The sequence below is a fragment of the Amphiura filiformis genome, chromosome 18 (genome assembly GCF_039555335.1).
Source record: "Amphiura filiformis chromosome 18, Afil_fr2py, whole genome shotgun sequence".
Taxonomy (NCBI): domain Eukaryota; kingdom Metazoa; phylum Echinodermata; class Ophiuroidea; order Amphilepidida; family Amphiuridae; genus Amphiura; species Amphiura filiformis.
Genome location: NC_092645.1, coordinates 29244437 through 29375808, shown reverse-complemented (window position 1 = coordinate 29375808; position 131372 = coordinate 29244437). Strand labels below are relative to the sequence as shown.

Sequence of the window (131372 nt, the reverse complement as noted above, 5' to 3'; positions counted from 1 at the left end):
CCTGCACATTATGACACCACATTGAATCCAATGTGACTTCAAGAAGCAAAGTTACAAGCATTTGATTAGACGAAGGTCCAGTTTTAAAAGTGACAAACTGGCCTATTCAAAACTCCACAGACTATACACCTGGTTTGAGAGTGGTGAATGGCTAATTTATGCGTTTGGCTTTAATTAAGAACAAAAGGACGAAAAGAAAACTGAAACAAAAGAACTGACAAATAAAATGAAAGTTATGAAAAGTACAGAGAAGCAAAAATTGAAATAAAACTGCTTTAAATACCGCTTCATTGAAGAAGCTGTGTTGTCTCTTTGTTTCGCTTGTTGGCATCTTTTTTGCGCCTTGTATAGGCTAGTTTGTCACTTGTAAAACTGTACCTTCGTCTATTCAGTTGCTTGTAACTTTACTTCTTGAGGTCACATTGGATTCAATGTGGTGTCATAATGTGTAGGATTAGATAGTGCATCTATCAAAAAAACAAATTTACCCCAATATGGTTCAGTTTTGAAATTATGATTATTTTTCCAAGTGTAAGGATATTTTATTGGCGCAGTATATATCTAAGACATTTCTGTTTCAATATGTGAAATAAAGTCTGCAATAATGAAACTGAGATATAGGCAAAAAGAGAGGAAAAACAATAGAAAACATAAGAAAATGTACGTTGCTTAATTCAGAAGGTATAATGTCGTATGAGTCATTATGTCAAAAATTTCATAGACTGAGGTCATAATAAGAATGGTCCAATTTCATCGACAAATATGTAAATGTTTGGCCTTTTAAACATAAGGAATGGTTTTGGGTATAAGAAACGTTGAGCCAGGGAGATAAATAACATGTACACTGGGTGGGCATGTTCACACCTATAATTTTTTTTCACATAAACATTGGACACCATATAATAATCATTAATTATGAGACCGCCTAAAATAAACTGTTGTTATTTAAAACTGACAATGGCTAAGAATAAAGGCTATGTCCGAAATTTCGCCATTTACTTTTACTTCTAAAGGCGATAAGATGTAGAATGTGGCTCTTGGTATATAGGGTGTGGATTAAAAAAATCCACAATATAAAACGTTTTAAGCTATTATACTGTGTTATTAAACCTATTATACTTTTAAGCTTCAACCTTAAGGGATGGGGTATGAACGTTTGGACAGTATTTATTGTGGGACATTAGAGCACATCAGACATATCGAATTGCATTCTGAATACGAAGAATGTCCTTCTGATATCAAATAATTTAGATTTTTGAAATTCGCAATGTAATACACATTTTATGGCAAATCATTAAAAATTGATATTTTGATATTTAACAGTACTCGAAGTAAACTTTATAAATCTGATGATTTATACTTAAAGTGTATGTAGGTGGGATGAAAAGCCGACGATCAATTGAAACTTTTGACCTGTCGTATTGAAGATATGGATTTTTTCCCCAAAACACCAAAAAAAATTAGGTCTTTTGGGGGAACAAATCCATATCTTCAATATGAAAGGTAACAAAGGAAATAAACAAAGGAAATAAGTTTAAATTTGGCAATACAGTGGCCCAAGTGGGGAAATGGTAAACTGGGTTATTACTTTTTCAAAGAAATTGCGCGCTCCACGAGAAAAATTTGCTTTTTTATTACTAATTTGGTCTTAATAGAAATGAATTTTGGCCATAATTCTTGCTAATTTCCTGATTAAAGTGCGATTAAAGTGCGAGCGAGACAATTTTAGGCCAAAATGAAGGTAACTTTTACGTGGGCCTAAAAGCCAGTGCGCGCGAAGCGAGCAAAATGTTGCAATGTTACCATATTTCGGTCCAAAAGATGGTGTTTAGGGGAATATACCTTAGGCTATTTTAGGGGCCTGGACCCGTACCCATCTGGTCTAAGGTAAATCCGGCCCTAAGTTTGAAATATATAGCTCAATGGTAATGGTAAATGACTAAATCGGCCAATTTTGTGTCGATACTGAAAATGTTCGGTTGGGGCATGTAATACAAGAAACATGTCGGACACAGCCTTCTTGACCACATTTTTCGACTTTTCTTTTTGGGTTGGCCCTTTTATTGTTTTATTTGTTTCAATCAATTAGCATTTCAAAAGATATCTATTTCTTTGTCTTCAAGAAGTCGAGTATATTGTCGAGTATTGATAATAATCGTATGGCACTACATATCGTAGGCTTATAGATTCCCTCTTTCTCTTCCCTAATTATCTCTCCCTCTTTTTCCTCTCTCTCCCTCCTTTCTTTTTTTTCTGCACTACGGAGACAGGGGCCCAAATAGACAATTTTGCCAGGCTTGTTGATAATAATCGTATGGTATTGCTCTCTCCCCCTCTCTTTTCCCCTCCTCTCCCTCTCTCCTCCCTCTCTCTTTTGTCCTCTCTCTCTCTCCTTTTTCCTCTTTTTTCCTTGCGCTAGGAGGGGGCCCAAATAGGCAATTTTTGCCAGGGGGCAATTGCCCCCCGGCAGCTACGCCACTGGACTTGTCCAGAATTGCGTAAGTGTATAAACTGATGATTTAATATTCTAAATGAACAAAGTTGGGAAATATCATATTATGTCAACGGAGAAATTCCCCCTTGAGATCATTCTGGAATGTCCCTTGTTTACAATGGCATCATCAGACAGGACTATATATAATATTAAAAATTTAGTTAATGCATGCCATTTTATGGACAAACTTCAGGTATTGTGTAAAAGTATACATATTTATACATATTTGGCAAAGACTTGATGAATTCATCTGTGGGCAAATTTGAGAATATCCCCCAAACCGTTTTTTTTACCCAAATTTGTTTGGGCAACATAACAAAAAAATTATTAGCAAAAAACAAATTGGGTCAAAAAATGTTCTGTGGCATTTTCTCCAAAAATTGAGCATTTTTGCCCAAAAATGCAGAGATTGAATTGTCAAGTATTTACCATTCTAAATATGAAGAGCTTATTTCCAAACCGTGTTAAGTCCACAAACCCATGTATCTGATTTCCCTGTGCAATATTGCAATGAGTTGTGACAGCTAATAGGTATTATAATTTCAGTTGGATGCACCATTACAAAGCAAACAATGGATGAGTGAACAGTAACAATAGTGTGTGAGCCTTTGTTTCCCAAATGTGAACAATAGTCTGCATATTGTTAGGCAGCATTGTTATGGTAAATAATAGCATGTTGATGGTACATCTCATTGTTGCTAATGTCAAACTTGTCAAAGTAATTGTGATTGTATCACACAAGTAAATGAGACACATGGGGTTGTGGACTTAACACGGTTTGGAAATAAGCTCTTCATATGTAGATTTTTTATATACTTTAGTCAAGTTATGAGGCCCAAAGCAGATGTATTTGGAGCGTACCCAGTAAACACGAAAATGTTCTTAAAACGTTATAAGCGTAGAAGTGGTACTGGAAGTGGTAACGCTTGGCGGTTCTTGCATTCAAATGTGTGGTGATTACTCACTCATGCGTAATATGTTTTATCAATAACTGCATTAGAACTTCATTCGTATTTTGTGTTTGTATGTTACACATTTCAATTCATATTTGTGGCGTGTCATGTCAAAAGGAGACACTTTTGGGCAGGTTATCAATTTTAAGGTTTTTACATATCTTAAATATAGAGATATTTTGCTCCACAACGTCGTTTTCCCCAATGAAATCGGACATTCCTAAGCGAAGATATTGAGTTTGTAAGTTATGTTATTATAAAATTGGAAATTGAAATATCGGCATTTAAAAATATAATTGACAACGTTGAGAGTAGGAATTACCTTGAAAAATGTCTCAAAAAATACAAGATGCCAGTTATATTCCGGTCTGAAAGACAATATTTTTAACATTAAGGGCTGGGGTATGAACGTTTGGACAGTATTTATTGTGGGACATTAGAGCACATCAGACATATCGAATTGCATTCTGAATACGAAGAATGTCCTTCTCATATCAAATAATTTTGATTTTTTGAAATTCGCAATGTAATACACATTTTATGGCAAATCATTAAAAATTGATATTTTTGATATTTAACAGTACTTGAAGTAAACTTGATTAATCTGATGATTTATACTTAAAGTGTATGTAGGTGGGATGAAAAGCCGCCAATCAATTGAAAATTTTGACCTTTCGTATTGAAGATATGGATTTTTTTTCCCAAAACACCAAAAAAAAAAGGTATTTTTGGGAAAAAATCCATATCTTCAATATAAAAGGTCAAAATTTTCAATTGATCGTCGGCTTTTCCTTCCAGCTACATACACTTTAAGAATATATCATTAGATTTATAAAATTTATTTCGAGGACTGTTATATATCACAAATTTGAAAAATATCAAATTTTAATAATTTGTCATAAAATTTGTATTATATCGTGAATTTCAAAAAATGAAAATTATTTGATATCAGAAAGACATGCTTCGTATTCAGAATTCAATTCGATACGTCTGAGGTGCTCTCATGTCCCACAAAAAATACTGTCGAAACGCCATAAACGCTCATTCTAGATCCCTTAATAACATCACAAATTCGCAACAAACCCAAATTGTGAAAAAATCACTCCCGGGCAGATTTTTGGCTATTTCTCCATTTACGATCCTGCCCAAAAGTGTCTCCTTTTGACATGACACGTCACATTTGTCTGTTGTATTTAGAAGAGAAAAAGTGTTCGGCATTACCTAACTTTCCCCTAATATGTCTTCGTTATTTAATCTATTCCCATTATATTTCCAGTAATGGGATAACATATTATCGATTAAAAAATCGATAATATGTTATGTCGAATATCTGGTGGAAATATATTTTCGATTTTAAGATATCAAAAATTCATTAGAAGTTACAGGAAATAGAATGCGAATAGATTAAATAACGAAAACGTGTTACATCGAATATTATACGTCCACTAAAAAGTCTGTTGCTGCCCTTACTGTACTAGCTGGTTTGTTACGGTTGAACAGGTAACAATTGATCACGGGTACGGTATATACTTGTCAAAGGCGGCAAGTCCTATAATAATATTATCACTTTGTAATTTGGCATAAAAATTACTATAAAAATAGTTATTTTGAGTCTTTGTATCCGGTACGTAACCTTTAGCGGTTGTGTATGACCAGACCATACCATACCATACCATACCATACCATACCATACCATACCATACCATACCATACCATACTTGCAACGAAAGTACACCTGAAGCCAATGATGGTCACAAAATGCATTTGTCAATCTACCTGTTGATATTACCTGTGGGAATTGTTTTTGGACAAGGTATGTTATTAATTTCAAGTGTAATTTTACAAGTAAAGTGGTAACAATGCACATGTTATTCTATGTAACAGTGGTGCAGTAGTCGTAAGACTTCGACAATCGCGTTGTAGCACGAGGTCGCGGGTTCGGGTCTCCGCGTTGTCAACGTGTTGTGCACTTAGGCAAGTATCTTCATCCCTTCTGCCTCTCCTAGCCCCGGTGAACAAACGGGTACAGGTTTTATTCAATGCCAGATAACAGACTCGCTCTGGAGGTGTTGTATAATAGCCATCCCTCTGCAGCAACATTATATGGAGGAGCCAGACCCAATTGCAGCGGGCAATCCGGCCTGTGAACACAGGTTTATTTGCTGTTCCTTTACTTATGTAACAGTTTCCGTGTCCTATACATAACATTAGGGATGAAATCAAAACTCGACCGCCTGTTGACCGACGGTTACTGGCGGTTGAACAATAGAAACCGGCTTCAACCATTCAAATGAATCCGTTGAGTTGATGGATCCACTACTATCTATTACAAACCAACGGACTGTTATTATATTATGTATTCGTCTAGCCATTTATTCAAATCCAGGACTAATCTTCCTTATGTTCAATTTAAACGCGTATGAACTAATGACGTTGAATTTGAGAACAAAGTAGATCGCATTGCCTCATTCTTTCATAAGCGCCACTATCCTCCCACAACCTGCTGCAATACTCATTTGTCACATATATGGAGCCACATCACTTTAAACTCTGCTGAAGACACTACGTATCCATTGGTGATCGACTATCATCACAACACACGGTTGTGATCATTGATTAATTAATGAATTTTCTAACAAAATATTATGATCAATTCTAGACCTGGACAATACCAACAGCTATCACACTAGTATAATATACAAATATAATATTTTTACCTATTTTTAACATAGATCTTCGTTTATTTATCAACTTATTCACCTTTTTTTTTTTTTTTTTGGTAATTTTATTTTATTAACTGCATATTTTTGTGCAAATTGAAGGCGCAATTTACATGTATTTTAGATTTAATGTAGCCAAATAATATAAGTTATTCCTTACATTCCATGAGGACACGGTGGCTCAGTGGTTTCGGCCTTGGACTCATAATCTGAGAGCTTGCTGGACGTGCGTTGGTTCGAGTTCCTGTCCCACCACCGTTTTGCGCCCTTGGGCAAGGCGCTTTGCCTCGCTTGCCTCACCCCACCTGACCCAGGTGTAATGGGAAGCTGTTATGGGTAGTCACCGTCGTTGCACTGATGAACCCTGCGCCAATTGTAGGCTGCAAACGTGGTTCCGACATATTCTAATAACGGCGGAATAAATGTAAAGCGCTTTGAGGCTGTTTACGGCATAAAGCGCTATATAAATATCTACATTTATTTTATTTTATTATGATAAAAAAAAATGCCATTATATCAGTGTCTACCCCTTGTAAAGGTGAAAAAATAAGATTAATTTCCTATTGTTGCGTAACTTCAATATTCTCCGATCACATTCAAGTACCAAGCACATCTTCACTGATCCTCTCATTACTGAATATCGTGAACGCAACATCGAAAAATACAAAATATATATTATATATTTATTTTGATTATACATATCATATGAATTTGATATGTACAGGGAAAATGTTACACAAAGGCCTTTACTTGTAGTAGCCATGATCTACTGTTGAACTCATCGGGTACAATGGCAAACTGCATATACAGGGTGTCTCAATAAAAATAGGCCCTGTGGATTGAGGGACTTAACTTGAAATGTCGGCAGTAAAATTAAAACTTTTTTAAATATTCAAAACCCATAATGTTTCTTCTTAAAAATGAAGCACAAACCATCAAAATCCGTTCATGCGTCACTGAGATAATTGAGATTGTACAAATAGACCCATTTTTGGACGGTTCCAATGGGGCAATACACACTAAACATTAATGTGCAGCATTGTAGTTTAGAATGGACAAAAGAAATGAAGTAAACTCTCTCTCTGTTTTGCTAGGTACTAGTTACAAAAATCAACCATTATCTCTCAAAGAATGTTTTCACACATTCTCTTTGGGTCAATAATATGTGAATTAAAAGTATGTCTTCTAAAAATATTGTTCAAACATTTCTGAAGCAACAGCAGGGCCATGGGGTCACTTAAGTTTCATAGTATACACATGCATGACCAGAAAAATTTACAGAAAAATAGTTCTTTCCAAGAATGCATCTCACGAATGCCGTTTACGGTGTCAAAAATTCGATTTTCGAATATAGAAACATACCCTTAACAGGTTGTTTGCCTTTTTGAGCAAAAACACCATTATACAGGAATTTAGCGCATTTTAACAACAAATAAGCAGGATTTTTATCTGAAAGGTACCACCAATACAGGATTTTAAAAGAATACATTCTTTACATACCTTTTTTTTTTTTTTTTTTTCCAATATTTATAATGTTTGAGTGATGGTCTTGATGCAAATCAGTCGAGGAAACACGTAGCGGGATCACTAGCGTTTTGAACCCTAAAAGCGATTCGCACAATTCATTCTCTAATATTTTCTGGTCACGCATGTGTCACTGACCCCATGGCCCTGTTGCTGTTTGAGAAATGTATGAACTATATTTTTAGAAGATACACTTTCACATATTGTCACCCATTGATTGCTTGATGTTTTCAACTCGTACCTAACAAGACTGAGAACTTACTTCATTTCTTTCTTCCATTCTAAACTACAATGCAGCACATTATCATGATTATGTGTATTGCTCCATTGGAACGGACCAAAAATGGGTGTACTTGTACAATCCCAATTATCTCAGTGACGCATTAACATATTTTGACGATTAGTGCATTATTTTAAAGAAGAAACGTCATGGTTCCTGAATCTACAAAAAAGTTTTGATTTTACTGGCGACATTGTAAGTTCAGTCCCCCAATCCACAGGGCCTATTTTTATTGAGACACCCTGTATACAACAAAAATAGTTTTGATTCGTTCCCGGGGATTCGTTTGGATGCTAAATGTCAAACTTTGCGGTAAGGCAAGAGGACAATAAACGAGAACAATAAACGGTCCTAATCAATATAGATACGGCACGATTTAGGGTCGGAAAAAAACCGGACATGTTTTGAAAAGAAACCCTAATACCTCATAATCATTTGTGACATCAAACAATATACCGATAATGCGGGATAAAGGAATCACAATACACAAAACATAATTATGAAGATCTAGCTTTTGAAAGTCTACATTTTAAAAGCATCATAAAACAAATTTAAAAAATTTCGAGATGCTTACTTCAACTCCCATAAATGAAAAACAAAAATTGAAAATCACATACAGATATTTTTCCTAGGATTATTTCGGATTCTCATCATTTTACTAATAATATTATGAAAAACAAACAAAAAAAAGATTTTGAAAAACTAATAAAACAAAGTCAAACATGAGAATAACTGGGGTTTTTTTTCTAGAAGTTTATTTTCAATTCACATAATTTTCATTTCTCATAATTTCTCTCATAATACAATGAAAAACAAAAGAAATAGATTTACAAATCCTAATAAAACAAAGTCAAACATAAGAATACCTCTTTTTTGACATGCTTATTTTCTTTTCTCATAATTTTCCTCATAATACAATGAAAAACAAAGCTATAAATCCTAATAAAACAAAGTCAAACATAAGAATAGCTTTTTTTCTAGATGCTTATTTTCGATTCTCATAATTTTCCTCATAATACAATGAAAAACAAAAGAAATAGATTTACAAAACCTAATAAAACAAAGTCAAACATAAGAATACCTTTTTTCTAGATGCTTATTTTCATTTCATTTATAAATCTATTACTTTTGTTTTCATTTATGAGAGAAAATTATGAAAAAAAAAATAGGCATGTCAAAAAGAGTATTCTTACGTTTGACTTTGTTTTATTAGGATTTGTAAACATATTTCGTTTGTATTTAATTAAAAAAAAATAGATTTACAAAACCTAATAAAACAAAGTCAAACATAAGAATACTTTTTTTTTTTACATGCTTATTTTCATTTCTCATAATTTTCCTCATAATACAATGAAAAACAAAAGAAATAGATTTACAAATCCTAATAAAACAAAGTCAAACATAAGAATCAGTTTTTTTTTCTAGATGCTTATTTTCATTTCTCATAACTTTCCTCATAATACAATGAAAAACAAAAGAAATAGATTGATTTACAAATCCTAATAAAACAAAGTCAAACATAAGAATAAATTTTTTCTAGATGCTTATTTTCATTTCATTTATAAATCTGTTACTTTTGTTTTTCATTGTATTATGAGGAAAATTATGAGAAAAGAAAATAGGCATGTCAAAAAAGACTTTGTTTGATTAGGATTTGTAAACCTATTTCGTTTGTTTTTCATTACAAAAGCAATAGATTTACAAAATCTAATAAAACAAAGTCAAAGATAAGAATACCTTTTTTCTATATGATTATTTTCATTTCTCTTAATTTTCCACATAATACAATGAAAAACAAAAGAAATAGATTTTCAAATCCTAATAAAACAAAGTCAAACATAAGAATCAGTTTTTTCTAGATGCTTATTTTCATTTCTCATAATTTTCCACATAATACAGTGAAAAACAAAAGAAATAGATTTACAAATCCTAATAAAACCAAGTCAAACATAAGAATAAGTTTTTTCTAGATGCTTATTTTCATTTCTCATAATTTTCCTCATAATACAATGAAAAACAAAAGAAATAGATTTACAAAACCTAATAAAACAAAGTCAAACCAGAATATTTTTTTCTACATGCTTATTTTCATTTCTCATAATTTTCCTCATAATACAATGAAAAACAAAGGAAATAGATTTGCAAATCCTAATAAAACAAAGCCAAACATAAGAATAAGTTTTTTCTAGATGCTTATTTTCATTTCTCATAATTTTCCTCATAATACATTCAAAAACAAAAGAAATAGATTTACAAAACCTAATTAAACAAAGTCAAACAAGAATACTTTTTTTCTATATGCTTATTTTCATTTGTATATAAAATCAAACTTGCAGTCGAGATGCTTACTTCAACTCCCATAAATGAAAAACAAAAATTGAAAATCACATACAGATATTTTTCCTAGGATTATTTCGGATTCTCATCATTTTACTAATAATATTATGAAAAACAAACAAAAAAAAGATTTTGAAAAACTAATAAAACAAAGTCAAACATGAGAATAACTGGGTTTTTTTTCTAGAAGTTTATTTTCAATTCACATAATTTTCATTTCTCATAATTTCTCTCATAATACAATGAAAAACAAAAGAAATAGATTTACAAATCCTAATAAAACAAAGTCAAACATAAGAATACCTCTTTTTTGACATGCTTATTTTCTTTTCTCATAATTGTCCTCATAATACAATGAAAAACAAAGCTATAAATCCTAATAAAACAAAGTCAAACATAAGAATAGCTTTTTTTCTAGATGCTTATTTTCGATTCTCATAATTTTCCTCATAATACAATGAAAAACAAAAGAAATAGATTTACAAAACCTAATAAAACAAAGTCAAACATAAGAATACCTTTTTTCTAGATGCTTATTTTCATTTCATTTATAAATCTATTACTTTTTGTTTTCATTTGTATATGAGAAAATATGAGAAAAAAAATAGGCATGTCAAAAGAGTATTCTTACGTTTGACTTTGTTTTATTAGGATTTGTAAACATATTTCGTTTGTTTTTCATTACAAAAAAATAGATTTACAAAACCTAATAAAACAAAGTCAAACATAAGAATACTTTTTTTTACATGCTTATTTTCATTTCTCATAATTTTCCTCATAATACAATGAAAAACAAAAGAAATAGATTTACAAATCCTAATAAAACAAAGTCAAACATAAGAATCAGTTTTTTTTTTTCTAGATGCTTATTTTCATTTCTCATAACTTTCCTCATAATACAAAAAAAAACAAAAAAAATAAATAGATTTACAAATCCTAATAAAACAAAGTCAAACATAAGAATAAATTTTTTCTAGATGCTTATTTTCATTTCATTTATAAATCTGTTACTTTTGTTTTTCATTGTATTATGAGGAAAATTATGAGAAAAGAAAATAGGCATGTCAAAAAAGACTTTGTTTGATTAGGATTTGTAAACCTATTTCGTTTGTTTTTCATTACAAAAGCAATAGATTTACAAAATCTAATAAAACAAAGTCAAAGATAAGAATACCTTTTTCTATATGATTATTTTCATTTCTCTTAATTTTCCACATAATACAATGAAAAACAAAAGAAATAGATTTTCAAATCCTAATAAAACAAAGTCAAACATAAAAATCACTTCTTTCTAGATGCTTATTTTCATTTCTCATAATTTTCCACATAATACAGTGAAAAACAAAAGAAATAGATTTACAAATCCTAATAAAACCAAGTCAAACATAAGAATAAGTTTTTTCTAGATGCTTATTTTCATTTCTCATAATTTTCCTCATAATACAATGAAAAACAAAAGAAATAGATTTACAAAACCTAATAAAACAAAGTCAAACCAGAATACTTTTTTTCTACATGCTTATTTTCATTTCTCATAATTTTCCTCATAATACAATGAAAAACAAAGGAAATAGATTTGCAAATCCTAATAAAACAAAGCCAAACATAAGAATAAGTTTTTCTAGATGCTTATTTTCATTTCTCATAATTTTCCTCATAATACATTCAAAAACAAAAGAAATAGATTTACAAAACCTAATTAAACAAAGTCAAACAAGAATACTTTTTTTCTATATGCTTATTTTCATTTGTATATAAAATCAAACTTGCAGTCCTAAGATTAATTTAGGCATGTGCGAAGTAAATTTGGGTGCAAAATAACTTTTATTTTTCCATGCAAGTGTCAATAATATGACATGCATGGATAATACAATAATATTGTCACCTGACCGAAACCTAGCTTTCATGTTTAGTAGTTTGTATTAAAGCCAAGTTCCTATCAAATCCTAACTTGGATTTTACGGTTCATTGCTTATACTGAATAACCGTTTACATATTGTTATACTTGTATGTCTGAATATGGAGGTATATATTTATATACCTCCATGGTCTGAACTATTTTTAACTCACTAAATTCGTAATGTATTTACAGGATATAACGTATAGTTCCAAGAGTCTCTTAATAACTATACTCATAGTTTTTCAAAATATGTCGTAAAGTTTGGACTTTATTGAGGCTTTGAAAAAGTTGAGATGCGCCTGTACTTGATCTCCGCATAGAAAATATTACAATATAACCCGAACTTGATCTTCGCAGAGAAAAGGTTATAATATAGAACATGGCGGCCGACGAAGGACTGCGCCCATTTATTTGGTGCATGTTTTTTGCAGGTTTTCTATGTTTACTGCTTCCTCGAGGAATTTGCGGACAAGAAGGTATGGTGTTGTATCTAACAAGCAATCGAAACACGAATTTCAATTATTAAATTCATTTCATTAATATTTTTAAGGTAGCATATTTCATTGTACGACAAACCGTCGGCAGAGTGCTACACTATCGTAAGTGCAGTTTGGACAGTTTTACAGGAGGAGCATTTTTGTGTTTTGCGTAGCCGTTTGTTTCCAAGTAGCCATAATTACATGGGAATGTAAAGCAATTTGATTTTAATAATATAAACTATATAATAATACATAATATAGTGAAAAACAAAAGAAATAGATTTACAAATCCTAATAAAACAAAGTCAAACATAAGAATAAGTTTTTTCTAGATGCTTATTTTCATTTCTCATAATTTTCCTCATAATACAATGAAAAACAAAAGAAATAGATTTACAAAACCTAATAAAACAAAGTCAAACCAGAATACTTTTTTTCTACATGCTTATTTTCATATCTCATAATTTTCCTCATAATACAATGAAAAACAAAGGAAATAGATTTGCAAATCCTAATAAAACAAAGTCAAACATAAGAATAAGTTTTTTCTAGATGCTTATTTTCATTTCTCATAATTTTCCTCATAATACATTCAAAAACAAAAGAAATAGATTTACAAAACCTAATTAAACAAAGTCAAACAAGAATACTTTTTTTCCACATGCTTATTTTCATTTGTAAAATCAAACTTGCAGTCCTAAGATTAATTTAGGCATGTGCGAAGTAAATTTGGGTGCAAAATAACTTTTATTTTTCCATGCAAGTGTCAATAATATGACATGTATGGATAATACAATAATATTGTCACCTGACCGAAACCTAGCTTTCATGTTTAGTAGTTTGTATTAAAGCCAAGTTCCTATTATCAAATCCTAACTTGGATTTTACGGTTCATTGCTTATACTGAATAACCGTTTACATATTGTTATACTTGTATGTCTGAATATGGAGGTATATATTTATATACCTCCATGGTCTGAACTATTTTTTAACTCACTAAATTCGTAATGTATTTACAGGATATAACGTATAGTTCCAAGAGTCTCTTAATAACTATACTCATAGTTTTTCAAAATATGTCGTAAAGTTTGGACTTTATTGAGGCTTTGAAAAAGTTGAGATGCGCCTGTACTTGATCTCCGCATAGAAAATATTACAATATAACCCGAACTTGATCTTCGCAGAGAAAAGGTTATAATATAGAACATGACGGCCGACGAAGGACTGCGCCCATTTATTTGGTGCATGTTTTTTGCAGGTTTTCTATGTTTACTGCTTCCTCGAGGAATTTGCGGACAAGAAGGTATGGTGTTGTATCTAACAAGCAATCGAAACACGAATTTCAATTATTAAATTCATTCCATTAGTATTTTTAAGGTAGCATATTTCCTTGTACGACAAACCGTCGGCAGAGTGCTACACTATCGTAAGTGCAGTTTGGACAGTTTTACAGGAGGAGCATTTTTGTGTTTTGCGTAGCCGTTTGTTTCCAAGTAGCCATAATTACATGGGAATGTAAAGCAATTTGATTTTAATAATATAAACTATATAATAATACATAATATAGTGAAAAACAAAAGAAATAGATTTACAAATCCTAATAAAACCAAGTCAAACATAAGAATAAGTTTTTTCTAGGTGCTTATTTTCATTTCTCATAATTTTCCTCATAATACAATGAAAAACAAAAGAAATAGATTTACAAATCCTAATAAAACAAAGTCAAACATAAGAATATGTTTTTTCTAGATGCTTATTTTCATTTCTCATAATTTTCCTCATAATACAATGAAAAACAAAAGAAATATATCTACAAAACCTAATAAAACAAAGTCAAACATAAGAATACCTTTTTTTCTACATGCTTATTTTCAATTCTCATAATTTTCCTCATAATACAATGAAAAACAAAAGAAATAGATTTACAAATCCTAATAAAACAAAGTCAAACATAAGAATATGTTTTTTCTAGATGCTTATTTTCATTTCTCATAATTTTCCTCATAATACAATGAAAAACAAAAGAAATATATCTACAAAACCTAATAAAACAAAGTCAAACATAAGAATACCTTTTTTTCTACATGCTTATTTTCAATTCTCATAATTTTCCTCACAATACAATGAAAAACAAAGGAAATAGATTTACAAAACCTAACAAAACAAAGTCAAACATAAGAATACCTTTTTTCTACATGCTTATTTTCCTCCCTAATAAAGCAAAGTCAAACTTTTAGGGAATTCAATAGAGGGCGCGAATGTGAGTGAGGCCTGAAAACCTCATACTAAATTGCCCCTAAATCGTGACATAGCTGGCTGCCCTTACTGTACTAGCGGGTTTGTTACGGTTGAACAGGTAACAATTGATCACGGGTACGGTATATTCTTGTCAAAGGCGGCAGGTCCTGTAATAATATTATCACTTTGTAATTTGGCATTTTCAGCAAAATTGATTGAACCATGAAGTCCAGCGTAAATTACTATAAAAATAGTTATTTTGAGTCTTTGAATCCGGTACGTAACCTTTAGCGGTTTTGTATGACCATACCATACCATACTTGCAACGGAAGTGCACCTGAAGCCAATGATGGTCACAAAATGCATTTGTCAATCTACCTGTTGATATTACCTGTGGGAATTGTTTTGGGACAAGGTATGTTATTAATTTCAAGTGTAATTTTACAGTAAAGTGGTAACAATGCACCTGTTATTCTATGTAACAGTGGTGCAGTAGTCGTAAGACTTCGACAATCGCGGGGTAGCACGAGGTCGCGGGTTCGGGTCTCCGCGTTGTCAACGTGTTGTGCACTTAGGCAAGTATCTTCATCCCTTCTGCCTCTCCTAGCCCCGGTGAACAAACGGGTACAGGTTTTATTCAATGCCAGATAACAGACTCGCTGTGGAGGTGTTGTATAATAGCCATCCCTCTGCAGCAACATTATATGGAGGAGCCAGACCCAATTGCAGCGGGCAATCCGGCCTGTGAACACATGTTTATTTGCTGTTCCTTTACTTATGTAACAGTTTCCGTGTCCTATACATAACATTAGGGATGAAATCAAAACTCGACCGCCTGTTGACCGACGGTTACTGGCGGTTGAACAATAGAAACCGGCTTCAACCATTCAAATGAATCCGTTGAGTTGATAGATCCACTACTATCTATTACAAACCAACGGACTGTTATTATATTATGTATTCGTCTAGCCATTTATTCAAATCCAGGACTAATCTTCCTTATGTCCATTTTAAACGCGTATGAACTAATGACGTTGAATTTGAGAACAAAGTAGATCGCATTGCCTCATTCTTTCTTAAGCGCCACTATCCTCCCACAACCTGCTGCAATACTCATTTGTCACATACAGGGTGTCCCAGAATGATTTGTACCGTGTTTGCAAAAATAACTAAAAATAGAAGACGGGCAGTGTATCTATTTTTGATACCAGCATTATAATGTTGGACATGTCTCCTACTTATTCTGTTAATTTCAGCACGCTACCTTTATTTGTTTTGGCGTGCCATGCAATAATGTAAAATCGATGAAAAACGACTCGCATACCTTTGAAAAATGGCACGATACGATTAAATGAAGAACGTGGGATGTTTGGCACAGCATTTCGACGACGACAACTACTGTTGGGGTCACGCCTTAAAGCTTGCCGGACAGCTGCAATGTTCGCTCTAGTTCTTACAGTCTTACGAGCACCTGAAGCTTCACTCTGCCGATTCCTGACAATTCCGTGCTCGTCAAACTTCTTTACCTTATACACTATCGTCTAATGAATCTTCTTTGCGTCTCAACATAGCTGCCGGTTTGCCAGTAAGTTTTTGAAAGAAATCCACGCTACTGTACAGTAAATTGAGGAGCCGTCTTTTCTGTACCACAACCAGTTTAATCTCTGCAAGCATTTCAAATGACATGGACCTCACACCACATTAACTATATTTAAAACTACCGCCAAAGAGAGAATGGGATTAGGCCACAAATCCTTAATTCCATATGATGATTGCTTCGTAACGTCATAAATAATAGATAGATATCGGCTATTTAGTGGAAATATGAACAGGGCACAACTAAAATACCTGCATAACTTTTTCCAAATAACTTTGTGCTGAACGGTTAGTAATGTTACAGATTTTCAAAATAGGTTGCGTTGTCAAAACTTAGAATTCACCATTTTACGCAATCTTCTATAACTTCTACTAGAAACGTCAAATTTTAAAATCTAAAAATCTGAGAAAGCTAAATATATGTAGAACTAAAAATGCAAGACAATATGACCATTCAACATGCCCTTCTTTCCTAAAAAATTCCATCTTTCCCGGTACAGATCATTCTGGGACACCCTGTATATGGAGCCACATCACTTTAAACTCTGCTGAAGACACTACGTATCCATTGGTGATCGACTATCATCACAGCACACGGTTGTGATCATCAATTTTATTAAATTTTCTAACAAAACATTATGTTCAATTCTAGACCTGGACAATACCAACAGCTATCACACTAGTATAATATACAAATATATATTTTTGTGGTAATTTTATTCTATTAACTGCATATTTTTGTGCAAATTGAGGGCACAATTTACATGTACTTTAAATTTAATTTAGCCAAATAATAGGAAGATTAAACGAGAACTTACCTTAGTTCGAAGTTTGATCCTTATTTTATGAAGATATGGTGAGTGGAGGAATAAAATGAGAATAGAAACACCGCGTGCAAATCAGCCTTGAAAGTAATGAGGCTAGCTTGACAATAATTTTGTAAAAACCAAATAGGTAACCTCACAAAAGGTGTGTTGTCTTGCTTATTCATATTTATGAAGACTTGGGTATGGGAGGGAGGGCATTTTATTCCTCCACTCACCATATCTTAATAAAATAAGGATCAAACTTCGAACTAAGGTAAGTTCTCGTTTAATCTTCCTATTTTATTTCGATATACGTGTCGAAATAAAAGGAGACTTTAAAGCAAGTCTAGCCTCATAGCACAACAACAAACTGAAAACAATGGTAAGTTTTCACCAACAACAAGTCTTTAATCATACATGCAAAAGTACATCAGAGTATTGTCCTTCTTGGACAACTTGTAATATCAACCATTACCAATGTTTTGCTTGTTTATACACAATACATGTTTACTTTTTAATAAACATAGTAAGAGCCTTGGGCTACTTGTAGAATGTAGAGTTTCTTTGTTTTCTTTACGTGTCTTACTCCAACACAGCATTAGCAAATTCACTTTGTTTCACAACAGGCTTATTGTAATGTTGCTGGAAAGTTTTTTCCCCAGACCATCCTGCTGCAGCTAGTATATCTGTAATAGGTACATGTCTAGAGTTTGCCGCAGAACAAGATGTGGCTCGTGTTGAATGCGACTTGAATACCTCTATATTGACACCTGCTGCTTTCATAGTACGTTTTGTCCAGCCTGAAATAGTGTCCTTAGTAACTTTACCATGTGGCTTTCTAAAACTAATCAGCAATTGCTGCTCATCTCCTCTTAAACTTTTAGTAACCTTAATATAGTGCTGTAGCACTGAAAGCACACATACACGTTTATCTACATTATATGATTTGAACTCAATTTTCATTCCTACATTACCAGGCCTAGATTGTTTAAGCAATTTTGAGCAATAAAATGTTATGTCGTTACTGTGAACCACCATGTCTTCTAAATTTAACATGTGAAGTGTCTGTACTCTTTGCCCTGTAGTCAATGCCATCAGCATTGTAAGTTTGAATGCCAAATCTCTCAAACGCAATTGATTGGTTGGATGTAGAGATTTCAAATAATTCAACACAATTGTGACATCCCAAACTTCACTGTATCTTGGTAATGTAGGACGAATTTGAAATACACCCTTAATAAATCTTGTTATTAAGGGATGAGTACCAGCTGTGTGAGCTCCTGGTATAATAAGAAATGTAGATAGTGCACACCTACATGTATTCATAGCACTATAACTTAAATTGAAATTGCTGAACTGTTCAGTAAGAAAACGGAGAACAGGGCCTACATCCGATTGCATAGGATTAGTGCCCCATCTACTGCAAAAGTCAAGCCATCTTGTAATATACACATGGTACTGTTTAGCTGTCGAGGGTCGCCATGATTGCTCAATAATGAGCAACGCCTCCTGCGGAACTCCTTGCTCTTGCAGTGATCTCCGGACAATCTGCAACACAACAGGCGTAATTTATGAGTGAGTGGGTGTTTTACCCCTGATATGGGCTGAGAGATGACACCTTTGGGCAAGAGAATGGGCTGGGCAACGAGCATGTGCAATACTTTCGCAAACCATGGCTGAGTAGGCCATTTAGGGAGTATAATAATGCCTTCTGCTTTTTCCATTTCTATTTTCTGGAGGCAAGTATAGATCAAACAGAATGGAGGAAAGCATAAAAGAAAAAATTTCCCCAATTGACTGTAAATGCATCAGTCGCTTCAGCATCTGGGTCAGGTTTCCATGATATGTACTTGGTTACCTGCTTGTTCAGCCTAGATGCAAATAGGTCAATATCTGGCTGACCTAGCCGACTGCACAGTTCATCAAAAACACCCTTGTCCATCATCCATTCCGTTTGATCTTGGAATTTGCGGGACCTTTGATCTGCGATTACATTATACTCTCCGGGTAAATAAGATGCGGACAGCCACATATCATGCTCAATGCACCACTGCCATAACTCCTTTGCCAAAGCATTGCACCCAGTTGAACGAGTACCCCCCATATTATTGATGTAAGTCACCGCTGTTTGGTTGTCACATTTAACATGAACATGTTTGTTTTTCATTTGTTTACAAAATGCTCGCACCGTAAAAATGCAGCTAGCAACTCCATGGTGTTAATGCCTGATGACTCAAACAACTGCTGTTCCTGGGCATTCCATTTACCACCAATCTCATCAATACCATTTGTACCACCCCATCCTAAGCCACTGGCATCACTTTCAATCTGTATATCTGCATTAGGTACCTGAACCTGTGCCCTAGTTGTTTCCTGATCAATGTTGCAAATCCACCAATCCAGATCATTTCTAGCAGATTGTCCCAAAACAGTTTTTGCCTCAAAATTACCAGCATTATGCTTGAGAGATACAATTTTTGTAATTTCCAAAGCTCTGTAATGCAGTTGGGCATATTGAACTGCAGGGGATGCTGCGACTATTTTCCCAACAACTTCAGCTATTTGTCTAATAGTTGGTTTTTTTTACGCAAGAGTTCAATACACCTGTTCTTAATATCAAGTCTCTTGTCTCCTGTTAATGACACTGTCATGTCACTTGAGTTTATCACAAAGCCCAGGAATTTAATTTGTTGTGTTGGCTCAAATATTGATTTTCTTGGGTGAATAATAAACCCCAGATTAGACAAGACATTGGCTGTGTGGTGCACTGCCTGTTCTGCTTCCTGTTTTGATGGAGCAATAATGAGGGTATCATCTATGTACCCAACAATACAGTAACCTAGGCTCCTCAATTTGGAAAAAGGTGGTTTTAACACCTTGGTAAATAGCCTTGGAGCTGAGGAAAGTCCATTTGGTAGAGCTTTATACTGATATAAAACACCATTCCAAAGAAATTTCAAGTATTTCCTATGCTGTTTTGATATGGGTACTGAATAATAGGCATCTTTGAGGTCGATTGAAGCCATGTAGCAATCATGAGAAATTAGCTTTCTTGCAACTTCAAATCTATCCATTTTAAAGTGCTGATAGGTCAAGTATTTATTTAATTGGGATAGATCTAGTATCATACGTCTACTTCCGTAATAAGGATTTCACTTCCTCATCAATTGCATTTGTTTCCATTTCTGACAAATTATATGGATGTGGTTTAACAGTTTGATAAGGGGGCAATTCTTTAAAATCTAATCTATAGGCTTTAACTGCCTCTATAATCGAAGGATCTGATGTATATTTATACCATTCAGATACACATGACTTCAATCGACCACCTACTATATTTGCATCACTGCACTCACCTACCTCTGCAGGTTTTACTACTGGCTTGGTCTGGTTTGAGTAGAGGGTGCTTTCCCTCTGTTGTACAGTTTCTGGGGAGGCAATGTTTGGCGCCACTGCGGTTGCTGATATCCCTGACGGTACAGCGGTTGCTGGCGGTAGGGTGCCTGCATCTGGGGTGATCTGTTCCCTAAAAAAGGTCCTGGGCTGATATTCATAAAACCACGCTAGGCCTAGTTGACAGCTAAAATTGACTTTAGCAAGCTGCTAAGCCTAGCTGATTGCTAATTCTTATTCATAAAACCCAGTTAGAGTTAGCAACATTCTAAAATTTTGCCAAAACTTAGAGTTGATCTGGGGCAGCGCTAAGTCACTAGTTGACAACTAGTCAGTCTGCATTTGGACATGATTTATTGTTTTAATTTCATATTAACTGTTGTCAATTATGAAAAATAATGTTCTCAGAATATTCTGTTTCTGAGGTCTTCAGTGTGTTTTACACATAAGAAACTGTCTTAAAAACACACAAAAAATTTAGGGTGAATGAATAAACATTGAACTAAGCCAGTATTGTTTAACCAAATTTGCACAAGAAAAATGATTATGATATAGCAAGTAATCTTTAGTTAAGCAGATATGTTCAATCGAAGCAATTCTGTTCAATTGTTTGATACGTAAAATATATATTTTGGAGACATGTTACCAATGTTCTCTTTGGTAAAGATGCATGACTTATTTTCAATAACAAATTATATGTCAATTTGATAAAGATAAATCATGCTTGGCTTACTCATGGTGGACATTTTGTTATGATTTGCCGTAACAACCTTGTAGGCCTATATAGCTTACAAAATACACATGTAATTTTATTAACGAAATCTCAATGAAGACCATCAGCAATGAGTCATTACATTTTGATCATTTTGACTGTGGTTCAGAGCTCAAGTATAATAGACATGTATTATATAAGCCTATTGTATTAGATGTTACACAACTGTTGAAGGCCATAGCACCCAAAACACCCAAATAAGTTATCAGCTAAATATTTCTAGTTGATAGCTAGTTAGCAAAGTGTTTAGCAAGGTTTTATGAATAAGAAATTAGTTGATTGCTACGTAGCTATCAACTAGTGGATTTAGCATCTTGCTAAGCACTAGTTGGTTGCTAATTTAGCAAGGCTTTATGAATATCGGCCCAGGGCGATACTGTCCCCTTCTCTGATGAAAGTTGGATTGGTGCATGCCTTGCGTAGAATAGGGGTGGAACCTTGGATTCTTCCGAAAGCCTTATATGGCTTCCCTGTTTTGTGCACATCATGACAGCTTTTTCTCCTCTGTAATATCTTTCACATTACGTTGGAGATCATCTCCAAACAGGAAATCTGACCCAGTTTGAGTCTGGCACAAGTGGCCATAGGCCGGGTTTAACTGAGGTTTAATGTGGTCCTTCCGAGCATTGGTCAGTTCATAGTTGGCGTTGCACAGCAGTGCAACCACCTCTTCCAGCTCTGATGTAAGCTTGTCATCTCCAATGGAGCGCATAAGAGCACACATTCCACCAGTTAAAGAATTCTGGATTCTTTGTAAGCGTATGTCAAATGCACATGTCTTAGGAGTCATTGATGCCCAAATGGGCGGAGGGTTGCAATATGTTTTGCAAGTAACTCTGCGATCTTGTTTTCTTTCAGTTTCATCTCCAACATGGTATTGATCTCTGTTGTCAATTCCCCATTAAGAGGAGGCCCCACCTCCGCAACATCGGCAAATTTCCTTGCAAAGCCCGTGGGCTTTGCTGCTGGAGTGGGTGTATCTTTAGACACGTTTTGTTTCTCAGACTCTTTCACCAAGTCACTAATAGTGCTCAGCACCTGCTCATTTAGTTCCTCTGGGGCAGCAATAGCACCAGTGCTATCATCATAAGCATGAGTTTCACTCATAGCGTCACTAGTCATATCCATGACATCATGTTCACCCCCGCCATAATATCCATAATTTGGATAAGCATTTTCACACTGTTCACCGCTCATTGAGTCGGAGTCATGGTACATATACTGCATATTACTATTGCTAGCATATTCTTTCTCTAGCTTGTCAATTCTGGCTGTAAATTCAGCCTTTTGCTCACGTGAATCTCTATGCATCTGGATCAAGAGTTTCTCAATTGAACCCAGTCTATCAGTTTCAGTATCACCAGTCTTATTAGAACTAGTATTGTTGTTTGCCTGGCTTCTTTTTTAGGTACAGCCGAAGGAGCTGGCAAATCTTTTTGCTTGTTTTGCCCTCACCACGTGTAGAGCTATGCTTGTTGGCAGCTGATGAGTAAGTGATAGTGAACATGAAAGTCAGCGCCCATAACCCAAGTTAGTAGCTAGTTAGTGGAGGCCGTCGCCGTACTGATTATTGATTATTGAAGTGCCTTATTTGAGAACATCCCCCTGCAGTATTCCAGTAGATATGTCAAAAGGCTAAGATATATTTCCATCCACCACTAAACAGCGTTTCTGGCGTTGATTAAATGACGTTAACTTCTGATTCAGGAATGCCATAATGACGTAATATGTACCATACTGCAGTTACTGTTTATTATCCTATACACAATACACAGTGCTCTCACCATTGAGGTGTGACCTCTACAAACAGTGTATTTTAGAGGTATAGGCCATTACCTAGTTAACGTCACTGTGTAAAAAATAACCGGCCAATATTTTTTGTACTCTCCAAACTTCTAGCAAATATATTTCTCTAACATGACTTAAAATTACAGCTAGGTTAGATGTTCAGAAATATTCGCACTTTGGTAAAATAGTGAGTGAGGGCAAGGCATAGCTAGCCAACGCGCCGTGTTAATTGAATGGAGATTTGACCGAAATATTGGTCAACGGACCGCTCACTTCTGAAGGATGCCACAAGAAAACGGTACAAGCTACATTTATTGTACTCTCTGTCAATCATTATGATGAGTTTCTTATGGTATGCCGAAATTGAGTACTGTAGGTGATTGACAAAGGGTCGTACTTTCCTGATGAGTAAGTGACAGTGAACATGAAAGTCAGCGCCCATAACCCAAGTTAGTAGCTAGTTAGTGGAGGCCGTCGCCGGACTGATTATTGATTATTGAAGTGCCTTATTTGAGAACATCCCCCTGCAGTATTCCAGTAGATATGTCAAAAGGCTAGGATATATTTCCATCCACCACTAAACAGCGTTTCTGGCGTTGATTAAATGACGTTAACTTCTGATTCAGGAATGCCATAATGACGTAATATGTACCATACTGCAGTTACTGTTTATTATCCTATACACAATACACAGTGCTCTCACCATTGAGGTGTGACCTCTACAAACAGTGTATTTTAGAGGTATAGGCCATTACCTAGTTAACGTCACTGTGTGAAAAATAACCGGCCAATATTTTTTGTACTCTCCACACTTCTAGCAAATATATTTCTCTAACATGACTTAAAATTACAGCTAGGTTAGATGTTCAGAAATATTCGCACTTTGGTAAAATAGTGAGTGAGGGCAAGGCATAGCTAGCCAACGCGCCGTGTTAATTGAATGGAGATTTGACCGAAATATTGGTAAACGGACCGCTCACTTCTGAAGGATGCCACAAGAAAACGGTACAAGCTACATTTATTGTACTCTCTGTCAATCATTATGATGAGTTTCTTATGGTATGCCGAAATTGAGTACTGTAGGTGATTGACAAAGGGTCGTACTTTCCTGATGAGTAAGTGACAGTGAACATGAAAGTCAGCGCCCATAACCCAAGTTAGTAGCTAGTTAGTGGAGGCCGTCGCCGGACTGATTATTGATTATTGAAGTGCCTTATTTGAGAACATCCCCCTGCAGTATTCCAGTAGATATGTCAAAAGGCTAGGATATATTTCCATCCACCACTAAACAGCGTTTCTGGCGTTGATTAAATGACGTTAACTTCTGATTCAGGAATGCCATAATGACGTAATATGTACCATACTGCAGTTACTGTTTATTATCCTATACACACTACACAGTGCTCTCACCATTGAGGTGTGACCTCTACAAACAGTGTATTTTAGAGGTATAGGCCATTACCTAGTTAACGTCACTGTGTGAAAAATAACCGGCCAATATTTTTTGTACTCTCCACACTTCTAGCAAATATATTTCTCTAACATGACCTAAAATTACAGCTAGGTTAGATGTTCAGAAATATTCGCACTTTGGTAAAATAGTGAGTGAGGGCAAGGCATAGCTAGCCAACGCGCCGTGTTAATTGAATGGAGATTTGACCGAAATATTGGTAAACGGACCGCTCACTTCTGAAGGATGCCACAAGAAAACGGTACAAGCTACATTTATTGTACTCTCTGTCAATCATTATGATGAGTTTCTTATGGTATGCCGAAATTGAGTACTGTAGGTGATTGACAAAGGGTCGTACTTTCCTGATGAGTAAGTGACAGTGAACATGAAAGTCAGCGCCCATAACCCAAGTTAGTAGCTAGTTAGTGGAGGCCGTCGCCGGACTGATTATTGATTATTGAAGTGCCTTATTTGAGAACATCCCCCTGCAGTATTCCAGTAGATATGTCAAAAGGCTAGGATATATTTCCATCCACCACTAAACAGCGTTTCTGGCGTTGATTAAATGACGTTAACTTCTGATTCAGGAATGCCATAATGACGTAATATGTACCATACTGCAGTTACTGTTTATTATCCTATACACACTACACAGTGCTCTCACCATTGAGGTGTGACCTCTACAAACAGTGTATTTTAGAGGTATAGGCCATTACCTAGTTAACGTCACTGTGTGAAAATAACCGGCCAATATTTTTGTACTCTCCACACTTCTAGCAAATATATTTCTCTAACATGACCTAAAATTACAGCTAGGTTAGATGTTCAGAAATATTCGCACTTTGGTAAAATAGTGAGTGAGGGCAAGGCATAGCTAGCCAACTCGCCGTATTAATTGAATGGAGATTTGACCGAAAATATTGGTAAACGGACCGCTCACTTCTGAAGGATGCCACAAGAAAACGGTACAAGCTACATTTATTGTACTCTCTGTCAATCATTATGATGAGTTTCTTATGGTATGCCGAAATTGAGTACTGTAGGTGATTGGCAAAGGGTCGTACTTTCCTGATGAGTAAGTGATAGTGAACATGAAAGTCAGCGCCCAAAACCCAAGTTAGTAGCTAGTTAGTGGAGGCCGTCGCCGGACTGATTATTGATTATTGAAGTGCCTTATTTGAGAACATCCCCTTGCAGTATTCCAGTAGATATGTCAAAAGGCTAGGATATATTTCCATCCACCACTAAACAGCGTTTCTGGCGTTGATTAAATGACGTTAACTTCTGATTCAGGAATGCCATAATGACGTAGTATGTGACGGTCCTATTGTCGGAGGAAAAGGCCTTCATGAAGTCGTTGAAAAGAGGAAGTTATTAGTCTTTAAATATGGTTCTTATGGTTCTTAGCCTTTAAAACCGCATGTTTTCTTTTGTTCACAATGTACACTACATACGTCTTAATTTTACCCACCCCAAAAAAGTGGTTGATTCCGAAAATACTTTAAAATTTTATTCTTTTCAGATACAACTAGACCTGTCGTTAGCAACTGTCCAAATGACTTTAATGTAACAGTCCCAATTGGGACTCAATCCACTAATGTTACATGGACCATACCTACCGCTATAGATGATACCACTCCAACGGACCAATTGGCAACAGTTAGTACACATACTCCTCCTGCAAACCTTACTGTTGGTGTTCTCACGGAAGTTAGCTATCTCTGGGGAGATGCTGCTAACAACGTTGCTAGGTGCACGTTTACGGTTAATGTACACGGTTGGTAACATTGTTATTTTGAGAGATAGCAGCGATTTTGACCCGAAGGATATAGCCTACATTACTGTAGTTAATAGTTATCGGGGTAGTAGCTAAATTGTGTTACATCCACTACATATTTCGCTAGTGTTAGAAGCAGGCCTCGAAATAAGAATAAAAATCCAAGCGTCCTCTGGACCCTTATAATCGATAGGCCTACGGGCAATCTGGTTGGATATCCAAATTTCGCGGTTTGTGGTTCTTTATAGCCCTGCGGGCAATCTAGTTGAATATTCCTATTAAGCGGCGGTTGTCGGCGATCTTTCGTGGTTTGTTGTTTTCACCAAGCCCTGCCCTCTATCGGGAGCTAATTTATAGTTTAATCTTGTTGGATATCCAAATTTCGCGGTTTGTGGTTCTTTATAGCCCTGCTCATTTTGTGGTTCTTTATAGCCCTGCTCATTTTGTGGCAGCAGGTGATTGTGAGTTGAGATTTTCTGGCTCTCAACCCTCGTAGCTTTTAGCTCATTTTTTAAATAAAGCTCAAATTTTAAATAAAACACCGCGGATCTTTTCTTTTGATTTACCTTGGGCGATTTAAGCCGAGACAGGTTGGAGGGTGCAATATGTTTTGCAAGTAACTCTGCGATCTTGTTTTCTTTCAGTTTCATCTCCAACATGGTATTGATCTCTGTTGTCAATTCCCCATTAAGAGGAGGCCCCACCTCCGCAACATCGGCAAATTTCCTTGCAATCTTTTCTTTTATCCAAACATAACAAGTTTTATATTTACGGAAACCTGAAAGTATGAATATTGATGTACCGTCCGCGGAGAAAATAAAGAGCGACAGGCTAATTGGCTGTGTACGTTAAAACTGACGAGCCCCTCTCAATCATTGAAAACCAGACAGATTGAGAATATTTAATGGAAAACGCGGGTTTTTCGTAGTTACAGACATTTTTGAATGTTTTTTTTTTTTTTTTGTCTTTTAACTTTCATATCCCGAGCGTGGATCATAATTTTTTTGCACCGTAAACACACACTGACCAATAAGCTGGTGGAAAATCAACAGCTGAATTGCCGTGTATAAGAACTGTGTAAACTATATAGTAACTAGGCAGATGCGCGAAAGTTTTTCATATGAGTTCGGGCATCCAGATGGCAGACAATACCTCTCGGTCAAGGATGGGGTGGTCAGTGCTTTATGTTACACCCCTCTCCACCCTATATTGTTGAGAAAGTGTCCAGAAAATGTTGACAGGAGAAAGCTGCACAGAAGTAGTAATCGGGGAGAAGGCACAGGCAAAGAAGGCAGGAGTCTTCCAAATATTACGAGACACTGGAATTCCAATTTCACGTAATATCCAATAGTTTAAATGATACGTTGTTTTGTCAACATTTCTCATTGTCTTTACAGTTGACACTCAAGACATTACAGCCCCAGTTATAACCGACTGTCCAGATGATATCACAGTGGCCATTCCTGCCGGACAAATAGAAGCAACCGTTCCCTGGTTTCCAGAACCAACGGCAACTGACAATTCAGGTGTGACACCTATGAAGTTCCAGACGCATATATCAGGAGCTATCTTCCGGGCCGGTACTACTTTGGTTACATACATCTTTACTGATGAGTCTACAAATGAGGCTAGGTGTCAATTTACCGTTCAAGGTAAGAGTGCAGTAGAATATAATAGCTGCCTTTTGTAAAATACCTATTGTTTGCAGTACAATCCCCTCATCATGCTCATTTCAAAGTGTTGATGTTCTGTATACATTTCTGATGGCCACTAAGCTAACCCCAAGATATCACACTTACATGAAAGTAAGTACTGTACATTTATTGAAATGTTGCAAATGGCAGCTATTCTATTCTACTGCACTTACGATAGTGTTGCACTATGCCAACGATATGAAATGTTTCATTCAGCATGACCACCAAAAACTCACTTGAATGTTTTCATCCATTCATTCATTCATTAAAGGTTTATTACACAATTGTCATAGCAGTATAAAAACTGAAATGCAACAATTTTACAAAAGTATACACATATAAAATATTAAAATACATAGGTATAAATGCTAAAATACAATGTACATATAAATACAGCAAAAACATGAAGAAAAAAAGCAAATTACATAGTAAAACATCCACACATTCATTTTCACCCATTCATCCACATGTACACCCCCACACACACCCCTGCATCCCATATCCACTCATAAACTATCACTACCACAAGATCACACCCACTGACCTTACACACCACTTATTCAAACTCTTTCTCTACTCATGCACTAGTGACTACATACTCAAACTCCTTCTCGGCACACACATACTTTCATAAATGAATTACATAGCATATTAAGATCATATTAAATGACAAAAAATGAATGAGAGAAACAGAAAATATATTGCACATAATAATGCTATAAAATTTGGTGGAGATGGGAGTGAAAATGCCAATAGCCCTTTAAAATAATAAAAAAGCTAAAAACTAGGAGTCATTTTTATTCCACATATTGGCCATGTACACCAGAGGGCTTTTCTGACAACGCAATGTTCTACACCTTGGTACCGACAATTGGTCAGAATTTCTTAAAACTCTGCCATGAATGGTGCTCTTCTTTGGCGGTACCCAACTATGGAAACGCTCAGATTTGAAAAGCGAGTTGAAAAACTTCAAACATTGTTGCTCACGTCTCTCATACATGGATGGCAACTTACAAAGCTCGAGTGCCTCATCATAGGTTGTATACTGCTTGCCAACAATGATCCTACATGCTCTCTTCTGGATTCGTTCCAAAGCGGCACTTTCGTTGATGGTCAGACCAGGGTGCCACACAGGGGCAGCATACTCAGCTAATGGGCGTACGAACCCAGAAAAGATAGTAATAAGATCATCTGTTGGCAAGTTGAAGCGTTTGAGAAGTTTAAGCATATACAGTCTACCATTTGCCTTTTTTAGCACTTCAGTAACATGGTTACCCCATTTCAGATCAGAACTTACATGGACACCAAGTATTTTTGCAGCTGAGACAGACTGAAGGGTAACATTAGCAATCATAAGTGGTTGGTCAACTGGGTTGTTTCTCAAGAATGACACTTTCATAGAAGCACACTTTAAAGGGTTAAGCTTCATGTGGTTTTGCACCGCCCAATCCTGGAATTTGTCAAGATGAGTCTGCATGTTAGATGCATCATTACGTGCTCTCGTCTCAACCAAAGTTAAATCATCGACATATTTCAATGTCGTAATGGAATTGTCCATAGCGGCATCATTAACTACGGTGACAAAACCAAGTGGGCCAATGCGTGTGCCTTGAGGCACACCACCTTTCAACTTAACCCAATCACTATTTTGACCACGGTACCTAACACTCTGTTCTCTACCATCAAGAAAACTGGCAATCCATGTCACTACTGAGGGACGTATACCAAGGGATATAAATTTTCTGAAGGGTGGTATAAAAGGCATTACATTTTTCCACTGCACTTGTTTTTTCATACACTTCAGACCAGTTACGCTCTCCAATCCAAATTCCAAATTCCAAACTCCAAACTCTCTCATATTTGAATCTTTCATCGGTCTTACAACTCGCGAACGCGTTGTGTTGGCTTTGGATGGAAGACTTTGGATGGAAGTTACGCTCTCCAATCCAAATTCCAAATTCCAAACTCTCTCATATTTGAATCTTTCATCGGTCTTACAACTCGCGAACGCGTTGTGTTGGCTTTGGATGGAAGACTGTTCAGAGGGGACCAAAGAACTGACGAATGGTCGCTTGTTCCAACTGGGGAATATATTTCAGGTTCCTTGTAATAACGATTCATAGTAGTGATAATTTTGTCAAGAATCACGTCTTTCCTGGTTGGTTTATTCACAACTTGTGTGAGTCCGTTACCAGAGCAGATCTGAGTAGTATCAAGCCGGTTGATGTCACCAAATAATGTTACACCAGCTTGAGGATATTGGGTGCGTATATAATCAAAACCATGAAGTAAGTGCGCAATAAGTTCACTTTCATGTGGATTATCTGGCGGGGAGTAGATGATTGCATAAAAAAGTACAGGTATTTCACGGGGTAGCCTTTCCGGTCTGGCTTTTACCCACAGCACTTCAAGGTGGTCGGGCACATTAATATCATGTACTTCTTGGACTCCTAGATTCTCGCGAGCATAAATGGCTACCCCACCACCACGTCTCCAAGTACGATTGTTAGTTATCAGATTGTAATCCTGGATCTGAAAATGTTCTACTGGTTTGTCTGACGTAAACCACGATTCAGAGACACCTGCAATATCAACACCTAAGTCTCTCACCATGGTGCTAAATTCATCAAACTTGTTGTTTAATGACCTAGGATTACACATGTAAACATTTGGTAGTGAGCAAGCTTTAGGTTCGTAAACAGCTTTAGGAAATTTAGTCAAGTTGGCATGGCAAACTCCACTGACATTGGTAACATTGGTAGGGTGTAAACGTGCGGTAATACGAGTCTTTATTTGTCTCTGCTTACTTTTTTCCAGATCGACAACCACGGCGTGTAGTTTTGGCTATCTTCAACTCTTTCATCAACTTCCAATCATTTGGCTCAAAATTATTTCTGGATCTTACATGCACACTAGTATTGCGTATGTTCAAAAGGGCCTCCCTTGAATAAGTATACATGATGGCTACAGTTCAGCGATGCGTGTTATAATGGAGGTCATTAGCTCAATACCCACACTACTGGTGACCACTCAAGTATAGCGATGTGTATGCATCCAATAGTACAGTATAGGCATTTCAGTGTTCAGTAAGCTTAAATGTAAAATGACTCGGCAAGAATATGTATTTCAGCAGCTGAACTAGCGCTTAAAGTCTTAATATTGCACAAAATCCGTTCAAAACTCTTCACAGTACTCACGATATCAGCATACAGTCACAATGACGACATAAAATCCTACCAAACAAAGATAAATAACAAGAAATTATCCAGCCAGTGGAGCGGCCATGCGGCGCTCACTACGTCCCGTATGTATTGTTTATCCCAAGTAGCGGGTTTAGACTTTGGAATCGGGACTACAACAGCCCTCTTCCACTGGGGTGGTACTGAACCTTCAAAGTATGATTGATTGAGGATTTCGGCCAGGGGTTTACTAAGTTCATAGGAGAACTCTCTAATGAGCCTGGCAGAAATACCGTCTGGACCACCGGCTTTTCCAATTTTTATTTTCTTCAGCATTTCATAAACCTCGTAGTCATGAACAGTAGGGCATGGGTTTGGATCTGGTCGATAAGCAGGAAGCTTAGCGGTATCAAGCACATCAAGGTCATTAGAAACTGATGCAAAGATGTTGTTGATGCTGTTCGCAACGGCTTCAAAGTCATTAGCATCAACACCTGGAGGGGGCTGAATGGTTAACTCAGAGTTGCTCAAATTTGCCATGACCTTGATTTGCTTGTACCACTTTTCTTCTTGTGTGCGATGTGGTTTATTTATGTTTATTTGTTTACTTGTTTGCTTTCCAAATGTTCACACCTTTTTAAGAGAGGGACATTTTTGCCGCGAAACTTTTTTGTTCCTATTCTTTAAGATCAGTTTATGATATTGACCCAGCAGACACAAACTTTTTTAAATAAGTTATATTTTGGGTTTTGTTTTAGGTAAACACGTTTTAATAACATTAAATATGGCGTTATATAAAGGTCATGAATGAAAACACACTACAACAATATTTTTAAAATGTTTTTGTAGACTATTTTTGCCAACTTTTTTTGCCAAATATTTTGTCAATATTTGCACCCAGCAAACACAGAAATGTTCTTAAAATGTTTTTTTTTTCAAAACGTTTTAATAACATTTAAATGCCGGGTTATATATAGGTCATGAAAACGTTTTTAAAATGTTATTGCAAATATTTTGGGCAAACATTTTTGCAAAATATTTTTCAACCCCAACATAACATTCTATTTAGAATGTTTTGTATCTTTTTTGAATTTTTTTCAAAAATGTTTTCGGAATGTTATTAAAACGTTTTTATACCCTTTATATAACCCAACATTTAAACTTTTCTGTAAAACTTTTATAAACTTTTGCGAATGATATCGAAAACATGATGTTTGCTGGGTTCAAGCTAATTTAAGCGCGTGTTTATACCAAAAGGAAAAAAACCTTAAGGGTTGGCACAAACAACTCCCCCCCCCCTTTCATATGACCGAGGTTAAAACAGGTTCTACAAAAGCTGCCAATATATTTTGAGAAAATATCTCACAACTTGGACTTTGTAGATGGCTAGCCAGCAGAGCATTAAAGTTTCATGTATAGTAACGAAAACACTTTTTATGTTGAAGCCTATGGCTAGCACGCAGAACATTAAGAACAATTAACACCACCCAGGATGTTATATAGCCGAATATGTCAAGGTCAATGGAGTTCAATGAGAGTTGACATCTTCTATCTATATAATGAGTTATCCAAGATATCAAAAACATTATTCTTAGCTTGAAATGGTTTGCGAGAAAAATAATTTGATTTAAATCGGAACATTTTACCAGGTTCGCCCATGTGGATGTCAAAACCTTTACCTTTTTTTCTAAAACCTCAAGAATCGTACATCATAGATAGGTCAATCTATACTTTTTTGATTCCTTGTGTCCAGATAAATACTTCAGTGTATTTCAAAATAACTGTTGACACCATACCTCGACCAGCGTGCAATAGATCGACTTTTTTTTGGACCACTCAGAAGTATTGCCTATACCATGTCAAATCACCCCATTAAATGGAAGTTAAAGACCGACCCCTTCCAATTGGATGACATTTGGTGTGTGGTAATTCAGTCTATAAAAGCTGAAATTTTAAGTTTTTGTCCCATCGGGGGAAAATGAGCGGGACGTAGCTCAGATTTTTCACCTTTTCAATCATCAACTACCCATATACCAAATTTGAGCCAATTTAAAGGGTTCGGGTTAACGAATTGGTTGATTGGTTGAAATGATCCTATGAACCATAAAAGGCTAACTTTTTAAAACTCGATTTATCAATATCCCAGATGTGAGGTTTGGTTTCCCAAGTATCCAGAACAAAAGTGCACGTGTTTGCTTCCTACTGCTAGACTTAAATTGTGCCAACAGTTCATGACTCTTTTATATTCAGAACTTCCAAAGTCCCTCAAATCTCAACAACAACTGTGGATAATACTATATTATTTTATTGGGTTACGCATTAGTTTATCTTATCAACTTTTAATGCTGCTTTTATACACTTTTTAGTCATTCAGACCGGCACTGCTTATGTGAGTAACTGTCCCAGTTCACAGACCTACACTGTACCAGCCGGACAGACAAATCGCGTTGTGACTTGGACTCACGAGCCAACCGCCGATGATGGGTTTGGAAACATCGTTCATATTACATTACAAACACATATATCTGGACAAGACTTCTTCCTGGGATCAACTACGGTGACATATTTTTTCATGGGGTCCACTGAAATCGTCGTCTTCCTAGAGTGTAGATTTATCATTACTGTGATAGCGAGTAGGTGTTTGTTTGTCGTTTTGTTTTTGTTTTTGTTTTTATTCAGGTTAAGGTTAGCAGCTATTTTAAACTGTTGCGATTTGGTAGTATGGTAGCATTTTGAAAATTGTAATGAGCTTTGGCAAAAATTGCATTGATCATTTCATTGCGAGTGTGTAGAAGAATTAAAATATCACAGATATACTTTTTAGGTCCTGTGGTTCTTGAGTTATGTTGTAAAGAGGGCTGAAACAACAACACTTCTATAAAACGTACATAACTCATTAACAACAATAAATCAAGCAAGTTTTCAAAGTATATGATTTCAACTTTTGCAAAACATCAAAGTGTTAAATTTCATTAATATATTGATTAACATAATGAATATCGATTTTTTGCCTGCTTCGACTAACAATACCTCGTCTACCCTTAAGTCTAATGGCATTGTAATTCTGGTAAACAATACCTGTTTTACACTGACTATCTAACATTGTAAATTTAGAATATTGGAATTATCATGCGTTTTGTGATTTACTACAAACAATAACTTTTGAAAAGTTTGTCATTCATCCCGGTATAACAATAAATTAATTAGAAATCATAACACTATTCAACTGGACTCACTATTTCATTGGATACGGATGTTTGATGTGATTATTTATTGAATTTTCTAACAAAACATTATATAATGTTCAATTCTAGACCTGGACAATACCAACAACCATTACTATGTACATATATTTCCAGCTCTTTTTAACATAGACTTTCGTTTCTTCTTCAACTTCTTCATCTTTTTTAGCTTCTTTGTGGTATGAGCTATTTACATATATTTTAAATTTAATTTATCCAAATAGTTATTCCTAAAATTTCATGATAATTTTTTTTTTGAAAAATACATTGTTACCTTTTTCTGATGTTTTTAATGTCATTGTACCAGTGTAAAGATGAAAACACGATTTAAGAAAACACGATTTTAACGCCATCAGTGTTCACCATTTCTTTAAAATTACGTAGTTTTACATGCTATCAAACAACCGTGTGGAGTGGCTACGTTATTACACCTTGGTGCATCTCCAGAACGACTGATGTCGTGTAATAATTGTGGTCATCGATCTAGAAAAGTTGATGTTACTAGAGGTCGTTGATTTTGATTTTAACTTCTTAATAATATTTTTCTGTACAGAATTGTACCACAATGATCAGTTGTAGGTTATGAAATGTTTGTTTTTTAGGTTGCCCCTATGGAGGGTATCATCAAGTCAGGATATCTACAGCATGACCTATGCTGATGACACGCAACTTTGTGTAATAATAGAGACATTAGGCTCAGACCGCTCAGCTACGCTGTCTAGACTGAAGAACGGCATCTGTGACATTAGGGAGAGGTTGGCTAAAAGAAAACTCTCCTGAATGACACAAAGAGGTAGTACGCGATTGCTTAGCATATAAACTGAAAGGATCGGACAGAAATATGTAGACTATTGAAACTGTGCCTCAACACTAGACTGCTGCCCTCAGTCGTCAACCGTCTGGATTGACGACTGACAATGACTGAGAAAACTACGTGGAAAAAAAGTGACGGATTTTGCAACAGGATTCCTGTGGCATAGAGTGTGCGCAGTTGTGTCCAAATTGACCTTTTGACCGAGTTTGTTGTTTTAGAAGTTCAGAGCGCGATCTTGTCACAGCGGCGCGGTACAGCGACGCGGTACATGGGCGCCGCTAGTCAGTCGCGCTACGGCGCAAAACCAAAGTCGCATTGAATAGTTTTCAGAAGTCCGTCATGATATTGGCTGTAAGATAATCAGTCGTCACTACGAAGCATACACAGTACATGCGAAGTGTAGACGGCTGATTGGAATTAGTCTACCTCAACACTACATGTTTTTTTATATATTTAATGGCGTCTTTTATGGACAGTGCCATGCTTTCGCGATGGGATCGCCAGCAATGCCGATCGTGGTTAACGTATTTAATGGCGTCTTTTATGGACAGTGCCATGCTTGCGCGATGGGATCGCCAGCAATGCCGATCGTGGTTAACGTATTTAATGGCGTCTTTTATGGACAGTGCCATGCTTGCGCGATGGGATCGCCAGCAATGCCGATCGTGGTTAACGTATTTAATGGCGTCTTTTATGGACAGTGCCATGCTTGCGCGATGGGATCGCCAGCAATGCCGATCGTGGTTAACGTATTTAATGGCGTCTTTTATGGACAGTGCCATGCTTGCGCGATGGGATCGCCAGCAATGCCGATCGTGGTTAACGTATTTAATGGCGTCTTTTATGGACAGTGCCATGCTTTCGCGATGGGATCGCCAGCAATGCCGATCGTGGTTAACGTATTTAATGGCGTCTTTTATGGACAGTGCCATGCTTGCGCGATGGGATCGCCAGCAATGCCGATCGTGGTTAACGTATTTTATTGACGTTTTGAACGTCCCGCTATTGATTTGTTCAAATACATACGTTGTTTGACGGATTGATAGATACATGGTATACTGTCCTTCATACTAGTTATGGCACAACCTTTCCTTGACATATCGCACACCGACACCGCCTGGCTAATAATTATTTGGTGGAGAAGGGACACTAAAATGAATACACGGGATCGATACACGTGAATTGCTATGCACGATTTTGATATCAGACGAAAATCTTCGAATACTGGGTTAGAAATTGATGAATATCTCCCGCAAATGAATTTTTCTCAAGAAACCAGATGTGGTCTCATACACTTGAAAATACGTGTTGAACAGATATGATATTCGCTAGAATGCGCTTTGAAAATTGGCCGTGCGCTTTGAACTCAAAATCGGACCATTTTATATTGCGTTGGTCCTGTAATACCCTGTATGGACTACAGCGTGTAGTACAGCTGCACTCACTGTAGGCAGTATAAAAGTCGATGACCATTGACCTCAATGGAGTATACAAGCTTATTCACGCCCAACCAAGATCAATTACCCGGCATTGTGAGTAGCCTTAGTTATGTCCCTCGACTTATTATTAGTTCTAAAGAGCTTTAAAGGTTTGAACCAAATGGCTAATCGTGGCCATGGATTCAACCTACCATGGCGATTCCTGCCATGAAGATATAGGGTCGATGACACTGTGTATCGTTTGCTGATTTTTTCAGGCGCACCATCAATCTCTTGTCCGGTTGGTTTCGATATAGAACCGAGCTCATCATCATCCCTCACTTTTAACAGCCCAAGTATAACAAACTTCCTCAACATCGCTGACGTTCAGCTGACATATAGATATACCAATTTAGACGTGGTTCCCCAAGTAAGAAACCAAGTGATTGCGACAATCTCTTCTACACAAGCAATGCATGTTCTGTCGAATCTGCCAGTTGGCACAAACACAATAATGATTACTGCCACTGACGAGACCAATACTGCATCCTGTATATTTACGTATTTTAGACTAGGTAAGTGTCTTGTTATTATGTAAATATACCAGGGGGTATAGGACACGCGACACGAGACGTTCGAGGCTGTCTAAAATACAAGGTGGACAGCCCCATTCAAAATAGACGGTTTGCAAAAAAACAACATACTTACAGTGGGGTTAATTGTCGTACCCCGACGGTTTTAGAGCAAGATAATTTTGCTTTGACACAACATAATAAATTTAGAATTGTTTGTGAAGATTTCATGATTATGTGTTAATCCAATGGCGACGTCAAAATGGCGATATCGCATCCGCCACCGCCTGAAAAATACCAAGTTTGCATAGCTAAGATTTTTATTGAAGCTTTGTTTTCCAAGAGACAAGTGCCCAGCAAGCACAACACATTTTACAGATAACGTTTATATCGGGTTATATAAAGGGTATACAAACGTTTTAATAACATTCAAAACACATTTTTTGAAAATTTGTTGCGAAATATTCTAAACTAAATGTTATTTAAGTGTTGACAAAATTACTGTTTAATTGCCCAAAATGTTTTACAATACCGTTTTAAAACGTCTTCATGTCCTTTATATAATCCGACATTTAAATGATATTAGAATGAACTAGAATAAATAAATTAGAATGTTGTTTCGAATAAACGTTTTAAGAACATTTTTGTGTTGATTATTGTTGTTGTTGTTGTTGTTGTTACTATCATCGTCATCACCATATCTTAATATTAATTTCTTGTTCTTTTTAGGTCTCGTTTGTCCAAGCCCTCGAAGTTCGACGCAAACATCATTTAGTATCGATCCTCCTACCGTGACATTTCCAACCACTGGTATAACCTACACTTACATAAATAACGGTCAAACGATTGCTACATTCCTGTCCAATACTCAGGAACACTTTCTCTCCGGATTCAGCACAGGGACAAACACAGTAACTTTGATAGCTTCAGATGCCGATGGACTTTCAGTGCAATGTACATTTGTTTACGTTGTTACAGAAGGTACTATAATTGAAGACCGAATTAAAAAATTTCGTCTGACGTCAGGGCAAAACGCGATGTGATTGGTTGCTGACCTGCGCAGTACGACATTTTTGGTGTGGTTGACAGGACGTGATACGCAGACTAGTCTTTTTAATTCGGTCTTCAATATAATTGGAGATGGCTTCTCGTTTGTTTTTTCTGTTATTATCCATTGCCATTGTCAAAACACTTTACAATAAGACTAACATTTAAGGGAGGAATAGTATAAAACGTTTTTTTATTTCCGGATCCGTGTCGTCAAATCTATTTCATCTAGGCCTATTTCTTATATTGACCTCAGAAAAAATTGGAATCAAACACATTTTTATGATTCAAATATGCGTTGCAGTGTCGCTATATAAAGTAGCGCCCAAATCGTATATATTTTATGTATCTACTGCAATTTTTGTTTAAATACTTTGACAAAAAGGTTCTGAAGGGAGTCCAAGAGGAGGAATTTTAGATGGATGTATTAATTGCCTGTTTTGGGAAAAAAAATCCATATCTTCAATACGAAAGGTCAAAATTTTCAATTGATCGTCGGCTTTTCATCCCACCTACATACACTTTAAGTATAAATCAAATAGGTCAAAATTTTCAATTGATCGTCGGCTTTTCATCCCACCTACATACACTTTAAGTATAAATCAAATAGGTCAAAATTTTCAATTGATCGTCGGCTTTTCATCCCACCTACATACACTTTAAGTATAAATCATCAGATTTATAAAGTTTACTTCAAGTACTGTTAAATATCAAATATATCAATTTTTAATGATTTGCCATAAAATGTGTATTATATTGCGAATTTCAAAAATCAAAATTATTTGATATCAGAAGGACATTCTTCGTATTCAGAATGCAATTCGATATGTCTGATGTGCTCTAATGTCCCACAATAAATACTGTCCAAACGTTCATACCCCTTCCCTTAATGTAATGATAATTGTTTGTATTATAATGTTTCCCGGTATTACCATGATACCTTAATCTATCCCATAATACTTATTTTACAACAGGACCAGTGGACACCGCACCACCAGTTATCGCTAACTGTCCCTCAGACATCACAATTACCGTACCTACTGGTACAACAGAAGTTGCTGTTACGTGGATACCTCCTACAGCTACAGACAATGTTACTCCCACTAGCCAAATCTCAACATTTGCTACCAATAGACCCAATGATCAATTTCGTGTTGGGCAGACCCTGGTATCATATATATTCAGGGATGCAGCCGGGAATGAGAATACTTGTTCATTCGGTGCTATTGTTTTTGAGAGTGAGTTGTGTACAATTTTTGTATTGTTAAATATTGTTCTGCTATAATCAGTGTACGTAATTGCTATTAGTAAAACATAAATATAGTAGATCCGCAGAACTGAAAATGTTCATTCAATACATCACCTCAGGTGACATAAGGGATATGGTTTTAAGGTTAACTTAACCTTAAACCTGATATCACCTGAGGTGATGGTTTCGATGAACATTTCCAAGTCTCCTACATTGATGCAAATACAATTCCCATAATGTTATTTTAATTTGATGTGATTTGTCGATCATCCCGAAAAACAGTTGTGCCCATATAATGAGGAATAAGTAAATAAGTATACACCGATCCGAGAAGCGTTTACTGTATTTGGCCCTCTATTGACGGAACCACAGGTGTACCAGTGCGGGAGATTTAATTTGTTCAATCAATTCATGATCGTGTATTGAAAATCACTGTTGTGTACAATTCTGTATAGCATACTAAAAAGTAATGGATGGAACCCCCGACCTTGGTACACCGCAGTTTTACGTCGGGGACACCGCAGTAATGGCCTAGTCGGATTGGTGTATAGAGCGCCCTGCTCGCCGAACGGACGATTCGTCTATTCATGGTTGCGTGTTGCCGGTTTGTTATAAATCAAACCTTAAAATTCCCGCTATGAGATTAAACTCGATTCCAAAAGCAGCACCAAATATTAACATACATGTATTAGCCAAGAAATCTACTCTTTTGTGTAGAGATAGACGAAGTTGAACAAATTATGTATTTAAATGCATTAAATATCCCAGTTTATCATCATTTTATGTAGTTCTATGTAGTTGCTAAATTAAAGGAACGCAAGCACATCCTCTGAATCTAGTACAATGAATGTTTCCTCAGTGTTGCCCGATCATCTCTACTACTTTTTGCGAATTGTGGCAGAGCTTGTATGGCAAAGTCGGAGAATACTGGTTTTTGTACGTTCAGTATCATCGTAGGTAAGGAATAGGCATTGCATTTGTACGAATTTGGCAAAGTCTCATATTCCTGTTTCATAGAAAACATAATGTGCGATTTTTGAAAATGGAATTTGGGTACTGCTTTCCAAATCTGGTTTGTTTTGACATTGTTGGTAAGATTACACATGTCCCAACTTAGCTCATTTACACAATTCACTTTCCAATTACATCTATAGTTTGATCAGCTCGTAATCAGCGGGCCTTATAACATCGCGGATTGATATCAGTATATTTTATTATGAAAATTGTGTTATCTCGCCAGAAACATCACGAATTATTAATTCCAATTCAATAATTTGTCTACTTTCTTTAATACGTAAAATATAGACCAGACATGTCAACTATAGCAATCTTAACGTGGGTCTACTTTTCGGCGTAGTGGTAAAAAACCTAACATTTCCCCCCCCGATTACGAGCTGATCAATCTATAATACCCAATAGGATAAAAACCAATGTGTGCCCCCATTATCTTATCAATTAACATTTCTCATTGCCTTTATAGTTGACACACCAGACATTACAGCTCCCGTTATAACCGACTGTCCAGCCGATATTACAGTGACCATTCCTGCTGGCCAAATAGAAGCATCCATCCCCTGGTTTCCAGAACCAACGGCTACTGACAACTCAGGTGTGACACCTATGAAATTCCAGACGCACTCGTCAGGAGATATCTTTCGGACTGGTACTACATTGGTTAGCTACATATTTATTGATGGGTCTGGGAATGAGGCTAAGTGTCAATTTACAATTCAAGGTACGATTGTTATGAAAAGTTTCATTCAGTATGACCGCCACAAGCTCAGTTGAAACTTTTCTTGTGGTTTGTGGTTTATTTAAAACTTTCTTATACTATAGCTTATTTATGTTCATTTTTCATTTGCTTGTTTGCTTTTTTTTTTTAATGACGCGTATTTTCAACATTAGTTTAGTACCATAAACTTGACAATATTTTAACTATTCAGGGATATCAACGGGGTATGAGTATGTTTTCAAAATCGCCCAAATGTTGCAAATTCCTTTTATAGAGCTGAAGTGCTGAACTAAGGAAATCAACTTACAGATATTATATAAAGCTGAAGTGCTACACTAAGGAAATCAACTTACAGATATTATTTAAGGGTATACGATGTATTGTTGGTCGAAGCAGCAAAAAACAAAATGTAGTTCACAGCATCTTGCGAATGTTAGTGAGCTTTAGTAAAAATTGTATTACTCAATTCATAGTGAGCGACGCTCACTGAGCGTGTATAAGAATTCAAATATTACAGATATACTTTTGTAGGTCCTGTGGTTGACCCCTGTATAATTGTTGACATCATACTGAAACCCCGTGCGATCGATCGATTTTGTTTGGCCACCCAGAAGATATTTTCTATGCGGTTATTCCATGTCAAAACAAGAAAGTTTAAAGGCTTTGTAACCCACCTTTGCATGTATTTGAGAGCACATCAGACACACCTAATTGCATTCTAAAAACGAGGAATATCATTTTGCCTTCTGATATCAAATTATTTTATTTTTTAGAAATTCGTGATGAAAATTAATACAAATTGTATAACAAATTATTAAAAATTTACATTTTTCACATTTAACAGTCCTAGCCATATCGGGCCAACGTTTTCCTGCTACGGCCCGCCATTTTGGCGATGATTTTGCCCAAATGGCTTTCGCCATCAACTTTCAAATGAGAATATCTCCGCAACCAGTGGCACAAATATGTTGATGATATTAGTGTCTTTGGAAAGAATATTTCAAAAAAAGTCCCAATTGTTCATTATATTTGATGTCGGACGTTTACTTTGACTGCGTGGATCACATGACCTTGAGTCAAAATATCAAAAAACATATTTTCTTATCAAAATTGGCATACTGGTGAAAAACTGTGATATTTCTATTCAATATATTATAAACCACGTAGTCTTTGGTGCACACCGTTGCTTCCAATCAGGCTGCAACCAAGACTACATGTTTTACCGACTTGTCATGTCAATTGCTTCGCAGATATGCGTATTCTGGACCTTAATCAAGAAAAGTACTTGTTTTTCCTGCTGCTTGAGTATTCCTGTGTCAAGGCTTGCGACTGATTTTATATTTTGGACTTCTAAAGTCTGTTGCGAAAGAATTTAAACAAGTATTTCCTCAGAACTTAAGTCGACAACTTAAATTAACATTTATTTATCTTATTACATATTGTTACACATTATTTTATGAGACAAATAACCTAATCATCATTTTAACATTTCGTTTATAGTCATTCAATCCGGCACTGCTTTTGTGAGAGACTGTCCCAGCTCACAAACCTACACTGTACCAGCTGGACAGACAAATCGCATTGTGACTTGGACTCCTGAGCCAACCGCGGATGATGGGTTTGGAACCGTCATTCCTATAGCATTACAAACACATACATCTGGACAAGACTTCTTGCTGGGATCAACTACGGTGACATATTTTTTCATGGGGTCCACTGAAATCATCGTCCTTCTAGAGTGTAGATTTATCATTACTGTGATAACGAGTAGGTGTTTGTTTTTCGTTGTTTTATATTATCAAATTCTGCCAAATAAAAAATAGCTTGATCCTAATTATTCATTTAGTACTAACTGGCAATAAAAGTTTAATTTCATTATTCGGCCAAATTTATGAATAAAGGGCCAAAAACGTGCATTTTTCCACATGCTGTAACAATTAATTCTAAAGCTTTGTACGAAGTCTGTTTTCAATTTATGCATTCTAATTCTTGGAAAAGACATGGTTCATTCTTATAACCAATCATTTAACACAAAAAGTGAAAATTAGAGAAATCAACTGGCAACTCGGTTGCTAAGCAGCAAAAATCATCAGCTGTTCACAGATCGTCACTGCAACAATAGCATCGATAAAGAAGCTGTCAGCTTCCGAAAAGTCTGCAAGTAAGTGGAAATATTTGGACTAGTTGTATGAAATTACAAATATCAGTTTACCATGAACAGTCCTGATAAAATCTTCAAGTAGTTATGGAACAGCTTTTCCTTAACATTCCGTTTTGTTAAATATCGTTTTTATTTTCAGGCGTATCATCAATATCTTGTCCAACTATTGATCCTAGCTCATCATCATCCGTCACTTTTAACAGCCCAAGTATTGAAAACTTCCTCAACAACGCTGACGTTCAGCTGACATATAGATATACCAATTTAGACGTGGTTCCACAAGTAAGAAACCAAGTGATTGCGACAATCTCTTCTACACAAGCAATACATGTTTTGTCGAATCTGTCAGTTGGAACAAACACAATAATGATTACTGGCACTGACGAGACCAATACTGCATCCTGTATATTTACGTATTTTAGACTAGGTAAGTGTCTTGCGTTAAAGGCCCATTCAGTGATTTGCTCATCCGGGCGATCGTAAAAATCATCGAAATTCAGATTTTGGTGCCTTAAATGTGTTAACAAAACCGTGTATTTAAGAAAATAATAAGGAATTTACATGAATCTGTAATTTATATACTGACAGTATAACCACAAGCATTGCGAATATTATACAATAAATGACCACAGATGAGTTCGGAAAGATATTATTACAGACACAAAGAGTCACAGCCACCAATTTGGAATAAAACGACTGAATACGTTGTTTAATTCATACAATCGAAATAGTCGTCGAACGCTTACACACTGTTTCATAATATCAGGACGACTGGCCATGGTCCCAACCGACGAAGCGGCATGCATTGGTGACATCGGCGCTGGAATTAAATGGCCAATTTTTTCTTTTACCTCTTTTTTCGGCTTAAATCTGATATATATGATAGTGGAAAATAAATAGAAATCTATTTTTATGCAAATGTCACAATATTACTTTAAGAGCGTAGTTCCTGCCAATAGATGTAGTTCAATGATGTATATAAATGTAGTTCAATACAATGCTAGTGAACACGGGATCCGCGGTAGACAACTTTTAAGTTAAGCATTAAAATGCTCAAGATTAAAACAGGAGACGCGACATCAAATAAATACTTATCAAATTTTATCGGTTCATGCGATCTTAATTTTTTGCGTGTTTTGAAAAATCCGGCAAAAATGTATCGAACTTGGAAAAAATCAAATGTCGGCCACTGTAACAACTAAAATAAGTAATTACGCTGTTATATTAATATGTTATAATGGAAAATGCTAACTGAAAACTTATCTTTTTAAATAATTAAAACAATAACACAATTTACACGGTGTAGTATATATAGTAGTCAATGTTGCATTCAAAACATTACACTTTTTGTTAACCCTAACACTGACCCAGGTTTTTTGCTATCGGAAGTCACAGAAGATCCGAAAAAGTGAAGAAGAAGAAGAATTTTTGACTTGGCACCCCCGGGATTCGAACCTTTGACACCCCGCATGCCAACCACACGATCGCGGACCGGGAGCTACACGGGTTATTGCTGCCCAGCCAGCAATTCCGTGAGCATTTGACACTTAGGGTGATTGCGTCATCGCAGACCCTGGGATGCATGCATGCGCAGAATATTTCATCGTGGTATTCTGTGGTATTTATGGGTGTAAGGGTTAATATGACTCCAAATTGAAAGTATTATTGTTTATTGCTCTACAAATACTTTGTTAATCTTATTTATCATTTTAATTTTACAATACAGCACAACCAATCACATGCCCTGACGACCAAACCCATCAGGTTCCTTGTAATATTCAAAGCACTTCAGTATCTTTCACTCCTGCCGTCGCCGCTGCTGGTGACTTTGAACCGATTATAATCACATACATTAGCAGGAACGTCATGATATTTCATACTCAAAACCCAGCCCTGGTAACAGCAATATTTCCATTTGGAGTTTCGCAAGTTACAGCTACTGCAAGATATTCCACTACTGGTCAAACTGCGAGTTGTCAATTCTTGGTGACTGTTTCAGCCGGTAAGGTCTAACACAATAAGCTATATTTTATTTGTTGGGTAAAATGATTGATTGATGGATGGATTGATGGATTGATTGATGGATGGATGGATGGATGGATGGATGGATGGATGGATGGATGGATGGATGGATGGATGGATGGATGGATGGATGGATGGATGGATGGATGGATGGATGGATGGATTGATGGATTGATTGATTGATTGATTGATTGATTGATTGATTGATTTGTTGTTTAAAACGTTTTCAACAAATTTTGAAATAAAAGTAAGTCGCTGATCAAAGCTAAACGTTGGAATTATATGATTTAGAAGCAGTTGAGACGAAAACGAGGTATATTATCAACAGTTGGGCAAACACGTAATGATATCATACTTATTGAGCTAAATGCCCTAGTAAGGCACCACGTTTAATTTGGTCCTATAGAACTATCGGTGCCCGGTTAGGTACCGATGACTCTTAACATCGCTTCCTGGAGATATTATAAATTGTATCAAGCATAATAATTAAGAGTTGCATAGTGTTAAATAAAAAAAACAAATGCACTGTACAAATATTCAGGCTACGAAAAAAAATCATCGGTACCTCTTCGGGCAACGATAGCGCTATAGGAGCAAAATATGTTGCGCCTAAATAACCAAAAACATTAGCAATCGAAGAAATCAGTGATACATGTGCACACAACAATAAACATATACACACAAACTGCTGGGCGAAATTTTGTGCAACCTTTTCGCATTGGGCTATTTCATTTAAAATCACACTACCCCTGTGGAAGATTTTGGAAATATCTGCCACAGGGGAGTATGAATTTCAAATGGAATGAGCACATTGGCAACTCCTTTGAATTTCAAAGGGAAAGATTCAACCTGAATCTTCCACACAGGGAGGATGAGTTTCAAATGTGACAAGATCTGGTCCATGGGGGCCAAAGTCGGTATTTTTGAAGTTACAAAGTTCTGAAGTTACAAAGTTTTGTGACAACTATTTTCTTATGTATTTTATTGTTTTTTACCTCTATATTTCTGCCTTTATCTCAATTTCAATTTTGCCGCCTTTGACTTAGACTATGCCAATAAAAGCATGTTATTAATGTTAATCATGATGAAAGCATTCAGTTGAAATCGAAATTATACTGATATTTATTACATCAAAATACTAGTATAAAATTGTTATGAAAAAGTTTATAATTATATTAGTGACAGTAAAAGTAAAGTGTACGTAGGCTTATATTATTGAATGCAACATATATCATAATGTCATAATTGTATTGGCACTTCAATACTGAACAATTCTGATTTTAGAATCTGCCAGTTTATTAATCGCGAAATTCCAGGTTAAAAATCGACTATGGACTTTCAAATTTTGAACTATCGATTTTGAACGGGCAAAGTCCCTAACACTCACACTGTCAATCATACTTGTTTATCAATCAAATTTAACCGCAAGCAAATACATATACAAGACGCGCTCATGCACTTACTGACGCGTTCATGCAATTACACAACACAAAGGCCGCATACTTGTGTACCATGTAGTTATTAATGGTAATGACAGGTACCCGGAGGATTTAAACCATAACGAGATCTGGGCGACCAATCACAAGCCAGATCCATTTCAAGATGCATTACATCATGGCCAATTTGAGTAGGCCAGATTTCCGACAATCTCATCCATAGAAGCTCATAGACAGCCGTGTTAAGCATGTAAACCACAATCCAAAGTCAGTAGTCCACTTGGGAAGCGAACAAACAGAGGGAGTAGGGTGACTGAAAAGATCAGATGTGAAAATCTTTCAATTGTGCACACATTAATTAAAACAGAGTTTTAAGCTTAAATACAATATCCAGAGTATGCACAATGGGCAAGTGGACTACGGGGTAGTCTACCTTTGACTCCCATGGACGAGATTGTGTCACAAATAGAGTTGGTTAATGTGCTAATTCCATTTGAAATTAATACTCCCCCAGGGAAAGGTATTTCCAAAATCTTTCACAGGGGTAGTGTGGATTTTAAATGGGATTAATCAACATTTGTCTTGATAAAAGCAAGAAGACTAATTACCAGACCAAGAAATAACACAATGTTTCCAATACAGGTGATACAATTCCGCCACGTGTTTTCTGCGGACAAGATGTAAGTTCTGAAGCTCAATGTCGTCAAACCAACGCGCGAGTATGTTTCCAACAATGCTCAGCAACGGATAATTCAGGAATAACCCCAACTGTAAGATACACCAATGGATTTATTCAATTCACCCCTCAAGGAAATCAGATTTGTGCAACTTATCCATCTGGAGCGACAACTGTAACAGCAACTGCCACTGACAATTGTGGTCTTACATCGTCTGATACTCTTACAGTTACAGTCACTGGAGGTAAGTAAGGAATGTGACACTGGTACAGTCTTATTGCTGTATTAAGGTTCGAACATTGATTTGTTATGTCACGTTAGAATACTTTTAGATAATGTTGACTTCAAGTCGCAGGTTCTCAAATTTCACCAATGCCACACATTTCTTGAAAGCTGGATCACACACCATACTAGGACAAAAGACTGGTCATGTTATTATTAATCAGAAAAGCCTCGTGTCCACACAAAAATCTCCTTGGACCTCCTATTTCAATTCACAACCAGAATATTGCAAACCCCTGATATGAAGAATTTTCCAAACTCGTGTAGCTCAAGGTCAAAACTAAACTAACCTGTCTCTTGTTCAACGTAAGATGACTAAGCGGCCGACAAATGTAACATTTTAATTGCAGGTAACATTACCCCACCTACTGTTTTGTGCGGACAAGACGTAAGTTCCCTAGTTCAGTGTGGACTACCTGACATACAAGTGTGTTTCCAACGATGTTCAGCAACTGACAATTCAGGAACAACCCTAACTCTAAGATACAGCAGTGGATTCATTCAATTCACCCCACAAGGAAATCAGTTTTGTGGAACTTTTCCATCTGGAGAGACAACTGTAACAGCAACAGCCACTGACAATTGTGGTCTCACATCATCTGATACTATTACTGTTTCAGTAACTGGAGGTAAGGCTTATGATAGGGATACACTGTCAGTCCTGTTTTATTTCGGAATATGGTTTGATTGTGTAAAATTCTGAATATATTTAGTTTTTAAAAACCATTGACTCCTTTTGGCATGATATTTTGATGTATAAATCAGATCATTATTGTTTCAAAAGTATTTAACGATATAATTTGGATTCAGAATCCACAAATACTATTCATTATGGTGTACCTGAATGATAAATGTAAGGTCCATTAACGCTAATATCATATGGTTAGGGTAGTGATGGAAAAAAGACAACAAAAACCCGCAAATTATCCAAACTTTGACCAAATAGAAAAGTTTACAGTTTGTTTACACATTAAGCAGGGCTTATCCAATCTGATTTGGAAACGCCGGTCCATTTGCTGAAGGTGAAACTACATCCAACGCCAAATTAAGATAATTTAATCCTTTTGATTGAAAACGCTTGCATATCCAAATTAATCAACATTTGTCTTGATGAAAGCAAGAAGACTAATTACCAGACCAAGAAATAACACAATGTTTCCAATACAGGTGATACGTTTCCGCCACGTGTTTTCTGCGGACAAGATGTAAGTTCTGAAGTTCAATGTCGTCAAACCAACGCACGAGTATGTTTCCAACAATGCTCTGCAACGGATAATTCAGGAATAACCCCAACTGTAAGATACAGCAATGGATTTATTCAATTCACCCCTCAAGGAAATCAGATTTGTGCAACTTATCCATCTGGAGCGACAACTGTAACAGCAACTGCCACTGACAATTGTGGTCTCACATCGTTTGATACTCTTACAGTTACAGTCACTGGAGGTAAGTAAGGAATGTGACACTGGTACAGTCTAATTGCTGTATTAAGGTTCGAACATTGATTTGTTATGTCACGTTGGAATACTTTTAGATAATGTTGACTTCGAGTCGCAGGTTCTCATATTTCACGAATGCCACCCATTTCGGGATAGCTGGATCACACAATATACTAGGACAAAAGAAAGGTCATGTTATTATTAATCCTCGTGACCCCAAAAAAAGTCTCCTTGGCCCTCCTATTTGAATTCACAACCAGAATATTGCAAACCCCTGATATGAAGAATTTTCCAAACTCGTGTACCTCAAGGTCAAAACTAAACTAACCTGTGTCTTGTTGAACGTAAGATGACTAAGCGGCCGACAAATGTAACATTTTAATTGCAGGTGACATTACCCCACCTACTGTTTTGTGCGGACAAGACGTAAGTTCCCTAGTTCAGTGTGGACAAACTAACACACAAGTGTGTTTCCAACAATGTTCAGCAACTGACAATTCAGGAACAACCCTAACTGTAAGATACAGCAGTGGATTAATTCAATTCACTCCTCAAGGAAATCAGTTGTGTGGAACTTTTCCATCTGGGGACACAACTGTAACAGCAACAGCCACTGACAATTGTGGTCTCACATCATCTGACACTATTACTGTTTCAGTAACTGGAGGTAAGGCTTGTGATAGGGATACACTGTCAGTCCTATTTTGTTTCGGAATATGGTTTGATTGTGCAAAATTCGAACATATTTAGTTTTAAAAAACATTGACACCTTTTGGCATGATATTTTGATTTATAAATCAGATCATTATTGTTTCAAAAGTATTTAACGATATCAGTTTCATTCAGAATCCACAAACACTATTCGCTATGGTGTACCTGAAGGATAAATGTAAGGTCCATTAACACTAATATCATATGGTTAGGGTAGTGATGGAAACAAGACAACAAACACCCGCAAATAATCCAAACTTTGACCAAATAGAAAAGTTTACACTTTGTTTACACATTGAGCAGGGTTTATAAATTTAATTTAGGAACGCCGGTCCTTTGCTGAAAGTGAAACTGCTTGCAACGCCACGGCCAAATTAAGATAATTTAATCCTGGCGATTGAAAACGTTTGCATATCCAAATTAATCAACATTTTTCTTGATGTAAGCAAGAAGACTAATTACCAGAGCCAAGAAATAACACAATGTTTCCAATACAGGTGATACATTTCCGCCACGTGTTTTCTGCGGACAAGATGTAAGTTCTGAAGCTCAATGTCGTCAAACCAACGCACGAGTATGTTTCCAACAATGCTCAGCAACTGATAATTCAGGAATAACCCCAACTGTAAGATACAGCAATGGATTTATTCAATTCACCCCTCAAGGAAATCAGATTTGTGCAACTTATCCATCTGGAGCGACAACTGTAACAGCAACTGCCACTGACAATTGTGGTCTCACATCGTTTGATACTCTTACAGTTACAGTCACTGGAGGTAAGTAAGGAATGTGACACTGGTACAGGCTTATTGCTGTATTAAGGTTCGAACATTGATTTAATATGTCACGTTGGATTACTTTTAGATAATGTTGACTTCGAGTCGCAGGTTCTCAAATTTCACGAATGCCACCCATTTCGGGATAGCTGGATCACACAATATACTAGGACAAAAGAAAGGTCCTGTTATTATTAATCCTCGTGACCCCAAAAAAAGTCTCCTTGGCCCTCCTATTTGAATTCACAACCAGAATATTGCAAACCCCTGATATGGAGAATTTTCCAAACTCGTGTAGCTCAAGGTCAAACTAAACTAACCTGTCTCTTGTTCAACGTAAGATGACTAAGCGGCCGACAAATGTAACATTTTAATTGCAGGTAACATTACCCCACCTACTGTTTTGTGCGGACAAGACGTAAGTTCCCTAGTTCAGTGTGGACAACCTGACTTACAAGTGTGTTTCCAACGATGTTCAGCAACTGACAATTCAGGAACAACCCTAACTCTAAGATACATCAGTGGATTAATTCAATTCACCCCACAAGGAAATCAGTTTTGTGGAACTTTTCCATCTGGAGAGACAACTGTAACAGCAACAGCCACTGACAATTGTGGTCTCACATCATCTGATACTATTACTGTTTCAGTAACTGGAGGTAAAGCTTATGATAGGGATACACTGTCAGTCCTATTTTATTTGGGAATATGGTTTGATTGTGCAAAATTCGAACATATTTAGTTTTAAAAAACATTGACACCTTTTGGCATGATATTTTGATTTATAAATCAGCTCATTATTGTTTCAAAAGTTTTAACGATATAATTTAGATTCAGAATCCACAAATACTATTCGCTATGGTGTACCTGAAGGATAAATGTAAGGTCCATTAACGCTAATATCATATGGTTAGGGTAGTGATGGAAAAAAGACAACAAAAACCCGCAAATAATCCAAACTTTGACCAAATAGAAAAGTTAACACTTTGTTTACACATTAAGCAGGGCTTATCCAATCTGATTTGGAAACGCCGGTCCATTTGCTGAAGGTGAAACTACATCCAACGCCAAATTAAGATAATTTAATCCTGGCGATTGAAAACGCTTGCATATCCAAATTAATCAACATTTGTCTTGATGAAAGCAAGAAGACTAATTACCAGACCAAGAAATAACACAATGTTTCCAATACAGGTGATACGTTTCCGCCACGTGTTTTCTGCGGACAAGATGTAAGTTCTGAAGTTCAATGTCGTCAAACCAACGCACGAGTATGTTTCCAACAATGCTCTGCAACGGATAATTCAGGAATAACCCCAACTGTAAGATACACCAATGGATTTATTCAATTCACCCCTCAAGGAAATCAGATTTGTGCAACTTATCCATCTGGAGCGACAACTGTAACAGCAACTGCCACTGACAATTGTGGTCTCACATCGTCTGATACTCTTACAGTTACAGTCACTGGAGGTAAGTAAGGAATGTGACACTGGTACAGTCTAATTGCTGTATTAAGGTTCGAACATTGATTTGTTATGTCACGTTGGAATACTTTTAGATAATGTTGACTTCGAGTCGCAGGTTCTCAAATTTCACGAATGCCACACATTTCGGGATAGCTGGATCACACAATATACTAGGACAAAAGAAAGGTCATGTTATTATTAATCCTCGTGACCCCAAAAAAAGTCTCCTTGGCCCTCCTATTTGAATTCACAACCAGAATATTGCAAACCCCTGATATGAAGAATTTTCCAAACTCGTGTACCTCAAGGTCAAAACTAAACTAACCTGTGTCTTGTTGAACGTAAGATGACTAAGCGGCCGACAAATGTAACATTTTAATTGCAGGAGACATTACCCCACCTACTGTTTTGTGCGGACAAGACGTAAGTTCCCTAGTTCAGTGTGGACAAACTAACACACAAGTGTGTTTCCAACAATGTTCAGCAACTGACAATTCAGGAACAACCCTAACTGTAAGATACAGCAGTGGATTAATTCAATTCACTCCTCAAGGAAATCAGTTGTGTGGAACTTTTCCATCTGGGGACACAACTGTAACAGCAACAGCCACTGACAATTGTGGTCTCACATCATCTGACACTATTACTCTTTCAGTAACTGGAGGTAAGGCTTATGATAGGGATACACTGTCAGTCCTATTTTATTTCGTAATATGGTTTGATTGTGCAAAATTCGAACATATTTAGTTTTAAAAACATTGACACCTTTTGGCATGATATTTTGATTTATAAATCAGATCATTATTGTTTCAAAGGTATTTAACGATATAATTTTGATTCAGAATCCACAAATACTATTCGATATGGTGTACCTGAAGGATAAATGTAAGGTCCATTAACACTAATATCATATGGTAAGGGTAGTGATGGAAACAAGACAACAAAGACCAGCAAATAATCCAAACTTTGACCAAATAGAAAAGTTTACACTTTGTTTACACATTAAGCAGGGTTTATCTAATCTAATTTGGAAACGCCGATCCATTTCTTGGAAGTGAAACTACATCCAACGCCACGGTCAAATTAAGATAATGTAATAATGGCGATTGAAAACGCTTGCATATCCAAATTAATCAACATTTGTCTTGATGAAAGCAAGAAGACTAATTACCAGACCAAGAAATAACACAATGTTTCCAATACAGGTGATACATTTCCGCCACGTGTTTTCTGCGGACAAGATGTAACTTCTGAAGCTCAATGTCGTCAAACCAACGCACGAATATGTTTCCAACAATGCTCAGCAACGGATAATTCAGGAATAACCCCAACTGTAAGATACACCAATGGATTCATTCAATTCACCCCTCAAGGAAATCAGATTTGTGCAACTTATCCATCTGGAGCGACAACTGTAACAGCATCTGTCACTGACAATTGTGGTCTCACATCGTTTGATACTCTTACAGTTACAGTCACTGGAGGTAAGTAAGGAATGTGACACTGGTACAGTCTTATTGCTGTTTTAAGGTTCGAACATTGATTTGTTATGTCACGTTAGAATACTTTTAGATAATGTTGACTTCAAGTCGCAGGTTCTCAAATTTCACCAATGCCACACATTTCTTGAAAGCTGGATCACACACCATACTAGGACAAAAGACTGGTCATGTTATTATTAATCAGAAAAGCCTCGTGTCCCCAAAAAAATCTCCTTGGACCTCCTATTTCAATTCACAACCAGAATATTGCAAACCCCTGATATGAAGAATTTTCCAAACTCGTGTAGCTCAAGGTCAAAACTAAACTAACCTGTCTCTTGTTCAACGTAAGATGACTAAGCGGCCGACAAATGTAACATTTTAATTGCAGGTAACATTACCCCACCTACTGTTTTGTGCGGACAAGACGTAAGTTCCCTAGTTCTGTGTGGACAACCTGACATACAAGTGTGTTTCCAACGATGTTCAGCAACTGACAATTCAGGAACAACCCTAACTCTAAGATACAGCAGTGGAGTAATTCAATTCACCCCACAAGGAAATCAGTTTTGTGGAACTTTTCCATCTGGAGAGACAACTGTAACAGCAACAGCCACTGACAATTGTGGTCTCACATCATCTGATACTATTACTGTTTCAGTAACTGGAGGTAAGGCTTATGATAGGGATACACTGTCAGTCCTGTTTTATTTCGGAATATGGTTTGATTGTGTAAAATTCTGAATATATTTAGTTTTAAAAAAACCATTGACTCCTTTTGGCATGATATTTTGATGTATAAATCAGATCATTATTGTTTCAAAAGTATTTAACGATATAATTTGGATTCAGAATCCACAAATACTATTCATTATGGTGTACCTGAATGATAAATGTAAGGTCCATTAACGCTAATATCATATGGTTAGGGTAGTGATGGAAAAAAGACAACAAAAACCCGCAAATAATCCAAACTTTGACCAAATAGAAAAGTTAACACTTTGTTTACACATTAAGCAGGGCTTATCCAATCTGATTTGGAAACGCCGGTCCATTTGCTGAAGGTGAAACTACATCCAACGCCAAATTAAGATAATTTAATCCTTTTGATTGAAAACGCTTGCATATCCAAATTAATCAACATTTGTCTTGATGAAAGCAAGAAGACTAATTACCAGAGCCAAGAAATAACACAATGTTTCCAATACAGGTGATACGTTTCCGCCACGTGTTTTCTGCGGACAAGATGTAAGTTCTGAAGTTCAATGTCGTCAAACCAACGCACGAGTATGTTTCCAACAATGCTCTGCAACGGATAATTCAGGAATAACCCCAACTGTAAGATACACCAATCGATTTATTCAATTCACCCCTCAAGGAAATCAGATTTGTGCAACTTATCCATCTGGAGCGACAACTGTAACAGCAACTGCCACTGACAATTGTGGTCTCACATCGTTTGATACTCTTACAGTTACAGTCACTGGAGGTAAGTAAGGAATGTGACACTGGTACAGTCTTATTGCTGTTTTAAGGTTCGAACATTGATTTAATATGTCACGTTGGATTACTTTTAGATAATGTTGACTTCAAGTCGCAGGTTCTCAAATTTCACCAATGCCACACATTTCTTGAAAGCTGGATCACACACCATACAAGGACAAAAGACTGGTCATGTTATTATTAATCAGAAAAGCCTCGTGTCCCCAAAAAAATCTCCTTGGACCTCCTATTTCAATTCACAACCAGAATATTGCAAACCCCTGATATGAAGAATTTTCCAAACTTGTGTAGCTCAAGGTCAAAACTAAACTAACCTGTCTATTGTTCAACGTAAGATGACTAAGCGGCCGACAAATGTAACATTTTAATTGCAGGTAACATCACCCCACCTACTGTTTTGTGCGGACAAGACGTAAGTTCCCTAGTTCAGTGTGGACAACCTGACATACAAGTGTGTTTCCAACGATGTTCAGCAACTGACAATTCAGGAACAACCCTAACTCTAAGATACAGCAGTGGATTAATTCAATTCACCCCACAAGGAAATCAGTTTTGTGGAACTTTTCCATCTGGAGAGACAACTGTAACAGCAACAGCCACTGACAATTGTGGTCTCACATCATCTGATACTATTACTGTTTCAGTAACTGGAGGTAAGGCTTATGATAGGGATACACTGTCAGTCTTGTTTTATTTCGGAATATAGTTTGATTGTGTAAAATTCTGAATATATTTAGTTTTAAAAAAACCATTGACTCCTTTTGGCATGATATTTTGATGTATAAATCAGATCATTATTGTTTCAAAAGTATTTAACGATATAATTTTGATTCAGAATCCACAAATACTATTCATTATGGTGTACCTGAATGATAAATGTAAGGTCCATTAACGCTAATATCATATGGTTAGGGTAGTGATGGAAAAAAGACAACAAAAACCCGCAAATAATCCAAACTTTGACCAAATAGAAAAGTTAACACTTTGTTTACACATTAAACAGGGCTTATCCAATCTGATTTGGAAACGCCGGTCCATTTGCTGAAGGTGAAACTACATCCAACGCCAAATTAAGATAATTTAATCCTTTTGATTGAAAACGCTTGCATATCCAAATTAATCAACATTTGTCTTGATGAAAGCAAGAAGACTAATTACCAGAGCCAAGAAATAACACAATGTTTCCAATACAGGTGATACGTTTCCGCCACGTGTTTTCTGCGGACAAGATGTAAGTTCTGAAGTTCAATGTCGTCAAACCAACGCACGAGTATGTTTCCAACAATGCTCAGCAACGGATAATTCAGGAATAACCCCAACTGTAAGATACACCAATGGATTTATTCAATTCACCCCTCAAGGAAATCAGATTTGTGCAACTTATCCATCTGGAGCGACAACTGTAACAGCAACTGCCACTGACAATTGTGGTCTTACATCGTCTGATACTCTTACAGTTACAGTCACTGGAGGTAAGTAAGGAATGTGACACTGGTACAGTCTTATTGCTGTTTTAAGGTTCGAACATTGATTTGTTATGTCACGTTAGAATACTTTTAGATAATGTTGACTTCAAGTCGCAGGTTCTCAAATTTCACCAATGCCACACATTTCTTGAAAGCTGGATCACACACCATACTAGGACAAAAGACTGGTCATGTTATTATTAATCAGACAAGCCTCGTGTCCCCAAAAAAATCTCCTTGGACCTCCTATTTCAATTCACAACCAGAATATTGCAAACCCCTGATATGAAGAATTTTCCAAACTCGTGTAGCTCAAGGTCAAAACTAAACTAACCTGTCTCTTGTTCAACGTAAGACGACTAAGCGGCCGACAAATGTAACATTTTAATTGCAGGTAACATTACCCCACCTACTGTTTTGTGCGGACAAGACGTAAGTTCCCTAGTTCAGTGTGGACAACCTGACATACAAGTGTGTTTCCAACGATGTTCAGCAACTGACAATTCAGGAACAACCCTAACTCTAAGATACAGCAGTGGATTAATTCAATTCACCCCACAAGGAAATCAGTTTTGTGGAACTTTTCCATCTGGAGAGACAACTGTAACAGCAACAGCCACTGACAATTGTGGTCTCACATCATCTGATACTATTACTGTTTCAGTAACTGGAGGTAAGGCTTATGATAGGGATACACTGTCAGTCTTGTTTTATTTCGGAATATGGTTTGATTGTGTAAAATTCTGAATATATTTAGTTTTAAAAAAACCATTGACTCCTTTTGGCATGATATTTTGATGTATAAATCAGATCATTATTGTTTCAAAAGTATTTAACGATATAATTTTGATTCAGAATCCACAAATACTATTCATTATGGTGTACCTGAATGATAAATGTAAGGTCCATTAACGCTAATATCATATGGTTAGGGTAGTGATGGAAAAAAGACAACAAAACCCGCAAATAATCCAAACTTTGACCAAATAGAAAAGTTAACACTTTGTTTACACATTAAGCAGGGCTTATCCAATCTGATTTGGAAACGCCGGTCCATTTGCTGAAGGTGAAACTACATCCAACGCCAAATTAAGATAATTTAATCCTTTTGATTGAAAACGCTTGCATATCCAAATTAATCAACATTTGTCTTGATGAAAGCAAGAAGACTAATTACCAGAGCCAAGAAATAACACAATGTTTTCAATACAGGTGATACGTTTCCGCCACGTGTTTTCTGCGGACAAGATGTAAGTTCTGAAGTTCAATGTCGTCAAACCAACGCACGAGTATGTTTCCAACAATGCTCAGCAACGGATAATTCAGGAATAACCCCAACTGTAAGATACACCAATGGATTTATTCAATTCACCCCTCAAGGAAATCAGATTTGTGCAACTTATCCATCTGGAGCAACAACTGTAACAGCAACTGCCACTGACAATTGTGGTCTCACATCGTTTGATACTCTTACAGTTACAGTCACTGGAGGTAAGTAAGGAATGTGACACTGGTACAGTCTTATTGCTGTTTTAAGGTTCGAACATTGATTTGTTATGTCACGTTGGAATACTTTTAGATAATGTTGACTTCGAGTCGCAGGTTCTCAAATTTCACGAATGCCACACATTTCGGGATAGCTGGATCACACAATATACTAGGACAAAAGAAAGGTCATGTTATTATTAATCCTCGTGACCCCAAAAAATCTCCTTGGCCCTCCTATTTCAATTCACAACCAGAATATTAAACCCCTGATATGAAGAATTTTCCAAACTCGTGTAGCTCAAGGTCAAAACTAAACTAACCTGTCTCTTGTTCAACGTAAGATGACTAAGCGGCCGACAAATGTAACATTTTAATTGCAGGTAACATTACCCCACCTACTGTTTTGTGCGGACAAGACGTAAGTTCCCTAGTTCAGTGTGGACAACCTGACATACAAGTGTGTTTCCAACGATGTTCAGCAACTGACAATTCAGGAACAACCCTAACTCTAAGATACAGCAGTGGATTAATTCAATTCACCCCACAAGGAAATCAGTTTTGTGGAACTTTTCCATCTGGAGAGACAACTGTAACAGCAACAGCCACTGACAATTGTGGTCTCACATCATCTGATACTATTACTGTTTCAGTAACTGGAGGTAAGGTTTATGATAGGGATACACTGTCAGTCCTGTTTTATTTCGGAATATGGTTTGATTGTGTAAAATTCTGAATATATTTAGTTTTAAAAAAACCATTGACTCCTTTTGGCATGATATTTTGATGTTTAAATCAGATCATTATTGTTTCAAAAGTATTTAACGATATCAATTTGCTTCAGAATCAAACAATATTCGCTATGGTGTACCTGAATGATCAATTTAAAAGGTCCACTAATACTTATATCATATGGTTAGGGTAGTGATGGAAATAAGACAACAAAAACCCGCAAATTATCCAAACTTTGACCAAATAGAAAAGTTAACAGTTTGTTTACACAGTGAGCAGGGTTTATTAAATTTAGTTTGGGAACGCCCGTCTATTTGCTGAAAGTGAAACTACATACAACGCCACGGCCAAATTAAGATAAATTAATCCTGACGATTGAAAACGCTTGCATATCCAAATTAATCAACATTTGTCTTGATGAAAACAAGAAGACTAATTACCAGACCATGAAATAACACAATGTTTCCAATACAGGTGATACAATTCCGCCACGTGTTTTCTGCGGACAAGATGTAAGTTCTGAAGCTCAATGTCGTCAAACCAACGCGCGAGTATGTTTCCAACAATGCTCAGCAACGGATAATTCAGGAATAACCCCAACTGTAAGATACACCAATGGATTTATTCAATTCACCCCTCAAGGAAATCAGATTTGTGCAACTTATCCATCTGGAGCGACAACTGTAACAGCATCTGCCACTGACAATTGTGGTCTCACATCGTTTGATACTCTTACAGTTACAGTCACTGGAGGTAAGTAAGGAATGTGACACTGGTACAGTCTTATTGCTGTTTTAAGGTTCGAACATTGATTTGTTATGTCACGTTAGAATACTTTTAGATAATGTTGACTTCAAGTCGCAGGTTCTCAAATTTCACCAATGCCACATTTCTTGAAAGCTGGATCACACACCATACTAGGACAAAAGACTGGTCATGTTATTATCAATCAGAAAAGCCTCGTGTCCCCCAAAAAATCTCCTTGGACCTCCTATTTCAATTCACAACCAGAATATTGCAAACCCCTGATATGAAGAATTTTCCAAACTTGTGTAGCTCAAGGTCAAAACTAAACTAACCTGTCTCTTGTTCAACGTAAGATGACTAAGTGGCCGACAAATGTAACATTTTAATTGCAGGTAACATTACCCCACCTACTGTTTTGTGCGGACAAGACGTAAGTTCCCTAGTTCTGTGTGGACAACCTGACATACAAGTGTGTTTCCAACGATGTTCAGCAACTGACAATTCAGGAACAACCCTAACTCTAAGATACAGCAGTGGATTAATTCAATTCACCCCACAAGGAAATCAGTTTTGTGGAACTTTTCCATCTGGAGAGACAACTGTAACAGCAACAGCCACTGACAATTGTGGTCTCACATCATCTGATACTATTACTGTTTCAGTAACTGGAGGTAAGGCTTATGATAGGGATACACTGTCAGTCCTGTTTTATTTCGGAATATGGTTTGATTGTGTAAAATTCTGAATATATTTAGTTTTAAAAAAAACCATTGACTCCTTTTGGCATGATATTTTGATGTATAAATCAGATCATTATTGTTTCAAAAGTATTTAACGATATAATTTTGATTCAGAATCCACAAATACTATTCGCTATGGTGTACCTGAAGGATAAATGTAAGGTCCATTAACGCTAATATCATATGGTTAGGGTAGTGATGGAAAAAAGACAACAAAAAAACGCAAATAATCCAAACTTTGACCAAATAGAAAAGTTAACACTTTGTTTACACATTAAGCAGGGCTTATCCAATCTGATTTGGAAACGCCGGTCCATTTGCTGAAGGTGAAACTACATCCAACGCCAAATTAAGATAATTTAATCCTTTTGATTGAAAACGCTTGCATATCCAAATTAATCAACATTTGTCTTGATGAAAGCAAGAAGACTAATTACCAGACCAAGAAATAACACAATGTTTCCAATACAGGTGATACGTTTCCGCCACGTGTTTTCTGCGGACAAGATGTAAGTTCTGAAGTTCAATGTCGTCAAACCAACGCACGAGTATGTTTCCAACAATGCTCAGCAACGGATAATTCAGGAATAACCCCAACTGTAAGATACAGCAGTGGATTAATTCAATTCACCCCACAAGGAAATCAGTTTTGTGGAACTTTTCCATCTGGAGAGACAACTGTAACAGCAACAGCCACTGACAATTGTGGTCTCGCATCATCTGATACTATTACTGTTTCAGTAACTGGAGGTAAGGCTTATGATAGGGATACACTGTCAGTCCTGTTTTATTTCGGAATATGGTTTGATTGTGTAAAATTCTGAATATATTTAGTTTAAAAAAACCCATTGACTCCTTTTGGCATGATATTTTGATGTTTAAATCAGATCATTATTGTTTCAAAACTATTTAACGATATCAATTTGCTTCAGAATCAAACAATATTCGCTATGGTGTACCTAAATGATCAATTTAAAAGGTCCACTAATACTTATATCATATGGTTAGGGTAGTGATGGAAATAAGACAACAAAAACCCGCAAATTATCCAAACTTTGACCAAATAGAAAAGTTAACAGTTTGTTTACACAGTGAGCAGGGTTTATTAAATTTAGTTTGGGAACGCCCGTCTATTTGCTGAAAGTGAAACTACATACAACGCCACGGCCAAATTAAGATAAATTAATCCTGACGATTGAAAACGCTTGCATATCCAAATTAATCAACATTTGTCTTGATGAAAACAAGAAGACTAATTACCAGACCATGAAATAACACAATGTTTCCAATACAGGTGATACAATTCCGCCACGTGTTTTCTGCGGACAAGATGTAAGTTCTGAAGCTCAATGTCGTCAAACCAACGCGCGAGTATGTTTCCAACAATGCTCAGCAACGGATAATTCAGGAATAACCCCAACTGTAAGATACAGCAATGGATTTATTCAATTCACCCCTCAAGGAAATCAGATTTGTGCAACTTATCCATCTGGAGCGACAACTGTAACAGCATCTGCCACTGACAATTGTGGTCTCACATCGTTTGATACTCTTACAGTTACAGTCACTGGAGGTAAGTAAGGAATGTAACACTGGTACAGTCTAATTGCTGTATTAAGGTTCGAACATTGATTTGTTATGTCACGTTGGAATACTTTTAGATAATGTTGACTTCGAGTCGCAGGTTCTCAAATTTCACGAATGCCACCCATTTCGGGATAGCTGGATCACACAATATACTAGGACAAAAGAAAGGTCATGTTATTATTAATCCTCGTGACCCCAAAAAAGTCTCCTTGGCCCTCCTATTTGAATTCACAACCAGAATATTGCAAACCCCTGATATGAAGAATTTTCCAAACTCGTGTACCTCAAGGTCAAAACTAAACTAACCTGTGTCTTGTTGAACGTAAGATGACTAAGCGGCCGACAAATGTAACATTTTAATTGCAGGTGACATTACCCCACCTACTGTTTTGTGCGGACAAGACGTAAGTTCCCTAGTTCAGTGTGGACAAACTAACACACAAGTGTGTTTCCAACAATGTTCAGCAACTGACAATTCAGGAACAACCCTAACTGTAAGATACAGCAGTGGATTAATTCAATTCACTCCTCAAGGAAATCAGTTGTGTGGAACTTTTCCATCTGGGGACACAACTGTAACAGCAACAGCCACTGACAATTGTGGTCTCACATCATCTGACACTATTACTGTTTCAGTAACTGGAGGTAAGGCTTGTGATAGGGATACACTGTCAGTCCTATTTTGTTTCGGAATATGGTTTGATTGTGCAAAATTCGAACATATTTAGTTTTTAAAAACATTGACACCTTTTGGCATGATATTTTGATTTATAAATCAGATCATTATTGTTTCAAAAGTATTTAACGATATCAGTTTCATTCAGAATCCACAAACACTATTCGCTATGGTGTACCTGAAGGATAAATGTAAGGTCCATTAACACTAATATCATATGGTTAGGGTAGTGATGGAAACAAGACAACAAACACCCGCAAATAATCCAAACTTTGACCAAATAGAAAAGTTTACACTTTGTTTACACATTGAGCAGGGTTTATAAATTTAATTTAGGAACGCCGGTCCTTTGCTGAAAGTGAAACTGCTTGCAACGCCACGGCCAAATTAAGATAATTTAATCCTGGCGATTGAAAACGTTTGCATATCCAAATTAATCAACATTTTTCTTGATGTAAGCAAGAAGACTAATTACCAGAGCCAAGAAATAACACAATGTTTCCAATACAGGTGATACATTTCCGCCACGTGTTTTCTGCGGACAAGATGTAAGTTCTGAAGCTCAATGTCGTCAAACCAACGCACGAGTATGTTTCCAACAATGCTCAGCAACTGATAATTCAGGAATAACCCCAACTGTAAGATACAGCAATGGATTTATTCAATTCACCCCTCAAGGAAATCAGATTTGTGCAACTTATCCATCTGGAGCGACAACTGTAACAGCAACTGCCACTGACAATTGTGGTCTCACATCGTTTGATACTCTTACAGTTACAGTCACTGGAGGTAAGTAAGGAATGTGACACTGGTACAGTCTTATTGCTGTATTAAGGTTCGAACATTGATTTAATATGTCACGTTGGATTACTTTTAGATAATGTTGACTTCGAGTCGCAGGTTCTCAAATTTCACGAATGCCACACACTTCGGGATAGCTGGATCACACAATATACTAGGACAAAAGAAAGGTCCAGTTATTATTAATCCTCGTGACCCCAAAAAACGTCTCCTTGGCCCTCCTATTTGAATTCACAACCAGAATATTGCAAACCCCTGATATGAAAAATATTCCAAACTCGTGTAGCTCAAAGTCAAAACTAAACTAACCTGTCTCTTGTTGAACGTAAGATGACTAAGCCGGCCGACAAATGTAACATTTTAATTGCAGGTAACATTACCCCACCTACTGTTTTGTGCGTACAAGACGTAAGTTCTCTAGTTCAGTGTGGACAACCTGACACACAAGTGTGTTTCCAACAATGTTCAGCAACTGACAATTCAGGAACAACCCTAACTGTAAGATACAGCAGTGGATTACTTCAATTGACCTCCTCAAGGAAATCAGTTGTGTGCAACTTTTCCATCTGGAGAGACAAGTGTAACAGCAACAGCCACTGACAATTGTGGTCTCACATCATCTGATACTATTACTGTTTCAGTAACTGGAGGTAAAGCTTATGATAGGGATACACTGTCAGTCCTATTTTATTTGGGAATATGGTTTTATTGTGTAAAATTCGAATACATTTAGTTTTTAAAAAAAGTGACACCTTTTGGCATGATATTTTCATTTATAAATCAGATCATTATTGTTTCAAAAGTATTTAACGATATCAGTTTGATTCAGAATCAACAAACAATATTTGCTATGGTGTACTTAAAGGATCAATTTAAGGTCCACTAATACTTATATCATATGGTTAGGGTAGTGATGGAAATAAGACAACAAAAACCCACAAATTATCCAAACTTTGACCAAATAGAAAAGTTTACAGTTTGTTTACACATTGAGCAGGGTTTATTAAATTAAATTTGGGAACGCCCGTCTATTTGCTGAAAGTGAAACTACATACAACGCCACAGCCAAATTAAGATAATTCAATCCTTTCGATTGAAAACGCTTGCATATCCAAAGTAATCAACATTTGTCTTGATGAAAGCAAGAAGACTAATTACCAGAGCCAAGAAATAACACAATGTTTCCAATACAGGTGATACATTTCCGCCACGTGTTTTCTGCGGACAAGATGTAAGTTTTGAAGCTCAATGTCGTCAAACCAACGCAAGAGTATGTTTCCAACAATGCTCAGCAACGGATAATTCAGGAATAACCCCAACTGTAAGATACACCAATGGATTTATTCAATTCACCCCTCAAGGAAATCAGATTTGTGCAACTTATCCATCTGGAGCGACAACTGTAACAGCAACTGCCACTGACAATTGTGGTCTCACATCGTTTGATACTCTTACAGTTACAGTCACTGGAGGTAAGTAAGGAATGTGACACTGGTACAGTCTTATTGCTGTTTTAAGGTTCGAACATTGATTTGTTATGTCACGTTAGAATACTTTTAGATAATGTTGACTTCAAGTCGCAGGTTCTCAAATTTCACGAATGCCACACATTTCTTGAAAGCTGGATCACACACCATACTAGGACAAAAGACTGGTCATGTTATTATTAATCAGAAAAGCCTTGTGACCCCAAATAATCGCCTTGGCCCTCCTATTTGAATTCACAACCAGAATATTGCAAACTCCTGATATGAAGAATTTTCCAAACTCGTGTAGCTCAAGGTCAAAACTAAACTAACATGTCTCTTGTTCAACGTAAGATGACTAAGCGGCCGACAAATGTAACATTTTAATTGCAGGTAACATTACCCCACCTACTGTTTTGTGCGGACAAGACGTAAGTACCCTAGTTCAGTGTGGACAACCTGACATACAAGTGTGTTTCCAACGATGTTCAGCAACTGACAATTCAGGAACAACCCTAACTCTAAGATACAGCAGTGGATTAATTCAATTCACTCCTCAAGGAAATCAGTTGTGTGGACCATTTCCATCTGGAGAGACAACTGTAACAGCAACAGCCACTGACAATTGTGGTCTCACATCATCTGATACTATTACTGTTTCAGTAACTGGAGGTAAGGCTTATGATAGGGATACACTGTCAGTCCTGTTTTATTTCGGAATATGGTTTGATTGTGTAAAATTCTGAATACATTTAGTTTAGAAAAACCATTGACTCCTTTTGACATGATATTTTGATTTATAAATCAGATCATTATTGTTTCAAAGGTATTTAACGATATAGTTTTGATTCAGAATCCACAAATACTATTCGCTATGGTGTACCTGAAGGATAAATGTAAGGTCCATTAAGACTAATATCATATGGTTAGGGTAATGATGGAAACAAGACACAAAAAAACCCGCAAATAATCCAAACTTTGACCAAATAGAAAAGTTTACAGTTTGTTTACACATTAAGCAGGGTTTATCTAATTTAATTTGGAAACGCCGATCCATTTCTTGAAAGTGAAACTACATCCAACGCCACGGTCAAATTAAGATAATGTAATAATAGCGATTGAAAACGCTTGCATATCCAAATTAATCAACATTTGTCTTGATGAAAGCGAGAAGACTAATTACCAGACCAAGAAATAACACAATGTTTCCAATACAGGTGATACATTTCCGCCACGTATTTTCTGCGGACAAAATGTAAGTTCTGAAGCTCAATGTCGTCAAACCAACGCACGAGTATGTTTCCAACAATGCTCAGCAACTGACAATTCAGGAACAACCCTAACTGTAAGATACACCAATGGATTTATTCAATTCACCCCTCAAGGAAATCAGATTTGTGCAACTTATCCATCTGGAGCGACAACTGTAACAGCAACTGCCACTGACAATTGTGGTCTCACATCGTTTGATACTCTTACAGTTACAGTCACTGGAGGTAAGTAAGGAATGTGACACTTGTACAGTCTAATTGCTGTTTTAAGGTTCGAACATTGATTTGTTATGTCACGTTGGAATACCTTTAGATAATGTTGACTTTGAGTCGCAGGTTCTCAGAATTCGCAAATGCCACACATTTCTTGAAAGCTGGATCACACGCCATACAAGGGCAAAAGACAGGTCATGTTATTATTAATCAGAAAAGCCTCGTGACCCCAAAAATTTGCCTTGGCCCTCCTATTTGAATTCACAACCAGAATATTGCAAACCCCTGATGTGAAGATTTTTCCAAACTCGAATAGCTCAAGGTCAAAATTAAACTAACCTGTCTCTTGTTAAACGTAAGATGACTACGCGGCCGATAAATGTAACATTTAATTGCAGGTAACATTAACCCACCTACTGTTTTGTGCGGACAAGACGTAAGTTCCCTAGTTCAGTGTGGACAACCTGACACACAAGTGTGTTTCCAACGATGTTCAGCAACTGACAATTCAGGAACAGCCCTAACTGTAAGATACAGCAGTGGATTAATTCAATTCACTCCTCAAGGAAATCAGTTTTGTGGAACTTTTCCGTCTGGAGAGACAACTGTAACAGCAACAGCCACTGACAATTGTGGTCTCACATCATCTGATACTATTACTGTTTCAGTAACTGGAGGTAAGGCTTATGATAGGGATACACTGTCAGTCCTATTTTATTTCATAATATGGTTTGAGTGTGTAAAATTCGAATATATTTAGTTTTAAAAAAACCAGTGACAATTTTGGCATGATATTTTGATTTATAAATCAGATCATTATTGTTTCAAAAATATTTAACGATATCAATATGATTCAGAATCCACAAAATTCTATTCGCTGTGGTGTACCTGAAGGATCAATTTAAGGTCCACTAATAGTCATATCATATGGTTAGGGTAGTGATGGAAATAAGACAACAAGAACCCGCAAATAGTCCAAACTTTGACCAAATAGAAAAGTTTACAGTTTGTTTACACATTGAGCAAGGTTTATATGATACTATCACTGTTTCAGTAACTGGAGGTAAGGCTTATGATAGGGATACACTGTCAGTACTATTTTATTTCGGAATATGGTTTTGTTGTGTAAAATTCCAATATATTTAGGTTTAAACAAATTGACACCTTTCGGCATGATATTTTCATTTATAAATCATATCATTATTATTTCAAAAGTATTTAACAATATCAGTTTGATTCAGAATCCACAAATACTATTCGCTATGGTGTACCTGAAGGATCAATTTAAGGTCCGGTCATACTCATATCATATGGTTAGGGTAGTGATGGAAATAAGACAACAAAAACCCACAAATTATCCAAACTTTGACCAAATAGAAAAGTTTACAGTTTGTTTACACATTGAGCAAGGTTTATTAAATTTAATTTGGGAACGCCCGTCTATTTGCTGAAAGTGAAACTACATACAACGCCACGGCCAAATTAAGATAATTTAATCCTTTCGATTGAAACGCTTGTATATCCAAATTAATCAACATTTTTCTTGATGAAAGCAAGAAGACTAATTACCAGACCAAGAAATAACACAATGTTTCCAATACAGGTGATACATTTCCGCCACGTGTTTTCTGCGGACAAGATGTAAGTTCTGAAGCTCAATGTCGTCAAACCAACGCACGAGTATGTTTCCAACAATGCTCAGCAACTGACAATTCAGGAACAACCCTAACTGTAAGATACAGCAGTGGAATAATTCAATTCACCCCTCAAGGAAATCAGATTTGTGCAACTTATCCATTTGGAGCGACAACTGTAACAGCAACAGCCACTGACAATTGTGGTCTCACATCGTCTGGTACTATTACAGTTTCAGTAACTGCAAGTAAGGATTATGATAGGGATACATTGTGTGGCCTGTCTTTTTTTTCGGAAGCTTTTAAAAAGCTATTGACACCATCTGGCATAATATTTTCAATTGTTTTATAAATCATTAATATTCACTATGGTGTACCTGAATAGGTCCATGAATACCCTATAGCTGTGATGATAATAATGGGATTAATTATGACAACAAAGGCCCCAAATAATCCAATCTTTTGTGTATATTGGCGAGTCTTTCTCAAATATAATTTGGCAACGCCACTCCATTTGTTGAAAATGAAACCACATGCGATGCAAATCTGTTCCTCCATTGAGATCGATCACGGTTTTTTTTTTCTATTGACCAGGAGCAGGTTGTCCACATATTATTATCGTATTACAATAATGTGTACATCTTCAACATGGTATTAATAAATATGATAACGCATTTGATTATAGATGATACTACTCCGCCAAGCATTATATGTCCACCTGATACATCGTCGCAAGTCCGATGTGGACAATCTAACACACAAGTGTGTTTCCAGCGAGTCACGGCGACAGACAATTCTGGTATGATTCCATCTGTGCGATACGGCAGTGGGTTCATCACCTTTACACCTCAAGGAAATCAGGTGTGTGCAACCTATCCAACGGGAGTGACAACAGTAATAGCAACAGCTACTGACAGTTGTGGTCTCTCGTCGTCTTGTCAAACAAGAGTTATAATAAACGCAGGTAAGTAATTTTCATCAGGAATAATTATATTGAAAGTTAATATTAAATGAGAACTACCTGCCGATTGACCAAAAAGAAGTTTTCATTATCAATTGGCCCAATCAGCAACATTGTTAGAATAATAATAATAATAATAATAATAATAATAATAATAATTTCACCACGCAAAAAAAAATTGGGGTGAATCTCCATCTGATTGGTGGTTAAAGTGAAGATATCATGTAATTGACCAATCAGAGGCAATGTTAGATTGGCAGGTAGTGCTCAGGGCGTTAATAAAATGTGTGAAGATTTTTGCCGGTCAAGATATTATAGGAGGATAACCCGATTGACAGCCCCGTTGACAGCCTCATCCACACTTACTCTTATCATAATAAAGAGATTTTGACATCCTTGAAAAAAAAGAATTTTTTTCATAACCCCAGTAATGTTTTTAGCATGACATAGTACGTTTCATTAAGATGGTATAAACAACAAAGTAGTAACCTCAACCCCCGTACGCATGGTGATGTCCCATCGCAACAGTAACTGTTCTGTTACTATTTGTTATTGTGGTACCCATTTTCTTTCTTATGTCCAAACTGGAGCAAGTTAACGTATATAACTCATCTGTAAACTTTGGAATCAAATTATTTTAGATGATGATATTAAACAATTCACACTGCAAAAAGAGTTTTGCACTCTTTTAAATTAGGAAAGTAGAAAACATCATTATGAAGGGAATTGAACCACATAGACAATTATTAGTATATTCCAAAAATCGGTTATGATAGAATGATGGAAAGCATGGCGCCCAATGGTTAGGGCGCGAGCTTCATAATTGGAAGGTTGCGGGTTCGAGCCCACAACGGCCAGCGTGTTGCGTCCTTGAGCAAGATTGAGCTTAATTCCCAATTGCTTCACTCTACCCAGGTGTAAAATGGGGAGCTGCTGGGGGTACTCACAATCTAAGTCGCTGAGTGTACCTGCGCATCAGTTGCGGACTTGGTGAAGCGGAAATGATTCTGATATATCCTAATGGCAGCGGATATTGTGCTGATAACTAGGTGCTGCCTAGCTGAAGCGCACGTTAAATCACCAACATTTTTTATAGTATGCGCGTTTGTCATTAAGCTATCAAATCTCATTTTAATAATTGTTTCTCACTCTGTCACACACTTTCTCTCACCCCCCCCCCCCCTTCCACACACACACATTCTCTTTCTCCCTCTCTGATTGAATGCCAGTTGCCGATCAGCCGCCTATGATAGTGTGCAGTGAACCAATCAACCAACAGGTCCAGAGTGGTGTATCTAACACGGAAGTAAATTTTCCAGCCACAGCATTTGATGACTGTAGTGACGTGACAATATCTTACACCTCTCAGGGAGCCACTACTTTTGGTTCTCAAAGTCAGAGTAGTGCTGTCATAAATGTAGGAATTTCACGAATTACAGCCACAGCCATGGACAGCAGTCTGCAATTAGCTGCATGTGAAACAACAGTCACTATAACTGCAGGCAAGTGTTCGTATTTCTACAACAGTCACTATAATTTGTTTCACCTCACGTTCGATAGTGACGTTAATGCTTTTTCGCGGCATGCGCCGCAAGCGTGCCGACAAACCGCCCCTGTAGGGATGCGTGTACATTCAACGCATTTAACTTTACACGCGCGATTCGATACTGCGGCGAGCGAAATACGCACGTACGTCACTACCGAACTTGAGGTGAACCAAATCAATATGAGCCATTATGAACTCATTCCCAATGGTATAGCTCAATGACCTCCATTTAAAAACCGTAGCTCAAAATTTGACCTCGAGTTGTGGAGTATGAGTTTTTGTACCCAAGACATTCAAAGGTCATTCTATGCATGTAAAAGCTTATTGGGGTTAAAGAACCGTATACTGAGAGATGGGCATGTTTAAGAACATTCATTGGTTAACCATCGCCTTAAAATACCTTACTCTTCAATATACAATCGTATTTTTTCCAACTGCAATCAAATTTTGGCATATAAATTGTTGGGTACACTCACATTATGACGCTATGAAGATATTTCACATGAAAAATGTTGAAACTGAGTTTGGTAGCACTAGATACAAGAGACCAATAGCTGTTGATGATAATGAACACAGACAGCAAACGAATTAAGGTACCAGTTATTTTCACCCCTGTATATCCTCAACAAAGATAGATAGTCATAACTAAAACCAGCAGCAATATAATACGAAAGGTCATAATTTTCATATGATGATCGACTTTTCCTCCCAGCTACATATACACATTAAGTTCATATCATTAGATTTATAAAGTTTACTTCGAGGACTATTAAATTTTAAAAATGTCAATTTATATCATATCGCGAATTTAAAAAAAAAATCCAAATTATTTAATATCACCAGGCCATTCCTCGTATTCAGAATGTAATGTGGTGTGTCTGGTGTAATCTCGGGTCCCACCAAAAATACTGTGGAAACGTCACTATCCTAGAATATAGTATTTGCCAACTGAAACATTCTTTGGAGTACAGCTCAACTTACCGTACTTTTCCTAACCAGACAGTCCATGCCAAAATTGTTACTACACCTTTACATTTCATCGAATCTCTTTTTGATGTCTGTCATTTTGAACATCACACTTGAAAGATGTATGCTATGTAGAAACTTTATTTTGCAATTTCATAATTTGCATATTATTAGCATATTTGCAAGAAAAAACATGAAAATCAATAAATACCTATATTTTTCACAATTTCAATATTTTATTAGAAAATAAGCATGTAGGCCGTTTGTTATGACTTGATGAATGAAGCTGTTAAAACAGATTTTGATATTTTTGCTTATTTTTCCTTTTTTGCCCCAAAATGTGTAAAATCAACATTTTTGGATGACCTATATTTTCTTTGAATATTTATCAAATTTCTTAATTTAGGTATAATACAGTGCAGAAAAAAGAAAAAAAAAAATCTATTAAACAGATTTCCAATAAATTGTTCCATTTTCCATTTTGGGTTAAATACTCAATTTTCATGCGCGGGATATTTGAAACATAAAATGAAAACATGTCCATTGCACTTTTTCCTCGAGATGTACTATAATATCAAGGTTACGGATATATTATAATCCCTTCTTATCTTCACTGATCCATCAGATGAATGATCAATGAAAAGGTTCAGAACTGGGCTACTAATGGTCTGTCAAGTATCTATAGTTATTTTTATGACTGTGTCAACTCAAAAATCATGCAAGGTCGAATGTAGGAAAAGTATGATCAGTTGAGCTGTACAGCTTTAAATAGTATAATATTGTCAATTTTTTTATCTCATTCATTGAGATTTCTGTTTTAATCCTAAATATAGAAAGTAATCCGTGTGATTCCTGACTTTGTTTGAATGGTGGTTTATGCCAAGTTGTCGATGGAAGTGCCATATGCTTTTGTACAGGAGGGTATTATGGAGATATGTGTCAATGTAAGTTTTATTATCTTTTTCCTATATTGACTTTTATTAAGGTTGCTAACTTGCTATCCATTCTAACTAATTATAATTTCTTAAATCCCTTATCATTGTACTTACAAATATTTACCATATAATATATTGCACACGTGAGAATTCCACCTACACACATGCTCCTGAACCATAACTAGATATGGTATTTCTCACAGAGCAGTTGTATAACCAAAAAAGAGATTTCAATATGTAAATTGATACTTCAATAAGCCCAATCGGCATTGGAAGTTTGCAATGCATTGTAGGACAGTTTTTGCAATTTTAGGACACTTTGTCCTTTGACCTTTCAGAAATTTCAGAAATATTGGGTTTTTGTACGTACAAAATATAATCTAAAATGTTTTACAATAATTAAAATAAATATAAAAAATATTAGTTTTTTATAAATTAATTATTTAGTATTTATTATGATCAACATTATAACAATAATAAGAAAATTAATAATAATTACGTAAATTTTTCCGATATGTCAGAGGTCAAAGTGTCCCAAAACTGCTCTCAAAAACCGGAAGTTAGAATGGCGATTGGGCTTATTGATACTTCAATTTACACCCATCTCTCTATATATCTCAACCCGAAATTCAACCCCAAATCCAACCTGAATAGTGTCAAAAGTATCATAGACTGAGCTGAAGCAGACACGGCCGCTAGCCAACAAGAAATCACCATTAAAAATACATTAAATGTATCTTAAAAACCAGCATAAAATTGAAAAGTTCTTAAACTAAATAATATTCCTTATATCATTTCAGTTCACCCGTGCATACCGAATCCATGTTCAAATTCTGGATCTTGCCAAATCATTGGCATAACGAACTACCAATGCTCTTGTCTACCAGGATATTCAGGACAAAATTGCCAAAGTAAGAACAATATCATCCATCTGTCATTATTTTTAATTGCCATTTTTTTATCATTACCGGATATTAAATCTATATAAAAAGATAAAATAGTTGCTTGGATGAATACAATTTGTTCTGCCTATTTCATACCCAATTTGTGTTACTATTTAATTGACTAATTGTAGAATTTCCAACAAATGTCCCATTTCCATTGACGTTTCCCTTGAACAGCGCCAATAACAAAAATAACCCAAATAAAGTATTAAAACCGTCACGCCGTAGTGAGTCTTGATCAAAGTATTTGGTCCACATGTGTAAAACAAATAAGGCTACCCATATTTTTTTACAGGTTTGCATTTCGTCAAATATTTTTCGATGTATTTAAAAAAGTATTTAGGGGGGAACTTATAAGTTGTGGGAAAGCACTATGGAATGAGAACACCTAAGATTATCATTTGAACTCATACCGTTATTCATAAGGGTCGGAAGCAATATCACCAATTTTGACGTCACCCTTGGATTAACAAGTAATCATCAAATCTTCAAAAGCAATTCTATTAAAAAAATGTGTTATGCAAAATTACGTTTTTCTAAAACTGTTGGGAGCAGACAGTACCCCACTGTACAAAAATGCTGTAAGTATTTCGTTTATTAATTTGTAACTGCTTACCTTCTTCCTTATAGTTTCGTCAGCCTCGTATTCACGTGTCGCGTGTTCTATACCGCTTGCCGTTATTCATCTAAATCGCGATACCTTGCTCAATAATGTCATATGGAATTAAGTTACGTATGAAAATGTGCAGGCATTGCTCATCTTTTGATTGTATCTACAAATTGCCCCTTGTTTAATTGTTAAGAGACCTTTTGTGCGTAGTTAAAAGTTGTTAGATGATAAACAAATGCATTGTGTTTTAGTATATTTATTTATTTAAATTTGTTTTTGGTTTGTAATTTTTCATTACACCAAAGTGTTTTGACTTTGGGAGTTTGCTCATTTTCATTGTAAACAGATTACATTTGTGATCCTAACCCATGTCTAAACCAAGGGACTTGCCAACCACTAGACGACAGCTATCAGTGCGTATGTCAACTGGGGTACTCTGGGGTGAATTGCCAAAGTGAGTATTTAAACAGAAGCTTATTGTAAAGTCATAAAACAGCACAAGTTATCAAATACTAACCTCGTCTAATTTCCTTCTATAATCTGTGGTCTAATTTATGGATTGCTTTAACAGGCATACACGTTTAATAAATGGGGGTTAATTGCGATCACATTACGTTGTTTTGCCATGATACCTCGGACTTGTAATGTGTAAACTTAAAATAACGCAGACTACCCAGGAATCGTTGAAGTTTGGCAGGGTTTTTTAATTTAAATTTTTAACCGTGAGAAATATTTAAATATAAAGAGTTCCTTTGGTGAATAAAACGTATTCTGCGACACCCCTTGTTTTTATCTAATTGCCTCGTGGTAGAATTTTTTTTAAATACCTCATTTCCATTGTCGTTTCCTTCAAACACACAAATAACTAAAACGCCGCAAATAATGTCTTTAAGCCGTCACGGCATAATGAGCTTGTTTCAAATTATGCGGGAAAGCACTATACATTGAGAACAGCTACGATTATCATATTTGAAAATTATACCGTTATTCATCCAAATTACACTTGCTCTCAAAACAAGTCATGTGAAATGTAGTTATGAAAATGTGCAGAGTGAATTTAATAATCTATTAATCAACAAATTGCCCCTTTAGTGGTAAAATGCCTTTTGTGTGTAGTTTATTACAACAATATGTTAGATGATAAACAAGTAGATTGTGCTTTAGTCTGTTTGTTCTTTCGTGTTTGTAAATTTTCATTAGACTATAGATTATTGAGACCGTACAGCTATTTTAATATTTTGAAGTGTTTTGACTTTTTATTTTTATTGTAAACAGATTACATTTGTGATTCTAACCCATGTTTAAACCAAGGGAATTGTCAGCCACTAGGCGACAGCTATCAGTGCGCATGTCTACTAGGCTACTCTGGTGTGAATTGTCAAAGTAAGTACTTAGTATTTAAATATTAGAAGCTTTGTAAAATCATATTATGCAGCACAACCTAAAATAACCTCGTCTTGTATTGATTGCTGTTACACGCGCACACAATTGTTTTTGACTTTCAGCGTTTCCTAACTTTCATTGTACACAGATTACATTTGTGGTCCTAACCCATGTTTAAACCAAGGGAATTGCCAGCCATTGGGTGACAGCTATCAGTGTGTATGTCCACTAGGCTACTCTGGAGTGAATTGTCAAAGTGAGTATATAAACATTAGGAGCTTTGTAAAATCATATACAGCACAAATTATCAAATACTAACCTCGTCCAATTTTATGGATTGCTGTAACAGGCGTACACGTTTAATGAATGGAGGCTAAAGCCATATTATAACATTCCATAGGAAATAGAATTTGTTGGTATAAAATGATAGTTTCACTGTCAGATATGTCCTCTTTTAATTTACATTGTACACAGATTACATTTGTGATCCTAACCCATGTCTAAACCAAGGGACTTGCCAACCACTAGGCGACAGCTATCAGTGCGCATGTCAACTGGGGTTCTCTGGAGTGAATTGCCAAAGTGAGTATTAAAAAAAATGTAGATATTTATATAGCGCTTTATGCCGTAAACAGCCTCAAAGCGCTTTTACATTTATTCCGCCGTTATTAGAATATGTCGGAACCACGTTTGCTGCCTACAAATGGCGCAGGGTTCATCAGTACAACGACTGTGACTACCCCTAACAGCTTCCCATTGCACCTGGGTGGGGTGAGGCAAGCGAGACAAAGCGCCTTGCCCAAGGGCGCAACACGGTGGCGGGACGGGGACTCGAACAAGCAAGCTCTCAGATTATGTTGTTTTGACATGATACCAATATCTCGGACTTGTAAAATAAAGTTAAAATAAACCAGACTAGTCAGGAATCGAGCCCGGTTCCTCTGCATTCTGTAGAGTGTCTTTTAACCACTATACTAGCGAGGATGAGTTTGACAGGGTTTTTTAATTTCATTTTTTTAATTGGTGGGTGAGAAATATTTTAAGTATCGGTACCGGATATGAACTCTTTACTTGTTCGCCTACACCTCTTGTTTCTATTCTAATTGCCTTCAAACACACCAATAACGAAAACGGCGCAAATAATGTCTTTAAACCGTCACGCCGTACGTAGTGAATCTTGATGAAATTATGTGGGAAAGCACTATGGAATAAGAACAGCTTATCATTTGAACTCATACCGTTATTCAGGAGGGTCGGATGCGATATCGCCATTTTTGACATCACCATTGGATTAAGAAATAATCATGAAATCTTCAAAAACAATTATATTAAAATATGTGTTATGTGTTGCTCAAGTAAAATTACGTTTTTCTAAAACTGTTGGGATTAGACAAAGTACCCCACTGTACAAAAAATGCTGTAATCATGTTGTTTTTCAATTTGTAGCTATTTTGAACTAGTTTTCAGATAGCGCAAACTATTCTTTTCTGAAACCTCTAAGCTAGGCGAAGAATTTGCTTCAACTTTTACGAAAATTGGAGCAACCTGTTGTGAATCGATCGAATTAAATCATACAGCCATCAACAATGCAATGCAATAGATGCAACGTGCGACTCATGTCATTTTGCTGGACTGAAATAAGTCCATTACGCAAAGCAGTCCACAATTCAATTCTTCAAACTGTCTAGGACCTCCTACGAATAACTATAATTCTTAGTTTATTTCATTTCTACATCTTTCAGCATCTACTGTTACAACGCCTCCCGTAATTAGTGACTGTCCCAACGACATCCAAAAAGAAGCTCCAGCTGGAAGTACTTCAACATTAGTTGGATGGATAGAGCCAATAGTCACTGGTAATTTAGGTGTAGAACCAACACGTTTCAGAAACCGTGTTCCTGAGTCATCTTTCAATGTGGGATCAACTCTGGTTGTATACACATTCAGTAACCCGGCTGGAAATACAGCTTTATGCGCCTTTAATGTGGTTGTGTCCAGTAAGTTTTATTTCATGTTGACCTAATTAGCTCCCTTTATAGAACAAGCATCTCCCTATGAATTTTTGTAGTTGACGGATTTTAAAAATGGAATATTTTTAGCATAAAATCAACCCGGCTTTACATTTAATCACAAAGAGTTGTTGGTTTGTGTTTTAATGCCGTTGGATTGTGTTCATTATTACCTTGTGCAAAAATAAGCACAAAGCCCCTTTGTCCGTCTTTTTTTAGAAAAGTATTGTTTTGAGTTTTAGTCTAATTCTTAAACATTCTATTTATTATTAGAAGAGAAGTATTTTTATTATGCAGATATTGACAAATATTTTTTTTGATTATTAATGTATTTATAATGTTATCAATTTAGCACCTACAGATACAACCGCACCTGTGATTAGTAACTGTCCCAATGACATCCAAGTTGACGCTCCAGCTGGAAGTACCACATCAACAGTTGTATGGACCGAGCCTATAGCTACTGATGACTCTGGTGTAGAACCAACAAGTGTCAAGACCCGTGTTCCTGGGTCATCTTTCAACGTAGGATCAACTCTGGTTGTGTACGCATTTAGTGACCAGGCAGACAATACAGCTTTATGCACCTTTAATGTGGTTGTGTCTCGTAAGTTTCATTCCATATATTCAGGTACCATATGTTGACTTATTAAAGCCCTTTAAATAATAGCACCCCACCTGAATCTTGATACTGCGGGCCATGAAGTGTTTATCTGTATAATGTACCGAACATAACACTCCGCAATCAAATTGTTATACCTTATTACTTCCTGTTTTATTCATTGCCAATCTTATTTATTCATATTAATATCGATTTAGCATATACTGATAGAACACCACCTATGATTCTTGATTGTCCCGATGACGTCCAAGTCCAAGCTGAAGCTGGAAGTACCTCTATTGCAGTTCTATGGACAGAGCCTACAGCTACAGATGACTCTGGTATATTACCAACACGTATCAGGACCCACTCACCGGGTGCATCTTTCAACGCGGGTTCAATTCCGATTAGATACACATTCACTGACCCGGCTGGCAATACAGCTTCATGCACCTTCAATATAGTTGTGTCAAGTAAGTTCAATTTTATGTTGTGGTACAGTTTCTTACCACATTTGTGCCAAATTCACCGTAGAAGTACGTATAGTAACGTAACAGGATTAATTATCATAGCGATAGGTGAAAACAATTTTGGAATGTATTACCATGCACTATCTATATAATAACTGTATACAGTTATTACTTGCCTACTGTTCTCCAAAGAGGTACTTGATTGGTATAACAGACATCTATAATAGACCGTCTCATCTCCAAGATGATATCAGCATCCTGACTGGTGACTTCATCAAGAGAAGGCTAGCAAATCTGCAGCAGATGATGGATGCAATGCTGCTTTAATATTACTGTTTCACACCTGACCTCACCCACTCTGTGTCAGGGGTCACATGTAAACTTGGTCACTGCCTGGACCTCATCATCTCTGATGCTCCAAATCTTTTCACATCAGCTGTTATTGATCACAACATTGGAACAGCAGATCGCTACCTTGTGAAAGCAATACTAGAAGCCTGATGAGGCAAGTCTGAGGTTCCAGATAGGCTACATGTAACAATGAATAAGCTTAATGCTTTATTCTGTCGGTCCGTGTCACGTCACTTCCGGTTGATGATGTTCGAGTGAAAACAAGTCCCTGATTCGATTTTTGTTGATGATTTCTGTCATTGGTGTTATGTAAATTTCGATCACAAATAGTCAGTGGAATCAAACAACCGTTTCTAAGTCTTAAGAGTGAAAGAAACTTACTTGATTTACCGTTTATATACTGACAAATTTAAAATTAAATTCCATGGTCGAGTGTCGTTTTTTTCCGAAGTTGAATGCCACTCCAGCAACATCGCTATGTAGCCTCCTTCACAGCCGGTTTCTGTTGTTCACAACAAACCGTGCGCCACATGCAGTTTGGGCCCGAGACTAGAGATAGCCCGGATGTTCGACCGACAGAATAGCATTTTCAGTAAAAAGGTTTATGCAATATGGTTCTTGAGCTGATGGGCTGTAGGGTTGTAGAACTACCTGTTGGACCGTTTTCCTATAGGCCATCCTAAATTTGCAAGTATCCGGCGAGAAACGGATTAATACAGGAGTTCCACAGTGATTCAAATCATAAACGTAGGTAAAGAAAAATGGTTTAATTTCAGCTGATAATTTATTTGCTCTGAAATTGTGAACTAATTGGTAGTATTTTGTTTTTACTCCTAAAACAAACGTTTGTAGTAGTTGACGTCTGTGATGGCACTTCTTGCTTGAATGACGGTATATGCCAAGGTGTTACTGGAATTGCAACATGTTTTTGTAGTAACGGATACTTTGGTGATAGATGTCAATGTAAGTGTTATGTATTTGTCTTATTTTGGTTGTGAACAATATATGCATCGATTTCAACTTTTTTAATTAACAGTAAATAATGTCGGAAAATGGTAAGAGATGAAATCAGAACTCGACCGGTTCTGGGCGGTTCCGTCCGGTTGGAGCAGGTTTCTATTGTGCTAAAAATGGAACGCGGTTCAACCACCGGTAACCGCTGGTCAACCGGTGGTCGAGTTTTGATTTCATCCCTAAGAGCGTGACGCATGTTAACATTTCAGCTCATCCTTGTATCCTCAGTCCATGACTTTTCCAGATGAAAGAACCAGTTTTATGAGATAAAGGGAGCAAACAATTGCAAATGTACCGACACTTTTGGAAATGGTGTCCTCCCAACCTTTCAAACCGTCCCGCTGATCCGCTCTTTATAATTGCTTTACAGGGAAAAAACAATTGCAATTTTCAGGCTATATTGAGCTAAATTAAAGTAAATTCACCAATCAGGGACTCGGGTCAAGTCGAAGATGAGACTTGAATATGTGATTTTTTAATTATTTGATTTGTTTATGTTTGTTAATTTTCATTGTAAACAGATTACGTTTGTGATCCTAACCCGTGTTTAAACCAAGGGACTTGCCAGCCATTGGGTGACAGCTATCAGTGTGTATGTCCACCAGGCTACTCTGGAATGGATTGTCAAAGTAAGTATTAAACAAAGTGATCACTTTGACAAAGTCATTAGTGACTTATGACAAAATCATTAGTGATTTGCACCTAAATAATAATCAAAGTTCGATGTGCTGGTCTTGCTGGACTAAGGACTTGCCAACCATCTGGACAGCTATATGTACGCATGTCAACCAGGCTACTCTAGAATGGATTGTCAAAGTAAGTATATTAAACAAAGGGATTATTAGCGATTTGTCCCAAAAGATATCAAAGTATATGCATTCTTGGAACAAGCATAGATGTGCTGGCCCAAAAATGACAAACTGTAAAACAATAAGATAAATACAAATCTGATATCAAAGGTATGTATCGCTTGAGTGAGGCTATCCAATCTGGTATAACCATGGTTAACCTACGTATGCTATAGTAGAAGACTGTTAGATTGCGTCTGACAACACCTGTCAAACACACTCAGAAACGATTTTTTTTCGTAATGATCAGAATTTCTTAACGCATCGGTAAAACAGCGTGCCCTATGGTCAATTTTACACCTTCAAACATACAAACCGCCTCAAAAACTTTTTTCCTGAAGGCACCATGTCAACAATGCCTAGAAAGTTGCTTTTTGCTTGTACGCGTATTTGTTGTTTTTTTCTTTTAGAGCTAAGATTTTTATTCCTTTTTCCGTTTGCTCCTGAGACAAACCTTTTTGGTCTAATAGTATAACTCGGTAGATTCAGCGCAAAGGACGGCGGAAGCGGTGGGGTTAGGTTTGTTTGTTAGCGTTTTGTGCGTTTAGGCACCCCGCTATAATCTCCTTTTTAGGTGTATTGCATTTCAATATCTAAAGTCTTGCAACTTTTTGAAATTATTGTTTCATCTCGACCACAATGTGTCAAAAATGCGAATTGAATCTATGGGACCATTCTCCGATAAAGTGTTCATGTTTGGTCTCAGGAATGACAAAATGCCAACCACGAAGAATTCATGTAATATAACTATGTAGCCTGCTTGATCTATTACCTATGAGAACATTTATCTAGCCAATATTTTCACAGATTGTTATCCATTAGAAATATGGTAACGTATCTGTGAAAAATATTGGCGACATAGTCTCAAAGACCTGTTGGAAAAATTTAATAACCTGTGTTGTGATGTTTTATACTTTATAGGGCATGATACCAGCTAATGAAAAGTACCTATAATCCATTATATGCGAGCATGTTTCGCGAGGGACACATTATACGGAACGCACCTTGGCTGGCGACATGGAGGAAAACAATGGATATGCATAATCAGCTTTATTGTTTTATACTTTCTAGGCATGTTACAACCTCTAGCCCCACACATTTTAGACAACTCCTAAGTATAAGTTATATTAATAAAAGTTATTTCTTTCTGACGAAACAAGTCTGAATACGACTTGAAACTATGGGCGACACAGATTTGGCATTTTGAACACTTTATCGGAGAATGTGCCTATGATGTGTTTTGTTTCATTGGAATAGTTCTGTGTTTGCTCATTTTCATTATAAACAGATTATATTTGTGAACCCAATCCATGTTTAAACCAAGGAATTTGTCAACCATCAGGTAACAGCTATCAGTGTGTATGTCAACTAGGCTACTCTGGAGTGAATTGCCAAAGTGAGTAAATCCTAATAAGGTCACGGGGCAGCTGTTATTGTATGTTCCAGCTACGGTGACACCTAGTGACGTCAGAGGTGTCATCAAAGGAATAGATAATAACCGCGAATTTTAAAAAAAATAAACAACTATAAAGAATAAAACAATGTTACAGCCCCAGTGAGACTATAACAAGAAATATTAAAACATTCTTTGTTTTGGTTTGTTTGAATTCAGGATGGATCCTGAAAGCTGACCACGCAAATATCTCAAAGTTGACGAACACAAAATGTATATTAATGATTTCCATTTTCAAAGGATTTGTGTTCAAAATAAACTAAATTTACAAATATTCTTCTTACGTTTTTCCCTAATATAGAATTAATTTATCAGATATTCATTCCAGGTAAAGCAAGGTGACAAAACCTTTATAGGCGAAGTCCAATACCTAAAGACCCAGAAATGCACGGTGGCCTAATGGTTAGGGCGTGAGCCTCATAATCGAAAGGTTGCGGGTTCGAACCCCACCATGGTCATTGTGTTGCGTCCTTGGGCAATATAGCTTAATTCCCAATTGCTACACTCCACCCATGTGTAAAATGGGGAGCTGCTGGAGTTAATCACAATCTAAGTCGCTAATAGTACCTGCGCATCAGTTGCGGACTTGGTGAAGCGGAAATAATTCTGAAGTATACTAATGGCAGCGGAATAATTGGTGAAGTGTGCTGATGTATAACTAGGCCATGCTTAAATGAGGCGCACGGAAATAAATCACCCCCATTAAATATATACTAGGCGAATCTGCCGTATAAAGCTGAATTGATACTCCATCGCTGAGCGACGACCGATTGGTTATTGACCAATGAGGTTGCGCGCTCTTCCCAACGCAACCAAAAGCGATCTACCTCATTGGCTAAAAAAACCAATTGAATTCAGCTAAATCGTACTCACCTTTCCACTAAGAACCCCATGGGATTTTATATTGAATGGCCCGTTGTTATTGTAAGTTGTGCTTTGTCCACAGGTTTCCTGTGTGATCCCAACCCTTGCGCAAACCAAGGTGTTTGCCAGCCTGTTACTCATGGCTATTTTCAGTGTACCAGGTCTTCTGGCGAAGGTAAGCATGTCTAACTTACGTAGCTGCAATTTAAGGCCCCGATGAGAGTATACCCAAGGAGCACCGACTCAAAATTGCCCTGTGTGTAATGCTATATGGAATATCCGCCATTTTGTCTTGTAACTTATGGAGGACAAATAGCGTACCTCCAGCATTTTTCGGCAAGACTCCGAAACCGGAAGATTGTTTTGTTTTTAAAGAGATCGCTTGAAGGGCTCAATAGGAAAGGGGCGTTGATATAGATAATAACTAGATGGCAGTCACAACTTGGATTTGGACGAGCAGATGACGAACATTTGCACTTTTTTTTCCATCACTGTTATATTGTAAAGTATCATAATGTTGTGGTGTTAGTTCAATATGGTAGGAAAATATCCGGACTGAATTTTTACTCGCAAGAGTGACAATTCTTCCCAGCTCTTGTAGCAAGTTTTATTATTCACAGACCATTTTACCTTTTGAGGTCACTTAGTAGACTTTCTTATCAGGCGGGTGTTTTTTTCATCCTAACTAAAGTTCTCCCTGTTGAACATGTTGAAAAGTAACTTCGACATAAGCGGTGCTGCCATCGTGTTTTGTGGCGGTTACCGGGGTTTTTTTCTGACCACGTGGTTGAGCGGTGCCGAAATTGTCATTGAGTGCTCCTTCCCCATGTTCTTAAGTAGCTATAAGGGGCAATCTATTTTTATAGGGGTAGCCCACCGTGACGATGGTAGTCAGTAGACAATATAATTGTGTCCTAAATAAGTCAGAGCCAACCCTAGTAAAAGCTTGACAGATTATATAGTTATAGAATAAATGAAACGAATGAATAAAAATGTAACTTTATAGAGTATTACCTATGATGAAATGAATGCCAATTTACCATGAGCATTATATCATCTTGCGGTTTTGTTATAACACAGTAAATGATCCTTGCATATTGTTGCATTTAGGTGATATGACGCCACCAGTGATATCCCCAATTCCTGATATCAGGCTGACTACATCTTGTGATACACAGTGTGTACGCGTCGCTTTTGTTGAACCTACTGCTACCGATGACTCAGGAACAGCAGCCCTACTTAGCAGAAGCCATGCTCCCGAACATTGTTTTGTAATCGGAACCACCACAGTAAATTACGAGTATGGGGATTCGTCTGGCAACACGGCTTCCTTTTCTTTTAACGTCATCATTGTTGGAAGTATGTTTTTTTCTTTCGTTATTTCTGTAATTTTCTGGAAAAGGGGTAACTCTGAACTCTGGAATAGTGGTCTGTACCACCCTGGGGTACCACCCTAATCTCTTAATCTTAGCCGCAAAACCTCAGGCTACTTCTTATCCTAATTCTATATAAATATAGAAAGAAAACAGAGAGCGTACCACCAGTCAAAGTCCACGTGTATTATATGATGTAAGTTCTCGCATATTCATGAGGGCCAATTGTTCGATCGTGCCGTGTCTAACAGTCACGCCAGCGCTGCGTGCCTTCGCGTATACGCGTTAGAGCGTTGCGTGCTTTCGCGATTACGCAATAGACCGTAAAAATACGCGGTAATTGCGTAGCAGTCTCGCCTGTCGCATTTCATGGAACAATCGGCCCTCATTATCGGACGATGCGGAGACTTTGACTGGTGGTGGTACGCTCTCTGTTTTCTTTCTCCTCTGTGATATTAACTTAGCCTAATCCTATGGCGGCAGCAGATCCAAGCAGCAGATATTCTAAAAATATTGCCGCAAAAGGTTACAAATCGTAATGGTATAATTTAATCACCATGCAATTATTGCCGTATATATTTTCAAGCAAATTATAAAAAGTTAAAATTCCTTTTACGGCACTGTTCAAAGCTGTATAGATTACGGTAATAACGACCGGTAAGAGCAGTGGTGTAGCCAGGATTTTTCAAGGGGAGGGCAAGGAAATATCACGGCGGCCACCGCGGCGGCCAGCATCTCACAGGGGGCGCTAGAGGGAAAAGATGTTCCAGAGGGGCAGTCCCCCCCTTGACACCCCACCCCTTGTATTGCTAATCCACCTTGTAAGAGCCCATTGTCAAGGAGCAGGCCAATGACAAATTACTGCCATCAACTGCAGACGGCCTGACGATGCATCCAGGATAAGGTGCGATACCGTAGCCTCTCAAATACGTGAGTCCAGTTGAATGGTTTTAAGAATATAATTTTATATCTACTACTTGATAACTCAAAATATTCACAACTTTAACAAAGACAATATTTTTTCTCTTTAATGTGATAGCGGGGCCATCGATTTGCGCTGAAGGTACCACCGTAAAGAGAATAATCTGTCCTGGCAAAGATGGTACAACTACTGCAACGGTTTTCTTCATGGAACCAAGGACCTTGGACACATGCAGCCGGGCATCATTGGTGAGCAGATCACACGTTCCTGGTGACACGTTTTCTGTGGGAACGACACAGGTTACATACACTTTCAGAGACGGTACTGGAAATATCCTTGATTGCGGTTTTAATGTTACTGTGTTTGAAAGTAAGTCGAAAGTAATGTGAAGTCGGTATCATTGTTTTATTCAAAAATCCCAGAAAACAAAAAGCGTATTTCCCGAATATAATTATTTTCTTGGATTGCGTCTGAGACTAATCGTCGCAAAATACAAGCACAGGTTTTCAATCACAAACCAAGAATTTAAAGAAATCTTTTTCATCGGTTACATTCGAATTCGTCCTATAGGCCTATTTCTTTCAGTGGCGTAACTTTGGGTGAGAGTGCCGGGGTTGAAAGTGGATCGGGTGCCCCTGACCAAGGATATGTGCATGGTGCAGAGCAAATCAGTTTTGGTATTGAAAGCAATATACCCAATAACTTACAAATGGTATTTTAGATCAAATTTATTTTATGTTTTTGTGTAGTATATACAGGGATGAAAATAACTAGTTGGCCTACCATAATTATTACCTAATATCTTAATTGACCTGTGTGCCCCTTAGCCCGGGTGCTGGGGCGCCCACCCAGAGCGCATAGGATATATGCCACTGATTTCTTTCAATAAAATCAGCGCATCCTACGTACAGGGTGTCCTAAAAAGATTACAATGTTTAAAATGAACTGCATTTTGCGATGGTACAATAAAACAATGTCATTTTTTAGACATTGTTTACTATTAAACGCTTCTTGTAACGTCCAGAAAATGGCATGCCCCGGTTGGTATGCCAAAATTATTGATCCACCCTCATGTAAAAAGTTGTTTCCAGTTGACCCCCATTGCACATATCTATTGAACAGCTCTTGCGTCTTTTTATTCGTTTAGTTTGCGAAGACCCTCCTAATGATGTAATACTGACTCCAGAACAGGTAATTATTTATGTGCTTTTACTCCATAAGCGTGTTTCTACGGATGTGTTTCTACATAGCTTGTACGAAGAGATAATCATCCTGTTATTATAATACAATATTATAAGAGAGAAACACGCTGCTTGTATAATATTATTAGGTGTGTTTAGACGGCAGCTTAACTTTCGAACATTTAAATTAGGCCTACTCTACTTGCATAGGACTTGAACTGGGCTCAAAAAGAAACTTATAATTTTTCACAAGGTCATATTTAAAAATCTTTTCCATAAAAATGAACCAAAATTACACACACTACTCTACTTCAATACTTCAATACTATACTCTAAACACATGTAGTAACCAAGCAGTTGTCCAACTGATACAACAGCAAAATGCACTGACACTGAACAGCTTCCTGGACCACATTCACAGGCGAATAATTGGTACCCAGCAAAAGAAATCTGTCAGAATGCGTACAAGATCATTACACAGGTGATAATTTCCCAAGAGTAAGTGGAATAGTGTGGAACGGGGCTGCTTTTGCTTTTCACACACTTTCCTCAAGACACAGGTCTTGTTCCACACTATTCCACATTACTCACATATTTCTTGTGTTGGTGCCAATTATTGGGCTGTGAATGTGGTCCAGTAAGCTGTTCCAGGTCAGTGCATTTTGCAGTTGTGTCAATTGGACAACTGTTTGCTTACTGACCAGTGTTTAGAGTAGAGTATTGAAGTAATCATGTGTGCAATTTTGATTCATATTCATGGACAGAATTTTAAGATGACCTTGTGACAAATTATTAGTCTCTTTTTGAGCCCAGTTTACTCGTAAGCCAGCTCACAAGTAAGCGTGTCACCTTCACTTGTAAATTATGCACAATTACAATAGTATTGGATCTTCCAGATCATGCTCACTTGCAAGTTACTTTTGACAGTTGACTCCAAGTTGACTTTATTTGCGACCGTCTGACAAAGCCTATTATCTCTTTATCTTATATAGATAAATATAACTCAAGTGAACTATAATAATTTGATGGAGGAGATGGGTGGGACTCTACAACCTGAAATGTTCCGTCTTGAAAGGTTTTACAATAGAACGGTGGTCCCGACGCTAACAGAAGAACAAGAAAACCAGATTCTACGACAGTAAGAATACAGGCTGTATCAAAATGATTTTTTACCTACCAAGCCCACTTCTTCTATGTAACATTGGATCCTCTATAGAAATGACCAGGATTTATAGTTTGATGACTTTTTACAGCCTCATCTATAAATAGGGTTGCTCGATCCTATGTTGCATTTTTATCTGTTAGTCTTGTCCGTAACCACTGGATTGCTGGAAACTGATGGGTACCAATCATTATGATACAACATAAGCTGCACATGTAACTTATACTCCCTCTGTTGCAGACTTTACCTAAATCTTCCACAGGGGTAGTATAGATTTTAAATGGAATAGCCCAATACGTGCAACAAGCCTAATACACCCAACGTTGTAGGTATTTGGCTGCGATTGCCTTTGTTGGAAGAAACCGGCAACATTTTGACATAGCAGCCAATACACCAAAATTTGAGTCAAGAAAATGGTTTCTATTGGCATCCCTCCCTTTTTGTGTAAAGTACCTAAGCTTGGGTTTTTGGCGCCCTCTACGGAGGCGCCAAAATATAGGCATGACTTTGTGAAAAGCTTCTAATTTCACTCTTGCTAGATTGACTTCGCAATTGTTTTGCTAAAATTATGCCCAGCTCAGAAATAAAACCACAATTTGCTTGGATTTTATTTTATTATTGTTTTCTGATATGCACAGGATAAAATGGTGAGCGTATATTCTTTGTTTAAAATACAAAATTAGGATTTATAAAACACCAAATAAATCCTGACCTTTGTATGGGTTCAACCAGTTTACCGTGTGCCTTAGAACCCGATAGACGGTGACATTTGACCATACACTAGGATCCACAACATGCTCATCTATCATGGGAACAGTTCTTAAGCCCTAATATATTTGTACTTTCATCCTTTGAAAATTTGGGTACACAAACTCATACTCTGCAACTTGAGGTCAAATTTTGCACTATGATTATGTAATTGAGGTTATTGGACTATGTCATTGGGATGAGACTCTTGTGGTCCATAGTGATAAGATCAATTAACGAGGTCTTAAACTGATGGCTTTTGTTTGCTAATTACCATAGAATCTATATAGCGGTTATTGCCAAAGTTGCAATATGGTGGCACAATTGGGCGGCAAACTGGATCATGGAGGTAGTACTACAACTCTGGCGGAAATTCGTTGCCACACCAGGGCCACACCAGTACGTTCTGGTGTTAAAAGCACGCAATCGAAGCTAAATATGTGATAGTTCCGTATTATTTTGTATAATAGTTGCAAATGCACATTCAGATTACACTTGCCCTTCCCCACCCCCATTTTCCAATGTTGGGAGACTGTAATGTAGAAATGATGACGATTTTGTCCAAATCAACATTGCAATAGGGGAGCGGGGAAGGATGTTGGCCAATTAACGTTCAGGTGTGGCAACATCTTTCGCCAAGGTTGTAGCTACTACCTCCATGATTGGATTAAGTAAATAACTAAATCCTGTTATCTACCCAGCAATGTTTGCTTATCTTAATAACTGTAACAAACTGTAGTGTACTATACAGAAAAGGCAAACAGAATTTTTAGAGTTTTAAATTAGAGAGTTGACAGGAAGTTGTTAAATTGTTATGGATATGATTGGTGTAAGGGCGAAAATGTTGAATGTCAGATCAAAGTCATCCGAGGTGAATTAAGTAATGTCAATCACAAATTGTTACAGGTCATTTGAGGTGGACTAAGTTTATATTTGGATTGTCAGAACACCTTCCCCAATCAGACACACATTTCTCTTGCATTTGATCATCTTCTACTCTTCCCTAAAAAAATCATTATAATACCTTTTTTAAAGGAATTTTTATTACATACATACATATAAGAGCTTTTTCAGTACCAAACCCTGTTTGCAGGGAACGTGTTTCATAAGGTTTCGCTGGGATTGTACGCATTGGGTTGCTTCACATATCCCTTCTGAACCTTGATTTCACCTTCTCTTTAATAAAATCATCAGGACTGTTCAAATAATTGTATACTTTATCATATATTAGTCCAAACTATAACACACTTAGGTACAACATCTTTTTTGGTCCTATTGCGCTATTGGTGACTGAAGAGGTACCGATGGCACTTTTATCGTACTCTGAACATTTGTACAGTGCATTCGTTTTTATTTGGATGAAAAACAATAACACTATGCAACTGTTATTATATCTCCATGGAGTGATGTTAAGAGTCATCGGTAACTATACCGGGCACCGATAGTTCTATAGGACCAAATAGGATGTGGTGCCTTACGTGCGTGTTTTCGGTAACCACCAGTTATCTTTCTCGATACTACTGTTTATGAAATGACCGTTGAACACGGCGACCTGTTGATAGAGAAATCATTATTCTGATATATCGTCAGCCTGCTACCACTAGTAGAAAATGTATAATGAGAATCCTTTTAAAGCGATGAGAATTGGACAAAAGTATGAGAATTTAAAATGTTCTCATCCAAATGAATGATAAATGTTAATTCATGTGTCAACCACCTGTCACATTGTTTTACATGAGGAATTTAAGTTTCAATCGTCATCCTTGCGTGCTATATATAACTACAATGAGTATAATTTGCCGGGAAGCTTCCATAGTTTGATGACTCTCCCCGCTCCCCTTATTCAATGTTGTATAACAAACGCCGCATTGTTTTAATGTACTCTATGTTTGCCCCAACATTGATTGGTGGGGGGCGGGAGGAGGAGGGGATTCAAAAATTAAATAGGTTGGAAATTATACAAATAAAATATCCTATTGGAACTTCATATGAACGGCTTTATTGAACCGAGGGTGCGAAATATGCATAACATTATGCAGTTTATTAGGCGTAAGATAGCCAGCAGTACATAGAGTATCATGATGCCTACACTAGAAGAAGTTTTGGATGAGAAAACGGACATTTTGGTGAGAAACGGCCAAAATGGTTAGAATTTAATTTTCTCATTCTTTTGGATGAGAAAATAATAATGTTTATTTTGAGCTCAGCGGGAATTAGCAATTCTCACCAGTTTTAATAAGACAATAATGATTGACACACACACCAGGAAGTTTCTCATCCAAAAGAATGAGAAAATTTAAATTCTAACCATTTTGGCCGTTTCTCATCAAAATGTCCGTTTTCTCAACCAAAACTTCCTCTAGTGTATACAGACGAAATGTAAATTGTCAATATGAAGAAAAAAGAAGGATAGAAAGAAAGAAAGAAAGACCGAAAGAAAAAAAGAAAGAGAAAAAAAGAAAGAAATAAAGAAAGAAATAAAGAAAGAAAGAAACAAACAAACAAACAAACAAACAAAGGAAGAAAAAAGAAAAGAAAAAACAGAAAGAAAAGAAATGAAAGAGGAAAAAAGATATTTTACATGGATTCGAACTTCTGATCTTTGGGGTAAGAAACGAAGCATCTAACGACATGCCACTGGGAGAAGGTTACAATCACTCTTGATTTTAGCGTATTCATTGCTACTACATTGTGCTATTGATCTTCGATCGGAATGAATTCATTCATTAAAACTCATGTTTTGATCGTATACGGCATTTTATCTAAAATATATTTTGAATATACACGGTCACTTTACACACTTTTGTGTGCGATATGTTTATAGGTTATTATTCCTCCATTTAAGGCAAATTGCCACGGTCTACCATTTATATTAAATAAATATATATTACCTTTCAAGTTATATCATGTTGGTAGACCGTTATTGCGTCATTCTTGTTATACATATTATAAATAAATTAGCACGACTAACTACGGTTCTCCTGCAGTGTAGTGGATTCGGTACTGGGATTGTGATTAGGAGGTCTAGAGTTCGAATCTCATTGGCGACTTTTTTTTTTTTTTTTCATTTATCCCCTTTTGAAATTTCAGATAACACCTACGACGGCAGGTTGATCGATTTTTTTTTTTTTAAATTATAATTCATTATGAAATCCGTGCGATAAATTAACAATGTCTCGCTATACTGGTTATGGCTTACTTACATTTTATACACACCTATTTGGATACAAATAACGTAATGTATGTCTTTTGCATCAAAACAAAGTAATCATAATAATTTTGTATTAGAAAATGAAGCTCACATTAATTTCAGTGTCAAACAACCATTTGTGACAAGTTGTTAACAGGTTAATTAGTATTTCTCATTCATTTGGATGAGAAAGTTTTATAGAAATGAGAAGATTTTAAATTCTCATACTTTTGTCCAATTCTCATCGTTTTGAAAGAATTCTCATCCTAAATTTCCACCAGTGTACGCTAATTGCCTAAGTAATTTTTACATGTTTCCCATTTGCAATTTTGATTTTCTGAGTAATAAACCCATAATTAATCAAATTTCCAGCCTCATTTTTATTAACTTGTGGAATACATCTCTTTTGATGTAAAAATGACTTAGGCAATTAGCGTAGCAGGCTGACGATATATCAGAATAATATATCAAAATTATCAGGTTGTTGAACAGCAAAGATGACTATAACTGACGAGTTTATTTTTGTGTCTGGTGTAGTGCAGACTATAACATACTTCCGTGCATATAACGTTTCGATAACTACCAGCGATCTTTCTCGATGCTACTGTTGATGTGATGATCCTTGAACAGCATTGGTTAATCGCTGCTTGGCAGATGATTTCTCTATCAACAGGTCGCCGTGTTCAACGGTCATTTCATAAACAGTAGTATCGAGAAAGATAACTGGTGGTTACCGAAAACACGCACGTAATGCACCACATCCTATTTGGTCCTATAGAACTATCGGTGCCCGGTATAGTTACCGATGACTCTTAACATCACTCCATGGAGATATAATAACAGTTGCATAGTGTTATTGTTTTTCATCTAAATAAAAAACGAATGCACTGTACAAATGTTCAGAGTACGATAAAAAGTGCCATCGGTACCTGAAAGCCAGTGTAATGTTATCCACAGATACCCCGATCTTTTCGTGGATATCGATGAGATAGAACGTTTTGAAGAATCTTTTGTGAGACGACGCAGACGTCAGGCGGAGCAGGGAACGTCACGTGTGTGTCAAGTGCAATCACCAAAGGTGGTGAGGACGTCGTTAGTAACAACAAATGCTGCTAGAAAGAATTTAGCTCAAGTTGTCAAGGTATTAACCAAATTAAATTGTACAATGATGAGAACGAAGAGCAGAAAGACAATAATGATGATGATGATGATGATGCCGATTTTGATCCATTATGATGATTATGAATTGATATAATGAAGATGCGTGATGTATGATACTAATGATGACGATGATGATGATGATGAGATGATGATGATGATGATGATGATGATAATGATGAGTCAGTGATGCATCATAACTCGCTGTAGAAGTAACGTCATAATCGGATTAACTACCATAGCAATAAATAAATACAATTTTCGACTATATCGCCCTACACTACAAGCAGGTTGCACTCATCACCTGTGTATGTCTGTAATCATAGATTGAATACAATACCGTTCTTTTCATGATGATGATGATGATGATAATGATGAGTCAGTGATGCATCATAACTCGCTGTAGAAGTAACGTCATAATCGGATTAACTACCATAGCAATAAATAAATACAATTTTCGACTATATCGCCCTACACTACAAGCAGGTTGCACTCATCACCTGTGTATGTCTGTAATCATAGATTGAATACAATACCGTTCTTTTCAAAGATGCCAATCTTACAGGTGCAAGTGATAAACATGATATGGTACAATGCATAGGTACCGCGTGAACGTTGCAGTACAGGGCGATATAGTCAAAAGTTGTATTCATCTATTGCTTTGCTATGGTCGCCTTACGTCACTTTTACAGCGAACAATGATGATGGATGATGAAGATGATGATGAATAATGATGCTTGATGATGATGCATGATGTTGTTGATGGTGATGTTGATGATGATGATGATGATGATGATGATGATGATGATGATGATGATGATGATGATGATGATGATGGTAATGCTAATGACACGATTAATTTAATGTATGGTAATGTATACGTTAATAACTTCTAGTATTGCTCAAATAGTTGTTTTCGTTCTTCAAAGTTTTGCCTGTGTTTTATTTCCACAGCTCAACAAGCGCATTCAATGGACTTACAATGAGGAATGTACAAACACAAACCCCGATTCTATTAGATGTTTGGGTACATCAGCGGTATGCGGTAAAGTATCGCGTAGCACACCATCTTTAGTTTTTATCATTCCTGAAGGAGGTGGAGAGCCGACCATGTCCATTTCTAAAGCTGTCACGATCTACAGTTGTGTGCCTTTAATTTGATGAGTTCAAGAAAAATATTTGTCAACATTCGGATGGTGTACAGATTATTACTACATACACTTCGAAATCAATATTTTGTAGAATGTATTCAAAATGTATTCGGAATGTATATTCGGAATGTCTTCCGAATGCATTCGGAATGTCTTCCGAATGTCTTCGGAATGTATTCGGAATGTATTCAATAATAAGTTTTTGTGGTGAATGCATTCGACTAACTGGAAGAAAATTTTGAATACAAGAATGTAGTAATTTTTGAATACAATGACTGAATAATTCAATTTCCCTAGTATTCATATTTAAAAGTTCAATATGAGTGAAACTTACGAGATATTGATGACGTCATAAAACACATAGTTTCGTTTCTCGGCCGAACTCTTCCCTCCCTGCCAGAAACGAAATCTTGATTATTGAATTCTATATTGGTGTATATTTGAAAATGGTTATGCAATATTTTGTGTTAATGTTTATATTTGATTTTGATAAAACAAAATGAGAAAAATTATGCTTGAATATTGAGGTCGTTTTCAACAAAAATTTCACATTCGCGTTGCTATAAACATTGAATTGCGTCATCTGTTGACGGAATGAAAAAAGGTGTTTTTAGCGGGAAGTGTTAACATCCGTTTGATATAAAAACTTTTCTGATTAGATGAAGGGAATATTAGGGGTTTTGACAAAAACCAATCATACAGGGTGTCCCCCCAAAAAAGGCCCCTCATTGCGCCCTCTTTTTATCCTATTTTTGAAAAGTTGATCAAATATATTTTGGTATGTAAAGAAACCTTGAGTCGTTAGCTTTAATAAACCAAAACAATTATATCAATCGGCTCACAAGTTTTGAAGATATGCTCTTTTAAAGAAATGTACCCGTTTTTCACTCTGTCCACGGAGAAGGTTTGGCTACTTTATAACTTTATAAAGTAACTTTATGGAATGGGCTTTACCGGTGGGTTTATGGGCATGGATTTTGTTAATAGTGTCATTAATTTGTGAGTAAAATGGATGCCGAATGGGACTTCTTTTGCTTTACTTGCAATTACTTATTTTTTCTTGGTTATTTATGCCTTTTTGTTTTATTATGTTTCTTACTTTCTTACTTTGTTGTTTCTTGCTTTCTTTTTTTGATTTACAACATAATTCATTTCTCTTTTTAGGATAAAAGGTAGCCCTAAAAGGCTGTTTGGTTTTTCTGAAGTGAGTTTACTGTGCTGCTCTGCCCTCTACCTGGTTGCCTCCTTGGCAAATACAGGTTTCAGCCCCGGTCCTCATTGCATCAATTGCGTTGCGTACCATCCTTGTGCGCCGGATACTTGCGAATGCATTCTGTAATACGTTTGCGAAGATCTTGGAAAATATCAAGTGTTGTGAAGTCTGGTGATCGTGCAGGCCACTACACAGCATGAGCCATCCCAACCACTCTGTTTGTTATCCGTGGAGAGAGTGAAAAACGGGTACTTTTATTCAAAAGGGCATATCTTCAAAAGTTGTGAGCCGATTGAAATAATTGTTTTGGTTTATTAAAGCTAACGATTACAGGTTTCTTTACATACCAAAATATATATAATCAACTTTTAAGAAATAAGAGAAAAAGAGGGCGCAATGAGGGGTCTCTTTTTTTTTGGGACACCCTGTAGATGCCGTATTTTCCACAAGTCATCAGCTAGATCTCACACAGCTCTTATGATGCTATGCACTCAATAGACTATGCCATAGTCGATTTTGATAAAACAAAAAAGGTTATTAATCATGATGAACGCATTCAGTTGAACTCGAAATTATACTGATATTTATTACATCAAAATACTAGTATAAAATGGTTATGAAAAAGTTTATATAATTATATTTGTGACAGTAAAAGTAAAGTATAGGCCCTACGTAGGCTTATATTATTGAATGCAACATATCATAATGGCATAATTATAATGACACTTCAATACTGAACAATTCTAATTTTAGAATCTGCCAGTTTATTATCCGAAAAACCGACTATGGACTTTCACTTTTAAGCAGAACTTTACCCCCTGTTTACCCCGGGACTTCGTTCTCTAAAACACACTGTCAATCATACTTGTTTATCAATTCAATAAAATCTAACCACAAGACTAAGCATGGTGGTACAATACGCGCTAGATGCGTACGTTCATCCACCAGCACAAAGCGCCGCATTCCCTAGATAGTTGTGTACCATGTATAGTTAATGGTACCAGTAGGCCCTACGTGTCGGGAGGATTTAAACAATAACGAGATCTAGGCGACCAATCACAAGCCAGATTCATTTAAAGATGCATTACATCATGACCAATTTTAGTTAGGCCAGAAATTGGCCTAACTCTCCATAGAGTCCCGTGTTAAAAATGTTAACTGCAATCCAAAGTCAGTAGTCCACTTGGGAAGCTAACAAACAGAGGGCGTACGGTGACTGAAAAGATCAGTTGTGAAAATCTATCAATTGTGCACACATTAATTAAATCAGAGTTTTAAGCTTAAATGTAATAGCCGGAGTATGCACAATTGGCAAGTGGACTACGGAGAAGCCTATGCACTCAACCGCGTAGCATAAACACAGACTGTGTAGAGGCCAGACTCGATGTGCTTAGAAAAATATGTGTACTCGGCCCGGGGGGGGCACTCCCTATCTGAAATGGCAGGGATGTGCCTCGGCCATGTTAAAAGTAGGGGGCGTTCAGGTCAAATGTACAATTACAAAAATATGGGGTCATTCAGTACACAACCTAAAAAAACCGGGGTCATTCGGTAGGAAACTTTGAAAAAGGATGGTCATTGGGGTAACAAATTGTACAATGGGAGTCATTGGGTACAGGATTGCCAAAATAGTATCATTAAGTACACATAAATAAGTGCCAAACTGCGAAAAAACAACTTGGCCACCTTGGAAATTTGAGAAATCTCATTATTTCTGGAGGAGAACACAAATACCACCTAAATTTGGGAATTAAAAAAGGGGTCATTGGGTAGCAGGAAATAATAGAAAGAAGGGGTCATTGAGTACATGAATTTTTTTTAAAGGGGGTCATTGGGTAATAGGTAGGACCATAACACAAAAAGGGGGGTCATTGGGTACAAGCCGGTTTGAAAAAGGGTCTATCCGAGGCACATGATGCATATCTGTTATGGAAGTGCCCCCCCCCCCGGGATACTCGGTTGTATCGAGGTGACAAAGAGGCGTAGATGCATTTATAAAAGAATCGTTTTGTAGCCAAACCTTTTCATATGTGATTACCACAATTCACCTCGTTTTAGTTCACCCCTTCGAAACGAAACATCTCGGGCGTTAAATTTTACTGGGGTAATATATGAGCTTTCTTCTGATTACCAAAATCACAGTTTTGATGGAAAAATTGTGGTGAGGCTGTTGATCAGTAGCTACAATCACCGTAGAATGGAAGAATCACTGATTAGGCCTAATTGTTAGTCTCAACAATTGGCAAAAATAAATAATATTCTAAAACGATTCTAAAAATACCATTTTTTTTTTAATGTTTGGTTGGACGGAGTATAATGTATTTTATAATATTGGACTATTTTGGTAATAAAGATATTTTGACATAAATTAATATGGACAAAATGTAAAGTTGAAATAAATTACAATTTAAACTCTTTTACTCTCCTGCGTTTGTTTGTTTGTTGTTCTTTTTGGGTGTTTTTTTTCATCTTTCTCTATAAATTACACGGTGCATGTCAGTACATACTTTCAGAAATGAAAAGAGCGCCCTCAATTTCCCCTTCAAGAGTATCAATCCTGAAAGGATAGGAAATTGGGGTATTCCAATTGAAGTCCATACATCCCTACACGTGGCATTAATCCCCCATGCACACAGGGGGTGTAGATTTCAAATGGAGTCACTCATTCAGTTAACCCTATTTGAAATTCACACTCCCTGTGTAGAAGATTACGGTCTTTCATAGGGGGTGTATGGTCTTCAGCTGGAATTGTGATATAACTAAGAAGCTTAAACTTGTTAGAGAGTCACTTTCGGTTGCTCTGACATGAGCTTGAGAAATTTTTACAAAATGAGTCTTGGAAAGTATAGGCCTACATGTGTGAGCATACTTTGTCTTGGGCCTACTTTGTCTTGGGCCTACTTTGTCGTATGCGTAGTTTTGTATACTTCACAAAAAAGGAACTTGACGCAGCCGTTACAAATACGCTTCCGTAAATTTGTTCATTTCTGGGGACGTGTTTACCTCTTGAGAAGGAATACAATAGAATCGTCATACTCAAAGTTAGTTTTACACAGGAATATACCATTCCAGTTGAAATCCACACACCCCCTATAAAACAACTTTATCCAATTTCAAATTTGATTTCTCACAGTTAACAAATCTGTTTCAAGTTAATGTTGCATACATGAAAGAACATCTTTCTAAAAGTATTTGGTGAAAAATTGACTGAGAAAGAAAGTACATTACAAATTGACAAATGTGGCGCCAGTTTTAAGGTAAAGGATCCAAATCATGTTTGTCCATGCACACGTAAGCCCATGGGATTTGTCATCTGTGGTGCAATTTCGAACTTGCGGGAATAAAAAATTATTATTGTGGGTTACTCCATTTGAAATCTACACCCCCTCCCCTTGTCAGAGATAAAGATCATGTAAATGTCCATAGTGAGTGTACGGATTTGAATAACCAGAAATGGCGTAGCCATTTTTTTTTAGAGGGGTGATTTTCAAGGGGAATTTTACGAAAATTGGCAAACATTGAACCAATGTATTGATAATACCATTTTAGAAAAGTTTTTGTCATATATTATGTAAAAATCATTGCTGGCTGATGTAATTTTTGTGTGTTTTTTTGTTAATATACATGTTTGTATATTGTTGTTTTTTGTGTCACTTTAATAAAGACCCTCACGGGCTAGAAAGATAAAAAAAACATTGGCAAAATGGGCCTACAAATCTATAATATCGTGCCGGCCAGTAGGAAGAAAGAAAGTGTGTAAGATGTACCTCACGGTTGTTTGATGTGATCATATATTAATGTTTCTAACAAAAACCTTATATAATGTTCAATTCTAGACATGGACAATACCAACAGCTATCTCACTCATAAGTCATATACAATATTTGTAGAGCTATTTTAACATAGATTTTCGTTTCTATATTAAATTATTCATTTGTTTCTGCTTGGTAATTTTTCTTCTATAAAGTGCACAGTTGTGTGCAAATTGAGGGGCGCTATATACTTACATACCGTAAAACCTCGTCTACAGGCAAATATAATGCTCATGATGAAAGCTAAATTAATCCAGGCGCCATCCAGCGACAAGTATATAACATTGAGTTTGAGCAAATAAATTACCTACACAAGCATATCCCAGCAAACACAAAACGTTTTCAACATCATTCGCAAAAGGTTAAAAAAGGTTGTCAGAAAACATTTAAATGTCGGGTTATATAAAGGGTATATTAAGAGTATAAAACGTTTTCATAACCTTAAAAACATTTTTGATAATCTACTGCTCGGCAAACAAAAATGTTTTACAGAAAACGTTTAAATGTCGGGTTATATAAAGGATATAAAAACATTTTAATAACATTCCAAAAACATTCTTGAAAACTTGATACAAAACATTCTAAACAGAATGTTATTTTGGGGTTGAAAAAAAAATTTGCGAAAAATGTTTGCCCAAAATATTTTCAATAACGATTTAAAAACGTTTTCATGACCTTGATATAACCCGACATTTAAATGTTATTAAAAGGTTTTGAAAAAAACATTTTGAGAACATTTCTGTGTTTGCTGATTTCAAATATTTTAACATAATGTTATTTAAGTATTGACAGAATATTTGGCAAAAATGTTTGCAAAAATAATTTACAATAACATTTTTTGAAAACATTTAAAAATATTGTTGTAGTGTGTTTTCATACAAAATGTTTTAAAACGTTATCATGACCTTTATATAACCCGACATTTTAATGTTATTAAAACGTTTTTACCTAAACCAAAAGCCAAAATATAACTTATTTAAAACGTTTTAAAACGTTTTTTGTGTTTACTGGGATACAAACAAATACATTAAGACCAATCTATTGTATTTTCTTATTTACGGCTGGTTTGTATTAAGTAAGCTTTCATTCAAAACACTATATACTTGTATAGACAAGGTTTTACGGTATAATTTATATTTAAATTTAAAATCAAATAAAATGGACTTATTCCTTACATTTCATGATAAAAAGTTTTTTGAAAATTTCCTTGCCATTTGTTAGTATTTTTTCTGATGTTCTAGTACCATTATGCAAGTGTCTTTCTATCCCTTGTAAAGATGCAAACAAAATTAAAGATCAATAATTTGCGCCATCAATTTTAAACTTTACTTAAATATGTTAAAAACAGTTTTAAATGCCATCAAACAAACGAATTTAAAAAAAAATCAAAATTAGTCTATATGATAGCAGAATGACATTCCTCGTATTCAGAATACAAAATGGAATTCGCTGTGTCTGGTGTGCTCAGGTCCCACAAAAATACTGTGCAAACGTCGCTACCCGAGCCCTTAAAGAGGAAGAGAGAGGACCGGCCTTGTAACGAAACTACAGTCAGTGGCATAGCGACGGGGGAGGCGGGGGAACGTGCCATGGGCGCCACCTTAGGGGCGCCGATTTGACTAATTCAGCATCAATTCTGCGCCCCCTCCAAGCGATGAAAGTCAAAATTTTCGCGCGCATTTCAGCACATAGCCATTTAGATCAATTATAAGACCGAAATTCAACTTCATTATTACCAAAATTAATTAATGGTATTTGTGCAAATTTCTCGCGTTCCTCGTGCAATTGTTTCAATACAGACAGACAGCCATAGGCCAAAAAGATGTTCAGAAAAAAAAATTTCAGGCATAGTTTGTTACAAGCTGGCAACGATGTTATTTCAAGTCCTTATATAGTTAAAGCCATATTATAACATTTCTTTAAATATAGATTAGTATTAATTTACTGTCAGATATGTCCCTTTTAATTTTGAGCCGAACAAGTGAGGTAAAGCAAAGAAAATCAGAATTTACAACTAGCGCCAATGCATGTCACGCCGGCGGTTGTAATATGGTACGACCCTCTGGCGGGGTGTGTGTGTGTGTCCCACACGCCGTGTACGTAGGGGTGTGTTGACATCGCATACGCGTTCGACTAATATTTCTTTCGTAATAATAAAACGCTGATTCAGGCGGTTTATTCAAAATCTCGGATTTTGACAAAACTACAGCACCTAAAGTCTTGATTTTTGCAGAGAATCTTTGTTTACTAAAGTACATTACAATCGTGTAAAAACCTGAATTTAAATTTTTTTTAGGGCGTTCTCCTCAGCAAATGTTATAATATGGCTTTAAGTTTCACATCAGGGACGGTGCCAAAAATAAAATTCAATTTTTGGCCGTTTATGGGCCAAAAACCCCCATTTTTGGTCAAGGTCAGAGATAGGTAAAACTATACATTTTTCAACTCTACTCGTCAAGACGAGTAATTTGATATGCATTTCAAGAAGATTGGACCACTTTTAAATTTTGACCATTTTTTTGACCAAAAATGGGGGTTTTGGGCCCATAAACGGCCAAAAATTGAATTTTATTTTTGGCCCCACCCCTGATGTGAAACTTAACTATATAAGGACTTGAAATAACGTCGTTGCCAGCTTGTAACAAACTATGCCTGAAAAAAAATTTCTGAACATCTTTTTGGCCTGTTGCTGGCTGTCTGATATATTTTTTTTGGAGGGGGGCATTATGTATCCTTAGCCCGGGTGCCACAGCCACTAGCTACGCCACTGAAACTACTTATTTGACGGTTCAATCATGGTTCAATCTAGTTCAAGGTGGATGTGAATTAGTGACGAAGTGTTAATTAATGATTTAGGCTAGACAAAATCTAGACACTGCCATCTAATAAAGTCCTATAATTCATCAAACCTCAATTTAATTACTTAATTACTACTTCTTGTTTTTGTTTTGTATAAATTCTATTTTCATAAGATCATAATTAATTCTTAATTATAATGTTCAGATTTTAAGCTTAATTTAACCAAAATCATAAAATCTGTATTAATTTTATTATATTGAGGTGTGATGTTTTAACCTCAAAATGTCAAGAGATGACAACAACGTAAATAGCCCAAATCGGGCTCTTCCATTTAAAATTCGCACTACCCCTGTGGAAGATTTAGCTTAAATCTTCCACAGAGGGAGTATGAGTTTTGAATAGAATAGACAATTGGGTAACTTCCATTTGAAATACTCACTCCAGTCCCAGTTGAAGGTAAAGCCTTAATACAGAGGGAGTATGAGTTTCAACATGATTAACCCTGACCAATTACATTTGAAAACATTCTCCCCTATGGAACACATTTCCAAAATCTTCCACAGGGGTAGTGTGGATTTCAACTGGAATAGCCCATTGATAATAATTAATACTATAGGCCTGGTGAATCGTTATGTTGAAAGACGTAAGCCTGTCTTTGGCGATCTGTTGTCTGGATTACCAAAGACATACCTCATATCGGCGTATCTAATTTAACTAGGAACATAATTATTTCCCTTATTAGGCCTACCATTACCTTGTTGATTAAATTACCCTGAGGAACAGGCGGAGATAGAATAACGGGGTAGAAAGAATTAATTCGTCTGGAGACAAAAAAAATCTTGAAACTGGTAAAACCAGTGGCGTAGCCATGGGGAGGGGGTTGGGCAAAGGAAGCAGCTCCCCCTTGTGAAATTCCCTCTTGCCCCCTGTGTGATGCTGGCCGCCCTGATATTTAAGACTTCTATGTCTTTTTTGTACTTTTGAGAACATTTTGGCCATCCCCCACCCTTTTAATGTTCCCTCCGAAAACGTCCACTGGCTACGCCACTGTACGGTGTACGACATGTGCCACTTTTTTCCAACAGTTGTTATTTTTTCCAACACTATTTTATTTTTGCCACACATTTCTATACTTTTGCCACAAATTTTTACACTTTTGCCAAAAGATTCCACTTACTTTTGCCACAAATTTCAATTCATGGTACTAAATATATATGAAAAAAAGAAGCTTTATATCCATAATATTGTAGTTGACTCGGACACTGAATTTGCGAATTACGTAACGAACGACAGCCGAAATTGCAGATTGTATCAAACGAACCGTCTGCAAGAAAGTTAATATCATGTTTGTTACAACACAAACAGTATGTAGTCCAGATTTCTGATATGTTAAAATCTCAACTTCTTTAAGGTTGGTGAGATAAGCCTTTTGGTTCATTAATTTCTTTTAATTAAGGAAACCTTTTCAATATAATTCTTGAAAATCTTTGAAAAGTTTATTTTATGTTTACAATTATCGACTTCCAAGTATCTGCACGCACCCCGCACTTAGTGTGTTTTATTGTTTGTTTGTTTGGGGGGTTGTATGTGTAAGGAGAGGGGTGTGTGTGTGTGGGATGGGTAGGGGTGTGTGTAATTAATAAAAGTTTGAAGCTGGTTATTTTTGCGTATAACTGCTAATATTGGTTAAACCAGAACGTAGGAGGAAGTTGCTCCAGGTGACAACTGTTCCCCCATATATCCGTTCATTTCTCCCTCCTGTACGCAGATAAACACACATTATTACAGGCTATAATCACACAGCTTTAAATATTGCACGCATACAGGATTTTGTTAAACGCCTATATTTATAGCAACAAAAAACCGCAATGATTTTTAGTGCGCTACGCACTGGCACAACGCCTAGACGTTGATTCACAAGCCTCAGCACACTTCACATGTTGTCGCTGACCACTACGACCGCACATCATGCCATAAACCATTTTAATAACAACTCAGGGACGTTGATACTTAGAGGCGCACGTCCTAGACATTCCACAATTGACCATCGCAGCCAGGATCAACTCTCCGCACTGGTTACAACCAGAGGATGATTTAAGCACTTCCCAGCACTCCACTGGGGTCAACTTGCGGTTAGCAGCTGTGTGAGTGAACATGACACCACTGCCCGGGACCACTGCATAAACGTGTGTGGATAAATTTGAATTTGGACTGATATATTTACAATAAAAACACATTCAAAATGTCAGTCGATTTCACATTTTATGTTATCTACAGAAGGTGTGAATTATCCTTCATGCATACATCACTTTAGATCTGAAATCGACCAAGTAATAATGACACACGGGCAATTCTAAAACAACATCTTTTGCACAGACTTCAATGGGATTTGAGAAGTTAAGTGGCAGTTGAAACTCGCGTGATAACACTTTTACAGTGCATGACGGGGCTTCCTTAAATCATCCTCTGGGTTACAACGAGACAATTAGCAGTAAGTTCCTTGATGCTAATTCAATTTTACAACGAGAGCGTATACCATCGTCTGGGTTCGAACCCGCAACACCCCGCACCATAGTCCAACGCCTTATCAATTGAGCTAACTTGACTGCGCGAGCCATCATATCGCAGGGTGCATCCACCACCTGAGGGTACATCCACAGACTAATGGTTCTGGTGCATCCACAGCCTGAGGGTGCATCCACAGCGCACACCGACATCGCCTCGTTAATAATTACTTTGTACAGCAGAGACACTAAAATCAATACCCGGGATCGATACACGTATGCTATGCACGATTTGATATTCAGACGATAAATCGTTGGATACCGGGGTAGAAAATGATGAATATCTCCCGTAAGTGTTTTATTCTAAAGAAGCCATATTTTTTGCTTGCACTTGAACATATGTGTTGAAAGGATATGATAGTCGTTAGCTTGCGTATTGAGAAACAACCGTGCGTATTGAGCTCAAAAACTGACAAAAATTCTGATTTTATATGTGCTGAACTATAGCGCAGCGTAGGTCACTCGTGGAGGCAGTCTAAAAGCAGATGACCTCATGGCGTATACCATGCTCACTTAGTCGGATGTCCCTCAGCCCATTGTGCGTCTCAAAACTATTAAACAGGTCGGAACAAAATGGCCATGCGTGGCTGTGGATTCAACCTACCATTGCGATTTCTGCCATGAAGATATAGGGGCGATGACACTGTGCAGCGTGGATCCATACACAGTCTGTGGATGAATCCACAGCCTGTGGGTGCATCCACAGCGTGGATCCATGCACAGCATGTAGATGAATCCCACAGCCTATGGGTGGATTCCGGCGTGGATCCATGCACAGCCTTTAAACAGCCTGTGGGTGCCACAGCTGGAAGGTGCATAGACAGCCGGAGGATGCATCCACAGCCAGATGATGCATCCACAGCCTGGGGTGGGAGGGGCAGAGAGTAATACCAATAACAAACAGGCAGATCCACGTATAAAATGTATAATGTGGTGACATGGGATCGAAGGATCACGTGTAAATAGCGGATCCATCATCCCCCGGCATCATCCATGTATCAAACGAGTCAAACCAGAGCACGTAGAAAGTTACAGGCGGTACAGGCCTTGTCGAAAAGAGAAGGGGTACCATATCCGGGTCTGTTAGTGTTACCAACACTCAGCCTCACTTGCGAAAAGCACGCTTGCCCAGACTATAACATTGGTGAGTTAGGTGAAGTTCAAAATATAATTTTAACAGATTGTGCCAAGGCTTGTATTTTAAGCACGTGTTATTATCAAATAAACTCACTTAACATGATTTTATCTGTCATCCATTAATAGTCATTGAAAGGTGTAAAAATCATTTTCAACGTGAGTCAACGCTATATAATCACGCCTAAAAGTTACTAATTCTGACACATAATGAAGTTCATCGTGAGTGAGTCATAATAAGATGTTTCCAATTCTGCTGACAGATCAATCAAATGAAACAAACATTTTGAATTTACCGAAGACTGCTGACAAGGCAAGATAAATTGAACTTTCGGAGCCAATTTCAATACTGTGATATTTTATATTAAGAAATACATCAAATGCCGACGTTCGCGTTTGCAGCGGCTCTGCTTTATTCCGAAGGACCACACCTCAATACGGTCTGGGGCGGACATTTTAAAGATGAATTTAGAAGAGCAGCAACGACACCTCCTGCCCCGGCCTCCTGCATTACATTCCAGATGTTAAATCTACATCATATGCACAATTTGAGGAAAATTGAACGAGGCCGTTTTATTTTAGGGCCATGGCCATTTGTCTATAACTGGTCTTTACATGTAGCCATATGGAGAGAGTGCCCGTTGAGGGCGCTATAACCCCCATTTTAGGAACAAAAATGTGATTTAAAAAAAACTGGCCCGTGCGAATTTTCTAAAATTTTCAGAGTATGTAGTATGAACATGTAGAAATATAATCAAGTAGTTGCCCTACCTGCTCTTCTCCAAAAAAATAAAAAGTCCTATTATAATACCTCAATGATAATGAAACCTATCATTCCCAACGGTCGTAATTCCGAAATTTCATTACTCCGAAGGCTCGTTATTACTCCGAATTTACAACAAAGTTCGTTATTCCGAGGGGTCAACTTACTATGAAGCGTCATTACTCCGAAATGACCCTTAGGAATAACGAACGTTGTTGTAAAATCGAAATAATGACACTGACGAGTAACGACCCTTCGGAATAACAAACCATCTGAATAACGAACCTTCGGAATAACTGTCCTCCGGAATAACGAAGCGTAACCCGCGCCTCCCTGCCCCGATGCTGCGTATCATATCTTGCTGATGTAAGATGTCACATGATTTAGTTGCTTTATAGGGTGTACCGAACAGGCCTTGAAATAAGAAAAAAAAATCCAAGTGTCCTCCGGACCCTTGCCTTTGAAATTTCAAGGGTCCTCACCAATTTTCAAGGGTCCGACCCCGGAACCTTGCCTTTAAAATTCCAAGGGTCCTCACCAATTTTCGAGAAAATGGTAAACCTGGGTTGAAAACTTGATGGGAAACTAAAATGAAAGTGTACTCAGGGCGCTGGACGTATTATGTGAACCAAATTTTCCTTATTTCAAACGCTGGTACCGAAACGTTGAAAACGTTCAAAATAGTCCTCACACGCAGAAACAAACTCTAGTAGACGTCATCATATTCCTATCGATAGGCCATGACGAATTTCCTTAACAATTAAACCTTTTCTTGGACCTCGTCACCCAATGCCTCTGTTATTTTCGCCCAATGAATCTCAGCCACCGATTTGACATTAGCTGTGAAAATTGTTCAAATCCAACGTCACATTTGATAGAACATTATCAAATTCGCAGAAATAGCGCTTTGCGCGCATTTGTAAAGTCATTCCAGTGGAGCAATTTTTGAATTTTGCTGCTCCCTTGACTCGCTGGACCCAGTACACCCCTGTGCTGGATCGATTGAGCCATCGAGCAAATGACTCCCGGGGGAAATGACTAAATAATAATGTTTTTGATTAAAAACTTTTCAATGTATTTATATTTCTATGACCAATTATTGCAAACTGTTATTTAACGCTGATTGATTGGGCTTAGTGATTCAGTAATTAGTTTTGCTCGGAAATATGACAGAAATTGTTTACTCCAATTGTGGTGCGTTCAAACATGGCCCACCATTTTTTATTTTTTATATTGTAAACAATAATAAACAATAATAACCATCAAAACACAATAATTTCATTTAGATTTTGTTTACCTGCTTATAAACTTATCACAATTCACTAAAATGGCTGTAAAATCTGAAAAACTTCACAAATTTTCATGATTCAACTGGCACTGTGGAGGCTGTCATGTTAAAAATCTTGATTTTTACTTTTGGCGTATTTTATTCTTCAAAGTTGGCCAATGTCGCTTCGCGCAAAATGTTCTTTACCCACGATTTTGAATGATTTTTAGCTTTTAGCCACTTCAGTAATACTGTAGCCTTTCATACGTAACTCAATTACCCGATTACGCTCAGCTTGTTTACCTTTTTTTGCCTGCCATTGTTTACATAAAATCATATCCCTATATAAAACCCTACAGCACGCAGTAGTTACTCCCGGTATTGCAATTCACTAAAATCGCTGTAAAATCTGACAAACTTAACCAATTTCCATGATTCAACCTGAACTGTGGAGGCTGTCACCTTGTCTATACACAAAGTAATTACACACTGTTGCCTTCACGTATAATGCTGAACATGAGATAGGCCATGTTTAAACGCGCCACCCTATTATGTACTAAGACTCGTTGTCGAGTGCACCATTGGGACGTAAGGTTTAACCTACGACCAGGCCCGTAGCCAGGATTTATTTAGGGGTGCTGATTTTGAAAAAGTGGACCTTTTTTTCAAAATTTGGACCTTTTTGGACTAGGCATAAAAACCTCTATTTTTTCGCTCGCTACGCTCGCAAATGGGACTTTTTGGGTAAAAAAAGGGGGGCTTTTGGTGCCTTTGCCATTTTGGGGGCGTAAATGGCAATTTGGTGAGCGCAAAACTATCGACACATATCATGGTACTTCTATTAAAATAAGCCTCGAATTGTAGACAAGCTTAATACGCCACTATTATATAAAGGATACGTCGGTCGTGATTCGTGAATTACGCGCCACCGTCAGGAGAATAGCACGATCGACGTAGTAGCTGACGTAAGCATGGCCCGAGTGGTCAGCCTTAGACTCTTTACTTGCAAATTACATTGGCTATATTTTCATAAAACATGGCTGAGTGCAAACTGAGATGCAGTAACTTCAGACTTTAGTCATGACTGAAGATGAAAGGAAAAAGGAGCCAACTTTGACTCTTGCATTCACACGTGATTAAAATGATATGTAACAGATCTTCGAAAAAATGCTCGTACCTTGCCATGCAAAGTGACAAAGCAAGCACCGTATAAACCGTTGGTTGAACTCCCGGGTTGAACTCCAACACAATTCGACCCTTCGTAAATGGTTTTAGTTCCGGTAATAGTACATGCATACCAGCTGATTAGCGTAATGAAGTAATTCCGCCAAATTAGATACATGGAAATACTGCGCAAATAATCATCAGTCGCAATTAATTAAATAGTAGGGCCTATTAGGAACATTAACATATTAATTTGCACCCATAAGTCTTCAAATACATGATCCATTCTCGAGTCATCATACTTTCGTTAGTTCTGCCAATTACCATGATTATCCTTGCAGAATGGAATACTAACACATGCCATTATCATAATTGCACCCATTCCGTATAAGTGATTTGCAAATCCGGCGGATCGTAAAAATCATCAAAACGTCAGGTTTTTGGCACCTTTGTTATTGTCATAGATGTGCTAACATAGCCTGCTAAAGTTAAAAAAGAAAGGCACGTATTAAAGACAAAAAGAGACATTTTACATGATTCTGTAATTTTGATACTTAAGTAGAGAAATTAGCTACATGTATTGGAATGGGAGCTAATGGGGCTTCAACTTGTCAAAACTGCTGTTTTCCTCGTTTTTTGCCAAAATTTTCATTGCAAAAATACCTAATGACAGTTTGAATGACTTATTCTTCGCTTTTAGGCAATTTATAAACAATTTTAATTGTTTACAAATCGCTTGGATCACTGAATTGGCATTTAAAAGGCCATCCTGTCAAATGTTATAAGGCCATAAATAAGTTGATTAGGTTAATAATCAAGTTGATAATCCAGGATTCGGATTAGCTCCCCGAGTTTCATACGGGTTACATCGAGACAATTGGCAGTAAGTTCCTTGTCCAGGGGAATTTCAAGCTAACTCAATTTTTACGCGAGAGCGTACTAACCTCCGTCAAGAACAATAATTGTTTCACCTTGATGACTGCCCAAAATAGTCACTATGGACCACAATAGCCTCATCCCAATGGCATACTTCAATAACCTCAATTAAACAATCATAGAGCAAAATTTGACCTTAAGTTGCAGAGTATGAGTTTTTGTACCCAAATTTTCAAAGGTCATTCAATGAATGTACAAATGTATGGGGTTAAAAAACTTTGTCCTGATAGATGAGCATGTTGTGGATCCTAGTGAGTGAAGCAAAATAACATTATCATGACTTATTTAACCTGATTGCAAGTGACCTTAGGGAGGCCTACAAAAAAGGTCCACCAACCCATCTCCATATAATTATGTTTCTCGCTATATAATATTGTTTTTAAATTCTGTGGTCTTTTAGTATCCCTATAATTAGTGTGAGTTGTATGTAAATCAGTATAATTTTGATTTGTTTTGCATCACTTCATTTAACTTAATTTTGTCAGGCAGAGGCAGTATTCGCTACTTGCACGGTTCCGCCATTATGCACTATGTGCGGGGAGAGCCTCGAACTGGCAGCATACATGAAAGGAAGAATTATGTAACCTTACACAGAACGTTATGACTAGTTCAATTCCCATTCATGTATGCTGCCAGTTCGAGGCTCTCCCGCACATAGTGCATAATGGCGGAACCGTGCAAGTAGCGAATTGAACTTAAAGTATTACCATTTTGTTTTACTCGACTAAAGAATTTAAGTTAACTGACAGCAGTAGCATTCCCGGATGTTGTCCCTCAATGAACTTGGACGTTAATAGATAGATACTTAATTGCTTCCGGGATAATTAATACGGGATTTATAATCAGCGCTCATAATGCTTTAACCTCCACTGTGTAGCACGAGCGTATAAAGGACAGGTCTCCAAAAGAAGTTGTCAAAAGTTTCCACATTTCCCAGTGTCATTGCCCTATTTGGAATTTTAATGAAAGTATTATTAGAATTAAAAAGGTAACGTAAAAATATGCCTAGTATTAATCCACCGGCCCTTGAGATTGAAATTTATTTAGTTTATTTTTAAGTTTATTTAAATTTTATTTTTTCTTAACTTAAATGACCATTCAGTGATTTGCTCTTCGGGCGGATCGTAAAAATCATCAAAATTCCGGTTTGGGCACCTTTGTTCTGTCATAGCCTGCTAGCGATCCCGATTAAGCTGAAAGTCGCGTAAAGACAATAAAAGATGTTTTACACGAATCTGACATTAGCTACAAATATTTGAATGGGGCTTTCAACTTTGTCAATACTGCTGTTTTCTTCGGGTTTTTTTTTTCATTTCAAAAATACCTGATGACAATTTGAATGACTTATCCTTCAATTTTAGGCAATTTATAAACACTTAACTTTGTTACACGTACGCTGTGATCACTGAATGGGCCTTTAAGTTAAGCAGTTACCAAATGTAATGTGAAAGGTGTAATAGGCTATACCATATTAAACTCTTGAAGTGATCTCGGATATCCAAGACAAATCAAATGCAGGCCAATGAAAATTGTTATAGAGAAATAACACACCAAAAACTCTCAATTAAAATATTAAATGTCAAATTCCTAAAAGAATTTTATTCAATTAAGTACAAACTTGTTTAGTTATTTTTCGCCGAAAATCATTTGGTAACTTTTTGTCACAGGCTTTTGAAAGTATCGGGTCATATTAAAAACTTTATGTTACTGGTGCAGATTGCAGTCAACAGTAATATTAAAAACATATTGACATTATTTACGGTTTATGATATTATCCTACTTTAGATATGTCTCTTTTACTATGGCCTCGAAAACTAGTGTCATCCGAGAACCAACCAATCTGCAGGAAAATGGACCTATTCGGTGTGGCGAATATTTCAAATGCACATGAAAAATATACTTTCAAATGAGCACAGACATAATTCGTATTTCATATTTAGGTCATTTCCTGCATTATTATACTGCATCCACATGACATAAACATGACTTTTACGTTTAGCCGATCCTCTAAGGGTAGACGATTTTCATTATCTAAATCAATTATATTATTGACAAAGAACACTTTGATGTTTTGCAAAATTCTACAAATTTTTCTACAAATCATTCTACAAATCATATACTTTGAAAACTTGCTTCATTTATTGTTGTTAATGAGTTATGTCCGTTTTACCATGTTTACAAAAGTGTTGTTGTTTCAGCCCTCTTTACAACATAACTCAAGAACCTCATGACCTACAAAAGTATATCTGTGATATTTGAATTCTTCTACACACTCGCTATGAAATGATTAATGCAATTTTTGCCAAAGCTCACTACCATTCGCAAGATCTACCAAATCGCAACTGTTTAAAAATAAAATAGTTGCTAACCTTAAAGCCTTAATGTACGATTTCGATCAAATGTTAGTATGGTTATTCTCTGCCAAATATTTAAAAATATTATTTGTAACAACTGTCAGGAAAGTTTTCTGGTCATTTTAAGCCAAATTCAACTCGCTTCCTTAACCACTATAACTGTGGTGTTCTATGGGTGATTAAATTCAAACTTGCTCTATTGTCCTAAAAACACAATGGATTTGGTTGGTTCCAATTAGGTGTAAGTTAGGACATGCGTCAACATTAAAAATATGTCAAAAAATCAGGTTTGAAAACAATTAGGCAAATTGATATTATAAGATCGCACATTGTGGCATTAACACATATTTTAAGCATAATTTACGTTCATATATGTTTTGATCTCAATTCTGTACTTGCCATAACAATCTTTTCAAATCTACTTTCAAACTTGCACAACAAATGCCTATTATTATCATTTCAGTAATTGCTTCAGCGAGTCTAAACAATGTTTTTTTTATCTGAAGAAGAGTCATATCTGGTCGTGTACAGTATAAAAGCATAGAAAATATTAATGAGAGGTCGCTTGGAAAATCTCCGACAGGGAGGAAAAGGAGTCGAGTCACTGAGCATGACTAGAAGAAGCCCGATCAGTGCTACAAGTTCAAAATACATTTTACCTCTACAAGTGAGCAAGTTAGTCTGCTGTTCATGTGTGTAACTTTATTTGGCAAGGAAATTAAGTTGAGCGGGTAACTGCAAGTTTCTACAAGCAGTTTTACAAGTTTTGAGACGAAAACCGGGAGTAGCTTACACGCGTTGCTTTCTCCTTACAGCGTTAGATACGTCTTGTATACGAGAACAGTTTGCTGTGTTCTATGGTGTGAAATGCTCACCATAATATTCTACCATCATATCAACTAAATTCTTCTATCTGTAGATCAGCTACACCATCAATACTACTCAATTCTTATTGTTTCAAGGAATTTGCGCAAATAACTGATTTGCATTAACAACATCAACTGTGATTATCTGAAGAGGAACTGCATTGTGATTAGTTGACTGTATTGTGCGTAAATTGACCAACATGTTTCTGCAACTCTTAAAAGTTTTAGTGGATAATTTGTTATAATCTGACCTGTCGTGTACTGTGTGTGTGCATAAATAACAAATATATCAACATGTCTGATGAACCAGGACAAAAACGTAAGAGGAATAAACGTAACACAACTGCAACAACATCCCGGAGAACTGTCAAATGTCAACGTCCAAAAGTCTCGGCGGACGAGTGGATGAACAGAACCCCTGGCTCCAAGAACCCTGGAAACACTAGGACCCCTAGCTCCGAGAGCCCTGGAAACACCAAGATCCCTGTGAGCACTGCAAACACCAAGACAGTCGTCAAATGTCAAAAACCGGGGATCTCTGCGGAGGAGTATTTTATTAATAACAATCTGGGAAAATGTGCTAAGATAGCTTGTCAACAACAAACGGAACAAATAAGTTTAACACAATGTCCGGCAAAGGTGGTAAGCAAAGTTCCGGGCAAAGGTGCGGAGAAGATTGTAAGAGATCAGACGTCATTGTCATCGCCAGATACTGCGGATAACACACGGGATAGGCTTAACCACAGCAATGGTGAACTTGCAGGGGAAATACGTGTGGGTGTAGCCACTGTGCCGGCATCAGAGAATACGAAGTACAAGAGAGAAAAATGTGTTAGTTCTGACACTGAAATCAGCTGCGTAAAGCCTACACCTGGTGTGATTAAATCAGACAATAGCGACGACAAGAATGTTGAATCAGCTCCTAATATAGAGATTAGAACTAAAATTATTCATGATACAACACTAGCTACAAAGGCGTTGATGAGAGCAAGCCACTCTCACGATAGTGTTAGTACGGATTGTGATAACCCAAGGAGTATCTCAACTAAACCTGAAGAAAGTTTGGACTTGGATCGTAGGGAAAGAAAGAGTGATCAGCAGATTGAGTTGGGTGTACCAATACAATCATCATTGACAATGGCAGGAATAGATAATATATGGGATGGCTCTTCAGTAGATAACGCAAACTTGTCTAGGCATGATACTAATTCACATCTCTCACCTAAGATATTTGTGTACGTGGACAAAGCATCTGAAGGCTCTTCTGTTGATAAGCCATATTTGGCTACACAACAAAATAGGAGTTTACCATGTTTACCGGGACAGATGCAGAAGACATATCCATTAGGCAAAATGAGTTTAGACGTCAATGTTAGAGCTTCTGCGCCTGATCTTGTTTCCTCTCATCTGTCACATACTCCACACATTTCAAAAGATCATGTATTCTTACGGACACATCGACGCACCAGCTCCCTTCAGCTAGCACGACGTTTATCTAGTGATCTTACCACTATCCCAGAGGAATTGGAGAAGCGACATTCCGCAGAACACCCTACTATTGACATTAAAGGTGGTTTTAGTAGGAATAATACGTTGCCAAGAGGATTTAAAGCAAATTACGATGAATATGTGCAACGAGGTGGTGATGAAGGTGAAAGAGTGTCGAAAGCTAGTTCGGTAATCTGTAATAATATTTGCCAACAATGGAGTGGCGATACTACGTCGAAAGTAAACCACCATACGTTGCACAAATTAAGCACCAGCATTGATTCCAGCATTGATACGCGACATAGGAATGCTGAAGAGAGTGTTATATCAAAACCGCACATACCAACGACAAAACCAAAAGGTGTCTCAAATACCAGAACATCTAACAAGTTGAGAAAGAAGGTGAAATCTGACCTTCAACCTCTAAATGATAAGCCATCTATTCCTTTGAAACCAAAGAAAGGTGACAGCAGTTTCAAGCGCTTTAAAGAAGCTGGCGAACACATCAAGAAATCAGTGAAAGCTCGGAAAAACAAAGAAGTAACGGATAAGTCGCAATCTACGAGTGAAACGTGTAAAGCAAAACCAGAGAGGAACACGAGACGAAAAGTATTCCATTCCAAAAAGACAAGAGATGCACATGCTAAGATCAACATCAGAGACACGTCCAAAGAGTCTTCACAGGAAGAATTGTCGAAACAATCAGAGAAGTCGTCGTCAAAGAATCGCTCTAACAGGTATTCAAAAGGAGTTGAATTGTTTAAAAGTTTGCGAGAGAAAAATGAAGGAAATAACGATGAAAAGGGCAAATATGATAACATAAGAAAAGAAGAGACGGTATCAGACACGAGTGTACAAAGCTCAGAATCATCTTCCAGTAGATATGTGCAACAATCCAGTGACACCATCGCTGATAGAAAGCAGATTGAAGATCATGCAGGTGGTATGAATGATGTGGATTCTGGACATAGTAAGAAAGATGGTACATCTGGAGACGTTAATGTTATGACAAATAGGCCAATTATCAAAAGCAATGCAGATGATGAGTTGCCTTTGAGTCCAAATAAAATAACAAATCATAGCAAAGAAAAAGAATTCAAGGATGCGATGATAATTCCGAATGGATTTGTATACTTTCACACAGCCACAAAATCAGGTGACAAAGAAGTTGTGAGTGACGAACTTGGTGAAATTTATCCAGATAAAACTAAAACAGATAACATTTGTGATAAGCATCCCCAAAAATATATACATTTAGAGGGGACAGGGGATGAACTCGACAAATCGAGTGACACCGACAATGACAAATCAAGGGAGAGCGACAAAACTGACGACAGCAGTGTTAAAACAGACTCAAGCTACAAAATATATGACACTACCGACGAAAAGACTTACGATACAACCGACGATAAGACTTACGATACAACCGACGACAAGACTTACGATACAACAACCGACGATAAGACGTACGACAGTACCGACAAAATGGAAGAAAGTGAAAAGACAGACTCAACATCTGATGAATCGGACACGACGACGGAGAGCAGGTCATCTTTGTCGATGAGTGAGGAGAAAAGTGATACCGACGATAAGTCGTCGGTAGATGGGATGACCATGGAGTTAGATTGGAGACGTCGGGCGTATTCCAGGAGGAGAGAGGATAGTGAGGATGACAGAGAATGGAAGGAGAGATCAAAGAGGATGACGGCCAATCTAGAATGGATACGGAATGAAATTGTAAGTAGACTTCTTTGAGGAGTTATTTTCAACTGAGTCAAGTATATATGGTAGACTATTATTCACAATACAACTTGCAAATTATTTATTGTTTAATTATGTGATATTATGCGGCTTGTAGCACACGTATCCAGGTTTGATAACAAGTTTAAACTTTTAGAAATTGTTTATCACCAGCACGTATGAACTTGCATTCGAGAATTTAGGTATTAGATTTGCTATGAAACCAAAGCATCAAGCACCTTAGAATGAACCATCAATTGACTTGTGAAATAGGTTAAAAATGAGTTGTGATTTTCAAATTATCATAATACAGGGTGTCCCCCAAAAAAAAGAGGCCCCTCATTGCGCCCTCTTTTACTCCTATTTCTGGTAACTTAATCAAATATATTTTGGTATGTAAAGAAACCTTGAGTCGTTAGCTTGAGTAAACCAAAACAATTATATCAATCGGTTCACAACTTTTGAAGAGATGCTCTTTTAAAGAACTGTACCCGTTTCTCACTCTGTCCACGAAGAAGGTTTGGCTACTTCAAAGATTGAAAAGGAGCACACATACCATGCATGAATATCAAATATTCCTCAATGATAACTTTATAAAATAAATTTATTTATGGAATGGGCTTTACCGGCGGGTTTATGGGCAATGGATTTTGTTAATAGTGTCATTAATTTATGGGTAAAATGGATGCCGAACGGGACTTCTTTTGCTTTACTTGCAATTACTTATTTTTTCTTGGTTATTTATGCCTTTTTGTTTTATTATGTTTCTTCCTTTGTTGTTTCTTTTTTTTATTTACATCATAAGTCATTTCTTTTTTAGGATAAAAGGTAGCCCTAAAAGGCTGTTTGGTTTGTCTTTGGTTCTTCTGAATTGAATTTATTGTGCTGCATTGCCCTCTACCTGGTTGCCTCCTTGGCGAATACATGTTTCAGCCCTGGTCCACATTGCATCAATTGCGTTGCGTACCATCCTTGTACGCCGGATACTTGCGAATGCATTCAGTAATACGTTTGCGAAGATCTTGGATTTTGCCACAAAGCAAAAAAGGTGGTGTGAGGTCTGGTGATCGTGCAGGCAACTCCACATCATGAGCCATTCTAACCACTCTGTTTGCTATCCGTGGACAGAGTGAAAAACGGGTACTTTTATTCAAAAGAGCATATCTTCAAAAGTTGTGAGCCGATTGAAATAATTGTTTTGGTTTATTAAAGCTAACGATTAAAGGTTTCTTTACATACCAAAATATATTTAATCAACTTTGGGACACCCTGTACATGAACGGTCAGTATTCAGAATTAAAAAGACATGTCTTACTCAGATGTGTTTACTATCGAGCGCTTTTAAGGGGGTACTACACCCCTGGCCAATTTTGTGCCTATTTTTGCATTTTTCTCAAATATTATAGCACATTGGTGACAAGTAAGATATGCATATTATAGGGGCAAGGACTACAACTACTGTACTGTAAATTCAGCAACTCAAAGCAAGTAGTTATTGATTTATTGATCAAATATTGGTTTTCCCTCATTTTTTACTGTAACTCCACAACTGTTGTATGTGCTGAAATAAAATTTCCAGTGCAGTAGTTTTAGTCCTTGCCCCTATAATATACATATCTTACTTGTCCCCAATGCGCTGTAATTTTTGAGAAAAATGCAAAAATAGGCACAAAATTGGGCAGGGGTGTAGTACCCCCTTAAAACATGCAAACATATGAACATGAAGAGCCCCATTCACAAAGGTGTCAAGGGTTTTGAGCAATCCATCGATACACATAGTTATATACGAACAAGTAAACTCACAAATATGTGTCTCAACCTCATTAGCTCAGTTGGAAAAGCGCCGGAGTTTGGTACAATTTCATGTTTTCAAACACGCTCGATAGTAAGCATATGTTAACTATCGAGTTTTTACGGTATTCTGTTATAATTCGTTGCCGCAGTTTTTAAGTACTCAAAAATGACACTTCCCGACAGTACGGCTGTATACTGAAATTTCACAAGATCTGATCAAATTGAGAATGTCAGTGTGCGTTCGACACCTGCTTGGACAGGAGATAACTGACACATCCTAGACACTGGCGTCAGCGTGATTGGACTATTCAAGTTGAAATTAATACACCCCCAGCTCTACCCCCTATGGAAGACATATTCTTAATCTCCAATCTCCAAGGTATACATGGTATAGGTGTAGCCTGGGAGATGTAGTCACCCCATTCAGGTAACCCCATTTGAAATTCACACTCCCTGTGTCGGAGATTAAGGTCATGTCTTCCATAGGGGGTGTATGGATTTCATATATAGTTGGTGCATGACGCGAAATAACCACTGAGGGAATCCCGTAAAATTTATTATGCACATATTTCACGATAAATGCCACAAACTCTATTCAACATACTAGGCATGTTTGTATCCATATCGATGCATTTGTCTCATACATAGATTTAAAATATGGGCATCAGTGGGTAGCCAGGTTTTCGTAACCGGGAGGCAAACTTGTAAATGTAGCGACGGAAATATTTTTTGCCGACGGAAGTTGTGAATTGTTGACCCCAATTTTTTGTGGCCAGTGCGGTCCTCGAAAATCTAAAAAGTGGGAGGGGGCATAATCCCTCCCACTGCATGGTTACGCCATTGATATGCATCATTTATTTTTAAATCACGGGTTTTAGTTGTTTTGTTACTTAGTTCATACAATTTGGAATTGTGTAAAAATTACATTTTGGTTGTATTCTTTGCATTGTGATTCAGCATGTTCAGTTAAAATACATCATCATGTATCATGTTAGAGGGGAAATAGTATGTCATGAAAAGGTGAATTAGTAGGGAGACATCTGGCTGTTCCATTTGAAATCCCTATACCCCCTATGGAAGACATGATCTGAATCTCCCACACAGGGGGTGTCAAATGGATTCACCCATCCAGGTAATTGCATTTCCACACTCCCTGTGTAGGACTGATCAAAGTCGTGTCTTCCATAGGAGATGTGTGGATTTTAACTGTACGGAATAGCACATTACGAATGATTAATCATTAATTGGAAAAACGGACATTCTGGTGATTGTGACAAAAGCATTGACTGTCTTCACAAGAATGACAACAATTTACTGACAAATAATTATGATTTTTGTATGTTTCTGAAGTCTAATATTGGATTGATTAGATATGTCACTGGTAACAAGTGGTTTCTTGATAATATTGAACTGAGTAATAATATTATTTAAAGAACAGAATTAGGTAAGACACTTGGATCAAATTGCAAATGACGCATCGTTTTCTCAGTGATATTACTTCCCGATAAATGGAAGTTTAAAAGTGCTGACGAGAGATTCCATGTTCACAGGTATCACAAAAAGTGCCTTAAACTTGTTCAAGATGAGTGCCCGGGGAGGGCAAATCATCAGTTTTTAGCTGTTTTTAGTGAGACCCAACAAAAAATTATGCTCCTCGGATTTCGGAGATGGTGGGTCTTTGGGAGCTGACGGTGACCGGTAAAAGGTGGTCTTTCGGAGCTGCGCATACACCCTCAAAATAATTATCTTAAGTATAACAGAAAAAGGGTTATTTAGCCAAGGATGTAATTTTCTTAACCTAAGATTAATTTTTCTTAACTTTACTACGAGCCCCTGAATTAATATTGGAAAGTTAGACAATTAATTGTCCCGTATGCATGGTATACGGCACCCATATCCTTGGCTAAAGAACCCCTTTTCTGACTTAAACCAATTTGAGGGTTCTTTCTTATTGGTTCCTTACAAGGTTCTTCAAGCTTAAGGTTCTACAAGGACCATTTTCTTGGCTAAGAACTTTTTTTGGTTCCAAAAGAACCCCATTGGTTTTAGCCACGAAAATTGTATTTTAGAACCAAAAAGGGTTAACACTATTTTTCACTTTTCTTAACTTTGTTACAAGTCCCTGAATTAATATATTAGAAAGTACCTTGGCCTATATTTAAATCTTTAAGGTTCTTATAGAACCATATCCATGTTATCATTGCTTAGGGTGTTGTATACAGGACAAAAAAGGTTCTAAGTTACACCTTTTTTTTTAAATCTTTCTTCTGACAAATTATTAAGTTTCGTTTCCTATTTAATTAATACAGGGTGAACTGAAGAAACAAGACCAGTCTCTCATGCGGCAATTCCTCCAGCTTCGCTCCACCATCCACGCCATGAAGCGTAACCAGGGCAGCTTAACCAAACCCACCAACGCACAAAGTTGCAACTTTCTTCATTTCCCCATTGCTGGTAATCTGTCGGCTAGTTTCCACGATCTTTCGCAATTTGGTTCGTCCAATAGTATTAACAATGCATTGATTAATATTGACAATGAGCTGAATGGCAACATGGGATCTTTAGATGGAACAAGTGGAGGTAATGAATATCTCCCAGAATTCCGTGCGCGTACGGTGTCGTTAGTGAATGGATCAAGGTCGACTGACATGTCAGAGGTGGCGTATGTTAAACCTAGAACTATGACATTCTCTGGTGGAAGTAAGGATACAACAGAACGCGGGCTTTATGAATCGGGTGAAATACCGTGTTAGAGATATATTTACGCAGAATAATAAACTAGCCGTGATGACTCAAGCCCAAAGTCGATCTAGGAGAGTGGTGCTTATCTTTACATTGATATTGCATTAAGGACCGTAGACTAGGTATTGTTGGTAGAAGCAACCAAAAAAAAATCGATTTTCATTATCTAAATCAATGTATTATTGAAAAATAACACTTTGATGTTTTGCAAAAGTTCGTTCTACAAATCATATTCTTTCATGCTGATGCTGTGAACTACCAAATCGCAACCGTTCAAAATAGTTGCTAACCTTAAAATTAATTATGTTAATGTACCTATGCCAACTGCCACATAACATGTTCAAAGATATAATTATGATGATCAAGTGTCAATTGTGTTTCCTTCCACAATAGCAAGAAATCGGGTCAAAAACAGCCTGTGGGATTAAGGGGGACTTAATACACCTATTAATCTGCAAAACTTAAAAAGCGGTTAGAGTAATTAGTAAAGACTATGACCAGGGAGCGTATTGGCCCTAAAGTACCACTAACATGTTTAAGAACTGGGGATTGGTGCGGGAGTGACCAGGGCCAGGGATAACTGAAAAAAAAAAGTATAACAGACATCAGATCCAACAGGAAGATATCAATTTGAACATGGTCAAGTTTGACCATTTTTTTCATGTTCATGCTTATAGTGCTTTCCTTCACCATAATAGAGGTTGTGCATATGACGTATCATACCGTAATTTAAATATGGCGGACTTTTCAAATGCATTAAACACAAGCAAGATTGCAATCTACCGCGACATTTCGTCTCACACACATAAGAAATGCACTACGATCAAAAATATGAATTGAATTCAAATACTATGAATTGGAACTGAAAATGGTTAGCAGTTAATTCAAATGCATTGAATTGGAATTGAATCAAATTGAATTGAATTCAAATGCTATGAATTGGAACTGAAAATGGTTAGCAGTTAATTCAAATGCATTGAATTGGAATTGAATCAAAATATGATTTAAACCAGAGAAAAATTGAATTGAAATTGCAGCAAAATGATTTTATAAAATAAGAATTGAATCTGAATCAAAATAACACTAAGTTCAGTATTCCGGAGTCGGAAGATGTTGCAAATAAGGCCGGGTCAAAATCGCCTATAGACGAATCCAACGAGCCAAGTCATGGTCAGGATTTGGTCGGCCATCTTTGGTTTCCCGCTAGCACCAACCTGGGGTTTTGAGCACCCGATTGTGCAAATAAAAGCCGCCTAACACCTAGAGCAGATGCAAAGACGAGGGTTAATAGAGGTTATCCACTTCACTCATGTGTGACTTCTAACAAAAGGCACTGGTTCCCGTAGTATTCCTCATTCAAACTAATTCAATGCACGACCTCGGAGTTACCTGCATGACTTTGGCGGGCTATTTTGAAACAGTCATGGTTGCACATGCAGGTACCGTACTTCTTTAAAATGTCCTGAACAAGGTATAGCAGTCGTTGATAGGACATGCAGCTTATTATAGAACATGGATAACCTCTATAGAATAATAATACACAATAGAGGTAATCCTGTCGCATCTATTCATACATAGTCCTTTTGTTCATCCATTTGTACATCTATGAATAGATGCGACGGGATTACCTGCGGAATTATCTCTATTGTATTATTCTATTAATTAACCCTCCTCGACCTTCTCTAGGTGTAAGGCGGCTTTTATTTGCACAACTGTTGGAACTGTATTGTGTTGTAAACTTCTTTTGTCTACCTGTGTTTTCGCGGAAGGTGTAAAACGGGTGATGGAATGCAGTTTAAATTTTCCGCCAAGGCTGAATCATTTCACATTTTGTATGCATTGTAGCCGACGGGGACCCAACTAAAGGCTGCTAGTCAGGTGTAGGAATGCGTGTATTTGGATTCCTCTATAGGCCATGATGACAAAGGTGTAACGGTATTCCATCCAAATCGCATCTGAAGGTAAAGACGGTATCAATAATAGAATATCTTAGGGCTGCATTTATGAAATGAGAGTATGAGTTATAATGCAGAATTTTTTGAATGATCCTCGTATAGAGGGTATGCAATACTACATCACTCATGACAGAGTCATCCTCATTTAAATAAAGTTCTGTCCTCCGTAAGGTACCACAGGGCAATTCGCATGATAATACAATAAAACAGAGAATAGGTATGAATGGTTGTGGAATCGATCTAGAGACCTGTCCCTCTGTCATCTTAAGCTATCTTAGAACTGTCCTCCAACATGTCTGCCATTTCAATTGTTATACCGTTCCGGTTGGTTTATTGCATAGGGTCTATACCCAGTAATATTTTTCAATATCATTCGCAAAAGGTTAGAAAAGGTTGCAAGAAAAAGTTTAAAAGTCGGGTTATATAAAGGGTATAAAACGTTTTCATAACACTGAAAAACATTTTGTTTTTGGATAACTTACTGCAAATATTCTAACATGATGTTATTTACAAAATATTTGGCAAAATGTTTGCCAAAAATATTAAACAATATTTTAAAATAAGTTTGTAGTGTGTTTTCATACAAACGTTTTAAAACGTTTTCATGACCTTTACATGACCCGACGTTTTAATCTGATTAAAACGTCTTTACCAAAACCGAAACCCAAAATATAACCTGTATAAATCGTTTTAAAAAACGTTTTATGTGATGCTGCATGGGTACACAAATCTCTTTCTAGTTATAAATTTGTATATATAAATTATAGCAACTGGAAAGCCGGAAACCTTTCGGAAGTTCATTAATTTAATGTAATGACTTAGAATTAAGATTATAATCATTTATAAAAGAGCTCCGTGCGGTATTAAAGTATAACGACATATGTATATTTTGGTAAAGTTATATTTTCTCATAGGCGAATTCAATCATTAAAAAGACTCATTCTTTATGAAAACCGTGTTCAAATAAGTGTTATAAAAAATATTTAAGCAATGTTGTATAAATGTTATTGTAACATATTTTCTAACAAACATTAATAAACATCGTTGAATAAGTTCATCGGGTTTGTTGATTAAATAAACATGATAAACGAAAATATATATACATTTTAGCTTGACAAAACCAAGTGAATTTTTACTCACTACAATATTTCGTCCTTCACATCGGATGACTTCATCAGGTATGACTGATATTCATTCATTCATTCATTCATTTCTCTTTTTTTTTTAGTCTAAACATCACTGGAAACCCATCTCCCGGGCGCGGGAAAGTGGATCAGATGATCAGACTTTCATTTCAAATAACAGTATGAACAACATTTCCTGAAACCTTTTTCAAAACATTGTAAGATGTTGTGAATAACCTTTACTAGATTCGACATTTTAACGCTTTCTGGTAGCCTTTGTGAGCCCTTTAAAAAACAAACAAATCCATAAATCGGATGTTCGATTATTTTTTTCAATATTTTTGGAACAATTTAGTGAATCATTGATATTAGGGGCCTGCCTAAGTTAAAATCCCCAGCACGTACACGGTAATATCACGTAGATCCTACGGAGAGAATCTCCAGGATAATAGGCGCTTTATAGAGGGGTCAATTTACTTTCAAACTATAAAATTGTTTGGACGGATTGAAGGAAATGTTTACCAACACTTCAAGTTGACCAAAATAACTTTTAGCGGTCCCCAGGCTCATTGTGTCGTCTAGACAAAGGTGAAGGGGCAGATTTATATGAACGGATGTGCCCCAGGCATGATATTTCCGTCATGGTTTAGGCCGGGGGTTTAGGTGACAATAATAACAGAAAAACAGGGCTCCGATATTATCATTAGATATACGTAACCCGTTCCTGCAACGGGATATTCCAGTTGAAATCCATACACCCCCTACGGAAGACATGAATTTAATATTCCACACAGGGAGTGTGAATTTCAAGTAGAGTTACCTGAATGGGTGACCCCATTTGAAATCTACACCCCCTGTATGGGAGATTGCGGTCATGGCACCCATATGGGGTGTATGGATATTGACTGGAATTACCCAATATCCGGAACGTGTTGCCAGATCTGATTTTTTTAGATAAAACCCTTAACACGCACCTTGTCACAAAAAATTAAGATTTGAAATTTAATTGTTAGGGTCATTATTTTTGATACCGCAAGATATAATGACTTAATGAAAATATTTCAGAACAAGAGGGTTAGGCCTATCAATTATTGCCTGTAGTCTTGTCGAGGGACGGATTCATGCAGGGGACGGGCCCCGCCCATCCCCGGGTGCCTATCATAAAGAGGGATGTAGCCTACATAGAAACCCTGTTCAGATATGGTGGGAGTAGGCCTATAGGCGATTTTGACCCGGCCTTATTTGCAATATTTTCCGATTCCGGAATACTGAATAATGAATACTTCAAAGCCTTAGGCTGTTTTAGGTCACATGGGTATATGAAAAGAAATGAACCGACAATATGCTAGGGAAACAAGAGAATAAAGACATTAAAAAAATTCAGTGATTTGCTCATCCGGAGGATCGTAAAAATGTTTAAAATCTAGTTTTTGGCACCTGTTGCTAGTGTCATATGTGCTAACATAACCTGCTTGTGTAGTGGCTTAAAAGGTTGGTCTGAACCCTGGAATTATGACAACTTTCGGGCCTCATAACTGCTAAATTGTTGGTCTAAAGTATATAAAAGTATACATATTTAGAATGGCAAAGACTTGAGAAGTTCATCTGTGAGGTCAAATTTGGGCCAAAATGCTCATTTTTGGCCCAAAATCCCAAAAAACTGTTTTTTGGCCCACTTCTTTTTCGTACATCCTACCAAAAAAATTCTTGGGCCAAAATTTTTTTTTTATTAATTTTTATTATTATTTTGTTGGCCATTCTATTAAATATGTATACTTTTATATACTTTAACCAAAAATTTAGCAGTTATGAGGCCCGAAAGTTTCCATAATTCCAGGGTTCAGACCAACCTTAAGCCAAACACCGTGTATTAAAAACAAAATAAGACTTTCCCCATGAATCTACCATTTCTCTACTCAAGTATATTATAAAGAAATTAGCTACATCAACTTGTCAATACTGCTATGTTTCATCGTTTTGGTTTTTTTGCCAAATTTCTAATTTCAAAATACCTACCCAGCAAACACAAAAACGTTTTTAAACGTTTTAAATAAGTTATATTTTGGGTTTTGGTTTAGGTAAAACGTTTTAATAACATTAAAATGTCGGGTTATATAAAGGTCATGAAATCGTTTTAAAACGTTTTGTATGAAAACACACTACAACAATATTTTAAAAATGTTTTCGAAATGTCATTGTAAACTATTTTTGCAAACATTTTGGCCAAATATTTTGTCAACACTTAAATAACATTATGTTAAAATATTTGCACCCAGAAAACACAGAAATGTTCTTAAAATGTTTTTTACAAAACGTTTTAATAACATTTAAATGTCGGGTTATATAAAGGTCGTGAAAACATTTTAAAAACGTTATTGTAAATATTTTGGGCAAACATTTTTTGCAAAATATTTTTTTATCTTCAAAATAACATTCTGTTTAGAATGATTTGTACCAAGTTTTCAAAAATGTTTTTGGAATGTTATTAAAACGTTTTTATACCCTTTATATAACCCGACATTTAAATGTTTTCTATAAACATTTGTGTTTGCTGTGCAGTAAATTACCAACAAATGTTTTTTAATGTTATGAAAACGTTTTATACCATTAATGCACCCTTTATATAACCCGACATTTAAACGTTTTCTGACAACCTTTTATAACCTTTTGCGAATGATGTCGAAAACGTTTTGTGTTTGCTGGGTAATAACAAAGATTTTAATGACTTATCCTTCAATTTTAGGCAATTTAAACACTATTTTATTTTTGTACACTCGCTATAGATCACTGAGTAAGCCTTTAACTTAAAAAAGTTCACTATACAAGCTGTATCAAAATTATTGGTACCCATCAGTTTTGTCATAATGAAATGCCTGCCTCTCCAAATTCAGCATTAGATTCTCTTAAAATGGCTACAGTTTATAGTGACATCTTATGGCATAAATCTATAAATTATTAGGTGAATGTTATGCTGCAAGTTGGTGTGACAGTCTTAGCCATGCTCAATGTATATTGATGGGTACCAATCACAGTTCTTCTGGGGTAAACCAAACCTGCCTGGTTATCAAATTGATCACTGACAAAGTTATCTCTGAATTTGATAGGCGGGTGCTAATTGATGTAATAACATTAAAACATCAATTAGAAATTCTGGTTCACCCCAGAAGAAATGCTCTGGCGGGGCTTCCTCTTTAATATTATTTTGTATGATTTTGTATATTGTGAAAAAAAAGCTTAAAATTATTATGGACGTATAATGTATATATTGTACATAAATAAAATGTTGCTGTTTATTGTTTGTAGTTACATTATTTATTCCACAATCATAAAAGTGATGAATATTGCAAATAATAAAATGGTATTGTATAATGATGGTAAATGTTCGAAACGTTTATTATACAAAAAACATAGGATATAATCGAAAATAAATATGCATATAATTTAATCTGTATGATTTTGTATGGTTGAAAAGTTATACCACACATTATGTATATTGTACATTAAAAACATTTCGCTTTTTATTGTTTATTTATAATAACGTTTTTTATTCCACAATAATCAAAATAATAATAATGTAAATAATAAAATGGTATTGTATATAAGATGGTAAATGTTCGGAACGTTTTTGTTTAGTTATTATTTAAAAAAATGCATATTACTTCGTTTGTATGATTTTGTATATTGTTGAAAACAAAAGAAAGTTTTGATATAATAACACATATAATGTATTTTAATAACATTTTGTTCATTGTTTATATGGTAACATTTTTCATTCCACAAACATAAAGTAATGAAAATTGCACATAATAAAATGGTATTGTAAAATATGATTAATGTTCGAAACGTGTTTTTTATGTACATAGGATAGTGTTGAAATTAAAAGAAATGCATATTTTACCTGTGTGATTTTGTATAGTTGGAAATGAAAGAAAGTTTATACATATATCACAAGTAATAATGTACTTAGTATACAACAATGAATAACATTTTGCTTTTTATATTGTTTGTTTATAGTAACATTTTTCATTATTCCACAAACATTAATGAATAATGCAGTAATAAAATGTTATTGTATGAGACAGTAATATGAATATTTTGCAGAAATAAAATAAACCCAACAAAATAGTATAATGTTATATAATGTTCCTCTTCGATTTATACGTACTTTAACATGTTTAATAAGCTGCCGGCCCTGAACAACCCTCCTGAGAAAGGTTCTTGAAAATGGAAAGAACCCCTAATTTGGCATACTATAGGCCTATGATATTTGTAATGTGCACATTCAGTTTCAGTTTATTTCACCTTTAAATAATTATTACAAAGTAAAGCAAAATCATATGGTAGGAGAGCAAACAGAGCTCGACCATTTTTGGCCACCCTTTTTTCATGTCCCAACTTATACCTAGTTGGATTCAGCCGAATTCATTGTGTTTATAAGACAACGGAGCAAGTTTAGGCCTAAACTTAATCCGTTGTCTTAAAAACACAACGAATTCGAAATGTTATTGTAAATTATTTTTGCAAATATTTTTTTGCCAAATATTTTGTCAACACTTAAAGGAGGATTTCGTGATCCTAGCATCCTCTTTTATGCCATTTTACTGGATCTCAACAAAAATGCTTATTCCCAAAATTTAAGTTGATACCGATTTTGCGTTTGCGAGTTATGCATGATTATGTCTATGGAGCAGTGTAATACATCACTGTTTTAATTACTGAACGAAATTCAAATTTGACGATATTTGACGATATCTTTGCTAAACGAATTAATCTACAAGAAATATTTGGTATAGGTAAACATTATGTAGCCAGAGGTTCACAGTGGTAATCTCCACTTTTTGAGAAAAGTGGGGGTGAGGCTGGTGATCACGAAATGTCCTTTTAAATAACATTGTGTTCAAATATTTGCACCTAGCATACACAGAAATGTTCTTAAAATGTTTTTTATTTTTGTTTTAAACGCTTTAATAACATTTAAATGTCGGGCTATAAAGGTCATGAAAACGTTTTTAAACGTTATTGCAAACATTTTGGCAAACATTTTGGCAAAATATTTTGGCAAAATATTTTTTCAACCCCAAAATAACATTCTGTTTCGAATGTTTTGTATCAAGTTTCAAGAAAAAAATTGGAATGTTATTAAAACGTTTTTATACAATAACCCGACGTTTTCTGCAAAACATTTTGTGTCTGCTGGGCAGCAGATATCAACGAATGTTTTTAATGTTATGAAAACGTTTTATACCATTAAAAGGGCATTTCGTGATCCACAGCCTCGTCCCTACACTTTTCTCAAAAAAAAGTTGAGATTTTTATACCATTGGATACCTCTGGCTACATAATGTTTATGTACCAAAAATTTCTTGCAGATTAATTCGTTTAGCAAAAATATCGCCGTTAAAAATATTTCGTTCTGGTATACCAGAACGAAATTTCAACAATGGCCTATGGAGCAGTGTAATACACTAAACCATGCATAACTCACAAACGCAAAATCAGAATCAACTGAAATTTTAGGTATAAGCTTTTTTTGTGGCTATCTACTGGAAAATGTCATAAAAAGAGGATGTTACCGGTATAGGATCACGAAATCCTCCTTTAATTAATGTACCCCGGCATTTAAGCGTTTTCAGACAACCTTTCATAACCTTTTGCGAATGATGTCGAAAACGTTTCGTGTTTGCTAGGACTTTTTCTCTATCTTCAGTGAACGGCTCTGATCGCTCAAGAAAGATTAACCACAAAAATCCACTAACCATGGGTAACCATCGCGGTCATGGACTTTCGCGATTCGTCTTTCTTGCGCCATGTGAGATAGTGATCATAGTCTGAACTGAGTATAGCCTGGTAACTTAGAAAAAAAATCCTACTCGTCGGACATGACAAAGGGCAATCTTCAGTGAACAGCTCTCTTCGGAGCCACCACTTATTTAAGGGGTGGTCTTCTGTGAACGCACTTTTCAGGGCCACTAAACATTAGCAGATAGGAGAGGTTTGCCAATTGTTTTCTGTCTTCAACGTCTCTTTTCAAAGCCATCAGTGCAGTAGGCAAGGTGTGTCCTACATGGGCCTACATTTCTCATTCTTAGGTATAGGCCTACTTTGTCCTGAAGAAGTCAGAGCTACTCTTGACGAAAGCTTGACAGTTCCATACTCACGATCCAACGGCGAACCCGCTAAAAACTTACTCTTTGTTATGAACTCCCGTCGCAAAAACCTATCTCACAGTTAAACATGATACAGCACTTGTAAGATCCTTCTTTGGCTGTTCTTACCATACATTACCTTATGGCGGAAGGAAGCAAAAACGCAGGAAGATACTGTCAATTATGATGGTTCTTTATAATATGAACATTAACATGATTAACAAGAACATTATTACTGTGTCAATTGACATTCATGTTCATGTGTAGTTCATGTAACCAGGTTGATTGACATAAAACAGTATAGGCCTAAAAGGAAGTTAATATTTAAGGTAAGGGATCAAATCAAAACTCGGCCGCCAGTTGCTACGGGGATATACATAGTTATGAGGTCAGTCGTCACACCCTGGTTCACGTGGCTGGTTGATATCATCCAGTCGTCCGAACAAGTAATACAATTTTCAAGTGCAGTGGTTTTTATACATATGAAGAGCTTTGTTGCAAAACCCCTTACATCCACTTGCCCAGTTTTGAGAACACATCAAAAAAAAATCACTGATATATGGGTACGGTTTGCAACAAAAGCAGTTTTTGGCGGGTTGCTTTGGTAGGATGGGCATCCTGCCAAAAACTGCTTTGTTGAAAAACCATTATATCAGTGATGTTTTTGATGATTTTTTGATATATTCTCAAAATTGGGCAAGTGGATGTAAGGGTTTTGCAACAAAGCTCTTTAAATGTAGTACAATAAAAAAGAATTGATTGTCCTTCCTTGGAGTTCTTCTCATGTTACTCGTGCATTCTTGACATTTGACAACCGGACGGAACCGCCCGGAACCGGCGGGCAACCGGCAGTCGAGTTTTGATCTGATCCCTAAGGTGATAACTATTGGAATATGTATGGTTAAAATAAGCTTGGAAGCTACCGGGAAGGATTCATAGATAGTGAAAAAAGAGGCGCTTCTTTATTGGACGTTTGGATATGGCGATAATGGAGAGTTCATTTGGTGTGGAGTCGGAAAATATGGACATGATGGAGGGACTGAAAAAATTAGTAGAGAAAAAAGGGGATGTAGGCCTACCACTTCGTGAATGTGTTAAAGTTATTTTGGGAGCCAGGCATCAGGACAATTTTCTAATATATACCGGTCTGGCTTGAAAGGGTCAAGTCCAGAGACCTGGTTTTTGCAGGCTGCAGAGAGATGATACCTCTCATGCAGGTTATCATGGTGACAGAACCCCGCGCGGACAAAACACACAACCGGAATTAACATTCAAAAGATTCTTCCTTGGCCAACTCATGGGAATTGTCACTGAAATCGGGGCTTTCCCTTTTGACTAGCTATCCCGGGGAAATTATAAATGAAGCACAAAACGGGTGAAATCCATCATTACAAGGTGTTGTCTAAGCTTTTTGGAGCGTCGAATACCGAGCTACCTCGG

The 131372-nt window shown here is 36.6% G+C and overlaps 6 protein-coding genes across 6 annotated transcripts; all 6 read left to right on the top strand.

Annotated features, from left to right (window-relative positions):
• The first annotated feature begins 22997 nt into the window (after window positions 1–22997).
• On the top strand, window positions 22998–40884 carry LOC140139078 (hyalin-like). The gene is made up of 8 exons (XM_072160859.1): window positions 22998–23022; window positions 26256–26510; window positions 27908–28162; window positions 33750–34016; window positions 37136–37432; window positions 38159–38410; window positions 39451–39714; window positions 40880–40884. Exons 1-8 carry the CDS (start codon window positions 22998–23000, stop codon window positions 40882–40884), a joined length of 1620 nt encoding a protein of 539 aa, XP_072016960.1.
• An 8662-nt stretch (window positions 40885–49546) lies between these two features.
• On the top strand, window positions 49547–59858 carry LOC140139077 (hyalin-like). Its single transcript, XM_072160857.1, has 15 exons — window positions 49547–49553; window positions 49863–50141; window positions 50683–50961; window positions 51342–51620; window positions 52156–52434; window positions 52816–53094; window positions 53636–53914; window positions 54402–54581; window positions 55122–55400; window positions 55789–56067; window positions 56608–56886; window positions 57275–57553; window positions 58093–58371; window positions 58749–59027; window positions 59572–59858. The coding sequence occupies exons 1-15, from the start codon at window positions 49547–49549 to the stop codon at window positions 59856–59858; spliced, it is 3822 nt and encodes a 1273-aa protein (XP_072016958.1).
• A 1741-nt stretch (window positions 59859–61599) lies between these two features.
• Window positions 61600–64291, top strand: LOC140139076 (hyalin-like). The gene is made up of 5 exons (XM_072160856.1): window positions 61600–61675; window positions 61879–62157; window positions 62538–62816; window positions 63358–63636; window positions 64019–64291. The coding sequence occupies exons 1-5, from the start codon at window positions 61600–61602 to the stop codon at window positions 64246–64248; spliced, it is 1143 nt and encodes a 380-aa protein (XP_072016957.1). The 3' UTR covers window positions 64249–64291.
• A 56-nt stretch (window positions 64292–64347) lies between these two features.
• On the top strand, window positions 64348–72561 carry LOC140139075 (hyalin-like). Its single transcript, XM_072160855.1, has 9 exons — window positions 64348–64360; window positions 64842–65120; window positions 65508–65786; window positions 66332–66610; window positions 66997–67275; window positions 68202–68480; window positions 68918–69196; window positions 70423–70695; window positions 72539–72561. Exons 1-9 carry the CDS (start codon window positions 64348–64350, stop codon window positions 72559–72561), a joined length of 1983 nt encoding a protein of 660 aa, XP_072016956.1.
• Window positions 68206–94780, top strand: LOC140140106 (hyalin-like). Its single transcript, XM_072161934.1, has 22 exons — window positions 68206–68480; window positions 68918–69196; window positions 70423–70695; window positions 72539–72649; window positions 73441–73551; window positions 74541–74648; window positions 75470–75577; window positions 75726–75833; window positions 76052–76159; window positions 77320–77574; window positions 77939–78193; window positions 78406–78660; window positions 79861–79971; window positions 80544–80651; window positions 82159–82266; window positions 83270–83362; window positions 84298–84546; window positions 85600–85851; window positions 86630–86673; window positions 87656–87801; window positions 92720–92903; window positions 93875–94780. The coding sequence occupies exons 4-22, from the start codon at window positions 72640–72642 to the stop codon at window positions 94079–94081; spliced, it is 2820 nt and encodes a 939-aa protein (XP_072018035.1). The 5' UTR covers window positions 68206–68480; window positions 68918–69196; window positions 70423–70695; window positions 72539–72639; the 3' UTR covers window positions 94082–94780.
• An 18457-nt stretch (window positions 94781–113237) lies between these two features.
• On the top strand, window positions 113238–121569 carry LOC140139073 (uncharacterized). Its single transcript, XM_072160854.1, has 2 exons — window positions 113238–116168; window positions 120275–121569. Exons 1-2 carry the CDS (start codon window positions 113238–113240, stop codon window positions 120716–120718), a joined length of 3375 nt encoding a protein of 1124 aa, XP_072016955.1. The 3' UTR covers window positions 120719–121569.
• The last annotated feature ends 9803 nt before the right edge of the window (window positions 121570–131372 follow it).

Coding starts and splice junctions, on each gene's coding strand:
- LOC140139075 (XM_072160855.1), top strand. Junction 65,121..65,507: donor TACAGTTACAGTCACTGGAG/GTAAGTAAGGAA, acceptor TTTTAATTGCAG/GTAACATTACCCCACCTACT. Junction 70,696..72,538: donor AACAGTCACTATAACTGCAG/GCAAGTGTTCGT, acceptor TCCTAAATATAG/AAAGTAATCCGTGTGATTCC.
- LOC140139077 (XM_072160857.1), top strand. Junction 50,142..50,682: donor TACTGTTTCAGTAACTGGAG/GTAAGGCTTGTG, acceptor TTTCCAATACAG/GTGATACATTTCCGCCACGT. Junction 58,372..58,748: donor TACAGTTACAGTCACTGGAG/GTAAGTAAGGAA, acceptor TTTTAATTGCAG/GTAACATTACCCCACCTACT.
- LOC140140106 (XM_072161934.1), top strand. Junction 78,661..79,860: donor CTTCAATATAGTTGTGTCAA/GTAAGTTCAATT, acceptor AAACGTTTGTAG/TAGTTGACGTCTGTGATGGC. Junction 86,674..87,655: donor TAATACTGACTCCAGAACAG/GTAATTATTTAT, acceptor TATCTTATATAG/ATAAATATAACTCAAGTGAA.
- LOC140139073 (XM_072160854.1), top strand. CDS start 113,238: ATGTCTGATGAACCAGGACAAAAACGTAAGAGGAATAAACGTAACACA. Junction 116,169..120,274: donor AATGGATACGGAATGAAATT/GTAAGTAGACTT, acceptor TAATTAATACAG/GGTGAACTGAAGAAACAAGA.
- LOC140139078 (XM_072160859.1), top strand. CDS start 22,998: ATGAAAGTCAGCGCCCATAACCCAA. Junction 26,511..27,907: donor GTTTACGGTTAATGTACACG/GTTGGTAACATT, acceptor TTGTCTTTACAG/TTGACACTCAAGACATTACA. Junction 38,411..39,450: donor TGTTTACGTTGTTACAGAAG/GTACTATAATTG, acceptor ATTTTACAACAG/GACCAGTGGACACCGCACCA.
- LOC140139076 (XM_072160856.1), top strand. CDS start 61,600: ATGGAAATAAGACAACAAAAACCCGCAAATTATCCAAACTTTGACCAA. Junction 62,817..63,357: donor TACTGTTTCAGTAACTGGAG/GTAAGGCTTGTG, acceptor TTTCCAATACAG/GTGATACATTTCCGCCACGT. Junction 63,637..64,018: donor TACAGTTACAGTCACTGGAG/GTAAGTAAGGAA, acceptor TTTTAATTGCAG/GTAACATTACCCCACCTACT.